Below are 144,179 nucleotides of genomic sequence, written 5' to 3' on the forward strand. Positions count from 1 at the left end.
ATGCAAGACATCTATGAACAACTCTATACCACAAAGCTAGAGAACCTGGAGGAAATGGGACAATTTTCTAGAAACCTACCAACTTCCAAAATTAAGTAAATAGGAACTAGATAACATGAACAGGCCCATCACAGCTAATGAAATTGAAACTGTTATCAAAAACCTTCCCAAGAATAAAATTCCTGGACCAGATGGTTTTACAAATGAATTCTACAAAACCTTCAAAGAAGAACTAATACCTCTACTTATAAAAGTCTTCCGAAGATTGAAGACACTGGAATACTCCCTTCCAGCTTCTATGAAGCCAGCATCATTTTGATACCAAAAGCAGACAGGGACACAACTAAAAAAAAAAACTACAGACCAATAAGTCTGATTAACATAGATGCTAAAATACTGAACAAAATTCTAGCCAACCAGATACAGCAGTATATTAAAAAGATTGTTCATCATGACCAGGTGGGGTTTATCCCAGGGATGCAAGGTTGGTTTAATATACGTAAATCAATCAGCATGATTCACCACATTAATAAAAGCAATACCAAAAACCACATGATCATATCACTAGATGAAGAGAAATACTTTGACAAAATACAACATCCCTTCATGATCAAAACACTACAAAAAATGGGAATACATGGAAAATCCCTCAAGATAGTGGAGTCTATATATAGCAAGCCTACAGCCAACATCATACTCAATGGTGAAAACCTGGAAGCATTTCCCCTCAGATCAGGTACTAGACATGGCTGCCCACTATCACCATTACTATTCAACATAGTGTTGGGAGTTCTTGACGTAGCAATGAGACAGGATCAATATATTAAAGGCATACAGATAGGAAGAGAAGAAGTCAAACTCTCCCTATTTGCAGATGACATGATAGTATATATAGAAAAACCTAAGGAATCCAGCAAGAAGCTTTTGGAAATCATCAGGCAATACAGTAAGGTGTCAGGCTACAAAGTTAACATCCAAAATTCAGTGGCATTCCTCTATGCAAACACTAAATTAGAAGAAGTTGAAATCCAGAAATCAATTCCTTTTACTATAGCCACAAAAACAATAAAATATCTAGGAATAAACCTAACCAAAGAAGTGAAAGACTTGTATACTGAAAATTATGAGTCACTACTCAAGGAAATTGAAAAAGACACAAAGAAATGGAAAGATATTTCATGTTCATGGGTTGGAAGAATTAACATCATCAAAATGAATATACTGCCCATAGCCATCTACAAATTTAGTGCTATCCCCATCACGATCCCAACCACATTTTTTAGGAGAATAGAACAAATGCTACAAATGTTCATCTGGAACCAGAAAAGACCTAGAATTGCCAAAAGAATCTGAAGAAGAAAGTACAGAACTGGAGGCATTACACCGCCAGATTTCAAATTGTATTATAGGGCCATTGTCATCAAAACTGCTTGGTACTGAAACATGAGCAGACAAACTGACCTGTGGAATAGAAGTGAGAGCCCAGAAGTAAGCACCCATATCTATTGACATCTAATCTTTGACAAAGGTGCCCGGACTATTCATTGGGGAAAGTAGAGTCTCTTAAACAAATGGAATTGGAAAAAATGGGTTGAAACATGCATAAGAATGAAACTGAACCACTATATTTCACCAAATACAAAAGTAAATTCCAAGTGGATCAAGGACTTGGATGTTAGACCAGAAACTTTCAGATAATTAGAGCAAAATATTGGCAGAACTCTTTTCCACATAAATTTTAAAGACATCTTCAATGAAACGAATCCAATTACAAAGAAGACTAAGGCAAGCATAAACCTATGGGAGGGACTACATCAAATTAAAAAGGTTCTGCACAGCAAAAGAAACAACTACCCAAACCAAGAGACCCCTCACAGAATGGGAGAAGATCTTTATATGCCATACATCAGACAAGAAGCTAATAAACAAAATAAATAAAGAGCTTGCCAAACTCAACCACAAGAAAAGAAATAACCCCATCCAAAAATGGGGGGAGGACTTGGACAGAATATTCACCACAGAAGAGTTCCAAAAGGCTGAGAAACACATGAAAAAATGTTCAAGTCTCTGATTGTCAGAGAAATGCAAATAAAGAAAACAAAGAGATACCACTTCACTCCTGTGAGAATGTCATACATCAGAAAAGGTAGCAGCAGCAAATCCTGGAGAGGTTGTGGGGGTCAAAGGAGCCCTCCTGCACTGCTGGTGGGAATGTCAATTGGTCCAACCTCTGTGGAGAGCAGTCTGGAGAACTCTCAGAAGGCTAGAAATGGACCTACCCTATGATCCTGCAATTCCTCTCCTGGGGATATATCCTAAGGAACCCAACACACCCATCCAAAAATATCTGTGTACACATATGTTCTTAGCAGCACAATTTTTAATAGCCAAAACCTGGAAGCAACCCAGGTGTCCTCCAACAGATGAGTGGCTGAGCAAGTTGTGGTCTATATACACAATGGAATACTACTCAGCTATAAAAAATGGTGACTTCACTGTTTTCAGCCGATCTTGGGTGGATTCATGTTAAGTGAAATAAGTCAGAAACAGAAGGATGAATTTGGGATGATCTCACTCTCAGGCAAAAGTTTAAAAATAAGATAAGAAGAGAAAATACAAGTAGAACCTGAACTGGAATTGGCATATTGCACCAAAGTAAAAGACTCTGGGGTGGTTGTGGGGAGGAGAATACAGGTCAAAAAGGATGACAGAGGACCTAGTGGGGGTTGTATTGTTATATGGAAAACTGAGAAATGTTGTGCATGTACAAACTATTGTATTTACTGTTGAATGTAAAACAGTAATTCCCCAATAAATAAATCAAGGGGAAAAAAACATGGGAACCCCTTAAAAATTCAAAAAAACCCTTTTTCACCAATTTGTTTTTATCAGTCATATCAGAAAGGTCTGTAAGCCATATAAAGGCTAAAGAAATAGATAAATGGGGGTTGGGCAGTGGTGCAGTGGGTTAAGGGCATGTGGCCCAAAACGCAAGGACCGGCATAAGGATCCCGGTTCGAGCCCCCGGCTCCCCACCTGCACTTCACAGGTGGTGAAGCAGGTCTGCAGGTGTCTGTCTTTCTCTCCCCCTCTCTGTCTTCCCCTCCTCTCTCCATTTCTCTCTGTCCTATCCAACAACGAACAACATCAACAATGACAATAATAATAACCACAACGAGGCTACAACAACAAGGGCAACAAAAGGGGGGGGGGGGGAAATGGCCTCCAGGAGTGGTGGATTCATGGTACAGGCACCAAGCCCAGCAATAACCCTGGAGGAAAAAAAAAATAGGTAAATGAAATATTTACGTTGTTTGAGGTCAAATGTTAAGAAGATGATGTGTGCTTTTTTTCTATACTTCTTGCTTTTTATTTGTTATAACTTTTATTTGCTTTTGGAAAACAGTGTCTTGCCCCATATTTTCTCAAATAATGTTCATGAAAACTTAGTATTTTGTGGGCCATTCTGTGTCTTCATGAAATCACTCTAAGATCACTTCCTTTATAAAGCAGTGCCACTACTCACTGTCTGGAAACTGTATGTCCTGCAGCAGTTTAAAATGAAAAGCACTTAAGCTTTGATTAATGTTTCTCTTTCCAATTAATTTCCAACTTCAAGCTACATTCAGCATCACCAGGGGACATTGGTCCCTTAGGTCAAGAGTCTGAGTGTGTTCTGGACACTGTTGGAGGGACAAAACTGAATCCTTACTGAAAAGTTATTCTGCCACAAAACTGCCCATAGCATGAAGAGAGACCTGACTGTCAGCACACAGCCTTTCTCTCTTCACCCCAACTAAGGCAGTGAGATGCACCAAATAAAGAAACCAGGGTCTGGGTGGTGGTGCACCTGGTTGGGCACACATATTACAACGTGCAAGGACCCAGCATTGAGTTCCCAGTCTCCACCTGCAGGGGGAAGCTTTGCAAGTGGTGAAGCAGTGCTGCAGGTGTCTCTCTTTTTCTCCTCCTGCTCTCTTGATTTCTGGTTGTCTCTATCCAATAAAGATAATTTAAAAAATAAAAATGAAAATAAAATAAAATAAACCTGTTTCCTGTGCAAGCAGATTGGAAGGTTTTGCTTTATAATGGCAACCATATTTCTTGAGATGCAACCCCTGCTCCCACCCCAACCCCCGTGTGAACGGACACACACACACACACACACACACACACACACACACACACACCATATATAGAAAGAGCTTTCCCAACAGAGCTAATAAAAAAAAGTGTTGTCTAACTCAGCTTTTTTATTACATCAGTGTTTGATTTGGGAAGAGTGACCCCTTTCCAGGTGAAATAGTTACCTGTTGGCAAGACGTAGGAGTGGGAGGTGCAGGGGAGCAAGAAGGTGCCTCTCTTGGTGGTGACACAATAGGATGAGCTGTTGAAGAGGACTTCGAAGTTCTGTGAGGATGAAAAGGACATGTGAATGAGTTATTTGAATAAACCTAAAACCAGAGCTGATCATTTACTAGAAGGAGCTGGGTAAGGAAGCTAACTATGAGGTCAAGTGGAGGCATGTACCAGGGTTCAAGTCCCTAGTCCCCACCTATGTTGGTATGCATGAGACCCCTTCTGTTTCATTTGGTTTAAATCCCCCCTGCTTAACACTATTTTATTTACATAACCACTGTTAACAAGTTCCACCCTCCCTCCAGGGCATTTGTGGTTCAGTGATAGGATTCTTGCCTAATCTGCCCCCTCTTTGTCACACTCTGATTTTCACCAGTCACTTTTCTCTCCACCCTCTCTATGTCACATCCTGTTTCCACCCTACTTGGGAAGTATATATAAAGACAGCATTGTGAGTTTTAGAGTACTGTACTTTGAGTTTAACTTAGCTCATCTTAGATTGTGCTGCGTCCTGCATGAATAAAGAGATACTGCCTACAACCCAGCCATGAGTCCCTGGTCGTCTGTTACCTGCCCGTGAAGCCAGCCCGGTGAAAACAACATAACCCGTCAAAAACAACACACCTACAGGGAGAAGCTTCCTGAGCAGTGGAGCAGTGCTGCATTGCCTCTCCTCTCTATAGTAGGTGTGACCTAGAAAGAAAGATAAGACAGGACCATAGGGGGAAAATGGGCAAAATATAGATACAAATAGATAGTTATAGAAGTAATAGTCAACCCATATCTGGGGTCTTAGCAGAACTAATGCAGTTTCTTTTTTTCTTTATTCATTTTCCCTTTTGTTGCCTTTGTTGTTTTCTCTAATTGTTGTAGTTATTATTATTGTTGCTACTGATGTCATCATTGTTGGATAGGACAGAGAGAAATGGAGAGAGGAGGGGAAGACAGACAGGAGGAGAGAAAGACACCTGCAAACGCACTTCACCGCTTGTGAAGTGACTCCCCTGCAGGTGGGGAGCCGGGGGCTCGAACTGGAATCCTTATGTCAGTCTTTGTGCTTCGTGCCAGTACTAATGCAGTTTCTAATGAGGGAATGGTGATACAGAACTCTAGTGGTGGGAAAAGTGTGGAGTTACACCCCTGTTATCTTATAATTTTGAAAGCAAGATTAAATCACCAATTAAAAATAATGCAAAATAAAAATAAAATTTAAGTAAATTTTTTTAAAAAGGAAAGTACACACTGTTAAATGTGTTCACTAATAGTCATAGATGTGGGGAAATCTTGAATTTAAACAAATCACTGACTTAACCAGAAGTCTAAAGTTTTCTGATTTCTGTTTCCTGGTTTACGATGGAGTTCCAAATTTACACCAGTGTAGAATTTACCCATGCTTGGAAAAACTACCAGGTGTTAGGAGTCTCCAAGAACAGCCTATGACTAGAGAGAACTACCCCAAACTTGATTGGCCATGGGTACTTTACTTGTTACAGTGTTCTAAGACATAACCTTTTGATATTTAAAGATTTAGAATGTTAGCAAATGTCTCTTATACTGATAATACCTTACTAGAATTCAAATGTCTTGATTAGATGAACAGCTCACAATCCATAGTCATTTATGCATCTTGAGCATGAAGTTTTAAGTCACTATAAGTATTTGTTGGGGGCCAGGCGATAGCACAGTGGGTTGAGCGCACATGGCACAAAGCGCAAGGACTGGCATAAGGATCCCGATTTGAGCCCCAGGCTCCCCACCTGCATGGGAGTTGCTTCACAAGCTGTGAAGCAGGTCTTCAAGTGTCTATCTTTCTTGTCCCCTCTCTGTCTTCCCCTCCTGTCTCCATTTTTCTCTGTCCTATCCAACAATAATGACATCAATAATAACTACAACAATAAAACAACAAAGGGAATAAATAAATAAATATTTTTAAAAGTATTTATTTCAGGGCTGGAGAGATAGATGACCAAGTAGGACCTGTGCTCAGGCAAGTGCATGGTCCAGGTTCAAAGCGCAAAAGCATGTCAGAGGTGCTGTAACACCGGAGGAAACTCTGGGGCTATGGTGTCTCTCCCTCCATCAGTCTCTAGCTGAATAAAAAAGTGGACTAGAATAGTGATGTCATGTATGCATGAGGCTCTGGCTACACACACACACACACACACACACACACACACACAGTCTACTAGCTTCAGGGGACAGGAGCTTGTCATTTAAGAGAACAGTCTTAGCAATGAGCACTGCCGGGCTGGTAAATTCAGGTGAGCAGTACTCCATGGGAATGACTGTCAATTCTTGTGTGAGGAGAGAGGGCCTGATGACAAGTCTAAAAAGCATGCATGAGAATCGTCAAAAGCACTAAATGGAAGCGAGTATGGAAAATGGTTGGAGGCATTAAAGATAATTTTTGTTCATGGGACTCTTTTTGCCCTTTGGACTGCCCTTAGCTGGAAACAAAACTCTCACTGCTTCTTGCTTCCAGAAGAAACTGGTCTTTATAGTCTTTGTTTCTACACCTCCTGAATGCTATTCTCTCTGCAGTCACATATAAGTGGGTATAAGCACAGTGTGTACAATGGTAGAGACCATTAGGAATGCAGAGTTAAAGCCTGATATTCAATATACTGGGACCCACCAATCCTCTGAAATTGAGTACCAATGACACTTGAACTCATCCTTTCTTCTTTGCAAAACACCTCAATTTCCCTGTTTGAATGCCATTCGTAAACACCACATAGTTTTTAATTCCGCATTTGGGATTTTCAGGGCATGAGTTTAAGATTCATTTGCTCCCTGAGAAAGCACCTTGCCAGTGTCCCATGGCTATTAACGCCTACTTTGAGGCAAAGTTTTAACCAAGATTTAATATGGAAACACCATTCCTATTTCAAAGTTAAGTCTCTTGCAGGAATGAATGGGTTAGGGGTGCAGCTGAGCCTAGAAGCAGCCTTTCCATATTGCCATTCATGACAGCTGGATAGAGCTCCAGAGGTGATGACAGAGGTTCGATTTGGGGGATGGGGCATGGTGACCAGATTCCCACAGCACCCTACCTCAAAGAAGATAGGAGGGACTGCAGGGAAAGTGTGTCTTGCTATCACAAGAGGGTATCTCCCCCACCCCACTTAAAGTTATGTGTTCCACTTAAATATACACACAGTGAAATCTTCTCATGGGAGATTTCTCCTGCTTGTCATGGGGTGTGACCTGCCTGTGAGGTGTTGAGATCAGATGCAGGCACCTTATAAGCTGCTAATTACCATGACAGCCAGCAGCATGCTTTTTCTTACTTAGCTTACTGAAGCTCAGAGTCCCTCAGTTTAGGTTAAAAGTGCAGGCTGATATGACTGCTCTCTCCCTTACACTTACTCTGTGTTCCATGGATGCTGACAGAAACATATTTTTATGCTGATAAGTCAGCTTGTCTTGTTATATGAGAGAAAAAGGAGGGAAGAAAAAAAGAAATGTTAGGGAAATAAACACTTCCGTGACTCTGACTTCTGTGGGATTTTTCTTTTACCTTTTTTTTTTAAGTATCTTGGATGGAAGTTAAAGGAATCAAGTTAACTGACATTAACCAAAGTGAGAAGGATGAATAACACAGATGATCTCACTTATAGGTGGAACTTAAAAAAAAAAAAAAGACAGAAAAGGAAAAGACAAAGTAAGACTAGAACTAGGTGTGGAGCATTGCAACAAAGCAAAGGACTCTGGGGAAAGAAGGGAAAGGAGGGGGTAGGGGAGAGAGAAGGCTTTGCGGTCCTGGTATATGGGTGAAAGGGACCTAAGTGGGGGATGAGAGTGTTTTGCAGACACCTGTCATAAGGAGACGAGAAACTGTACCGTAAACCAGTAGCCCCTCCCATAAAATGATTTTTTTAAATAAAAATATATATTGGATTTTCTTGGTGTTAAAAAATTTTTCTGTTGTTGACTACTACTAAAATGAAAGAGGTGTGCAAGCACAGCTTATCCTTTTAAGTAACTCCCTTAGCTTTTAAGTAAATCTCAGATATTTCTGCCTGCTCCCCATTGAGCACGAAGTCATCTTCAAATATGGCTGGTTTAGGATGTCAAATCTGAGCAGCCACGCAGAGCCAGATGGGGATTTCACACAACTCAAAAGCAAGAAACAACTCCCAGAAAGACACAGAAAGGGTCTTCCGTACAATCTGCTGATTGGGTGGAGGAATGTCACAACACATTCCCAGAAGCATGTGGCTGAAGTTAAACAAAGTTCAACCTCAAGGCCTGCCTTAGAGCTGGCATTTATTAACCACCAGCATCACCATTCTCAAAGCTTGGCCCGCTGATCACTGGAATGGAAAAATCTCATGATCAAAGAAAGGCATGTGGAAATGTACCAAATTTTGCTGTGAGATCTGACACAATCAACATTACCTTCCCGATGATTCTCACCAAAATACTGCTCCAACCAAACTTCAAAACAGGTTATTTAACATCATTGCTCTTAGGGTTGGGGGCGGGGGATGCAGGGAAGGAGGTAGAAGCCAAAGCCAGTATTTCTCACATTGCTTTCTCCTTCATGCCCTCCCTGTACCCTATGGAAGTCATAGGTGTTATCACAAATCATCATTGGCTCCAGGTCTCTGGTCACCAGTTCCTTCTATTTAATAATCCAGACCAGGATGTTGAGTTGGAAGAGCCCAGCAGGACTAAGGGGAAGCACCTGCCATCACAATAATTCTTGGACACTATGGCTAAGGGCCCTCATGTAGCCCTCTGTCTCCACTTCAGATGGGAAGCCAGAGAGGTCAGAACTATTCCAATCCCCCCCTTTTTTAACCCTCTCTGCAAAGTGTTTTCTCCCTAGAGCACACCTATGCAAAAGGAATCTTCGTGAGTGCAGCCAAATAGTGTTTCACCAGATGAGCTTGAGCATCTCTGCTTTAAGGGGCATAGGAGTCATCCTGGATGGCTTGTCTCAAAATCTGCCAAATGCAAAGCAGTCTTTCTTGCAAACAACATGCTTGGTGGTTTTGTAGAGCTTTTGCACACTCACACTCTCCTATTCCAGAATTTTAAAAATAAACAATATGTTACTATGATAGAAACTACCCATTTGGGAATTATAATCCCTGCAAAACTGACACCAGGTCAAGCTGACCAATTGGTTATGGAACTGAATATACTCTGTGTAACTTTGTTGGCGAGGGAACTTTTCTAACTCACTTCTGCTTTATTTTATATGTCTGTGAAAAGTATCAGAACTAGCTAATTTTATTTCAGGGGAGAGAGAGAAAGAGAGACAGAGATAGGTAGATAGATAGATAGATGGATAGATAGATAGATAGATAGATAGATAGACAGACCTGAGCAGCACTCCATTATGTTCAACACTGTGAATTGAACCAAGAGCCTCTGGCATATAACTCCTGCATTCTACCAGTTGAGCTATTTCACTGTCCATTAAATTATTTGTTAAATATTTATTTAAGGAGAGGGAACAATAGAGGGGGGTGGAGAGAAGAGCATTACTCTAGCATACATGGTGCCAGGGACTGAACAAGGGGCCCTTGGTTTACAAGTCCTGCAATCCATCATTAGCTAGTTGCAAAGACAAATTAAAGCCAGACTCAGCTGCATTAAGAAACCTGGCACTCACTCTTGCTTTGTATCTTTGTGACTTGATGATGGTAGAGGAACCCAAAATCACAGGTGTGGCTAAGACCAGCCAAGGAACGATTAAGACAAAATCCAGGAGAGAGGTTCCCAGGTGAGGGGAGTGACGCCAGAAAGAAGCATGTAAGATATCAGGGACAGTGATAATGTCAGGTGGGAAGTGGAGGAGAAGGGGGCTCTACAAGAATCTATTAGATTTCTAGACTTTTAACTTTCATAATAGATATTGAATATATCTTTCAGGATCAATGAAGAATACTGCATTCTTTATATTCAAGGAAGAGTGTGAGAGACTTCGCTCATCTCTGAACCCTAAACTAGAAAAGATAATTCTTTATTCAATTTACCACATCAGACTCACATCCTGTTACCATCTAAACATCAGAATAATGAAGTGCTCTATCTTAAGAGAACTTAAGAAAAAACATGCTCAAGCCCAATATAGACATTTTCCTATGACATCTGTTACTATTAACACATTTTCTAACCTTAATCTCACATACATATGCCACGATTATGAAGTGCTTTCTGACTCACTCTGCTTCTCTAAAGTGAAAACCTTTCTCTGGAACTTCAGGTTCTTTGAGTTAAAAGCCCTTTGAGTTTGCTGCTCAGCAGTTGGTGGTTTTTAAAAGTCCCAGTGACTGTCTTCTGTCTCTCTCCAAAAGCATAAGGCTGGACACTAGATGGTTTTGAAGATCTGCTGCTGGCTCTAAAACACCTCTGATTTGGTAACAATCAAGGAAAGTATAAGTCTGGTTTCCCAGCCTGCGTGTTCTCAAAGCACCAGCTCCTTCTCCACTCTGCTGAAGAGAAAGAAGACAACTTAGGATGAGGAATTACTTTGCTCCCCGTTGCTTCACTTCTTTATGCACCAACGTCAGTCAGCTTTGCTTGCTCAGTAGCAGACACCCCCTAAGTCCTCTCCCCTCCCCAGAGCTCTCCAATGGAGGAAAGGAGGGAGAGAAAAATGAACATATGGACAGACTGACAGACAAGACAGAGAAACAGTGGCCAAACAGACTCCAGACTCAAGAGTTTCCACACAGTTCTAATGCTGCTCTTACTGACCTGCATGGTGTAGAGATTTCACCACCTTATCTAAGTAAGAGCAACAACCATTTCTGTTGGCTGTGGTCTGTGCTGAGTACTTGGACATCTGGGTTCTTAGTTTTCAAAGCTTGAGTTTTAGAGGCAGCTTGTCCTAGATTTGCACCTCAGCTTAGCCTTTTATTTATCATTAGACACACAGCAAAAAATATTTCCCATCTCTAAGCCTCAGTTGCTGCCTCTATAAAATGGGGTTCCTGTGAATGTTAAACCTCAAACATGGCCCCCAAAGGCTGCTGGGATACTAACTGGCTGTCAGACTTTCATGGTCCATGAGAGCTGCTTTTTCAATCTTTTTATTTGTTTTTATTTTAATGAGAGGAAAGAAGAGAGAAAGAAAGAAAGAAAGAAAGAAAGAAAGAAAGAAAGAGAGAAAGGGAAAAAAAGAAAAAACTAGAATGAGTGCTGCTCAGCTGTGGCTTATGGTGGTACTGGGGACTGAATATGGGACTATGGAGCTTCAGATATGAAAGTCTTTTTGCAGTGCTGGGGATCAAATCTGAGAACTCAACCATGCAAGCCCTGTGTTCTCCCAGTGCTCCACCTCTAGGGTTGAAATGATAAGCTAATTTCCACTCTCATCAGTGTCCTGCACTGCCAACAGATGAAGACCAACACATGTGAACTAAGTAAGCTGAACAATTTTGCCAACTCACAGGGCCTGTGTTCTCTATATAGTATAAAATATCTAAAACCAGTATTTAAAGAAAGAAATGTAGGAGAGGAGGCTGAGAGGTGAAGCAGATGCTTTGTGTGGGCAGTGCTCTGGATTCAGTCATTTCCACTGCATAAACAACAACAAAAGAGGGCAGGAAAGAGAGCACCCATACTAGAACACTTTCATGTCTCAAGACTTGCACGTTTGAGGCCCCAGAAGCCCCAGATGTGATCCCTGGCACTGCCATATGCCAGAACTGAGCAATACTCTGGTCCCTCTCTTTCTCCTACCAGAAAGAAAGAAGGAGGAGGAAGAAGAGAAAAGAGAGAAATAGGACAGAAAGAAATTGAGATAGGTAAGAATAGGAGAGCTTTCAATGGGGGGGGGGGGCAGATGGGACAGGGAGTTCTGGTGGTGGGAATCATGTGAAATTATACCCCTTTTATCCTATGGCCTTGTCAATATCTCCATTTTATAAGTAAACTAAATTTTAAAAAAAGAAATTGAGATAGGACAGAGAGATAAAGACAAAGAAAGAAACACTGCTCCATCACTCATGAAGCTTCCTCACTACAGGTGGGGACCAGGGACTTGAACCTGGGTCCTTGTGCATGGTAACATGGGCACTCATATCACCACCTGGTCCCAAAGAAAGAAACTGAAACCAATTCTTGGCAAAAACATATGCATACACAATTTTTAAAGATCTTAGAGTGAAAGCAAAGACAAACCACTTAAAAAATAGTCAAGTTATTTGAATTTGAATTTCACTATTTAGCTTCAATATACATTGTTTTATTTTTCAGCACACAGAAGGCTACCATTTGCTACCATTCTCAGACACATGAGCTCAGAGTTAAAGGGTAGCTTCCTGGTTGGCTCTGAGGTTTCATTTCATTCTGTTTAATTCAGTTTTCCAGCCTATATTTATTAGAGTAATAATCACATAATTATGTGCTAACAGAGTTTTGCTTTGTTTTGTTTTTTTCACACTTCAACCTTCTCTCAAGGATGGGAAGTCATCTTGAAGAGCTGACTCAGTTTATATGCAGGAGTACTGGACTCCTTTCCCAGGACAAATTCTATGTTAATCAGGATAGATTGACTGCTGTCACAAATAATCCCCACCTCTGTGATTTGAGACTATAAAAGCAAATTGTTCCCTCACATTTTCACACAATGGGATTGACAGAAGGACTGCTCCCAACAAAGCCATTCTGAAACAGGTCCTTTCTTTCCTAAGGTGCCTTTCCTCCACATTCTAGAATTCTCTCCATTCAGTCCAAGGGAAAAGCAAGAGTAGAGGATGGTGGGTGAGTTGATGGTTTATTTATTAGTTTATGTGGATGGGTCAGTTCCAGAAGGCCCATGTTACTTCTGTCACATAGGCCAGTGTATTCAGGGTTAGATCCACTCCTAACTGCAAGGGAAGCTGGCAAATGGAGTGTAGCTTTGTGCTTTGTGAGAGGACTTAGGGATGGGTTTAGTTAGCACCTCCCAACACTACCAAGTCTCAGTCACAAATACCCAAAGAGACTGCTGGACTAGAAAAAAATAAAGAAAACAACTCAGTGAAACTATTTTTTATGGGGGGGAGGTGGGAAGGGCATGACTCAATGGTATAGTGCACACCTGTCTTGTATGAGTGAGGCCCCAGGCTCCATCCCCTGAACCATATTGGAAGGGCCTGTGCTCTGGTCTCTGTTTCTCTCTCTTTCTCTCTCTCTCTCTAAAATAAAATAAATACAGTAATTTTAAAAGACATTTAAAAAAATTGTAGACAAGTGAGGGTGGGTGGGTGGTGGTGCACCCGGCTGAGTGTACACATTACCATGCAAAAGGACCTGGGTTTGAACACCTGTTCCCCACCTACAGGGTTGGGGGGAGGCAGTTCACTAGTGGTGAAGCAGGTCTTCAAGTGTCTCTCTTTTGTTCTTTCTTACTATTTCCTCCTCCCTCTCAATTTCTCTCTGTCCTATCAAATAAAAAAGAAAGGGTGAAAAGAAGAAGAAGAAGAACAAGAACAAGAAGAAGAACAAGAAGAAGAACAAGAAGAACAAGAACAAGAAGAAGAAGAACAAGAACAAGAAGAACAAGAACAAGAAGAACAAGAAGAACCAGAGGATGAAATGGCCACTGAGAGCAGTGGATTTGTAGTGTTGGCACCAAGGCTCAGTGATGATCCTGATGACAATTAAAAATAATAATTAAGTAAATAAGTAAAACCTTTAAATTAGTAGTGACAGAATTCTGGATTCCAGCCTCTTACGCAATACTAGCCAATCTCAGCTAAAGTCATGGGTGTTTTAAATTCAAGACAACTGTTTTTGTTACAAGTTATTTACAGACAGTTATCTAAAATCAAACTATTTTAAAATATTTATGTACTTGATAGAGACAGAGAGAAATCAAGAGGGAAGGAGGAGATAGAAAGGTAGAAAAAAAGAGAGACATCTGCAGCGTACCTTTACCACTCACAAAGCTTTCACTGCAGATGGGGACTGGGGGCCGGGATGTGTGGGCTCAACTGGGTGAACTGCCACCTGGCCCCCCAAAATCAAAATATTTTACTGTAAGTTTGTCATAGCACATGATTTACCTTTTAACTATTTTTAAGTGTGCAGTTCAATAGCAAACTATCACCACTATCCATCTCCTCAACTCTGCCATCATCCTGGAGGGAAAATGCTCACTGAACAGTAGCTCCCTATCCTTCCCCCCCCCCCCGACATCTCTGGTCTACTTTTCGTCTTTGTGAATCTGACTAACCTGGAAGCCACATTAATTTCACATAAGTGAAACTATATGATACTGTTCATTTGTGTCTACCTTATCTCATCTAGCATGGTATCTTCAAGGTTAGTACAAGTCATTGGTAGTATTACCAGACTTCCATCCCCTCCCAAAGGCTGGATAATATTCTGTTCTGTATCTATGGCACATTTTGTGTTTCTATTCATCTGTCTGTGAACACTTGTACTGTGTCTACCCTTTGGCGATCCTGAATAAGGCCACTGTGAACATAAGTGCACAATCTCTTTGAGATTTCATCTTTTGGTTATAAAGCCCAGTAGAGTTGCTGGATCCCTTGGTATATAGTTAGTACATAGTTTAACAGTTAATTATTATTATTATTACTATTATTTTTCCTCCAGGGTTATTGCTGGGCTCGGTACCTGCACCATGAATCATTCCTAGAGGCCATTTTTTCCCCTTTTTGTTGCCTTTGTTGTTGTAGCCTTGTTGTGGTTATTATTATTGCCATTGTTGATGTTGTTCGTTGTTGGATAGAACAGAGAGAAATGGAGAGAGGAGGGGAAGAGGAGAGGGAGAGAGAAAGATAGACACCTGCAGACCTGCTTCACCACCTGTGAAGCAACTCTCCTGCAGGTGGGGAGCCGGGGGCTCGAACCGGGATCCTTATGCCGGTCCTTGTGCTTTGGGCCACATGCGCTTAACCCACTGTGGTTAATTATTTTTATGATAGGAAGAGAATGAGAAAGATCAGAACTCAGCTCTAACATATACAGAAGACTAAATAAAATAACAGAAGACTGAATTTGAGGCCTTGGAGACTCAAGCATGTAAGTTAGAGATAGCTGGAACACTGAGCTATCTCCCAGGCTTTATGTTCCATTTTTTGAACAACTGTTCTACTGTTTACATGGAAGCTATAAAGCCAGAAAAGTTTTAACAACAAACTTGTAATGAATTGCAACAAAAGGTAGTAATGACTAATTGGGAAAGTTCTAGCCCTATTTCAAGGCCCCATGACTGGAGGGGTTGAGTGGGGGGGGGGGAATACATACTTTCAATTTTGCTCTTTATGAAAGAGAAAGGTTTTCATTTCATTGTTCCTTTACCCCTAGGTGAAATAATAAAATGTGCAGAGCAGCTAGTTGTATTCTTTGGGAGGAATAAAGAATAGGGATTTGATAGGAAAATGTGTGCTCAAAGTTCCATCCAAGCCCTCTCGTGGCATTGGTATCGCAGAGGTTTCTAGAAATATTGGGGCTAGTCTATCACACCGTGACTAACTAGACACTAAGCCAGGAAATTTTCCCGGCACTGTAAACTTCAACTTCCAATTAACAACCAGGACATAGGAGCAACACCATATACGAAATATCACAGGCTGTGCTTTAATTTTTTTTTTGTCTTTGCCACTCATCTGATGATTATCTGGATTACTTATATTATTTCCCTCCCCAGGTTTTCTCTCTAGATTATGTTGGTGGAAACATCAAAAACAACTAATTCTGGTGGTGGTGATGAAATCTTTCCAGAATTTTAACCTAAACAGCAAGGGGTTTTGGATGTTTGGCTTTGATTTTATTCCCTCTGCCAATTTAGCATTTCTTAGTACAGGTACTGTTGAAACCCAAAGACACTATGAAAATGAAAAGCAGGTACTGTGGAAATGAGAATGCATTTGAACTAAACCTTTAGCTGAGAGACTGATTTGGAAGCCTTTGGTTCCTTCGTAATGTGATTTTTAACTTGGCAATTTCATCACAGACATATGACAGTACACTGATATTCTAGGTTTCAAAAAATATCTCCAAGTTAAGCTTCTCTGGGAAGAAAGGTTGAAAAATGAAGTTGGGTGTAAGGTTTTATATCATATTGTCATTTTAACTGCAGAATATCATCAAAGACCACTTTTCATCAGTTCTCATTGACCCTATCCTCAGGGGTAGTAGATTTGGGGGCTATTCTAAAGAGTGTTAATTTTAATTATGTTTAAAAAGGATAGTCTTTGATGCCTCAAACAGCAAAGCTTCATTGCTTACAATGTGAAATAGAACTATAGTATATACTCATATGCTATTTCATTACGATTTTTCACTATTGCACATTAGATTTACATGAATTTATCACCCCTTGTTTGAAAGCTGATGCTCTCAGTAGTTTGACAAAGCTTCTGAAATGAAATTCTTAGCCATGAATTTGAAATTTCTTTGAAGCTGCTTCTTTCAATGAGACAAGTTTATCCTGAGCGCTCTCTCTTACAGGAGTAAAGCCATAGAAATAAGAGCCTGCATGTGAAATCTATCACACATCTTGTCCGGCGGATGTAATGTGGACAGTGAAGGGTTCTAGACCATGAAGAAAACTTTCATTCCAGGATATCTGGGGGCGGGAGTCTACAACAGACTCCAGTCAGAGAAAGTGCTGAATAGATTCTGCAACTAGGAGTCTAGATTGGAGGCCACTAGGCTGGAGCCCACACTTGGCCTGGTAGCAGCAGGCAGGACAGGCAGAGGCTGCTGGGCTTGTCCCAGGCCAGAGGCGGGGCTCCCTGGTAGCTGAGTTTATCCCGGCTCTCAAGACGGGCGGAGCTCTTGCCAGAATACAGCAGTAGGATTTAGGGCCAGGGAGGGGCGTGGTCTGGAGACTGGGCGTGGTCCACGCAGTGGGAGTGGCCACGGCTGCGGAAGTGTGGGATAGCAGCCTCCTCCCCTCAAGAAGTGGGAGGGGAGAGAGTGAGGAGTCCTTAAAGGACCAGGAAGTTGACCCAGTCTAGGGCCCCTGAAGAGAGAGCTGTGGTCCACGAGTGGAGAGGAGACCCTGAGCCGGAACTGGTGCAGGAGCTTTGGGCCCGGTAGGAAGGGCGGGGTCCCCCTAATCCTTGAAACAGTCCCCTGTCTCATGGCCATCTGGGTAAGAGGCCAGAGTAGCTGGCCCTCTGGAAGGCTGGCTGCTGTGGCCTGGCCTCTCCCCACATGCTCTGAGGAGTAGCAAAGACTTGGATCCAGAGGCTGCACGGGGCTTAGGAGGCTGGATTGGGCTTTTTTTTTTTTGGGGGGGGGGTGTCTGGATGGCCCAAGGTTCAGGTTTCCTGAAACCTAACCTGAAAAGGCCTGAGCTCAGGGTCCTGGTCTCACAGCCTTGGCGGGTGGGGGTGCCTGGTGCATGGCCATGCTTCCTTAATAAGGTTGGCAACCACCCCTCCAACCCTGGCCTTAAGACTTGGGGCCCAGCCTTGCCCTCTGTTTCACCCTCTCCTGAACTAGCTTAGAGTGTACACACACACACACACACACACACACACACACACAGTGAGTGGTATTTACAGCCCTGATCTTAAGAGTCTTAGAGTACACACACACACACACACACACACACACACACACACACACACACACACACACACTGAGTGGTATTTATAGCCCTGATCTTAGAGTCTTAGAGTACACACACACACACACACACACACAGTGAGTGGTATTTACAGCCCTGATCTTAGAGTCTTAGAGTACACACACACACACACACACACACACACACACACACAGTGGTATTTACAGCCCTGATCTTAGAGTCTTAGAGTACACACACACACACACACACACACAGTGAGTGGTATTTACAGCCCTGATCTTAGAGTCTTAGAGTACACACACACACACACACACACACACACACACACACACACAGTGGTATTTACAGCCCTGATCTTAGAGTCTTAGAGTACACACACACACACACACACACACACACACACACACAGTGGTATTTACAGCCCTGATCTTAGAGTCTTAGAGTACACACACACACACACACACACACACACACACACACACACAGTGGTAGTTACAGCCCTGATTTTGTGGTAACAGTCCAGGGGACATGTCTCAGCCTTGTGTGCAAACAGCAGTCTCTTCCCTCTCCCCTGTCTTTAGATCACCTCTACAGTGAAAGAAAATGACAAGCATTTACTGCTCCTCACACATATGGCCATAAGGAACAAACTGTCAGCAACGGTCCTGAGACTTATGACACCTATTTGACCAACAGCAAAATTTTACTTCCCTGGTTCAGGTGTAAAGCACTTATCCTAAAGGCTTGGTGTAATTCCAGAAATAACCAACACTCCTCCTAGCCCTTCAAAAAGAACTCTGAAGGCACATTGCAGAGAGAAAGAGATCAAATGACTGTTGGTGGCAAGTTAGCAACTTAATATGTAAAACAATGACCTGAAAACAATTGACATAGGGATAATATGTAGAAACTTTGAGGAGGCTCAACGTGTTATTGTTTTTAAAAATTGTATGTATTGGTTCAAATTTTTGGAATAAAATGAAGACAAACTTTTTAAATTTCCATTCCTTAATCTTACAGTCATAAAAGGAATGGCCATGCCTATATTTTTTGACAGCTAGTGAAACACTAATCGCTAGGTTATTCTCTAAGTTGTGTGTATCTGATTTAATCTCTCCAGCCCTATGAGCTATTTTCACATCTTAGAGGATAAAAATAATGGCACAGAAAGGTAAGGCCATACTGGTAGAATGATTAGGTAGGGAAAATCTAACTTCTTGCCCATAGCCAGCTATATGTTCTCTCTTTCTCCACCGCCCTCCCCACTACAATTTTGCTTGGTGTCCAATTAGGACTAAAGTTACAAATATGGTAGGTGATGGAGAAGGCTTAAGAGAAGTCAGCAGTTTAGAGAAGACTGGACTCAGGCAAGCTTGGATCAGGCACTGATTTGCCAGGTGAATTACTTAGGTTGAAGGAAGCTTCCCTGCTGTGCTTTCTCCTCTCCCCACCAGCCTCTCTGACTCTATCTGAAAAAGGCCTCCTAGAGCAGTTTAGCCTCAGAGATGATCCAAAACAAACACAACTTTGAACCCTGGAATAGTCAAATTCTAGCTCCTGTTCCAGCTCTGTGACTCGAGTTGGTACAAGTAAGTTACTTCTTTTTTCTAGCCACATGAAGGAAATTGATCTTTAGGTCTCTACTCTGAAAATGTATATTTATGTAAATAAGATTCTACATTTATTACATAATGATCTTCTGGTTCACATTTGGTGTTGAAATGCAAGGCAGAAAGGTCGGCTCATCTATTTATTCAACAAACATGTATCCTGTACCTGGAAATCTACCTGGACTGTAATGCCTAACAGGGTAAACAGGGGCTCAAACCTCTTGGGGTTTACATTCTGCTTCACCACTTGCAAAGCTTTCCCCCTGTAGGGACCAGGGGCTCGAACCCAGGTCCTGGCGCCTTATAGCATGTGTGCTCAACCAGGTAAGCCACCACCCGGCCCCCATCATGGTATTCTTAACCACCTATTTATTTTAGTTTTCATCCACATTGCATACTCTCATCTGACAGCCTATATGTCAATCACTGTAAATATGTTTGTAAATTGTTATTCCCTCCCATGAAACAAATGCAGATGCTGTGTGTGGACCCCAAGATTTGGGGGTCTGTCTGTTACTACAGCATAGCTTAGCCTAATCTGACTGATATACTGGGGAGGGGGGTTGAGCCACATGAATGCAGGGATGACTAGTGGGGACCTGAGGCCTGAGAGGGAAGGTGCTGTAGAAAGCTTGCTGTTAGGATAAACCTCTTTTCTGACTACTGAGAGAGCAAGTGCACTTGTTTCCAAGGTGCTCAACTCAGCTTCATGATTTTAATCAAAGGTGGCAAAAAAAAAAAAAAAGCATTTAGAGGTTTGACTACATTCTGCACAGGTAGCCTGAACTTTCATGATTTTCAATGAGACAACCCCTGAAACTTACATCATGTTGCAGTGCAATGTTACACTAATAAAAAACATATTAAAAGAATGCATATTGGAAAAACATACTTTAAAAAAGAATAACCAGTGTTGTTAAAGTGTAAAATACATGAAGGCTCAATTCTCAGAAGGGACTGAAAGTAGATTCCCATGCTAATTTAGAAAAACATTATATGTATGTACGTATATATACAATATCCAGTGCATATAACTGGTAGATATGGACACATGTAGTCCTTCACACACACACACACACACACACACACACACACACACACACACACACACACTGCTTTTCAAGTATATAATACATATAGTTTTCACTTTTTCTAAATTTTCCAAAATAGAGATAATTCTTCCCAAATGTTGTATTCAGTGGATGGTTATTTTGTCACCAAAGGACATATGAAATTGAATCACCCACACTCACCACTTACTATAGTTTTAAGAGCCGCTTCAAAGAGTATTTTAAACATGGCCCTCTGGCTCTCTCCCTTCAGACCCCAGAGTGTCTGACTTGGGTTCTGCCCTCAGCAGCCTGGAGGCGGTCTTACTTTCTTTACTCCTGAAACTTCAGCAGAAGGGAAGTGGGGAGCAATGGGCTTTGGGCTGAGCCAGGCTGCCGTCTTAGGGACATGGGGTGATAAATCTCTCTCCCTGGAGGTTACCCATCAAAGCTCTCCCCGTCATGTCCTCAGGCGACCGATATGATGATGATAAATGGCTTCGACATGAGAGCCCCAAGCGCCAGTGTGATGAATTATGTTGTTCAGGGCACGACCAAAGCATCTTCATTGTCACTCTGCAACATGGAATATCGGCAGTTCTCATAACTTGCCTGCTGCCAATTCTGGTCTCTGCTCTGCATACTAAAGCCTTTGTCTTCACAGGTCAAGATTCTTAGTCCTAAATTATCTTTATCTGGCAGGGAATTCACTTCGTCAACCTTTTGTTTTCTTCTGTCCCATATTCACTTAAGAATTAAAAAAGGGGGGGGGGGTAGGATGTTCATTCTTTCACTAGTGTTTAGTAAACACTGAGTCCTTCCTTCACGGAAACTGTTAGAATATTAATTATTTGTCCCTTTCACTAAATCCAGAGTAATAACAGCTTATCTAGCAGTGGCTTAATTGGGTAATTATTTAGTGTTTGAAAAGCTCTTTGAAGAGAATATTGGTAAATACTGCTGTTAATTTCATGCTCCTTTGTGAAACTGGAAGTTCATTGCAGCCACAAAGTCTTTAGGATTATTGTCTATGGACAAAGATGTCTTTCTTAATATGGCATACTATTTTCAAAATTCCACATCTATTGATTTTTGGAATAGTTTCATAAACTTTCAATGTTAGCACTTCACAGCATCATCATAGTTCCACCTCTCATCTATCTGGAAGGTTCATTGTGCTCTGAGAGTCTCACTCTCTGCAAGTCTGGGGGCAGTGTAAAGCCCTTGTTCAGGGGCATTTCACATCACACAGTTTCTACATAAGAGAGAGAGGAAGAGAGAGAGAGGGAGAAGGGGGAGGCTGCTTCACTTTTCAGCAGGCTCTCCTGTTATGCCCTGGCAATTAATTGAAATGATGATTTATTTCCCTGGAGTTCATACTCTGAGCTCTCAACTCTCTGTCATCAGAATTTGTCAAAAAAAAGATTAAATGGAATTGTATATGCCTGGCCAATCCTTTCTACAAATCTCCTGCACACCTTCTAGAGCCTGACCCTGCAGGTGTAATTCAAGGCCACTTCCGGAGTAGGGATGAATGTATGAGCTGACCTCCACTGCTGGTTGTGTTGGTTGGTCAGGGTTATCGCAATGGCATCTCATGGCCACATATTTTCTCACACTTGCAAAGGCTCAAGTTCAAGATCAAGGGTGGGTAGATCTGGTTTCTTATGAGATGGCCCTCTGTTCACAAATACCTTCTTGCTATGTCTCCTCTCTGTGTTTTAATCACTTCTTTTAACTTCAAGGTGTAGTCAAATTGGATTGGGATCTACCCTAACAGCCTCATTTCAACACAGTAGGAATTAGGGTCTAGGTCTTCAGCCTATGAGTTTTAAAAGTATGCAACTGAACCCATAGCATAATCTACTATAATGACGAGCTCTGGGAACTACCATTTCCTGGAGTTGTGTTTTTGACTATTTAGCAATCTAGGGATGGCTATAAATCTTGGGGGAAGAAGAGTGTCTGCTTGGTTCAGAAACTTCACCTTAACACCACCTGGAGCAGAACTTTATGAACACAACTTAAAATACTGAGGTAATCAGATAAAAATGGAAGCAACATATTTCAGGGAATTTTTTTTTCTCAATGTGGTATCTGAGATGCTCACATATGCAAGACCAGTCTGGCCAACCCAGGATTTTTTTGTTGTTTCTCACCTTATTTCAGAGAGAGAAATAGAGATAAGGTAATACCACAGCACTACTAGACCATCTCTGGAGTGTCCCCTAGTACCAGGGTGTTCCCAGGTGGTGCCAGGACCCCTCCTGCATGGCAAGGCTGGCATTGTACCAGGTGAGCTATCTCCTGGCTCCTTAAATAAATTCCATATGGTTTACTGAGCTGTAAACTATGCAAAATACATAATCAGTAGATCTTGCTTTCTGACCATCCAAATATTTTTTATAATAGCTTGCATATATATATATATATATATATATATATATATATATATATATATATGTATGTATGTATTTACACAAAATTTCCTCTCAAGATCACAAATTTGCTATCATAAGTTCAATACTGGTGCCATTAAAAAGGTAAATAGTCTATGCCAAGGTCCTTTCTCAAGTGACATTTGACACTATAGGGGGACATTTTGTGCTCATGTCATTCAAATGTGTTGTGCACAATTGCCTCCATGCCATCAACTGAAAATGTCCAGGGAGGACAAAGTCAGAGAAGCTTTTCTATTTGCAGATATATTGGGGGTGCGACAGCTTCCATGACCTCAGCTTGACCTACACCACCCCATCTGCATCTACCACACAGACTAGAGTTCACTCTGGAAAGCCTTATGATGGTATCTCTGAATCAAATAAATGCGATATCACTTTTGAAATTCTTTAAATGTCTCCAGTAAATTAACAGCCATTAATACTTCAGAGTATTGTTGTGTGGGTCTGTCTATAAGAGTGTGTTAATAATATTTGGGTGATTGGTTGATATTTTTCAATGAGCAAAAACACCTTTTTCTCTTTAAATAATTGCTTTTAGTTGGAATATATTGTTGAACCTGAGTGATGGATACATTAGAAGTGCATACTACTACTCTCACACAGTTGCAAACTTTGAAAAATGTTCACATAGAAAAATCAAAGTCCAAGGGCCAGGTGATAGCACAAGTAGGTATAGCATCTTTGTTACAATGTGCAAGGACTCAGGCTCAAGCTGCCAGCCCCCACCCACAGAGGGTATGTTTCATGAGCAGTGAAGCAGTGCTGCAGGTGTCATTTTCTCATCTTGTCTCTCCTCCCCTATCAATTTCTCTCTATATGCAATACATAATTTTTTTTAATATTTATTTTATTTATTCCCTTTTGTTGCCCTTGTTGTTTTATTGTTGTAGTTATTATTGTTGTTGTTGTTGTTGGATAGGACAGAGAGAAATGGGGAGAGGAGGGGAAGACAGAGAGGAGGAGAGAAAGACAGACACCTGCAGACCTGCTTCACCGCCTGTGAAGTGACCTCCTCTCTCACTGAAACCTTCAACGAAGGCTATAGGAGACTTCTTGCTAGTCTTGACCTACATTATTTGACACGTGTTTTTATTTATCACTCCCTGGAGTATGGGATGTCTATCACTTCATAAGTCACTGCCTTCTAACCAGCTATAGTGCTTCCTGGGCTACACTTTCTCCAAGTTCAGTTTTTTGAAAAATGCACGTTACATACATGCATGCATGTACACAAACGTGTGTGTATATGCGTGAGAGAGCACCAGAGCACTGTCAGTGCTGAGGATTGAACCTGAGGCCCCCAGAGGCCCAGGCATGCACGTCCTGTGCTATCGCCCCAGCCTCAGCTTAATCTATAATTTCTGAAACTTCCCTTTGCTACTGTCCACCTTTCTGTAACACTGAAATTCCAAAAGAAGCCAGTTGGGCTGGAGAGATGGCACAGGGGTGTCTGCAGCATTTCAGGTCTGAGGCCCAGCAGTCCCAGATTCAATCCCTGACAACCAGAACTGAGCAGCGATATAGAGAACAGAACAAAACAAAACAAGAAGAGGCTGCTTCTTGCAATGTACCATGCTTGGCTAATGTTTTATGCTCAGTACTTTCATTTTTAATGTTTGTTTGTTTTTATTTTTAGATTTATTTACATGGGAGAAAGCCCAACTAGCACAGCTTAGCTTTGATATATGATGGTACCAGGGATGAAATATGAGGCCTCTGGGGCCTCAGGCAGGCCTGTCTCCTGAGCCTAGCCCAGCACTTTCTATGAAAATGTCCTCCACTCTGGCAGGGGGTTGTTCTTTGCAGACTGACATCAGGATATCAGAGATCTCTGCTTAGTGTACTTCAGAAGAGTGAGACTCCAAAATCCCGGCTCCTGCCCATCACTACCTATACCGGTGGTGAACCGAGCTCCTCTCACTCGAGTCTCATGGCTATGCATGCCAGCCTAAGCCCAGAATACATCCCCTCTTGTTCTGTGTGGCTTTGAACTTGTCCCTTTATAATTCATAAAAGTACATCTTCAAGGGTTCTTCTTTCTCTCAGAAAACTAGGCATTTTGGGGCATCTCTGTTTGAAAAATAAATAATCTGCTTTAAAAATAAAAAACAAACTAATACTTCTGGTATCAGGAGATAGCTCACCTGGAAGAGCAAACACCTTGCTGTGCTCGATGTCCTGGGTTCCAGGCCAGCACCACTTAGGAGCACCATGAATGGCAGTGAGGGAGCACCATGGATGGTGGAGTTGTGCTCTGGTATCTCCCTCACTCTCGTAAAAATGTTAAAGCCAGGCTGGGAGAGAGTTCACCTAGTAGAGTGCATGCCTTGCCACAACAAAGGCCCTGGATTTTAGTGGTAGAGCTGTGATGTGGTATCTCGTCTCTATTTCTGTCTCTCTCTAAAAAAAAAAAAGTGACAATGAGCCTTCTCAGTGGTGGTATGACACATGAAGAAGGACCCAGCATCACATTAAAATAAAATAAATACTAGGGGGCCGTACAGTGACACATGCAGTAAAGCACACAGGTTACTATGTATGAGGACCTGGGTTCAAGGCCCGGTCTCCACCTGTAGGAAGGAACTTTCAGAAGTGGTGGGGCAGTGCAGGTGTCTCTCCTATATCTTTCTGTTTCTTTTTATATCTTCTCTGTCACTCACTTTCTGCAAGAAAAAAAAATAGAGAAAGGAAAGGAAGGAAGGAAGAAGGAAGGAAGGAAGGGAGGGAAGATTTTTAAAAGATGGCCACCAGGAACAGTGGAGTCTTCAGGCACTGAGGCGCAGCAGTAACCTTGGTAACAAGAAACAAGTAAATCAATCCTGGCTTGACTGAGAAACTGGCCCAATGGCCATCTCAGACTTGGGGACTATATGGGGAGGAAGAAAGTTCTTGCAAATATGGATGCTACCCCTGACCCCAGACATTCCTCATTTTTTTCTTGGCATTGTCTGTTTGATTTTTATCAGTAGAAAGATAAGAACAAAATAAAATAAAAATGAAGCTAAGAGATCTTAAGTTTAAAATGATCTCTGCGAAGATTATATTCTACTCTTAAAAAATTTCACTTGTTAGATATAATATACACACACAAGAAAATCTAATACTGCAGATACTCATGGACCTTTGTTACTACTTATTCTTGCTGTAATGAGGTTAATTCCTCTCCTCCCCTACTTTTGCTTGAGAGAGAGAGAGAGAGAGAGAGAAATATCACAACACCAAAGCTTCCTTCAATGTAGTGGGGGCCGGTTGAAATCTGAGCCATGCATATGTGCATATGGCAAAGCTGTGTACTATACTAGTGAAGTATTTTGTTGGTCCGAGTGAGATTAATTTCTACATTCCTTCTTGAGAGGACCACTCCTTGACAAGACTACAAATAATTCATATGAGGCCTCTTCATCCTGTGTATATGGGGGAGGTTGGAAAACTGCTACAAATTTCATTTTATTTCTGTATTGTAACTATCTTGGTTAAAATATGCGATGATAATTATTTCCATATAAATGTAGTAATATTACATTATATGTTGTTTCTATACAAAATATAATATATTTAACTTCAGTGTTTTTATTCTATAAAAATTTGAAAGCTTACCAAGTAACTGACCATTGTGTCTGATCTTGGTGTTTCAGTGCTGAGGAGACAGAGTTACCCCCATAACAAGAGTTAGTTTCTTAACAAGCCAGAGAAAATAACCAATATAAAAGATCTTAGCAATATCAAATACCCTTTAATTTTCCCAATATAATGTTCATCAGAATGAACGTAACATTTATGAATATTGATCAAATCAATCAGAGGAGGGGATGGGATACGGAGTTCTGGTGGTGGGTATAGTGTGGAGTTGTACCCCTCTTATCCTATGATTTTTGTCAGTGTTTCCTTTTTATAAATAAAAAGTAAAAAAAAAACTGATCAAATCTGATTACTTCTCATATTAGAATGCCGTGTCTACATGCTACCTTTACTAGTTATTTCATATCTCCTTTAAGTCACTTTCTTTTTTTAAATTTTGTTAAAAATGTTTATTATTTATTTTAAATAGAGACATTGAGAGGGGAGGGAGAGAGACAGAGAGACAGAGAAAAGGCAGAGAGAGACAGAGCTACAGCACTGTTTCACCATTTGTGAAGCTTCCCACTGCAAGTGAGGACCAGACATCTGAATCCGAGTCCTTGTGCACTGCAACTGTGCGCACTACTGCCTGGCTCCACCACTTCCTAACTTCAGCCTCACCCTCAGTGATAAAACCTATGAAACCACAGGCTCATACCAGTTACTGCTTAAAAACAAAAACTAATTTAAAGCTAAATTCTTGTCTCACACATATCTAAATGCCTCCATGTCATTTAAAATGAACTTGAACCTCCAGTGAAATATAAATATTGTACCTTCTGCAAACACTGAAAAAAACATTCAGATTATTAGCCTTTTTACTTATCTCACCATCTATTAAATAGCAAAATAATTCTTACCTTTGAAGTTGTCAGGTAACAGATAAGAATAATTTATGTGCACATATGGTGATAACTACTATATGTGAAAACTGTCTAGTTATATGTACACATCCACACACATATGAAAATGGGTCATAGATCCTTTTAACTATTATTTTGAGAAATTACCCGATTTTCAGTTGCTTAGACAGTCAGCATTATTTAGTTATGAACTAACAGAGCCACGTTTTCATTTTTTTTTAAATACAAATGCCTCTTTCACTTTTATTTATAAGTAGCATAAAGACTGAAAATAAAGAAGTGATGTTCTGGAATTTCTGGGTCCTAAGCTATTTTTATTTTCTTCATCTACTGGAAATAACCCAAACTTTATAGCAAATATTGAAGTATGGCTTGTTAGAGGCTGAGTGATCAGAGAATTCGTGTAAAGGACAACATCAGTAGGTCTTACATTCCTGAAATAATGAATGTGCCCTCATGAAACTTCTACTCTTTGTGTTTCCTCTATTTATTTTATGTTGAAACAAGGTGAACTCATAGGGAACTGACTTCAGAGGAATCATGACTTGTATTGGGTCCAGGATCTAGTACAATGATAGTTTACCAGTTTTCATGCCAGAGGCCTCAGAAGTCCCCGCTTCAATTCCTGGCACCATCATATGCCAGAGCCAAACACTTTTCTCTCTCTCAAAAATAAAATAAAGTAAACCTTTAAAAAAGAAAGAAGAACTTGTGTTCAGAACGGACTATAGAGGTTGTCTTGTTTAACCCATTTGCTTTTTCTAAAAAGAAAACTGAGACCCATAGACCAAGTGGTCTGCCAGAGATGCAGTTTTTAGCTTATTGACTACCATTCATGCAGCTGTTGAAAGTTATGGCTTTTCTTCTTAAAATAATGGTATGTTCATAGGACTATTATTAGATTGTCCCATCTATGTGCATTTTGTTCTTTTTTCTACACACACACACACACACACACACACACACACACACACACACACACACACTCTATCATGTGCAGTGCCAGGGATCAAACCCAGGGCCTCAGGCATGCCAGAAACATGCTCTACTGTTGCACTGCTTCCCAAGTCCATTCTTCCACTTCTGACATCAATATGTTTGTATTCATTTTTGGTGGAACTCAAAATGTTTTATTGCGGGGGGCCAGGTGGTGGCGTACCTGGTTAAGCACACACATTAATTACAGTGCACAAGGACCCAGGTTCAAGCCCCTGGCTCCCCCCTGCAGGGGAAAAGCTTCACGAATGGTAAGGCAGGGCTGCAGCTGTCTCTCTGTCTCTCTTCCTCTCTATCTGCCCCTCCCCTTTCAATTTCTGTCTCTACCCAATAATAAAAATATTTTTTAAAAAGTTAAAAAAAATGTTTTATTGCTACTGGTGATTGCTTGTATCAAATGAAAGCTTAACCAACTGAACATGATCAGGAAATGCACAACAGAGTAATAGTCAGTAGGTTAATAATGTCTGCTGTCTTTAATACAATGGAATGTTAAAGAAAAGCCATGATGTTTTTCTAAAAAAAAAAAAAAGCATAGGTTATATTTTATAGAAGAAATAAAAATGATGCTCTTAGGGTGAGTACACTTGGATTTAAACATCTCTAGTTCTTGATTTTTAATCTAAGAGAATGTCTAGGAATAGAGTACTTAACAACATAAACTGATGCTCAGATGCAGTAAAAGGAAGTTGTGAGAAGAATTGGGAGTCAGGTGGTAACGCAGTGGGTTAAACACATGTGGCGCAAAGCACAAGGACTGGAGTAAGGATCCCGGTTCAAGCCCCCGGCTCCCCACCTGCAGGGCAGTCACTTCCCAGGTGGTGAAGCAGGTCTGCAGGTGTCTTATCTTTCTCTTCCTCTCTCTGACTTCCCCTCCTCTCTCCATTTCTCTCTGTCCTATCCAGAATGACGACAACAATAATAACTACAACAATAAACTAACAGGGGCAACAAAAGGGAATAATTAATTATAAAAATATTTTTTTAAAAAAAGAAGAATTCCTAATGAAAAGATGTATGAGATGACTTATGGGGAGAATAAGCCAAGAAGTGAGACTCTCATTTTCTGAGATGCCCAAACAAGAACTCGAAGAAGATACCCAGTGCCATGGACTTTACCTGTGAAATTAAAAATCCCTTCTCAAGGCAGGACAGCTCTCCTGCTTATGTAATAAGTTTATATTGCTCCGCCGCTTGCTTTAGAAAGGAGCTCTGGGCGCTTGGAGAGCAGGTCTTTATCTTCATTGTGTTCTAATTAAACCAGTGTTATTACTTCTTTTTTGGAAACTGAGCCACAGAGTAGCTCTGAGATCTCCCAGGCATAAGCGATCTGAGAAAGGGAAAATTAGCAACCATTAACCCTCCAACGGATTTGTCATTAACTGAAAAGGCAAGCAAGTCTTTAATAATGCCAGAGACAGCTGCCAGTTGCTAAGTCTTCTGTTGCTAGTGCACCCAGAGTGAGCGCCTGCTCCAAATCTGGCCCCTGGGCTTGCAGACCCTCAACTACTCTGACAGCTGTGCATCCTTTGTGGTCAAGTTCATTTACGTTTTCCTCCCCTCCGCAGATACTCAGTCATGCTTGCTGTGAGGTTCTCACTAACCCTTGAACAGAGAAGATTCTTTGAGACTTCTGATCATCTCATTGCAATTCTCCTGTGGGCTATGTTGCCCAGAAAGCACCAAAGGATTAGGAGACCTTGCCAGTAGCCTGTTTTACTACTTTCTGGGATAGCGACTATGGATGTGTCCAAGCTACTCCTTTTGGTGGCCTTCTTTCTCCCCAGAGTTAATGAGTACAGAGATGTCAGCCAGGTTCTTCCAAACCTGGATTAAAATGAGCTCCATTTCTGCCAACAGTCTTTATGTTCTTACAGGCTTAACGCTTTAGTTAAGAGCCAACCATATTCTCTTCCTGGCTGCTCTGACCTCTAATGTAATGCCAGTCCTCTCTAAGTGCTTTGTCTATTAAGAATACCAATAACATTTACCCACCTACAGTATATAATTTGTTTGCAAGCCTGATTCAATTGTAAACTGCTTGAAGATGGGATCACCTCTGCTTTGCTCTTATTTTTATTCCTTTTCCTTCCTTCTTTCCTTCCTCCCCTCCTTCCTTCCTTTTTCTTTTTCTAGGGTTATTGGTGGGGCTCAGTGCCAGCACTACAAATCCACTTCTCCTGGCAGCCTTTTTTTTTATAGGACAAAGAGAAATTGAGAGTAGATGGAGGGACAGAGAGGGAGAGAGAAAGTGTTCCCTCCTACAGGTGGGGAGCCAGGGCTCGAACCCAGATCTTTGCCCTGGTCCTCGTGCTTTGTACTATGTGCACTTAACTAGGTGTGACACCACCCGGCCTCCACTTTTCTCTTTCTATACCACAGAGAAGGAATGATTGAACTGAGGACTATTGCTTGAATCGTAAGTTAACAAAAAAAAAAAAGAAATACGAACGCAAAGGTAAAACCCATCCTCCTGTGAAAGGCCACCTACTCACTTAAGGACTGTGCTCCAAACCTCACTGCAAAATACTGACCTTTGGAGACCTGAAATGCTTTATGGCTAAGAATCACCTTTTTTTTTTTTTTAAACTTGCATATCACAACGACATGGCTTCATCACAATTAATCTTCTGTGGTAATGCAATGACAATTAGATGATTTCTCTGGAGAATCTATGCTAATACTATTAAAATGCTCTTACAATGTCAAAATGATTGCAGTGGAAGCATGGGAGGATTGCAGTTATGTGATTATGAGATTAGAGTGATGGGCGATTACCATAGGAAACTACTAATTCAACTCTGCAGGGACTTGCATTATGAAGCCATTATAACATGAGATTATAATGACACAATAACTTGGATGCACATCCGTGATGTGAAAACTAAAAGCTAATTTGAATGCAAGTATTTCCATTAAATTGTAATTAAACATTGAAAGCAGTGTTTGTTTAAATTTAAGATGAAGACATCCAATCCAGAAATGAAAGTGGTTGAGTGAAGAATGCACGCCAAGTACAAGCTCTGGAATGGTTAGCAGCTATTAACAACCCTGTGGAACTTTCCAGGGAAAATTCACTTGGGCATGGCCTCCCCAGACTTCCTCCCACTTTGCCAGTCCTCAAAAGTAATCAAAATTAGCATCAGGGTACCAGAAGCCTGGCTCCGACTCCTCCTTCTGTTACTGCCACCACTTAACATTTCTTCTTACTTCACTTCAGAAGTTGGTACAGCAAACACCTCCCCCAAGACAAGAGATGGAAAGAAATTGTATCTTTCAAATTAAAAAGTAAAATTTAAAGAAAATTAATCTCCATTCAAAATCAGGCAGAACAGATAAGCACAGAAGTTTTTTTTTTTTTTTTTTAAGAACTGAAAAATATCCTACTCTCTAGAAATGACCTATCTTAATAACTCTGGGTTTTCTCTTTCAGACTATTCTCTATGCAAAGAGTAGATACTTTTCTTCAAATACATGTATTAGATGGTGATTTTTAAGACCTACTTATTTATTCCTCCCATCCTTTCCAGTTGCAAGATCTATTTGTTATCCAAGAGAATCCAGTTGGTAAGTTTTTGCTGGTTTTTAAAGGTCAGCTCATGCTGGACGATTTTGCATGTCACCCAAGGAAGCCATTATTTTACTATTAAGCAATAGCATTTTGTCAGGGTTTATGCTCAGTATATATCATTTACTGGATGGTTCTATAGTAAGAGAAAATTTTAATTCTATCAGCCACACTATAGTACTTGACTAACATTCTCCCTAGAAAGAATGAATAGTGTATTTAAGAAATCAGAGAACTCGGGGGTCAGGAGGTGGCGCAGTGGGTTAAGCGCATGTGTCGCAAAGAGCAAGGACCGGCGTAAGGATCCCGGTTCGAGCCCCGGCTCCCCACCTGCAGGGGAGTTACTTCACAGGCGTTGAAGCAGGTCTGCAGGTGTCTGTCTTTCTCTCCCCCCTCTGTCTTCCCCTCCTCTCTCCATTTCTCTCTGTCCTATCCAACAATGAGCAACATCAACAATGGCAATAATAATAACCACAACGAGGCTACAACAACAAAGGCAACAAAAGGGGGAAAAAATGGCCTCCAGGAGCGGTGGATTCATTGTGCAGGCACCGAGCCCAGCAATAACCCTGGAGGGAAAAAAAAAAAAAAAAGAAATCAGAGAACTCAAATTTGTTCTCAACTGATAATATTATATGGCTTAGGTCAACATAAAGTTAGGTTATGAAAAATTAAACCAAGGAAATTGAGAAGCTATAGAACTAGTTGAATTATCCCTGCATGAGTTTCTTCAGATCTTACAAGGGCACATAATAGCCAATATATACTCCCTCCTAATTATGACTCAAACTGTTTACTGCTCCTTGGTTTAAATATAGTTAAGATGAGTTTGTGTTATTAAGCATTTGGTTTACACTTAGATATGGTGTATGCTTTAGAGATATTTTTATTACCACTTCTTGCAACAACCCATTTAGGGTAGGGAACTCTCACTTACTAAGTCCTTGTTTTTGTAATTAGGAAAGGGAAAACACAATGCAGTGGAAAGGCTTGCTACACAGCATCCAATCCACCATGGCTGGGGCTCAGTTTTCTAGTCCTGGATAACTGTACTTCTTAAAACTAATGAATGGTGGTACTTCTTAATTGTTCTTCAATACTAATGGATGCCTGGGTAACTTAGTGTGCTGTTTATAGTAAAATTCTCTTAAGTTAAAGAAATAATGGATTCATATGGTGGGAGACTGGGTTCTGGTCTGTTTTCTCTGACCATCAAAAGACTAACAATTCAGTTTTTGCATGAAAAAAACAGAACCACTGTATTAAGTGACCTTTAATTAAAGTCCTCTTTAGCTCAAAAAATCTGAAATACAAATAACTTCTAGCATTAATTGAAACTGAGAGGTTTTAATTATAATTTTTAAGCATTTAAGTATTTAATAAAATTATTCTGCCTACTTTAAAATCATCCATCTAAATTCAAAACCACAACTAATTTAGGTATGTTTAAAAAATCTAGTGTGTTTTTAGAAGATTGTAATTTGACTCGAAGATTCTTTTTAATTTAGGAAATTTATTAAAAATTATTAAAGTCACAGTGTAAATTGAACCTAAAAAAGTGACCAAGACTGATTCTTCTGTATTCCTGCAATGTTGTTAAAATAGAGTTAGAACTATAATAAAGAGAAACTGCTGTTGCATAGGTAAATGCATAGTTGTATTAAAGGTATTTAAAATAGTAACTTTATGAATTTTTGGAACGCAGGTGACAGCAATGACTGAGGCACCAAATTAAAATGATACAGTGCTGTGGGGGTGAGTGCAGTGAGTCACATTTACATATAGAGATGTGAAACACCACTGAGTATATATATATTTTTTTAATACCAGAGCACTGTTCAGCTCTGGCAGGAGATTGAACCTGGCACTTTGGAGTCTCAGGTATGAGAGTCTTTTTGCATAACCATTATGCTATCTACCTCGACCCCTGAAATCTTTTTTTTTATTTGCAAGAACAGAGAGAAATTGGAAGTGGAGGTAGAGAAGGAGTAATTGACATAGAGACACCTGCAGCACTGCTTTACTACTTGTGAAGCTTTTCTCCTGTAAGTAGAGACCAGGGGCTCGAACCCAGGTCCTTGTGCATGGCAACATGTGCACTTAACCAGGTGCACCTCCACCTTATTCCCACCACTGAAATCTTAAAGAATTATAAACTAGTATTAAATAAAAACCATGAGGGAAAGCTCCCTATTCTTTGAATTAGCGAGTGGTCTGAATTGACAAAATAAATAAATAAATAAATAAATAAATAGAAAGATTTAAAAGAAAAAAGAAAGCAAACAACAACAAAACAATATGTAGTGCTAGGCAAACCTTTCTAAATCTTTTAGGAGACTTTTTTTTTAACAGGGGAAAAATATATAAGCAATGACATTCCTTTCACATTGACATGCATATTGTAACTAGGGATTAGTTAATTGCAATTCTGTAATTTGGCTGTAAGAAAAATTCCTAGTTTTGTGAGGCATTTTAGCTAGAGAATTAGAATTCAGAGTTTTTTTTTCCCCCCTGCCACCCAAAAGGCTGAGAAAGAGTAATTATTACTCTCTGATACATGGAGTTATTATAGATTCACCCTCAATCCCATTGTAGTAAGTCAGTTTTCAGCAGTAGAAATAAGCTGTTTGTTATTTTACCTTTAGTATACCAGATACTAATTTTTTCTCCAAAAAAAAAAAAAAATGGTTTCTGTATCAGGTACCATCTTCTCCTAGAACTAGGCAAAAAAGAATTGTCATTTTGCCTTCTTTTTTCTTCCTAAGCCCATTAATAACAACAATCTCTAAATCCATTTTTATCCAACTTGAAGTCCTAAAAAATTCCTTTTATAATAATTTAGACAGTCTACTTTCTGGATCAATATCGCTATCTTACAAGCAAATGCTGCCAGAGTGTTTTCATTTTTTTTCTACTTCCATTTGTTTTTCTGTCTTGACTGATAAGAATTATTCTATGAAATTATTTAGGATTTCAATATAATAATTAAGTGGCATTTAATTAGAACACTGCTTCTAAGTAGGGGAAAAAAAACAAACAAACACCACAGCATTTATCTTTCTTGAGGAAGTCTTTTTCCAAAGTAGGCTCTCTGTATCTTCTAGAAAAAGAGGTAGTTAGATAGGGACAGTGGAACATCGTTTGGCAGGATGGTGTGGGTTCCTTCATGATTCCCTTTATCGGAAGGAAAATGGGCTTTTAGGTCAGTTACCTAAGCTACCCTCATATATATTTTTTTCCTTTTTGAAAACATTTTTATTATTTATTTATTTTTAATTTCTTTATTGGGGGGTTAATGGTTTACAGTCAACAGTAAAATACAATAGTCTGTACAGGCATAACATTTCCCAGTTTTCTACATAACAATTCAGCTCCCACTAGTTTCTCCTGACCCTCTCCTCCCCTCCACCTGTCTTTTACTTTGGTGCAACACAACAGCTCCAGTCCAAGTTCTTCTTGGTGTTTTCCCTTTTGATCTTGTTTTTCAACTTCTGCCTGTGAGTGAGATCATTCCCTATTCATTCTTTTGTTTCTGATTTCTCTCACTTAACATGATTTCTTTAAGCTCCATCCAAGATGAGGTGAAGAAGGTGAATTCACCATTTTTAATAGCTGAGTAGTATTCCATTGTGCATATATAACACAACTTGCTCAGCCACTCATCTGTTGTTGGACACTTGGGTTGCTTCCAGGTTTGGGCTATTAACAAATTGTGTTTTTTTTTTTTATATTTATTTTATTTATTTATTCCCTTTTGTTGCCCTTGTTGTTTTATTGTTGTAGTTATTATTATTATTGTTGTCGTTGTTGGATAGGACAGAGAGAAATGGAGAGAGGGAGGGGAAGACAGAGAGGAGGAGAGAAAGATAGACACCTGCAGACCTGCTTCACCGCCTGTGAAGCGACTCCCATGCAGGTGGGGAGCCGGGGCTCGAACCGGGATCCTTATGCCGGTCCTTGTGCTTTGCGCCACCTGTGCTTAGCCCGCTGCACTACAGCCCGACTCCCCTACAAATTGTGTTTTTATGTACATAGATATACACAGATCTTTTTGGATGGGTGGGTTTGATTCCTTAAGATATAACCCTAAGAGAGGAATTGCAGGGTCATAGGGTAGGTCCACTTCTAGCCTTGTGAGAGTTCTCCAGACTGCTCTCCACAGGGGTTGGACCAGTTGACACTTCCACCAGCAGTGTAGGAGGGCTATTTATTTATTATTGGGCAGAGACAGGGAGACATTGAGAGGGTACTGGAGATAAAGAGGTAGACAGCACTGCTCCACCACTCATAAAGCTTTCCGTCTGCAGGTGGGGACTAGGGGCTTGGACCTAGGTCCTTCCTTGCACACTGTAATGTGTGCATTTCACCATGTACACCACCACCTGGCTCCCCTTTGCTTTGTAGAGTCAGTCTTTAGAATTGGTACAACTCTCTGGAGTTGTACTTGTCAGTCTGGAGGATCAAACTTGTCAAGAGTCAGACTTGTTTTCTTGTCTTTTCCAGTTGTTCTAGCTGTACAGTGGTGTGACACCATCTTCAGACTATCCATTCCCATGAGCAAGAATTATGACCCTGTACTTTTTTCCAAGGAAAGGGTGATGCCTGTTTTCCTTGGCGCACACCTTAGGTGCACTTAATTTGTGTGAGTTGGATCTCAAGGAAGAAACCTCAGAGATCACAGCCTGTATACTATATTTAAAGTTCTCCTGGGGGAGCTTCCCTGGGATTTCAGCAGTCTGCTTTGCTTTCAGCAGAAACTGGAGGCCGTTGGTCAGTTTTTTCTGAAGAATAATCCCATTTCTCATGAAATGGGCATAATAGTAATCAAGGTGGGTTCCACCTCCAAGCATGTCCTGTGGTCCAGTCTTGTGCTTTGGACACTCTCTGATGACTCACCCTCTGACGAGCCCTTGTTCACCTCCCAGCGACATTTGAAGATTTAATTAAGATGTGTAGAGTGCCCTAAACTGTTCAGAGACATACAGTCAGTGTTCCTATTGTAGCTAATACTTCTAGTATTCCATAATCTCTTGAAGGTTGATGAGGCCCACCATATGGAAAACTGGAACTTCTGTGTAGCTGGAGTTGTACAAAGACACAGTCAGACACTGTTACATTAATAGCGGTCATCCATATGGGCTTGAGGGTTCAGCATCTAGTTACTTTCAACCTTCTTATTATTCCAGGCACTTTTATTTACTTGCTTCCCATCAAGAAATGTCACATTTGAGGGATCCATGAGTATTCAAGTCCTGAAGCCTGAGGTCCAACTCCCCAATTTTCTTTGCTAACTATGATTGTGAAACATACTTTCCATGGCTTCCATTACAACATTTGTGCAAGATAAAGGCTAGAAGGAAAGGGAAAAAAGTTGCCTCTGGGCTTCCTCCCCCTGAAATGTAACCTTGTCCTTAAAATCACCAAATCCTCTGGGTTGGCCCGTGTGCCCAAGCTTTTCACCATGGACCTGCCTCACATACTTCTATAGAAGGCTTACACATTATAGAGCATACTTCCACTGCCCAGGCCACTAGAATGCCTCCTTGCCTCCTTCTAGAAATACTCTTAATGTTCTGCAACTTCATTTAAAGGTCACCTCCATCAGGAAGCCTCCTAGGTTCCTTCAATACTGAGAAAGATTACTGAGAGACATCTCCACAGGCCACTTACTTTGCACCCCTTTCTCATGCCCACGGCACTCTGCTTTAGATCATGGGGGTCCTAGCTCTTGCTCTCTGGGAGAAATAGCAGCCTCTCAAGAGTGCTGACACCTGCCAGCCAGTGTGATGGGAGTTCTCCAGCTTACAAAGGGGCAAGATTGTTCTTTTTTCCCTCTTTGCTCTCCATAGTATCTGCCTTTGAACATGTCGGCACCTGCTCTACTGAGCTCAAATGCCTCCAGGTGAAAATGGTGGGTTGCTCCATGTGCTCTGAGAATGTGAGGTCCAAGCTGCCCCAAGTCAATGAAGCAAAGCAGCTCTTCTTAATACATCCAGAAGGGTAGGCATGGCTGTTCAGGAGCTTGCAGTGAGGTTATGATGCTGATGAGAACTTCAGATTGCTTCTGGCTGAAATGATAGTCCCTCAACGTGGCTTTGTGGGGTGGCAGACAGAGCTCACGGTTTTCATTGGTTAACACTTCATGAGCAACTGCTTCTTGCCCAATGGCTGACACAGCTCAGAGTGGGGCCTGGGACTACTGAGCCTCTACCTCTCCTTGTGTTGGTTCTCAGGCAATTTTTCTACACAAACTACTACTTCTTACCCCACATAGTCAGGGCCTGATAATCCCAAATCATATCTACATGGCACCAGTTATTTTAAAACTCAGAACTATCAAGTTAAGGAAGGTGGCAAAAGCCAAGACTTTTCTCAGAGAATCTACAGTGTGGACTTGAAAAATAAATGGACCAGGGATGAGTTGGTGGGAACTGCTGTTTACCTATGTAATTATTTGTACGACTGAAAGACATTCTGTAATTCAAAGAAGGTTGTTTTTAAATTAAGCTTTCTTAAAAAGAAATCACTATGTGGTTATAGTGTGGAAGGAATGGATGGGGAGGCGAGTGCTAAGAGACTAAGACAATCTTGTAAAACAAATAAATCAACATGAATGTCTGTATGTTAACAAACAGCCTAAGTCATCATCTGGGTTTATTTCTTACAGGAATGCCTATGAATCACCTGTAGTGGTTTCTCAAGTACTTTTTTTTCCCTAATTAACTTCTAACACTTCATACAGAAAATGGCATTAGGGGGCTGGGTGGTAGCGCAGCAGGTTAAGCACATGGCGCAGAGTGCAAGGACCAGCGTAAGGATCCCAGTTTGAGGCTTCAGCACCCCAACTGCAGGGGAGTCGCTTCACAGGCAGTGAAGCAGGTCTGCAGATGTCTATCTTTCTCTCCTGCTCTCTGTATTCCTCTCCTCTCTCCATTTCTGTCTGTCCTATCCAACAACAATCACAATAGCTATAACAACAATAACAACTACAACAAGGGCAACAAAAATTGAAAAAAAATAGCCTTCAGGAGCAGTGGATTCATAGTGCTGGCACCAAGTCCAAGTGATAACACTGGAGGCAAAAAAAGAAAAGAAAAAAAGAAAGAAAAGAAAATTAAAAAAAAAAAAAGAAAATCGCCTTGAAGATAATCTGTGTGTGTGTGTGTGTGTGTGTGTGTGTGTGTGTGTATGTGTGTAAGATAGAGAGGTAAAGAGGGAATGTGAAAGAAACCACAGCACAAAGTTTCCTTCAATGCAGTGAGGGCTGGGCTCAAACCTATATATCACACATACACACATGCACACACACACACTTCAAAGTAGCACACTATTCCAGTGAGCTATTTAGTTGACACAAAAGTCATTCACTCTTTTTATGTTTAATTTATTTTATTTTTACAGAGACAGAAATCAAGAGATGAGGGGGACAGAGAAACAGAGAGTCACCCAGAGGATTGCTTTACCCCTTATAAAGCTTTGGGGCTTGAACCTAGGTCCTCATGCAAGTGTACTCTACCAGGTGTGCTGCTATTTACTATTTTAATATGCTCATATGTTTTAATATGTTTTTTAATTTACTGTTTTAATATGAGGACAAGAGTCTTGTCCTCATATAGCAAGGAAAGTTTAAAAAGAGAAAAAGGAATTAAAAAAATTCCTGTGTAGTGTTGTGCTGGGTACATGGCATATGTATGATCTTCCAGTAGTTTAGAATGTGAAGAAAACAGGAAAGCTGTATAAACAAACATAGCTTCAAAATCCATAGGCCCAAACTTTTGAGCAAACATTTCCAATGACTTCATCACTGTTCGCTGTTTTGATATATGCAGATCATGTGATATGCTATAAAAGGAGTGTGCTGTGGCCTCAGAATCACCTACTGTCAGAAATATATTAAATAAAGGGGGTATAGCTCAGTGGTAGAGCATTTGACTGCAGAAATATATGAAATAATTAGTTGAGGACAACTACTAGCAGGAGACAGCATTAAAAATATACTAGCCTCTATGGGTGCCACATTTGTGCTATTTTCTGATCCTTCCATTTTCAATTTCCTTGCTCCTGCTTCAGTATTTGTTTTCTTCACTCTGTGTGTCATTTATGCAAGTTACCTCAAGTCCTAGAGGAACTAAACCTGGATGATAACAAGCAGACATATAAATATTAATTAATTAAGCATCTACCACAGGGGGACAAGAATCTGCCCTTTGGGAGACATTAAGATAAGAAGTGAGCTAGACTTGGGGAGCTAAGAGAGAACTTACCATCCACATCTTACACAGATAACTGGAGCACGAAGGCAGAACATTAGCAAATGCTTCAAACTAGAAGTGATGCCAAATTCCAGTCCCAAAGGTGTGAGGAACTAGTCAGGATGAAAAGAGGATGGGGAGTTGAGTAGGAGTGAGCTGGGTTTGCATGTTCAGCGAAAGAGATAAACAGATTTAGATACCAGGAGGCTTACGCTGGGTCTGAGAAATACAGGCAGCTCAGCAAGCCTGGAGAATGGGCAATCCCCAGGTTCGGGGATTTGATTGGTTTCCTCAGGAGGGGATGAGGACTGCAGGCTCAGGTTTGCATTTTAGAAACGGTGCCCTTATACTAAGCACAAGGAACCCTGCAATGCATCTGCTTTGAACGCCCTCCAGCCCCCCACCTGGGTGCTTCACAAATGGTGAAGAAAGTCCACAGGTGTCTCTCTCTCCTTCTCTCTCTCTCTCTCTCCCTCCCCCTCCCTCCCTCAATTTCTCTCTGTCCTATCCAATAAAATAGAAAAAAATCCTGCCCTCCTCAAAAGGAAAAGAAGAAGAAGTTGGAGGAGAAATTGAGGTTGATGTCTTGTCAGAGAAAGTGTGGGGAACACAGACATCTAAATTCTGTCATGGGGCAAAATACAGTGACCCATGAAAATTGCCCAGTGCTGTGCTTAGTGTGCAGTAATTACCCAGGAGGTAATGGTAGTCTGATTAAGCTAGAAGGGCCCTCTGTGAAGTGCTGCCTATAATCAATATTTGGTCATTCTCTATAAATGTTCAGGTTCAAATCATGACTCCCAGTTCTAGCTAAGTTTCTTTAACTTCACTATATCTTGTCAACCAGGCAGTCTGAGTGAGCAGTTAGGTTGGTAACTGAAATATACCTACTTAAACTGAAATCTGAGTTCAGTACATGACAGCTTAGTAAAAGAATGTTACCGTTTTTCGGCCTTTTGGCTAAGATCAAGTGTAGTATCTGTTCTTATCAGTAAATGAATGAAAGGCATCATTGTTGCTTCCTAGCCACCAAGTGAGGGTGGAGGTTCTCTCTTCCCCATGTCTGTTTGTCCTGCTGACAATTGCCTGCCTAGCTCAGGGCCTTACACTTAATAGCTGCTCAGTAAGACTTTATTGTCCATCTTCTTTGTCTTCTTGATTATTTTCCCACTAGCCTTCTAATAGCTGTTTACTTTTCATTAAGAAGATTTCTCTGGGGACCTGGGTGGTGGCACCTGTAACCATGCCTGAGGCTCTTGGCTTGAGCCCTAACACCAGATGGCAGGACCATGGACAGCACCAAGGCGCTCTGTGGATGGTGGGGCAGTGCTGTGGTGTCTCTCCTCTCTCTCTCTCACCTCTTTGGATCTGTCAAAAACAAAAACCCAGCAGACTAAAAACTGGGTCAGTAGCTTAGTAGTATCATGCATGCATGACCCCGGGCTTGCTCCCTGACATCACCTTCTTTAAAAAAATAGCCTTGTTTAGAAATGGTGCTGTTCCTGGGACATATACAGGCTGCAATCACATATGAAGCTTCCCATTCCACAGAAATTCTGCTATCTTACATAACTTCCTTTTACAATAAAGTAATGGGATTTTTGAAAACATTATTCTTTATGGGTTGTTGTTGTATGGATCATCATTAGTTAAAAATTACTTTGGGGTAGGGGGTCTGGGCAGTGGTGCACCCTCTACTGAGCATGCATGTTGCAGTGCACAAGGCCCTGGGCTTAGGCCTCCAATCCCCACCTACACCAGGGAAAGTTTCATGAGAGCTGAAGCAGTGCTTTAGGTCTCTCTCTCTCTCTCTCTCTCTCTCTCTCTCTTGACTCCCCTTCCCTCCCAAATTCTGTCTCTATCCAAAATTAATATTTTTAAAAACCATATGTGAACATGTCCTGAGTTTTTTAAAAAATAATTTTGATTGGTCCCCATTTTTCACTTATAAATATATGACAGCCCACTCTCCATATTTTATGACACCTTCTGATGCTTCTCTTGGACACCCCCCTCTCTTTTCTTATTATCTTTATTGATTGATTGTATAGAGATAGCCAGAAATTGAGAGAAAGGCAGGGACAGAGACAGAGACGGATTCACCTGCAGCACTGCTTCACCACTCACAAAGCTTTCCCTCTACAGATGGAGAGCAAGGGCTCGAACCTGGGTCCTTATGCACTGTAACATGTGCACTCAACCAGGTGCACCACCACCCGGCAACCCAAACCCCCTCTCTACTTTCACCCCACCCCACCCCACCCTCTATTGCACCCAGTAGTGAGACCTCAGTCCTTTTGTGGTTTGACTGTGTGTAGTAAAAATTCCCCATGTTACTGAACCTTCTCCAACAACCTTGTGGGGCTCGGGGACTTTCTCTGGTGTCCTGATCAGTGCCTTGAGGACCAGGCAGAACAGCCCGAGTATAGTCAGTGTGAACAGGCCCTCTGCAAAGGCACACAGTCTGCTCAGAAGTGCTCGCGCACGAGTGGCACCACATCCCAGGCCGGACTGTCAGTTAGCAACTGTGTGATAACTAGCACAGAATCTGAAATAGCTCTTAGGCTCATAAATCTTTGCCTGTCTGAGGATTCAAAATCCATACTCTATTACTTCACATGTGACATCAGCATAGGGTTGGATAGGTTGGAACTGGCAGCATTGATCTTCTCCCATTTTGCTCCTTTTTATATCTTATAAATGTAATAGATAAACATTAAAAAAGCCCTCAGAACACATTAAACTATAATAAAGAAGGAAATGTCCAAATACTACATATAGAGCCTTGTATTCCTAGCAAAGCTGTACATACAAGTGAATGCCTCAGGCTTCACATGTTCACAGTACTTAAAATGCAGTGTTCTGTTTTACTTTGGCACATGTTACAATATGAGCGTTTCCTCATGTCATGGAACATCTTTGAAAATACAATTTGAATGTCTGCATAATGGCCCATCATATGTGTTGACATTCCCATATTTACAGGGTATTCTGGTCACTAGTCCCCATGATGAGATCTAGGTGGACAAACATTTTTACAAGTGGCTAACAATGTCCTTAAGACAGATTTCCTGGAGCAAAGTGCATGTTGAAAGTCTTGGATACACAGTGCTCAACTGCTTTTCGGAAGAGTTGGGCAAAGTACCCATTCACTGCCACTAGGTATGGGAGGTACTGTGGAGATCAGATATCTGTACTCTGTGTCTCATTCACAAACAGTGAACCAGCTGGACTTGTCTGAATTGTCTCCCAAGAGATGCTTTCAGATGTTTTTATTTTCTTTTTTACTCTCTCTCTCTTTGCCACCAGGGTTATTGTTGGGGCTCACTCTGAATCCACTGTTCCTTGCAGCCATTTTTCTCCTTTTAGTTTCTTTCCTTTTCTATTTTATTTGACAGGACAGAGAGAAACTGAGGTGGGGGAGAGGAGAAGTTAGAGCAGCAAAGAAAAAGACACCTGCAGACATGCTTCACTGCTGGTGAGGCGTCCCCCTGTAGGTAAGGGTTTGGGGGCTCGAGCGAGTCCTTATGCATGCTAATATGTACACTCAACACTGCCCAACCACCTTTTTTATTTTCTTTAATGTGAAGGCCTCTTTCATGCTTGCTATTGCCACGTGGCCTCCTTGATCCACATTTTTTTATTCTGTACCCTACAGAAAAGAGAGAGAAAAAGAGACAGGCAGAGAGAGAAGAGAGGAAGGACACATCACCGCTGCATTATCCATGGAGCCCCACTGGTGTTGTCCATGGTGCTTCCATACAATGCCAGGGATCCATCCCAGGATGCCATGCACACATTCTAAGGAGTACACTTTATCTCTTGGCCTCTCAGGTGATGTTTCCTAAGGGAGTCTCAAATACGGCTGCTTCTGATACCCTTACATTGCCATTAGAAGTGGCAAACTTTCTCACTGAATTGTGAAGTCAGATGTCTTGTCATGAAAATTTCCAGTGCTCTAGGGCCACATGGAAGTACACCTGGTTGAGTGCAGCCAGTACCATGCACAAGGACTCAGGTTCAAGGCCCTAGTCTCCACCTGCAAGGAGAAGCTTCACAAATGGTGAAGCAGTGCTACAGGTGTCTCTCTCTTTCTCTTCCCCCTCTCAATTTTTCTCTGTACTATCAAATTAAAAAACTAATAAATATTTTGAAAATCCTTTAAAAAACTTCCAAAGGTCATTCAGTGTTTCCTGTATTGCAACTATAAGTTAAGTTCCTTAAGTGTGGCCCACATTGTAATATTTTCTGCTGTTTACACAGAAGTGAAAGGAAGTACCCCCTCCATCCCCCCCAGCCACAGTCATTTGGCTTGACAGGCTGGGGGGGGAGAGACTTCACTGATAACAGTGACTGCCAATAGGTATCTTCGTTATTTGCATGGAGAATGGAAATTTAGGCAGTTTTCCATTATGTTGTATCCTCTGGAGACTATTTTTTAAAGACATATCATGATAGAGATATGGTGTGTAGGTATAAGAACCTCATACATGAGGTCACTGCTTAGCACCTGTCACTAAGAACTTGTGGCTTAGACTGTCATGTCCATCTGCATGTAAAGGTAAGCAGTTAGTTTTTTCAGCAGGGTGTGGGGTATATTTCTTCATGTGATGTACCTGTCCTACTTGCCAACACTAACAAAGGGGAGAAAAAGGAATTTTCAATACTTTTAGAGTTTCAGAGTTAAAGTAAACTTTACTTATTTTGTTTTGTTTTAGAAGGAAATGTGTGTCCCTTTCACTTGTTTAATTAAGGCATAATTTGATTCTTTGGGAGTGCATGTGGCACTAAGCGCAAGGATCGACTAAAGATCTCGGTTCAAGCCCCCAGCTCCCCACCTACAGGGGAGTCGCTTCACAGGCGGTGAAGCAGGTCTGCAGGTGTCTTTCTCTCTCCCTCTCTGTCTTCCCCTCCTCTGTCTTCTTCTTCCCTCTGTCTTCCCCTCCTCTGTCTTCTTCTCCCTCTCTGTCTTCCCCTCCTCTCTCCATTTCTGTCTGTCCTATCCAACAATGACGACATCAATTATAACAATAATAAAAAAAACAAGGGCAACAAAAGGGAAAATAAATAAATATAAATTTTTTTTAATTTGATTCTTTTTGTCTTTTCAGTTCAGTCCATCATTTTCACAAAGTCAAACCAAGTAGTAGATACAATATAAAAATAAAGGGGATAAAAGAGAGACCTCTCTCTCTCTCTCTTTCTCTCTCTCTCTCTCTCTCTCTCACACACACACACACACACACACACACACACACACACACACACACACACAGTTAGAAGGAGACAACAATTACCTTAGATCAACACAGTACACTTTGCTGATTCACAATACTGAGCCTCATCACACAATGTTTTCATTATGTGTATTCCTGCTGTGGCTGTTAGATTGCTTCCATAACCCAGTCCTGTGCTCTGACTAGCCATTCACAATTCAGCTCCCTTTCTAGTGTTCTCATCTCCTTGACATTAACTCCTGTCTCTGCCTCAGCTCTGAGCATGTTTCTCTACAGCGCTGGCTGATTGTTGTAAATATTGAAAAATATCAAGTCACAAGATGCAAATAGCTTGTAAAGGAAAACTGAAACCTTTTTTAAAAGATACAGTTTGTCAGGAGGCCAGGAAAAGTAATACAGAGAAATGCTAAGTTACACCCAAAGCCAGATGAGGATTTTACACTGTCAAGCTTCCTTGTTAACTCAAGAGGAGAAGCTGGCATGAAGAGTGTCAGAATCAGTGCTTCCAGAGAGAAACAGCTACATAACAACTAGTTAGTGAGAGGGCAGGGCTGAGGACAGGAGTGAACCCACCCAGCATAGTGCACACTGTCATGTGTGAGTATCTGGGTTCAAGTCCCAGCATCACATTGGAGAATCATGAATCATGGTGGTAGCTTTGTCACTCTGCCTCTCTCCCTTTCTCTTTCCCTTTCTGTATATTTTCATTTGCCTCTAGGGTTATCGCTGGGGCTCAGGTGCCAGTACTACCCACTGTTCCTGGTGGCCACTTTTTCTGTCTCACTGCATAAGACAGAAAGAAATTGAGAGAGGAAGGGGAGACAGAGAGGGAGAGAGAAAAAGAGGCACCTGCAGACCTGCTTCGTCACCTGTGAAGTGTCCCCCTAAACGTAGGAGGCCGGGGGCTTGAGCATTGTAATGTGTACACTTAACCAGATGTGACAATGCCTGGCCCCTTTTTAAATTTTTTAATCCACCAGAAGTGGTAGAATCACAGATGCATGAAGTCGCAGAGCCAACAACAACAATAATGATAATGGATCTAGGTTAAAATATTACAAAATCTTCAAAAATATTTTTGTGATTGTTAGGCTTTCACTTCTCTGGGCTGACTTTTTCAGACAGAGAGAGTAGGAAAGATATCACTTCATCAGCGCTTTCTCCAGTGTAGTGGGGACTGGGTACAAATCTGGGTCACGTGCTCAAAATTATGTTTTATTCTGTTATTGGTTCAGAAGTCAAATGAAGAATATCCATTTTTTAAATAGCAATTGCTATACACAAATCCAATATCCAGTTAGTTACTTTATGACTTATTTATATGGTTCTGATATGAATTATTTTTTTAATTAATGTTTTAATTTTTTATTTATTCATTTATATAATTGGGGTAAGGGAAGTAATTTGGGGATATATATTTCCCCCAAAAAAATATGGTTTATGGTAGTGCAGGGGATTAAACCGAGGACTTCAGAGCCTCAGGCATGAGAGTTTCTCTGCATAACCTTTATGCTATCTACCTCTGCCCCTTGGCATATATATTCCATGGAACACTACTCTGCAATCAAAAAGGATGAAATTGTGTCCTTTGAGACAAAATGTACAGAACTGGAAGTGGTTATGCTTAGCAAAATAAGAGGTGAAAGACAACTATTGGATGGTTTTTCTCATATGTAGAATCTAGAGATCTGATATACATGAACTTGAAGGGAGGGGGAACAGAAACAAGAAAATTGTTCCCAAGACTTGTGAGAACTATGATGGTTATCTTTGGGGGGTGGGGGGGTGCAGAACTATACACTGTAATCTTACAATCTTATAACCTACTACTAATTACGAATGAAAAAATGAAAAGAAAAGAAAAAAAAATTACTCAGTGGCAGTCTCTGGATGTTAAACTCTTGCTTTCACAAGTCATCCCCATTACCACTGGCTTTCAACAGTAGCCATGTTTTTGTCCCTCACAGTTTTATGCACTGGCCCCACGCTGCTGGTTTGGCTGTGAATGGGACTAAAAGCAGGTAGGATTATGCTGGGTGAGAATGTTTATGAATACTTGCTATGGAGCCTTTATTCTGTTACCTTTAAAAGGATGACTATAAGACTGAGCTCAGGGGTCTCCCCAGGAAACTGGGAGCTCAATCAATATAACCCCAAGGTCTCTCTGTCCTTACACAGGAGGGTGGTCAGACTTCTTATGCAACAGCTCAGTCTTCCCCCAAAGCACAAGAGTAGAAGCCACTTTCAAGATCTGGGTTCTGGAGTATGGGGACAGCTTACCTGGCAAAGGGTACATCTTCCATGCAGGAGGCCCTGGGATAGAGCTCAGGGACCACATGCAGGAGCCACATGGATAGTGGAGCAAGTGCTGCAGTGTCTCACCTCTGTGTCACTCTATCTCTCTTTCCTCTCTCCTCTCTCAAAAAAAAAATAAAGACTTAAAATAAAATTGAACCAGTGGGACCAATCAGTGGTAATATCATGCGTTCCTGGGGCCCCGGTTGCATTCCCCAGAGCCATATAACAAAACAAAGAACTGAGTCCCAAGCTGGCATAGCATCACTTACGATGCTTCCTATTGGTCAAGTGAGCCACAGGCCAGCTCTGGCAGATTGGGGACGCACACGGATGTGAATTTTGGAAGGCATGGTTCACCTAGAATCCTGTCACTAATACACCATACCCAGCACATTCGTTTAAAAAGGCATTTCCAGTACCAGTTGCCTGTGGATAACAAGGACCTCCTAGAGCTGTAATCACTTCAGTGAGTCATTTCCAAAAGCCTAATGAGTTGTGATGTCAATCCCAACAGTCAATTTGCTGTTAACAATCACAGGTCTCAAGTGAAGGAATTTATTTGTAAGATAATTACAGCCTCAGTTGGACTTTAGATTCTTGTTAGTTTTGTTTTATTTTTTCAAAAGAATGAGTGAGCTTAGGCTCACTGGATACTGAAGATAATCAGCAAGTATTTTGGAAAACCATTCCAGGTTCTATGTGACAATAGTTCTGAGCATTTATCTAGTGCTTAATAATTTAGATGGTCCTTTTAAGGTATCATCTTATTTGCTTTTGTGCTCCAAGACATATGCAATAGGTCAGGAAGATATTATTTCAGCTTTCAAAGGAAGAAATTAACTCAAGCTAAACTTAACAGTGTCTCTCTTTCTTTCTCCTTCTTTCCCCTTTCTCTTCTCAATTTATCTCTGACCTATAAAATAAAAAAATTAATATTTTCATAAAGGAAGTCCTAAAAGTTAAATCTGCTTAGAATCTCCTTTGTACATGTATGTGAAATGACCATTTAACAACCACTATTCAGTACATCTTTCACTGATTGTTAAAGAAGGAATTTCATTCATTCTCTTTTGCTGTGTACCAGTACTATTGGTATACACATTCTGAAAACTGTCCTGAAAGCATAGCCTTCATTGATAATTAATGTTCTACAGAAAATCAATATTCAAGTATTCAAGTCAAAACATGTCAGAGAAGCACGGCATGTCATCTGGTCCAAACCCTTCATTTCACAGGTGGGAAGACAGGCTCAGAGTGGTTAAGTTACGTGCCCAGAATCACACAGGAATTGAGTGGAAGAGCCAGGAGCTTTCAACTGGGAACCCACTGTTCTTCCAGCTAAACCAAGCCACCTCAAAATAGGCTTCCAGATACAATTTTGAGAAGGGTACAGAAATTTTATATATTTAAGATTGTGATCTGCCAGGAATTAAAAGTAACACAAACATTGAGTTCTTTAATGACTAACTACATCTTAGGAACAGCTGCACTATTTGCTTAAAACACTGCTGTTTCCAGGAGACAAGCTATTGCTAGGAATGGATGGGAGAGACAGTTCTGCCATGCAGAGCCTTCACCATGGAGAGCTGTGTAGGCAGGGAGAGAAGATACACCACTGTATCCAGCAACTCAACCTGTGTTTCCCACCCAGGATCCTATGACAGCATCAAAGCCAAGCAGTTCACATACAACGTTCTCATGGCACCGAGTGTCTTCTGAGAATGTGAGGTCCTGAAGTGAGCTCCATCTTATAATTTCTCCACTGAGGCAAAACATAAAAGTCCAGTTATGCTGACTGTGCTTTGAAAACTATGCTGCTCTGACTTCTCATGTGACTCTATTCAGTCCTGAGGGTTACTGAATTTTGTGTCCTTGTACAGGGTTTTATCCCTCCTTGCTCTGTTCCTCCTGGTGCTCCATCTTTGTATGGGAGGAACTGTAAGTCAATGGCATGGTTATGACTGAAAGGCAGATAAGTTAGCATTTGTGTGACTCAAGGAGAGAGTGTATTAAGCCATACAGCTCCTCTCTTGTGTGGACTAGTTCCAAAGATAATTTCATTTCTCCTCTTGCTCTTCCTCCTCGTCCTCCTACCTCCTCTTCCTCCTCTCCCTCTTCCTTCTCTTCCACCTCCTCCTGGTGTGTGTGTGTGGGGGGGGGATTTCACTGCTTCCAGGCCTAAAATGTCTGGGAGCTTCTCACTGGGTGTTGGAAGCCTGCTTTTTGTAGTGGGGGGAGGGATTACTCAGGTCTGCACAATATACCAACAGTGCCCGCTGTTCTTTCTTAAATATTTTATTTATTTATTTTATTACATTTATTTATTTAATGGATAGAGGTAGTCAGAAATCAAGAAGTAAGGGGAAGGTAGAGAGAGAGAGAGGTGCCTGCAGCCCTGTTTCACCCCCTTGTAAAGCTTCCCCCCAGAGGTGGGAACCAGTAACTCAAACCTGGATCCTTGTGCATTGTAACATGAGCTCTCAACCAGGTGTGCCACCAACCAGCCCCCTTATTTTATTTTTTTTTAATTTACTGGTTAGAGACATCAAGAAATGAGAAGGGTGGGGGAAGATGGTGAGGGAGAAAGAAAAATGCCTGCAGCCCTGTTTCACCACTTTTTTTTTCCCTGCAGGTGGGGACCAAGGACTTGAACCTGGATCCTTGTGCATAGTAACACTTTCCTCAACCAGGTGCACCACCACCTGGCCCCTAGCTCTTTCTCTGTTTTTTACCATCCTTCCTGTTTCCTCTCAGTGGCAACAGGCCTTTTTAAAATTTTTATTTATAAAATGGAAATATTGACAAGACCATAGGATAAGAAGGGTACAATTCCCACCACCAGAACTCCATATCCCATCCCTTCCCTTGAATTTTTTCCTATTCTATAACCCTCTGGGAGCATGGACCCAGTGACATTATGGGGGCAGAAGGTGGAAGGTCTGGCTTCTGTAATTGCTTCCCAACTGAACATGGGTGTTGGCAGGTCAATTGCAACAGGCCATTTGTACCCCCTTGCAGAAGGCCATTCATAATGACTTTCAAGTTTCATCAAAGTAGACCAAAAAGATCTGCTTAATAGCACAGGAGTCTTGGGTGTGGATTTTATATATGTGCACACTTAGACATAGTTCATCCCTCTACAAGACGTGTTCCTGCTGAGAGCAGTGTGGGTTGCACTGTGCCCTTTAATCTTTCCTTATCCTCTAAGCATGGCTACACTATGTGTGATCACAAGAAGCACCAACTAGTTCTGCCTGAAAGCATTAGAGGAATTTCCCAGAAGAGATGACACTTTCTTAAGTGGTTTCTTTCTTTTCTTTACTTTTTTTTTTCCCTTAAAGACTCAAGTGGCTGGCGAGCTTACAATTTACCAACACTGCTCTCTCAAATATATCAATTAAATCTGCAGTTTGGTTCTGTTCCAGTAGAAGAGATTGTGTTTTGTCAGTGCATCCAAGTTTCTGGAACACGTCTGTATGGCTGTCAGCTGGGAGCAAAGAGAGAGCAAATTAACCCACAAGGCGGGTTGTATTTATTAGTAATGGTGCTGTGATTTTATCAACTCATGGCACTAGTGACATTGTCTCTGTAACAAGGATAAGGCACTGAACAGCGTTCTGTGAAAACTATCACCAGTGACTGGCAGCTACATGGTGATTCTCTATACAGATGCTATTTCACCACAGCCACCACATGAACCAGGTAGTGTGGCTTGCTGAAGAGAGAGCTCTGTCAAACAAAAGCAGAGACCATTCTGACTACAGCCCTAAAGCCTGCTGTCCATCAGCTCATATCGGTCCATTATCCATTGTGGGGCAATATATATCCAACATGTGAGGTCAAAGTCATTGCTGCTCCTGGATGTAAACTGACCTAGAACTCGGGACTCCCTTCCTCGCCCCACCCCACCCCCAGCTCTAGTCTGTTTTTACCTTGACTCATGTTTGTACTACACCTATTACAGATTAGCCACTGCTCCCCACGTGATCTCTCTAATCAACCATTTCTTCTGAAAAGAAACGAGTCAGTGAACACACAAGAGTTTGGAGAACCAGCATTACAATATTACTGGCTGGTGAAGAACACATTATATGCCAAAAACTTTTTTAGACTTTTTAAATATTTTATTTATTTATTATTGGATAGAGGCAGAGAAACTGAGATGGGAAAGGGAGACAGAGAGGGAGAGAGACAAACAGACACCTGCAGCCCTGATTCACCACTCAGAAGCTTTCCCCCTGCAGGTGGGGACCAGGGGCTTGAACTCAGGGCCTTGTGCACTGTACTGTTAGTGCTTAACCAGGTGTGCCAACACCTGGTTCCTAGACTTTTTTATATTGTGAGATCAAATAGAATTAAATTCGTAAGATGCACTAGGAAATGGATATTGCTTAATTCTTAGAGATGAGGAACTGGGCAGTGGCACACTTGGTTGAGTGCACCTGCAACCGTGTGCTAGAACCCAGGTTCAAACCCCTTATCCCCACTTGCAGGGGAGAAAGCCTTATGAGCTGTGAAGCAGTGCTGTAGTTGTCTCTCTTTCTCCCCCATCTCAGTTTCTCTGTCCAATCAAATAAGAAAAAGTGGCAGGAAAATGATGGCTGAGAGCAATGGATTCACAATGCAATCACTGATCCCTCCAGTGATAACCCTGATGACAAAGACAACTTTCTCATAGATGAGCAAGTTGATGTTGAGAAAGTCAGAGGTTGGGGGCCAATTATTGGCACACCCAGTTAAGCACACATAATACTAAGTGCAAGGACCCAGGTGCAAGCCCCCACTCCCTGCCTGCAGGGGGGACACTTTATGAGTGGTGAAGCAGGTCTGCAGGTGTCTATCTGCCTCTCTCCCTCTCCTGTCTATTTTCTCCCCTCTCAATTTCTCTCTTCTTATCAAATAAAATAGAAGGGGAAAAAAAGTAAAAATGGCCATCAGGAGTGGTGGACTTGTAGTGCCAGTGCCAAGCCCCAATGACTTGAAGCAAAAGAAGGAGGAGGAGGAGGAGGAGGAGGAGGAGGAGAAAAAGAAGAAAGTCAGAGGTCTTCAAAGGGATGATGAGGAAGTGGTATCAGAATGACTTTTTTTTTTTTTTTGGTCAGTGGGACTTCACCATTCTGGGCCAATGTTTTCAAATAAAGAGAGCCAGAGCCAGAAGAGAAGCAGACACAACACTGAAGCTTCCCCCAGTGCCTTGGGAACTGGTCTTGAACTTGGGTTGCCATGTGCATGACAAGATGGGCACCTTCCTGAATGAGCTAGTTTGCTCAGTTCCAGTCACTTTTCTCGCCATCTTGCAGATCTGTCTAGTGGGCACTGTGCAGAAAACTGTCGTTGGTAAAGGTTTGCTTGTGGCCTTGAATGCCCGTGTCCTGGATATGTTTAGTGGCACCTTTTCTTTCCAAGCTATTTTCCTTCATTTACAATAGATACCTTCAAATGTAAGCACTGGCATTGGGCTTCTTGCTGCTACTAACAGGAGCTTGGAGAAAACATTTGACTTACAAATAAAAGTACAGGGAGAGTAGAAAGGCATTTGATCTTTTTTTAAAAAAGCAAATTTCATGTTTAATGAATCATACTTGCTTTCAATGGGGTTGTTTTTGCTTTCAAGTATTTTAAAGTTTCTTTCACTCTCTTTTTTAAAAATTTTTTTTATTTAAGAAAGGATAAATGGATAAATTAACAAAACCATAGGGTAGGAGGGGTACAACTCCACACAATTCCCACCACCCAATCTCCATATCCCACCCCCTCCCCTGATAGCTTTTCTTTTCCTCTCTTTTCCTCTCTCTTTCTCTTTCTCCCTTTCTTTCTTCCTCCCTCCCTTTCTTTCTTTTCCCCTTCTTTTCTTCCTTTTTTGCAACCAGGTTTATCCCTGGGTTTGGAACCAGCATGACTCCACTTCTCCCAGTGGTGATTTTTTTTTTTTTTTTTTTTTTTTACCTAAAGAGTACTAAGAGACAGAGAAAGAAATGGACTAACAGATAGAGAAAGAAGGAAAGATATTGAGTGAAACTTTGCTCTACCACCTATGAAGCTCCCACCCTGCAGTGACTCCCATGGGTGACTGGGGCTCAAACCAAGGCTCCTGTGTTTGGTAAGTCACCCACCTCCCCCCTTGAGGAGGAGGGATAAAATAGATAAAATAGAATACTGAAAGTGGAGAAGAGTGTTTCTAAAATTCCATTATTAATTTTATGTGTGCAGTTCTTGGTGGGTTTTTTTTTTTTTTTTTGGAGGGGGAATAATCTGTGGAATCAGCAAGGTCAGGGATTTTGTCTTCTGCCTCTGTGTGTCTCCAATTTACAGGGTGAACTTTCAAGGGAAAGTTTGCTCACCTAGATGGTGAATAAATACTAGAATGATCAGTAGCCTTAGTATATTTAGTTTAGCTGCAAAAATGACAAGTGAAACACTTCTGATGTGTGACTGGTTTTGATCTATGTTATTGATTACGAAGAGCTTTTCGTCCCCCTCCCCCAGAATGGAGATTATTGTTGAAGTATCTGAGAAAGCGTCTCTATGACTAATGAGATAAAATTAAGCACAAGAAAAGTGTGAACTGAATGATTCTGAAATCCATCCAGTAGATGAGGTGGGCATTAAATCAGGCAGAGGAATCCCAGAGGAAGAAGTGGGCGGACATCTACCACCCTGGGTGTCACTGAGAGCTGCAGGGAGCCTCCACGATTTACAAGGGCCAGCTCTGACTTGGGCAGGATGATCTGTAACATCATATCTCTGCTTTCATTGATTCCCTTTCCTGCACAGGTGCCCACTCACCGCCTCACATCCCCCATGGAGACAATTTATGTGTACACTCCATTTTCTGATGATCATTTTCTGTTTTCCAGAAAACACTCTTTTTAGAGTTTCTCCCGGTACCCATTCAAGATGTCTTCCTTAAGTGGGAAAGTCCAGACAGTCTTGGGCCTTGTGGAGCCTAGCAGACTGGGCCGGACCCTGACCCATGAGCACCTCACAATGACTTTTGACTTCTGCTACTGCCCACCGCTTCCATGCCATGAAGTTACCTCCCAGGAACCCTTTATGCTCAAAAATTCATATTGGATTCAGAAAAACCCTTATTCCCACAAGGAGAATCTTCAGTTGAACCAGGAGATGGAAGCTGTCAGAGAGGAACTGTTGAATTTCAAAAGCAAAGGCGGCGGGTCTGTGGTGGAGAACACCACCACTGGCATCAGCCGAGATGTGCAGACTTTAAAGCAGCTGGCAGAAGAGACCGGGGTCCACATCATTTCCGGAGCAGGGTTCTATGTGGATGCCACCCACTCTCCAGAGACCAGAGCCATGTCAGTGGAGCAGGTAAAGAGCCTCAAATCAGGAGTTGGGCGGTAGCACAGCGGGCTAAGCACATGTAGCACAAAGCACAAGGACCAGCTTAAGGATCCCAGTTCAAGCCCCAGCTCCCCACCTGCAGGGGAGTCGCTTCCCAGGCAGTGAAGCAGGTCTACAGGTGTCTATCTTTCTCTCCCCTTCACTGTCTTCCCCTCCTCTCTCCATTTCTCTCTGTCCTATCCAACAATGATGACATCAATAACAAAAACAACAAAACAAGGGCAACAAAAGGGAATAAATAAATAAATACTAAAAAAAAAAAGCCTCAAGTCCTCTGATAGTGCCTGTCTGCTGTCTGTAGATGCAAAACAGCTGGAAGTTCAGACCTGGAATTATCCCTCCGTGAAATCTACTTGGAGAAATGGCCTTGGCTCAGAAGTGTGCTAGCTAACAAAGGCATCTCCTGACAAGGACCTAAATTAGGTACCTTGCATTTCATACAGAAAAAGTATAGAGCAGAGAGGTCATGATGCCTGAGTCACTTGAAGCCACACATGGAGTAGGAACTTAGACATGTCTGCCTGCGCTCAGCCATGGGGACCCAGTCTGTTTGTAAACCCTGGTTTTCCATTATGAGTTTCAGTTATGCAACCTCGATTTTTCTTCCTGGGTTTTATAACAACCAGCAATAAAAATTCACTGTAGGGTGAAACTTGGCAGGCATAGACTTGGCACATTTGCGAATATGTTTCCTTCTGCTTTTGCAAAACAGGAGGGGCAGGAGAAATTCCAGTCCCCTGTCTTTATCATAATATGATCTTAGGCAAGAATGGGCAAAAGGAAGGCAATCCTTCAGGGACAAAAGGACAGAATAAGCTGCAAAGCTTTTGTAAGTGTGCGTGCTCTCTTCACACATGCACTCGCTTATGTATTTATATGTATATATTCATACACTTCTTCCATGGCCTGTTTGATAGGCATGGCAGCTGCAGTCTTTGCAAGGAGTGGCTTAATCTTAAAAATATTTGATAGTTCCGAATATTATCTGCATTATTTTCCAAACAAGGGTTTCTTCTCTTGTAGATTTATATTATTTGAAGACTATCCTGATGTCAGGGTTATACATTCTAATCCACCAATCAATATAACATATAAGCCATAAATATAATATAGGAACCCAAAAACGTAGGATTAATATTTTGTGCCAGAGACTTCCCATGTGCTATAACATACTGAATAAACACAGAAGAATCAAAAATTACCTGATATACAGTTAACATAGATTCAAAGTCATTCTCATGGTTAAAGACCTCAGACATTTTTTTTCCCTTTCAATCTGAATATACTCTTATTAAGTCACTTCCTCCTTCTGACCCTCCCCCCACCCACCCACAACAGCTTCCAAAACCACAAATTTCTCATAGAATCATCACAGTAAGATATTACTGAATCTTTGTTTTAGACTATCTTGCTGAATTACAGATTTGGCCAGCAAAATGCCTCCCTTGTTGGTCAGTATTTATTGGGTTGTTAGAAAAATCATGACTTTTTTTTCTTTGCATAGAAAACCATAGAAAAAATACTTCTGGTAATCCATAGTTGGCTTAAAGGTTGAAGACTTCTTTGTTTTTAAGAATGAGTGACTCAGTGATTAACTCTGTTCATCTGCTGGTGTGCCTTGTATTGACAAATTCCACTGACTCAAAGACATTTTCATTCTCACTCTCCTTCAGCTTACCGAGGTCCTCGTTAATGAAATTCTCCATGGAGCTGACGGGACTAAGATCAAATGTGGTGTCATTGGAGAGATTGGCTGCTCCTGGCCACTGACAGAGAGTGAAAGGAAGGTTCTCCAGGCCACAGCCCAGGCCCAGGTCCAGCTTGGCTGCCCTGTTATCATTCATCCCGGGAGGAACTCCAGCTCTCCATTCCAGATTATCCGGCTATTGCAAGAGGCAGGTGCAGACATCTCCAAAACAGTCATGTCACACCTTGACAGGTGAGCAAATGGTATACAGACAGGTGCAAACCACCTGTGGGTAATCACTAGATCCATGAAAACTACTAAGCACCTAGAAAAAAATCACTTTGGAGATAAAGGCTTAGCAATGGTTCATTCCATTAAGATATATATCAGGTTAATGGTTTATAGTACAGTTGATGACACATGGGTACAATTTCTCATCTTAGCAAACATCTGCAAATGCTTTCACTCCAGATTAGGTCCATCACTGTGTACTAGTACCCCTTTCCCCAACCCCCTCCCTGGCCTCCTTCCCCAGAGTTCTTTGTTTTGGTGCAGAACTCCACCAGTCCATGCTTTACAGTGTGTTTTTCCATTTCGGTTCTCATTTCATAAGTTCTGCTCATGAGTGATATCATCCCATGTGCATCCTTCTCTTCCTGCTTAACTCAACATGATTCCTTCAAAAAGCATCCAAATTGAGGTGAAGAAGATGACTTCATCATTCTTTTTTTTTTTTTTACTTCATCATTCTTAATAGCAGAGCAGTATTCCCTTGTGTACATATACCACATATTTCTTAGACACTCATCTGTTGCTGGACACCTAGGTTGCTACCAAGTTTGGACTATTACAAATTATGCTGCTATGAGCATAGGTGCACACAGATCTCTTTGGATGGGTGCGTTTGTTCCCTTAGAAGAGGAATTGTAGGGTCATAGGGTAGGTCCATTTCTAAACTTCTGAGAGTTACCTAGACTGCTCTCCACAGTGGTTGGACCAATTGACATTCCTATCAGCAGTGCAGGAGGGTTCCTTTGACCCCACAGCTTCTCCAGCATTTGTTGTTGCTATCATCTCTGCTGTGTAACATTCTTATAGGGGTGAAGTGCTATCTCATTATTTTGTCCACTAGAATTTTTTTTTAATTTCATGATCCTGTTAAAACAATTCACACTCAGCAGGTTGTGGCTTTCAGTTGTTTTCCTGTGACTGATATCTTTCTCATAATTCCGTGAATGGCAGCATGCCACAGCTCTCATCCAGTCATGTGACTGCCAGGGCACAACCCCCTGCATGTGCACTCCACCTCTAATTCACCTCCCCAGCTCTTCAATTTCAAGTTAAGTGATTTTTCCCCCTCCAGGGTTATTGCTGGGGCTCAGTGCCTGCACTATGAATCCACCACTCCTGGAGGCTTTTTTCCCTCCCTTTTGTTGAATCCACTGCTCCTGAAGGCTATTTTTTCCCTTTTGTTGCCCTTGCTATTTATTGTTGTTGTTGTTATTGCTACTGCTGTCATTGTTGCTGGATAGGACAGAGAGGAGGGGAAGACCGAGAGGGGGAGAGAAAGATAGACACCTGCAGACCTGCTTCACTGCCTGTGAAGTGACCCCCCCCACAAGTGGGGAGCCAGAGGCTCAAACCCAGACCCTTACACCAGTCCTTATATTTAGCGCCATGTGCGCTTAACCTGCTGTGCTACCGTCCGACCCCTTAGATGATTTTTTTTTTCTTTGCTCACCATGCCCAATACTGGAGAGACTTGCAGTGGATGTTTAGTCTGCCATCTGCTTGAAACTGGCCCCTGAGGACTGTTGAAGAATTGTCCTTCTAACCCTCTTTGTTTACAGTGAGACATATTTGTGAGTTAGTAAAGTGTTCTTGGTATTCCAAGACCAAAATCGGTCACTAGAAAGTGTGAAATAAAACTTAACTGCTAGCACAGTAGTGCTTCCTTGCTCATAAAGCATATGTGTATATTCCTTTCCCGCAAGCTGAAACAACGTAACTATGCACAAGACAGGTTAAGTACATTTGTCTGTTTTTCCTTTAAATGATAAAGCCACACTGGTTGGTTTGCACTGGCTGCCTCTTAACTGTGTCCCTCAAGTGGCTCAGGATGGAGTGGAGGGAAATCCCCAGCCCACTTCCAGAACAGCCACCCCGTCATGTACCTGTGCCAGGGCTCCAGACCTAAATAAGAAATGCACAGGAGGAGGAACCATGCAGCGGCGAGGCTTAAAAAAGAGGGGAAACTGGCTTTAGAAAGAGGGCAGTCTTTGGAAAGATAAATGAAGGGACAGGCAAATGAAGGATCCAGGAGGAGATGCAGCCAATAATATTCGCAGCTCTTTGAGGCAAGTACTCACAGCTGCCAGGCTGCTGTGGGCTGAGTGGCCCGCGTCAGCCCTCCAGAGCTGAGGGACTGGGCACACAGTCTGGCCTGGATTGACAAGACCAGGACTTCAGCCCTAACAGGACAAATCACTGAAGGGTATAGCCTTTGTGCAACAAAATACACAACCGACTTACAAAAAGAAAAGAGCAGGGATTCGGGCAAGTGCACATGGTGCAAAGTGCAAGGACCAGTGTAGGGATCCTGGTTCCCACCTGCAGGGGAGTCACTTCACAGGCAATGAAGCAGGTCTGCAGGTGTCTGTCTTTATCTCCCATCTCCATCTTCCCCTCCTCTTTCCATTTCTCTCTGTCCTATCTTTAAAAAAGCATCATATCTTCAAGGGGGGATGACAGTCATTTCCTTTCCGGTACTGGACCTCACTGAGGCATCATGGAGAAGAACAACTCTTTTGTTGTTGTTTTGTCATCTCTGGGGCTTCACCATTCTGGGCTAAATTTTTCAAATTTTTAAAAAAATGTTGTATTATCTTTACTTATTTATTGGATAGAGACTATGAGGAATCAAGAGGGAAACAGGAGATAGAAAGGAAGAGAGACACCTGCAGCACTACTTTCAAAGCTTTTCCCCTTTAGGTAGGGACCAGGGCTTGAACCTGAGTCCCTGTGCATTGCAACATGTGTGCTCAACCAGGTCTGCCACCACCCAGCACCTAGGCTAACTTTTTCAAATAGAGAAGTAGAGAGACAGGTACACACACACACACACACACACACACACACACACACACACGCACACACACACACACAGAGAGAGAGAGAAATCACACAGCACCAAAGCTTCCTCCCCTGCAGTGTTGGCCAGGCTCAAACCTGAGCCACATGTCCAGCAAAGCAGGCCTAGCAAGAAAGTTCTGAGTGCCAGAGAGCAAGTCAAGGTGGTGGCTGGTCCCCAGGTCACATTTAGCACTACACACCCCACCCTTGGCGTCCTAGAGAGCTGGCTATTTAGCCCCCTTTAGAGTTGACTTTCAATCATTTGAGAGTACAGAATAAAATATCCCAGGACTGAGCACAGGTCTCAGCAGTTGAGCTTAGAACCTGCTCACCTGCAGCCCCATGGACTGAGCACTGGAATCTCTTTGGAAAAGAAAACTAACTAGGGCCAGTGATGTAGCTCACTTGGCTCATGTGCTGCTTTGTCTGAGTGCATCCCAGATTAAAGACGTCTCTGTCTCTCTTGTCTCTATCTAATAGACAACTCAAACTAACTCAGGACTGTGAGGTGGCTCGTGGAGGAGTGCCCTATTTTCATGTACAAAGTCTTCAGTTAGATCCCCTGCACCATGTATGCCAGAGTGATGCTCTGGTTTCCTCTTTCTTATCAGTCATTAATATTTACTTGTTTATTTATTTATTCATTTAGTGGGTGGGTGGAGGCAGGGTTTCACACATGCCTGATTTCACCATTCTCAGCTGCTGCTTCTTTCCCGTAGAGACACAGAGAGTGAGACAGAGACACCACCTTACCAGCGCTTTCCTCTGAGCCAGGCTTGAACCTGGTTGAGCACAGAGCAAAGGCATGCACCCTAATGGCTGAACTATCTCTCCAGTCCCAATGAATATTATATTTTACTTTATTTTATTTTATCTTTTATAGAAAGCACTGATCAGGTCTGGCTTATGGTGACATGAGGGATTGAACCTGGGGCCTCAGAGCCTTAGGCATGAGAGTGTCTTTGCATAACCATATGCTGTCTACCCCCAACCCCATTCAATATTTTAAAATAGAATTTAAAATCTTTCAAGATATTCTCAGGTGTCCATAATCACATGGAAGCAGCTGAGTATGTCTGAAATAATATGACTGCATGCACAATAGGTACTTTACCTAAAAATGCACTCACACAGACACAAGAGGAAAACGGTCACAGGTCCACTTCAAAGGAGAAGCTGGGATCCAGAGAGGAAAGAGTTAATGAGAAGCCATCAACCTAGGCCACCTCTGAACCACAGTGTTGTCATGTGACTGCTGGTGACCTGCTTAAGGTCATTTACCTGGTGCTAACAGCCTGACAAGACAAATCTGCTTCTGAGCCTAGGCCCTCCCCTAACCATCTGTTCTCCAGGCCTGTAGAAGTGTCCCTGTGAAATGCAGTGAGTGTCACCCCAAGGGACAAGGGAGGGGGGTGTCCTTGACAGGCCAACCCACCCAAAGTCAACATTTATAGAAAATAACCCCCATGTTTATGAGTTCATGTGAGGGTTTGCAATTCACCAAGACATTCTGCCTTCTCATTATTTATGATGATTTTAAGCCCTGTTAAGACTAGCCACACTGCCAGGTAGCTATAACCATGGTACTGCCTCTGTTCCACTAAGACAGGCCACTGAGAGTGGACAAGACACTCCCAGACACTCTTCATGTGCTTCATGTCCAAGGACGTTTGCTTCTCAGTGGACCATATAGAATACTGCAGGCATTTTCATGACAACAAAAGCCTTTACCTAGGAAAGTTTGGGTAAACAGCAAGGCTGGAAGGTACTGTTCACTGACTAAACTTCTGAGCCCTTGTAGGCCAACAGACACGTGCTGTGCCTCAAACTTTTGCCAAACTGGTCACCTGCTCAGTAAACCAAAGGACTCTGATGGGAAGCCAGAGCCTAGAGTTTGATTAGAGGCACAGAGATCATTAAGCACAGGAAATGCCCAGGTCTTTCTTTGGAAACTATTCCCTGTGAGAGGTAGAAGAATTTCAACCAAGGGTTTTTTAAAAGGAAGCAGAAAACAGGGAAGAGACTAAAAGCTACTGTATTCTCTGCACCACTCATGCTTGTAGAATCTGCCTACCTTCTCAAAGCATGCAGTTTTAATGCTCTTACATGAAGTTCATGGATGGTGTGTCACTTCATTCATTCAACAAATACTTATTGAGCACATGATTATCACATGCCAGGCATCAGATGGAACAGAGAGCAAGACAAGACCCAATCTCTGCCTTCAACATGATTATTTAGGTCCTGGGAGACATCACAGTGGTAGCATGAAGAACTTGCATGTGAGAGGCCCCAGGTTCAGTGCCCCAAAACACCAGTAGTGGGAACACAGCAGAGCTCTGGGCAAAAAGGAAAAAAAATGTATTATTTAATTATAATGTTGGTGACTTTTTAACTTAGGGCTGTTTTTGAGAAGTCACAAAAAAATCGTTTGGTATTTTTGGAACTGTGCACTATTCATTCTTACAATACTGGTAAATGAATGTGAGACTATTCAGCAGCCATCCCAAGCAAACGTAAATTGAGCAAAACATCTTTATGTATTTAAATGGTATGGGAATACTCTTATAAAAAGAACAATTGGAATTCTGTGCACAGGAAATGGTTCACACCTTTAGAATCCAGTGCATGCATAGAGTGCTCTGTTTTTAGCGGCTGACTGTGAGGGTTATGTATATGCAAGCAGTATAGACGGAACAGATTCCAAGCGGGGAAGAATGAGTGCACCTTGTACAGTGCATACACTGTGCCGCTGTGTGCATTTAGTAAAGGCAGCTTACTCTGTGGTGCGGGTTCAGATCCAACAACAGAGTGAGAAAAGCAAGCAGTGAGTCCAGGCAACAAGTCAGAGGCCTGAGAAGATAGCAAGTATTTCTGCAAAGGAAACCCTGACTAGTGGGGGCCTATGAGCAAGGACCAGTGCACGGGCCGGGTCAGAGTCCCACTCTGCACCTGCCGCAGGGACGACTCACGAGTGGTAAAGCAGGTCTGCAGGTGTCTGTCTTTTTCTCTCCCTATCTCTCTCTCCGCTCTCGGTTTCTCTTTGTCCTATCCAATAAAATAGGGGTAAGGGAGGAAAAAGAAAACACGGCTGCTGAGAACGGTGGATTCATAGTGCTGGTAACCAGTCCCAGTGACAGTTCTGCTGGGAAAGGAAGGAAGGAAGGAAGGAAGGAAGGAAGGAAGGAAGGAAGGAAGGAAGGAAGGCAGGGAAGCAGGAAGGGAGGGAGGGAGGAAAGGAGAGAGGAAGGGAGGTAGGGAGGAAGGAAGAAAACGGAAACATCTTAACTAGTGGGATTAGGCGGTGGCACACTCAGTCGAATGTATACATCACCATGTGTAAGGACCCAGGTTCAAGACCCAGGTCTCCAGCTGCAGGGAGGAAGTTAAATAAGCAGCAAAGCAGAGCTGCAGGTGTGTCTCTTCCTCCCTCTTTCTCCAGCCGCCCACCTGCACCCCTCTTAATTTCTCTCTTTCCTGGCAAATAAAACAAAGGAGAAGAAAATAGGGGAAAAAAATAACCACGAGGTCCTGCAGGCACTAAGCCCCAACAATAACCCTAGCGACAATAATATATATATATAACTCTTTTTTTCTAAATATTTATTTATTCTCTTTTGTTGCCCTTGTTTTATTATTGTAGTTATTATTGTTGTTTTTATTGATGTCGTGGTTATTAGATAGGACAGAGAGAAATGGAGAGAGGAGGGGAAGACAGAAACGGGGAGAGAAAGATAGACACCTGCAGACCTGCTTCACCACCTGTGAAATGACGCCCCTGCAGGTGGGGAGCCGGGGGCTCGAACCAGAATCCTTACGCCCGTCCTTGCACTTTGCACCACGTGCACTTAACCTGCTGTGCTACCGCTCGACTCCCAACTCTTTTTTTCTATTTACAAATATCCCTTAACATTTCTTCTGTAATACTGCTATAGAACCAGAGCCCTGAACATGTATGATATTAAAAATGTGTGACAGCGCAGGAAACAGCTAGTCTTTTCCTTCTTTATTTTTTAAAATTATCTTCCTGCCTTCCCTCCTTCCTTCATTTATTGATTGATTGGATAGATAGCCAGAAATTGTGAGGGATGTGGATGATAGGAAGAGAGAGAGAGAGAAACACCTGCAACATTGCTTCACCACTCGCAAAGCTTTCCCCCAGCAGGTGGGGACTGGGGGCTCAAGCCTGAGTCCTTGTGCATTGTAACACGTGCACTCAACCAGTGTGCTACCAGCCAGCCCATCTTCTCCTAATACACTATGGACTGGATGTCTGTGTGGATGAAGAGAAAGAGGGGGTACTGGGGCCAGGGGGCTTCCATTCCAGACCCAACACTAGAACTTGCTTGCTGTGCGTGTGACCTTGAGCAATTCTAGCAAATCTTTTTAGCTCACCCATACTAAAACCACTTTATAATATTCAGTTTTTAAAGATTTATTCACTTCACATCAGATATATATATAGAGAGAGAGAGTGAAAGAGTTTCACGTGAGGGCTTATATATTGCTGGGGATCAAATGTGGAGCCTTATGCATGCAAGTCCTATACTCTACCAGCTGAGCTCTCCCTATCCCTAAGCAAAGCTATTTTTAGCCCTATAAGTGGTAGGTAAATTTCCCCATAATTACTCAAGGATTTCCTTTCAATGCATGGGCTAAAACTTTGTGAGAGCTATGGCATCTGGAACCTGGTGACTGAAAAGAGAGTTAACATACGAAGCCAAACAAATTGTTGAGCAATCATGAACCCAAAGCTTGGAATAGTGGAGAGGAAGTGTTAGGGGGATACTCACTGCAAACTCTAGTGTACTTCTGCTTTCAGGTATATATTTTGCAGTAGTTTATGGATACATGTGAACATATGCTCTCTCTCACAGAAACTGGTGTATATCTAGGTTTTGGGACTTTGTTAGAAAGTGAACCACCTGAGATAGAATTAGAGTATACTATGAAAGGAAAGGTCTCACCCGAGTAATGAAGCTGAAGGGTTGTCATTCCACACGTAAAGTCTGTGAACACAGTCTGAAGTGAAGCATGTTGAGGTGGCAATCGTTGCGTTGGTTAGGTTGTGGTCGGCAGATGCAATATTATTTGATATGGATTGGGAGAGGCATACGGGAAAGTGGGCCCTATCCAATGGTTCCAGGACTGGGGGAAGTAGAGGCTCTATAGTGGAGATGTGAGGTTCCTGCTGTCTTAGGGTTCAAAAAAACAACTGATAGTTAATGTTATCATCACATTAATTGGTAATTGGGTTAACTTTGAAAAGTCCTTTTGTTAGGGTTTGCTGTACAGTACCCAGTATCTTGTATATAGCTGTGCTATTGGTTGCTTCTGATCTACTTGGTCTAGGCTTTTGAGAGAGTGTGTATATCAATTACACAGCCTGTATATTAAAAAGATTCAGTTTGTGTTTTGCAAAACTTCGAGACATACAATTAATTTTCCCCCTCTCGTATTAATTAACTAGTGATTTATATGACTACATGTTACTAGGAGTGTACATAAACACCATTCCCACCACCAAAAGACTGTGACCCATCCCTCCCACCCACTCCCACCCCCCACTGGCCCAGGAAGCTGCATGTCTACCCCTCACCACAGGGTTTTTACTTTGGTGCCCTACTTACAATTTGGTCAGGTCCTGCTTTTAGTTTCCCTTTCAGATCTTCTTACTCAACTTCTGTTGATGAGTGAGATCATCCCATACTCATCTTTATCTTTCTGACTTAGCTCACTTAACATAATTCCTTCTAGCTCTGTCCAAGATGGGTCAGAGAAGGTGGGTTCATTGTTCTTGATAGCTGCATAGTATTCCATTGTGTATATATACCACAGCTTTCTCAGCCACTCATCTGTTGTTGGGCACCTGGGTTGCTTCCAGGTTTTAGCTATTATGAATTGTGCTGCTATGAACATAGGAGTACACACCTCTTTTTGGTTGGGTGTTATGGAGTCCTTGGGGTATAACACCAGGAGAGGAATTACTGGATCATATGGAAGGTCCGTGTCTATCCTTCTGAGAGTTTTCCAGAGTGCTTTCCACAGAGGCTGGACCAATTTACATTACCACCAGCAATGTAAAAGGGTTCCTCTGTTCCCACAACCTCTCCAGCATTTGTTGCTGCTGTCCTTTTTGATGTATGCCATTCTTACAGGAGTGAGGTGGTATCTTAGTGTTGTCTTAATTTGCATTTCTCTGACAATCAGTGACCTAGTGCAGTTTTTCATATGTTTGTTAGCCTTTTGGATCTCCTCTGTAGTGAATGTTTTGTTCATATCCTCTGCCCATTTTTGGATGGGGTCATTTGCTTTTTTGGTGCTAAGTTTGCTGAGCTCTTTATATATTTTGGTGATTAGTTTCTTGTCTGATGTATGGCATGTGAAGATCTTCTCCCATTCTGTGAGGGCTCTTTTTGTGTGATAGTTTTTTTGGCTGTGCAGAAGCTTTTCAATTTGATGTAGTCCCATTGGTTTGTTTCTGCTTTAGTCTTCCTTGCAATTGGGTTTGATTCATCAAAGATGTCCTTGAGGTGTAGATGGGAAAGTGTTTTACCAATGTTTTCCTCTAAGTATTTGATTGTTTCTGGTCTGACATCTAGGTCTTTGATCCATTTGGAGTTGATTTTTGTTTCTGGTGAGATAAGGTGGTTCAATTTCATTCTTCTGCATGTTACAACCCAGTTTTCCCAGCACCATTTATTGAAGAGAGCCTCCTTTTTCCATTTAATCCTTTGGGCCCCCTTATCAAAGATTAGATGTCCATAGGTGTGGGGATTTATTTCTGGGCTTTCAATTCTGTTCCACTGGTCTGTGTGCCTATTTTTGTTCCAGTACCATGCTGTTTTGATGATGATGGCTTTATAATATAGTTTAAGGTCTGGGAGTGTGATGCCTCCATTTCTGTTTCTTTTCCTTACGATGGTTTTGGCAGTTCTAGGTGTTTTCATGTTCCAGATAAATGACTGTAGTGTTTGTTCTATTCTCTTAAAGAAGCTTAGTGGAACTTTGATGGGTATTGCATTAAATTTGTATATGGCTCTGGGGAAAATATTCATTTTGATGATATTTATTCTTCCAATCCATGAGCATGGGATATCTTTCCATTTCTTGGTATCAGTTTCTATTTCCTTGAGTAGCGACTCATAGTTTTCAGTATACAAGTCTTTCACTTCTTTGGTCAACTTTATTCCTAGGTATTTGATTGATTTTGCTGAAACAGTAAAGGGGAGTGATCTATGGATGTCTTCTTCTTCAGATTTAGTGTTTGCATAAAGAAATGCCACTGATTTTTGTACATTGATTTTGTAGCCTGATACTTTGATATATTGCCTAATAACTTCCAGTAGTTTTCTGATGGATTCTTTAGGTGTTTCTATGTATACTATCATATCATCTGCAAATAGTGAGAGCTTGACTTCTTCCCTTCCAATCTGTATTCCTCTGATTCCTTTCTCTTGCCTGATTGCTATGGCAAGAACTTCCAATACTATGTTGAAGAGTAACGGTGACAGTGGACAGCCCTGTCTAGTCCCCGATCTGAGGGGGAATGCTTTCAGCTTCTGTCCATTGAGTATGATGTTGGCTGTAGTTTTGCTATATATAGACTCCAATATCTTGAGGAATTTCCCATCTATTCCCATTTTTTGTAGTTTTGAGCATGAATGGGTGTTGGATTTTGTCAAAGGCTTTCTCTGCATCTATTGAGATAATCATGTGGTTTTTGGCTTTGCTTTTATTGATGTGGTGAATGACATTAATTGACTTACGGATGTTGAACCAGCCTTGCATTCCTGGGATGAATCCCACTTGGTCATGATGAACAATCTTTTTGATATGTTGCTGTATCCGGTTGGCCAAGATCTTGTTTAATATTTTTGCATCTATGTTCATCAGAGATATTGGTCTGTAGTTTTCTTTTTTTTGTTATGTCCCTATCAGCTTTTGGCATCAGGGTGATGTTGGCTTCATAGAAGGTGGAAGGGAGTATTCCTGTTTCTTCAATCTTATGGAAAAGCTTCAGAAGTATGGGTACTGTTTCCTGAAAGTTTTGTAGAAGTCGTTTGTGAAGCCATCTGGTCCAGGACTTTTGTTGTTGGGGAGGTTCTTAATAACGGTTTCAATTTCTTTGTCTGTGATTGGTGCATTTAGATTTTGTAGTTCTTCTTGGTTCAGTTTTGGAAGGGCATATGCTTCTAGGAATTGTTCCATTTCTTCCAGATTCTCTAGCTTGGTGGCGTATAGTTCTTTATAGAAGTTTCGCAGGATTCTCTGCATTTCTGTGGTGTCAGTTGTGATATCTCCTCCATTGTTTACAATTCTATTAATTTGAGTCTTCTCTCTTTTTTGTTTGGTGAGTCTGGCTAGGGGTTTGTCAATTTTGTTTAATCTTTCAAAGAACCAACATTTGGCTTCATTGATCTTTTGTATGGTTCTTTTATTTTTGATGTTGTTTATTTCTGCTCTAACTTTAGTGATTTCTGTCCTTCTGGTTGCTTTAGGGTTCCTTTGTTCCTCTTCCTCTAAGTCCTTGAGGTGTGCAGTAAGGTCATTCATTTGAGCTTCTTTTTGGTGTTTAATATGTGGTTGTATGGCTATAAGTTTCCCTCTCAGTACTGCTTTAGCTGTGTCCCAAATATTTTGATAGGTTGTATCTTCATTTTCATTTGTTTCCAGGAACATTTGAATTTCCTGCTTGGGTGAATCTCTGACCCAGTGGTTCTTAAGGAGTATGTTGTTTAGTTTCCAAATTCTGTGACTTTTAATAATTTTCTGTTTGTTGTTAAATGTTAGTTTTACTCCACTGTGGTCTGAGAAGATACTTGGGATGATTTGAATGTTCTTGAGTTTATTGATGCTGTCTCTATGGCCTAACATGTGGTCTATCCTTGAGTATGTGTTATGTGAATTTGAAAAGAAGGTGTATTCTAGTTTTTTGGGATGAAGGACTCTGAAAATGTCCAAGAGGTCTAGTCTGTCGATCTCTTCATTCAATTCTCTTGTATCTTTATTGGTTCTCTGCTTTGTTGATCTGTCTAAGTGTGAGAGTGGGGTATTGAAGTCTCCCACTATTACTGTATTACTATTGATGTATTTTTGAAATTCTTTCAGTAAGTGCTTGATGTATTTAGATGGTCCCTCATTGGGTGCATAGATGTTAATGATTCTTAAGTCTTCCTGGCTGATTGATCCTCTAATCATTATGTAATGTCCTTGCCTATCTTTTATTACTTTATTTAATTTAAAATCTATCATGTCTGAGATGAGAATGGCTGTTCCTGCCCTTTTTTGTGGTCCGTTAGCCTGTATGATAGTTTTCCATCCTTTCACTTTAAGTCTGTGTTTATCTTGTTGTGACAGATGGGATTCTTGCAAGCAGCATATGGTTGGATTATGTTTTCTGATCCATCCCCAAACTCTGTGCCTTTTGATGGGTGAGTTTAAGCCATTGACATTTATTGATATTATGGATTTAATGTATTGTAGTGCCATTGTTCAAAAAAATTTTTTTTTGTTTTCTCTGATATATTGCCAGTATTATAGTGATGTTCTTGTTTATAAGAGGTCTTTTAGAACCTCTTTCAGGGCCGGTTTGGTGATGGTTGCCTTCTTTAACTGTTGTTTGTCTAAGAAGGTTTTGATCCCTCCATCTAGTTTGAATGAAAGTCTAGCAGGATATATTATCCTTGATTAAAACCCTTTTTCATTCAGGGCTTGATAGATATCTTGCCATTCTCTTCTGGCTTTTAGAGTTTGAGTGGAGAAGTCTGCAGATAATCTTATGGGTTTTCCCTTGTATGTGACTTTTTCTTTCTCTCTTGCAGCCTTTAGGATCCTTTCTTTATCCTTACATCTTCTCATTGTGACTATGATGTGTATTGGTGTCTTCAGGTCTGGGTTGATTCTGTTTGGTACTCTCTGGGCCTCTTGAATCTTGATGTCCTTTCTGTTATTCAGGTCTGGGAAGTTTTCTTCTATTATTTCCTCTAGAATGTTTGCTTCCCCTTCCTCTCTTTCTTCCTCTGACAGTCCAATTATGCGAATGTTACTTCTTTTGAGATCATCCCATATGTCTCTGTTGTTGTTTTCAGTGTCTCTCAATCTCTTTTTAAGCTCTTTCACCTCTTTTTTTTCTCTAACTCATCCTCTGTCTGACTAATTCTGTTTTCTGCTTCTGTTAGTCTGCTTTCCCTTGCCTCAGCTTCTTTCTTCATTACAGCTATTTCAGCTTTCAGTTCTCTAATTGCCTCAAGATAATCAGTATTTTCCTTGGGGATCTCAACTGTTGTTTCCCTAATACTGCCATTCCTTTCCTCCAATGTTGTTTTCATTTCTGTGATTAATAAGTTTATTATTTTTTGCATACTTTTCTCATCTATGGTTACTTCTGGCTGATTTGTAGTTTCTTCTGGGCTCTTGTCTTCATTCATCGGAGTAGCAGTTTTATTTGTTTTTGATCTACCCATTTTTTTGATTTATGTGTTTCTTTTTTTTTATGCTCTGTTGTTCCTCAGTTGTTGTGTCTTGAGTACAAGTAACCCTGTACTAAATACCTTTATGACAGTTGCACTCACCAACCTCAGGAATTACAGTAGCAACTGAAGCAAGTATTGAAGCAGTTTAATCACTACCAGTTAGCCAAACAATTTCTCCAGTCTGTGAAAAAATAGTAACCAAATCCCAGTGAGGAAGAAAGAGAAAAGAAAGAAGGGATAGCAAGAATAGACAGTTACACGAATCTACTAGCCACTGTATATTCTAGGGGTAACAAGAGGGGAAAGGGAAGTAGAGCAGAGACACACACATAGAGAGTCCACTCTGAGTCAGATTTCTTCCCCAAAATAATTCACAAATTCAGAAAGGCAAAGAAGAAGGAACGAAGAAGTGTATGACAAGATAAAAAAAAAAGAAGAGACAAGAAAGAGAAAAGGGAAAAGATAAGAAAAAGAGCTGTAATTAAAGAGCAGTGAGAGGAAAGTTTTTTTATTACTTTATTTTTAATTTAGTTTAATTTAATTTTTTAATTAGCTAGGAGGAGGAGGGAGGGGAGAGTCTATAGAGGAGGTAGTAGTAACGAGACAAGTTCCTCCCACAATAGATAAGATGCCCACTACCCTAGCAATGAAAGATACCCTAAGAGTTAATTCTGATCAACCTAAAGGGGGGGAAGATATATGCCTTTATATAATATTAATAATAAAATAGAGCAGGGTAAAAAAAAAAAACCTGTCCCAGATTATCTCAAACCTCGTGATCAGAGGCAGCTGATTGTTAAGAAAGAGAAAAAAAAAAAAACCTCAGGACTAGACAAGGATAGCTGAAATAGACAGTTATGCAAATCTACTATCCACTGTATATTCTAGGGGTAGCTAAAGGATGAAGGGAAGTTGAGCAGAGATACTTGCAATGAGAGTCCAACTCTGAGTCAGAATTCTTCCCCAAAATAATTCCCAAATGTGTATCAGTGAATTCAGAAAAGCACACTGTTTGGTGGTGTGGGGGATGGACCCTGTGGCTTTGGAAGCTGTAGGATTAAGGAAGAAAGGATGACAAGAATGAGAAAAAGAAAAAAAAAGAGAGAGAAAAAGAAAAAGATAAGAAAACGAACAGTCATAAAAGAGCAGTGAAATGAAAGAGTTTTTATTTATTTATTTATTTTTAATTATTTAATTAGCTATGTGGGGTGAGGTGGGGGGGTTGGCTACTTAGAAAGAAAAAAGGCCAGAGGTTTCAGAAGGGTATAGATTTAGAATGAATGATACTCTCTGGTGGGACAGGAATCTTGGTAAAGAAAGAAAGAGGCTCAGCAGGGGAGCCTGCTAGGACCTGGTCCCCAGGGACTGGTTTTTTTTGGGGGGGAGGGGGAGGAGGTGTGCTTAATAATTTAAAAGAAAGAAAACATTTTTTCCCTTTTTTATACTCTAATTTTTAACCCAAATTAAGTTATAGTCACCTCCTTGATGTCACCGCTAGGACCCCTTATTGACTGGCCTACTAAAGGCAGAAAATCCTACCGTTTCCAGAAGACGTGGTCAGAGCTCTAGCCACTAGCAGCTTCTCAGTCCACCATCTTCCGGGAACCCCCTAGACTAACTTTTAATCAACTGAAATGAAGCAAAACTTCTTACTACAAATGAAGCAGCACCTACTAAGATGCAATCAAGTCACGCAATTCAAATTGCGTCTTTAACAGAGACATTTGGGAAGAACACAGACTGACCCAATGTCAATGTAAATGAAGGCACTGGTTATGACTTCTTGCTGTGGCTTTATGCCCACCCAAACCTCCCACTAGTAATTTTTTTCTTTGAAAGCAATTTTTCACTACTCTGACACCATTCCCATGAAATGTGACATTTTAACAAATAGGATTGCCGTGTCTGTGAGATTTATCTTCACTCTCCTCAATACCATCATTCCTTGAACTATGTGTTGCCTTACATGAAAAACGCAAGCTCTTTTGTGCTAGGCGGCAGCTGGAAAGTTCATATGGTAAAAAAGCTCTTCCTAGGATGTTTTAATTGTGGGATGTGTTTTAAAGGAAAGTTTTAGTTACATCTTGCAATTTGGAGCCAACTTCTTGGCTTTCATCTAATGTGAATGAGGTTTTTCGCACTTGCAACCATCTGTTCCATTGGCTTAAGCCTAATCTTAAACCATAATATTGAAAGTGTGATGTCATTCCTTCCTATGATGTCATTAAGCATCTCTGCATGAGGGAACTGAGTAATGTGGGGGCGGGCAGTGCCTGTTCAAATACATGGAAATATATTCAAATATTGGGGCATGAAGTAACTAACAAATCCATGGCAATATGAATTAGTTTTCTATTGCTAAGCACTTCCAGTTAATCTCTACTATCCAAAAGACTAATGGATCTTTAAAATACACCTATGGGAACAAGCTAGTGTATTAATGTGATCACACCATTGTAATTGATTGTTTTGAGTATATACCTGAAGTACCAAATTATACTTTCTAACCATCAACGATAGCCAGGTCATTCATTAAAAGCTTAAGTAATTTTGGGGAGTTGGGCGGTAGCGCAGCAGGTTAAGCACAGGTGGCACAAAGTGTAAGGATCGGCATAAGGATCCAGATTCGAGTCCCCAGGTTCAAGCCCCCTGCTCCCCACCTGCAGGGGAGTCACTTCACAGGTGGTGAAGCAGGTCTGCAGGTGTCTATCTTTCTCTCCCCATCTGTCTTCCCCTCCTCTCTCCATCTCTCTCTGTCCTATCCAACAACAATGACACCAATAACAACAACAATAATAACTACAACAATAAAGCAACAAGGGCAACATAAGGAAATAAATAAATAAATATTTTTAAAAGCTTAAGTAATTCTATCTTTTAAATTTTATACTGACTAGAGATTAATGTTTAACAATGAAGAAGTTTACAAAATTTATAGCTGAGCTGGGGGATACATATGTCGTATTCTTAATTTATTTTAAGATTAAATATATTATAGTAACTTATATATAAATTTCTCTTAAATGTTATTTATTAATTATAATTAAAGTATATTATCTACAAATAATTTTTTATAGCTATTTTAAGTTATAAGTGATACATCCTCATATATTTAATATTAATCAAAAATACTTTAATTTTATAAATATATATTTACTACACATGTATTGAGGAATATTATCAGATAATATATTGATAAATATAATTCTATATACAAATATATACTTTTAAAATATTAAAATTCATTTTATATTATGATATGAATAATTCTAGGTAAGTTTAGCAATTTAAATTGATAAACTTGTAAAAGTTTATATCAGTTGTATATAAGTATACACTTATTACTACTTTTGCATACCAATTAAAAATTACTTAATCAAGTTCTTAAGTTTTAGCTGTAAATGTATTCTATGTTTTGACATGGGCCAAGCCCTAACTAGTAGGTAGTGATCAACAATTCCTTAATGGATGGACAGATACATGGATGGACAGATACATGGATGGATGGATGGATGGATGGATGGATGGATGGATGGATGGATGGATGGATGGATACGTCTTTCCGTATGTACTTTAACTGACAAATTAAGTCTTTTCACCAAGGAAAGGTAAGGTCTTTTTCCCCTTCTCAACGAGTGCTGATAGAGTCCGCACAAGTCTGAGCTCTACTCTGCTGTATCTGAACAATTTTCTTAAGACTCAGCTCAGGTGTCATTCCTTTCATTGTTTCATCTTAATACTTTGTCTCTATTTTTACTGTAAAAGCTTTCCAACATGGTGAATAATATTTTAGTTTAAATCTGCCTCCTTAGACTTTAAATTCCTTACAACAGCAATTTAAATTTTGGATTCATACCCATCTTTACAGCACAGAGGCTAGTACAAAGCTATTGATAGGACTGGATAGTGTCTGCTGAATGAATTCATGAAGGTATTCATGAAAGCCTGAGATAGAATAATGTCTTTGGGAGTTTCTTTGAAACTGTGAATCCCCAAACAGGCTTTAGGTGTTGCTGTCTTCTTGATCTCAGCCACAAATCACATCCTTTCCCCTATTCCTTAAGTGTTTTTTTCCTACCCAGACAGTCCATAGAATCTTGTCTAAAGAATCACTTCAGGCAGACCTCATTCTCCTACTCATAGTGCATTCACTGAATGTCAATTCAACCAAACCCCTCAGCACTTTGATAAGATTTCAAATTCAAAGAGTTAAAAAAAATTAACTGTCTTGGGTTTTAGTACCAGCCTGAAAATACTCTTATGTGATGACCACATTCTGAAATAAAGACAGTCAAATAACCTTAGATACCATTTTCTTAGTTGATAATAAGATATTTGTCATAAAAGGGTATCAGTTCCTTCCATACATTTTTGACTGTTATGTTAAAGAGCAGATGTATAATACACACAATAAAAGAGATACAAACAAGAATAAATACTCGATACAAAAAAATAATAATAACATCTCCCTTCCAGGAAATCCTAGAATATTTTACAAATGACATTGCAATCTTTTCATTCCCCTTTGATGAAGAGATGTCCTCCAAGGTGAAATATATCTCCCTCACTGCTTACAACAAGAGGTGGTAAATCCTTACCTTAAAGATTAGGGAAGATTAGAATAAGTGACTATAATTATTCATAAAAAAACAGAATACAGAATAAGGAGAAGTGGCTGAACTTGACCCTTCCACTCCAATGAGAAGTGTTATGAGTTCACTGAGGGTGGAGCAGGGCAGGACCTCTGTTTAATCCTCATCTGAAAGATGTCAAGATGACATCTGGGGTCAATCTGTTCTCTAAAGGGGAGACAAAGCCAGTTGCATAAATACCACCTCGGGAGCACCTTGACAGTCCTTGGAAGCCATCCAGCTGGATGTCAGTGTAACGTGGTCAAGTCACCTTGTTAGACATTCATGGCACGGGGCACAAGACATCTTCAGGGTGAGGTGTATTTTTCCATTGGTAAGTGTAGATGAAAGGGCAGGAAGTGGCCCTGGTGGATGGATATGCTTATCACAGAAGGGGCAGCTTGGTAAAAATATCCCACTCATCACAGCTCTTCAGTTGGGTAGCATCTTTAGATCACAGGATTTGCATGCCTGAATCTCCAGAGACCGCTGGTTCAATCTCCAGTACCCCATATGCCAGAGATGAGTGAAGTTCTGGTCTCTTTCTCATAACAATACATCATTTAAAATGTAAAATTTATGTTTCAAAATTATTGTACACCAGCCCTATTTTATTGAATCTTTTAAAAAAAATATTAGGTTGTTGGAAAAGTCGTGATGTATTTTTCTCTGCAAAATTATTGGGTTTCTCTGCAAAATTATGGCATATTTTTGCAAATCCTGTCACCTAACAATGTTCTAATTCCCCTGTCCCAATTTTTTAAAAATATTTTCTTTACATATTAGATAGAAACAGAGAGAAATCGAGAGAAGGAAGGGAGAGACAGAGTGGGAGAATGACACCTGCAGCACTGCTTCACCACTTGTGAAGCTTTTCCTCCTGAAGGTGGGGACTGGGAGCCTGGACCTGGGTACTTGTGCACTGTAGCATGCGTGCTCAACCAGGTGTGCCTGCACCTGTGCCCATCCTCGCCCCAGTTTTTCACGCAGTTTGAGGTTACCGTAGTAAGGGGATGAAGTTTCATAACAGAAGCTTAAGAATTTTACATGTACACATAGTCAGTGTAATTCTGGAAGATGCCCTTTGAGTGTGAAATATTTAGTAATATGGAGAAGTCATATAGCACAGTGGTTAGAAGAGTAGATTCTAACCTTGAGATGAATTTATGTTTTTGTGTAATACTATGAAAAGCATCTCATTTCTCTATCCCAGATTCTTCATCTATTATATAAATTGAGCCCAGGTAGGATTATGGAGAATATCAAATGAAATCAATATAGAGTATCTGGTACATGCAAGTCTCACATGAAGTTCTTACTGCTTTCAGCTATGATGATGGTAATGATTAAAATGGCAAAGATGCTAACATGATGCCAACCGGACTTCCCTGGACAGATGACCCCACCAACATGTACTGGAGCCCTGCTTCCCCAGAGCCCCACCCCACTAGGGAAAAAGAGAGACAGACTGGGAGTATGGATCAACCTGTCAACACCCATGTTCAGCAGGGAAGCAATTATAGAAGCCAGACCTTCCACCTTCTGCACCCCATAATGACCCTGGGTCCATACTCCCAGAGGGTTAAAGAATAGGAAGGCTAGGGAGTCGGGTGGTAGCACAGCAGGCTAAGTGCACGTGGCACAAAGCACAAGGACCATGACCGCAGTAAGGATTCTGGTTCGAGCCCCAGGCTCCCCACCTGCAGGGGAGTCGCTTCACAGGCGGTGAAGCAGGTCTGCAGGTGTCTATCTTTCTCTCCCCCTCTCTGTCTTCCCTTCCTCTCTCCATTTCTCTCTGTCCTATCTAATAACCACGACATCAATAACAACAACAATAATAACTACAACAACAATGCAAAAACAACAAGGGCAACAAAAGGGAAAATAAATAAAGAAATGTAAAAAAAATTTTAAAAACGAATAGGAAAAGCTATCAGGGGAGGAGATAGGATACGGAGTTCTGGTGATGGGAATTGTGTGGAGTTGTACCTCTCTTATCCTTTGGTTTTTGTCAATGTTTCCTTTTTATAAATAAAATTTTCTTAAAAAAATAAAAAAGAAAGTATCAAAGAACTCTGAGTATTTAGTTTGATATATCACTTAAAATTTAGAAAACTTGGTTTCAAGATATTCAGCAAAAAGAAGGAAAGAGACATTAGGTGCAGAAATTAGAGTATCATCTAATCTGTTGCTGATACTTCTATTCCTCCTCTTGTCACCCCAACCTCCCACCACCACCTCAGGACTTTAAATATATTGGAATTAACTCACTGAATAAATTGAGTCAAAAGTTTTAAAAAAGTATCAAACTTAGACTATCTTCCTTGTTATGTTAACGGAAATATATACATATACATATACATATACATATACATATACATATACATATACATATACATATACATATACATATACATATACATCATATACATATACATATACATATACATATACATATACATATACATATATATGATTCCTTAAGGAAAAGAGAATATATTTACCATAGAAAAACACATTATTTTAGACCGGTAATTTCAGGTGCAAAAAAATGGTGTCCATGGTAAGAATATGGGAAAGGAATAGTATTAATAGGAGATGGTACAGGACTGGTTCACATTTTAGAGTAGAAAGGAAAGGTGAGTTTTTTTCAGTCTCCCTGCCTAACACAACATGGTGAGCTGTGAGCTATGCTAACTGGGCAAACAGAGTCAAAGGAGGCCAGCTAATTATGACTGTTGAGAACATAAGTCATATAGTCAGCTCCCAGCACAAATCCCAGGACAGCGGAACCCTCTCACCATAGTGACCCACTGAGTCTTAATTGGTCCTCCTAAGGCTTGGAAGAAAGGCTATGAAAGATCTTCTGACCTCTTAGAAGCAGGTTTATAGACATATTATAGTGCTTTAATCCTTGCATCCTGGAGGTGCCAAGGTAATAGGGCAGCAGCTTATCTAGATAAAAGCCTGCGAAGACAATGGTTGTCTGACATTCAGCTCTGCTCCAAGCCAGTTTGGAAACCCAGACTAACACATCCTTCCTCTAGACCCCCAACTCCTTGCACATAGCACACATGGGATGTATTTGCCTGCACAGCACATTTTTCCCTGATTTCTCCTGGTAAGATTTTTGGTCCTTTTTTTTTTTTTTTCCATCTGTGCTATAATCTCTTTTACTACTCTTTGGGTCAATTTTATGTATCCCATTTTACTTGCTAGAGTGAAAAATTTTTTTGGATGTCATCTATTTGTGTCCCAGATTCTACTTCCTGGTCTATAGTCTGTACTTACTTACACCTCTCTCCTTCCCCTTTCACTCACTCAGTCCAACATCCTACAACAGAGGCATTCTTAACCTGATCTCCATTGAAGTGAGAAATATCTATTAGAGTGATGATGAAATAAGAAATTATATTTTTAAAATAAGTCCACTAGAATATGTGTAGACAGTTGTGCTATAAACCATTAGCTTCCAAATAAAAATAAAAAAAAAAACATATATCTGTTGAAGTATTATCCCTTTTAAAGCAGAAGCAATGATATTCACATCAGTTTTTTAAGTTAACTTCAGAATGGTTTCATGATCCTCATAAGAAAATCACACTGTGACCATACCTGAGCTTCATGTTTTCTTCAGGTTTCTTCGGGTGAATTAGTACTCTCCTAACTCACTATGTCCAATGCCAAGTTTCCTTTGATGTTTTCTGGAACTCTACTAAGAATTTTCAGTAGCTGGTAGAACATATCTTGAAGACAGTTCTGAAAAAGAATTACATTTTTTTTAAAGTAATGGCAACATAATTAAAATATCTGTTGTTCCCAAATACCTTAAAAAGGAAACATTATGAGTCTAAGAGAATCCTGGCAATTTCCGGCAACAAACTGAGCTTACTATCTTATCATCCCCTCACAAAAGCCAACTCAAAAGTTCTACTACTTAACTATGTTCCAATGTGTGGGAAGGGTGTCCTTGATAACAACAACAGACTGTCTGATTGCCTCTAGGACTATACTTGATAAGAAAGAGCTACTGGAGTTTGCTCAACTTGGCTGCTACTTGGAATATGATCTCTTTGGTACTGAAGTCCTTACTTATCAGTTCAGCCAGGATATTGACATGCCTGATGATAATAAAAGAATTAGAAGGTAAGTATGATAGGATCTCTCCCACTGCTTCCTCTTACCAGCACTTTTTGATTTTCATGATTTTCATGTCTGGGTGGGGATTAGTTTTTCTGAATTAGAATTCAGAAAACAGTAGGCAAGATGAAACAGAAACCAGCAGAAGAAATATACCTAATCTGTATCAAGAAGAAAAAATCACCTCTCTATTACTTTGAGGAGAAAATGAGTCATACTAAGTGGATGAACATGTAGCAGGGCCTTAGGAGCTGAGTGCAGATGGGCAGCTGACAGAATACTCATCCTCTGCCATGAAACTAAGAGAACAGAGACACCTTCTTTTTCCCCTTAGTGAAATAAGTTGTCTCTCCCAGGTTGACCACACTCGAGTTCTAACTCTCAGCTCTAAATTCTGTAAATGCTTCATAAAAAATATTCTGGGGGGGGGTAGTGCAGTGGGTCAAGCGCACGTGATGTAAAGCGCAGGGAGCGGTGTAAGGATCCCAGTTCGAGCCCCCATCTCCCCACCTGCAGAGGAGTCGCTTCACAAGCAGTGAAGCAGGTCTACAGGTGTCTATCTTTCTCACCCCCTCTGTCTCCCTCCTTTCTTGATTTCTCTCTGTCCTATCCAACAATAACATCAATGGCAAAAATAACAATAACAACAAAGGCAACAAAATGGGAAAAAATGGCCTCCAAGAGCAATAGATAGACTCATAGTGCAGGCACTGAGCCCCAGCAATAACCCTAGAGGCAAAAAAAAAGTATTCTAAAAGGCTGTTTGAAAATTAAATAAAATAATGCCTAAAAACCAAGCATCATACAGTATTTAACCTCCCCAAATTGTCTAAGATAGTAAAAGCAGCAATTATAAAAGTCAGTTGTTTGCAGCCACCAAGAATATTTGAAGAGTAAAGATGAGAGGCTACATGCTTTGTCTTGATCTGATTACCTTGGTGATAGGAAGACTGAAGGCACCCAGTTAAAAACTTTCAGAGTGATAAATCAATTTGGAAATGACAAGGATGATCTTAGTTTGAGAATACCAAAACATTTATATCCACGGGGACCCACTGGACAAGGGTGAGGAGCATAGAGCAGAGATTTAGGTTTAGACATCAAATGGTTCACATGTAAGAGTTGGAAATGTGGGGGTGTATAAGCTCCATCAGAAAAGAGAATGGGAACAGAGTGGGGCCAGGCAGTGGCACACTGGTTAAGCGCACATAGTACTAAGTGCCCAATAAAATAGAAAAAATGGCCACCAGGAGCAGTGAATTCCTAGTGCTGGTACTGGGCCCCAGCAACAATAACCCTGGAAGCCAAAGAGAGAGAGGGGTGGGAGAATGAGAACAGAGTGCTATGGAATGTCAGTGTTTAAGGGATGGACACAGAGGCAGTCACTCAAGGATAGCTTGCAAAGTTTTAAAGGGATAAGAATACCAGGGAAATGTACTGTGGGAGTTGGTGGAGAAGATGTTTAAAGCAGGATGGCATGACTGCTATAATGCATGACAAAGGTCAAGTGGAATAAAGACTAAAATAGCCATATGACTTCATAGTTAGATTCTATGTCATACATGACCAGTAAGTACAATCTAGCTAGAAAATGCCTTAAGAATGAAGAAGCAGTGAGGAAGAGGAAGAAGGTGGGAGTTACACTTAGAAAAGTTGGATAGTAGGAGCTTGGTGGTGGTGCACTTGGTCGACAGCACATGTTACAATGCACAAGGATACAGGTTCAACCCATTGGTCTCCACCTGCAGGGGGAAGCTTCAAGAGCAGTGAAGCAGTGCTGCAACTGTCTTTCTTTCTCTATTACCTTTTCCTTGATCAATTTCTCTATCCAATAAATTAATTATTGGGTCATCTGAAAAGTCATGGTGTATTTTTCTTTTTTATTTCTATGCAAAATGACTTCTCAAACTACCCAATGACTATTTTTTTAAAAAAATTTTTGACAGTGAAGGGAATGAGGATATAAGGATGAAATATGAAGATAAGATAGAAGGAATTTTTTTTTATTATCTTTGGGAAGTAGGAAGATAGAGACACAGAACATTGGAGGTGGGTGTGTTATGAAACTATACAGTGTAATATTATGATCCTGTAACCAACTATCAATTGCAAATAACAAGAGAAAAACAGGAAAGTTTTGATAAAAGTTGAGTAATATTTATGTAACTGAGAGAGAGAGAGAGAGCACAAGAAAGTAATGCCTATTCTCAAGGATTAGTACATAATTTACATGAAATAAAACATGACACATAAGTTAAGCATCTGGTCCACAGTATAGGAATGGTCACTCCAATGTTAGCTTAAACAACTGTGCAGAATGAAAGGACATAGAACCAAGCTTTGGAGAAACAAACGGGTGGGATCTGGAAGTAAAGAGAAAGTCGGTTGAAAGGAGCTGGACTTCCACCACTGAGATGAGTAGAGGGGAGAAAGTAATACAGAGATCCAGATAAATATCTTGCAGAGAGAAACAGGAAACTGAGCACTCATGCTGTGTTTTTTCCTGGTGTGCCTGTGAAGCAGAAATGGCCATGTTCTCAGACAGAAGGAGTGGACTCGCGGCAGGGTTTCAGGGAGGAGGAGGAGGAGGATACAGGTTGAGAATGAATGAGTGACAGATACTGACAAGGAGTATGTTGTATGAAGACCCTGTCTAAACAAGACAGCATGATTGCATGAGTGTATGGAGTGGCACCAATGCACAAGATGGGCCTCATTCTCTTCCTCTCTCTTTCTCTTCCTCCCTTGTAAATTTGTAGTAAATCCAGTGAAGTTTTGTAAGGAGAAGCAGAACACGTAGAGTAGACATGTTAGATCAAGGGTTAGAATCCCAACCCTGAAAAATGCCTTGGATAGTGAGGGAAAACATAAGATTGACTGATGAAAGCTGTGGAAGAGCAAGTATGGCGAGAAATAGGAAGGTCGGTAGGAAAGACAGGCTAAGGGCAATGAAGCGGAGGCTTTTAGTGAAATAGGTGGCTCTATCTATAACTGGATGAGCAACAAAGGAGAGAACTATTAACCAGTGGTCAGAGTGGGCAACTACAGAGTGAGATTTCAGGGAGGAAAGTTCTCCATGAAGACAAGGAATGGTTAGGGTGTAGGAAATGGATAGAAACAGGAATAAGTAAGTCTGGAGCAGAGAAGTGACATGCAGAAACCCAAAGACTCAAGTAGCAATAACACACACACACACACACACACACACACACACACACACACACACACACACACACACACACTCCATACACACATTGGGGTTGAAGGGAAGCCTGGATAAATGGCCTTAGGTGGGGCAATCTTAAACCTGTCTGTCCCATGGGCCAGGTGGTGGCACACCTGGTTAAACACACATATCACCAAGCAGAAAGACCTGGGTTCAAGCCCCTGCTCTATACCTGCAGGGGGTGTTTCACAAATGGTAAAGCAGGTCTGCAGGTGTCTACTTTTCTCTCTCCCCCTCTCCCTTCCCCTCTCAATTTCTCTCTGTCCTGTTAAATAAAATAGAAAGAAAGAGGGGGGAAAATAGCCCCAGGGAGCAGTGGATCTGTAGTGTCAGCATGGAGTCCCAGGGATAACTCTGGTGGCAAAAACAAAAATAAAATAAAATAATACAAACTGCCCCATGGACTGTAACCTTTAGACCTGCATGCCTTCTGCTGCCCCAGTGTATCAGCACTCTTCTCCTGTGACTTAGTGAACAGTAAAATATATTTCTAGTTTCATGTCATTAGAAAGAGCCGGTGAGAAATGTTTCACTAGTTTTGCAAAGGTAAGAGACTTAGCTCTTTGTGAGCAAACTGACCAATGAAGCAGGGGCTGTGCTTGCTGCTTGTTTTCATTACTAGACCAGGTCTTTTGACAGAGTATTGGTTTTTGTTTGTTTTTGAATTTCATTTTATTTTAATTTAATTGGCATGTTCAGGAGCACCCTTCAGTGTAAGCAAACAGGTTCCTTGGGATCGTCCCCATTAGTACAAACATACATCGTTCAGGTGACGATCCTCTGTGGTTCAAAGCAGGATGGTGTGGGGACCAGGAGGACAACTCATCATGAGGGCACAGGACTTGCAGGTCTGAAGCTCCAGAGGCCAAAGGTTCAACCTCCAGCACCATATATGTCAGAGCTGAGCTGTACTCTTGTCTCTTTCTCACTGTCTTACATCATAAGTGAAAACAATGAATCAGTCAACCAGTCTAAGGAAGCACGAGCAGTATGGCAGGTCCCTCTCCTCTCTCATGGTCCTGCGGCCACATCTCCCCACGAATGTCCTCAATATGTCTTTCACACCCTGCAAAAAGGAAAAGTAGCTCCTGGGACTTGCTTCTTTTCCCTAAGTGCCTTGGTAGTGGTGGTGGTGGTGTGGTGCATGTCTTTGATCAAGTTTTACAGTTTGACCTTCTGGAGTAAAGGAACGGAGCTCTGGAGAGGGAGAAATCTATGGAGATTTGCAGGAAGGGTGACCAGCAGCATGCCCCTGTCCTCCTCCCCTCATTCCTTCTTTGCCTCTCCTGGCTATTAATTCACAAAACAGGAATTTACTTCTGGTCATCTCTCATCATGCCAAATGTATGCAGACATCATAAATTCCATATAGTGTATGTGTTTCTGTATATCACTGTGTATGGGTATGTCTGTGTGCTTTATCTTTCTTAAACTAAATCCAGGTATGAGATCACTGGATTCAGCACAGCTGAAGGTCACACTATGTGTGTGTCCCAGCAGTCCCTAACCCTCCACCTCCAGGGTTTTTGACTTTTACCATTCATTCATTTGTGAAACTTTCTTGAGTAATTTTAGAAGCTCCTAAGTGCAAGATCATAGAAGCATGCTTCTGCCTACCTCTGGTTTTTAGCACCAGAAATTCTGTGTCTAACACCTGTTTTCAATCTTCTGTTCCATTTCTCAAATCTTATTATATCTCTGCCTTTTCACACTTTGTAGTCTCTCTCTAATATCTGTTTGCAAAACAGTAACTCATTTGTATTTCTATAATTACTGTGATTTTTTTTTGTCTTCTCATCTGTAGTGGTTCCTCCCTTCTGGCGACATCCCTGCAACGACTGTTCTCCCATACAATGGCACCATGTGACCGAGGAGCCCTTAGTCTGGGAGTGACTTGGCAGGTTCTCTTGAGAGTCAGGATATACATGTGTTTCTTGAGTCACAGCATCAGCTTTTTCATGAGATAACTGATCTCTGGATTTTCAACTTAATGAGTCCTAAGGGTTCTCATTTTTTATTTTATCTTTTTAAACACATTAATTTATGTCTTTAGTGAGAGCAAGAGCCAGAACATACACACTCTGGCATACACAGTGTGGAACTGGGGTGGGGGGGGGGAAGGACTTGTGCATGCAAGTCCTGCACTCCACTGCTGAGCCACCTCCCTGGTTACTCCCCGATTTGAAACAAGTCTCTTGTCCACTGCATTCTATCCTTTCTAAATCACAGTTCCTAACTTTGTGATTCAGGGTGTGACATCAGACCTTTCTCAAGAATCTCTTTGGGCACTTTTACAGTAAAGACACTTTTTTTCCCCTCAATGGAGTAATGAAAATATAAGGGGAAAGTTTACCCTAGAACTTCCTGCACTGTGACAACCCTTTGCACTGGTGGATCATGGTTTCACACACCAAGTTTCTGCAGTCTACAGGCACTCTGTTAAATCTCCCTCTGCCTTTTTTTTTTTTTTTTTTTTTTTGCCTCTTGGGTTATTGCACTATGGATCCACTGTTCCTGGAGGCTTTTTTCTTTTCTTTCTTCCTTCCTTTCTTTTTTATAGGGTAGGACAGAGAGAAATTGAGAGAGGAGGGAAGATAGAGAGAGAAAGATAGACACCTACAGACCTGCTTCACCACTTGTGAAGCCACCCCCCTGCAGGTGGAAATCCAGGAAAATTTTTTCATAAATGGTTATAGTTCTCTTAGATGATTCTCCTCAGGCATTTCTTCCAGAAGTAACTTCACATTAAAACTCTTGGACAGGGGGTCTGGCTGTAGCGCAGCGGGTTAAGCACACGTGGTGCAAAGCGTAAGGATCGACATAAGGATCCCGGTTCGAGCCCCTGGCTTCCCACCGGCAGGGGAGTCACTTCACAGGCGGTGAAGCAGGTCTGCAGGTGTCTGTCTTTCTCTCCCCCTCTCTGTCTTCCCCTCCTCTCTCCATTTCTCTCTGTCCTATCCAGCATTGAATGACATCAACAACAACAATAATAACCACAACAAGGCTACAACAACAAGGCAACAAAAGGAGGAAAAAAAAAAAAAGGCCTCCAGGAGCAGTTAATTCATGGTGTAGGCACTGAGCCCCAGCAATAACCGTGGAGGCAAAAACAAAACAAACAAACAAACAAACAAAAACTCTTGGACAAAGCATGAATCTCAAAGAGGTAAATAACCTTGAGACACAGGTGGCATTCCATGTCCCTGTAGAACATGCAAAGGGAATATGTGGGCGAATGCTGATTTCTGGGCAAAAATGCCAAGGTTAGCTGCTGTTCTCTGATATTTGATCTGCCAACACCAGGTCCACTCTTCAATTACAACTTATTTTGAGATGTATGTACTCAGAGGGCAGGGCTCTGTGCTTGAGCTGTTTCTTTTGTGTGGTGCCCTTCATTTTGCGTATTCTATTGTAGTTCCAAAATATGATTCATGAACTGGAACACAAGAAATGCTAGCAAAACAAAAAGGATGTCTTTCCAATAATCAACCCTTGGAGGAAGGTACCACCAATACATCTCGATGCATTTGGGACTTCAGAGGCTGACAGCTAACACAGAAGATGGCAGAGAAGAGTCCTGTGTCCATGGTACCTCTCCTGCCATCAGAGGCTGAGACAGTCAGGAGAGACACTGCCCAGAGTCCAGACACACACAGATGTAGACTGTCAGGGCTGACTCAGCACAGACTACAGTGTTTAACAAAGACAGAGGGCCAGATGTTTAGACACGAGTTGATAAACATCCGTTAGTTTACTGGCTCTAATTGTAAAGGATAGTTCTTCATTTACAGTCATCTTGCTGAGATGGAAGAAGACTGGAGTCAATGTTTATTGGTCAGTTTCATCTGATGTGTCAAGATTAATTTAAATTCTAGGTCACATTCTCAGACTTCACAGGAACAAGTGCTTCCAATACAGTGCTGCCTTTGCTGACTTTTGGGCAATGACCATTTAGCTTATATTCCTCTCCTTTTCTAATCAACTGATTTTATTCTCAGACTATTTCACTTGTCTGACAATTCATTTTGTTTGCTTATTTTAATCACAACTAACTATTGACATTATTTGTCAGGTAAAAGGAGAAGTGATAGGTAGGTAGATGGTTATATAAAAAGAAAAAGAGAGAGCTGAAAACTGAAGTGCCCATCCATTCAAGCTGACATATCTTATTAGAAGCAATCTTTAATGCAGGGTTGTCAGGCACGATCATAAATATCACAGGCTGGAAATTCTCTCTCTCTCTCTCTCCCTCTCTTCTCTCTCTCCTCTCTTCTCTCTCCTCTCTTCTCCCTTCCCTCCTCTCTCTCTCTCTCTCTCTCTCTCTCCCTCCCTCCCTCCCTCCCTCCCTCTCTGTAATAAGGATCATGTCCCCATCCTGGGCCCCATGCCACATGGAAGGCACCATCTTTGCAACCAGCACAACAGGTCTAGGAGTCAAGTCTGCAGCACCTTGAGAATTCTGAATGTGAGAAAATGCCATCTAACAAGTTGCCATTGTTCACAGGGTACGTTTCCTGGTGGAGGAGGGCTATGAAGAACGGATCCTGGTGGCACATGACATTCACACAAAGCATAGGCTGATGAAGTATGGAGGCCATGGCTATTCTCACATACTCACCAACATTGTCCCGAAAATGTTGCTGAGAGGTCTGACTCAGAATGCAGTGGATAAAATCCTCATAGAGAACCCTCAGCGATGGCTAACGTTTAAATAGGATGGGTTGTTTATAGATTCACACCTTGAGCCTGGAACTCAGAGACTGCAGAGTGATTTCAAACACACTGTAAGAGATTAATCAGCACAAGATAGGATGAATGACCAATCATGTCCCTTTTATAAGCATTGGAAGAGCTTTGCATTTTTTTTTCTGTTGTTGCCATTGTTGTTGTCTTTCAAAACTAGCTCCTACATGCACCTTCAGCGAGTTAAGGAGCCTAGTTGAGCATTATTGATTTACCCTAAAATAAACACAGAAGTATCTATTTCCAACCAGTAAGGCTATATCATCTCTTATGTGGGGGTTTCCTTTGTTTTGGTTCACTAGACTATCAGCTACATGACATGAGAAAATTTAAAGTGGTTCTACTTAGATCACCCCCTTCCAGAAAAATCTAGTATTTCCTGTAATATTGATGATCCTACTAATTATCCTGCTGTTCTTTAATTAATGCTTAATGGATAATGTGGCACTTTAAAATAGCTTCTGCAGCAATGAAAGTTAAGTTCTGAGAGTTTTTCTCCCCCAAAGGATACTGTGATATAATTACTAATTCACGAGGATAAAATTATTGTGGCAGGTTAGTCATACAGTGCCCACCCAACTATATATGCATATACTAAATGAAATGTGTTGCCTTTGACTTTCTATATTCAATTTTAGTATGGATTTCGTTGTTATGAAAAGTTCTCATGACAGTTTTCAGGTAACAGTACTAACTGGTACAAATTCAATCTTAAAAGTCAAAATATATTACATAATATAGTTTAATGAATCATTACATTTATAATAACAAAGGCCACAATTTAATCAATAAGATATAATGCAAAAAAGAGAAATGTTTGCCTTATATATATTCCCTTTATTTCCTTTACCTTGGGCTTAAACAGAGAAACTAAAGCTTATTTCTTCTGCAAAGAAAAGGTCAGACCTATTAGAAATGACGGTTTGACTCTAAAGCCTATTCCTTAAAAGGTACAGAGACCTGATTTTGATGTAAATAAAGCCAATTTTCTTTAAAGAAAAAAACTCTTAGTTGATATGCACTGCCTGTTTATAAATGAACTTTTGGTTGAATCCTCACTTGTTAACTTTTGGTTGAATCCTCACAAGCAAACAAAAAAATCTCTAAGTTCTTATTGACAACTCCTTTTAGATAAATACATATTGTCAAATAGAAATCAAATTATTTTGATTCCTTTAGGAATTATCTTACCTATCAGAAGAGCCAAATTAAAGCAGAAATTATTCCTAATGAAGAGACTGTTTGCACCAGATAAATCATGGCAGGTCCTCAGACCAAGCAAAGCAAACCACAACTTCGGACAGGAACACAATGCGTAACTCTTTTGGGAAGTTAAGATTTGCTAAACAAAAGATATTTCTATGGCTCAAAGATGATAGTGTTTTCTGTAGATTAAAATACACAGTGCCAAACAGAAGTGAGCCAGAACAAGCTAATTCCTTTAAATGCAAATGTCCTTCATCAGTTAAAAGAGAGAGTAAATTTTTAAATCTCTTATTTTTGATATCCACTCAGCAGAGACTTCAAAGGCAACTGAGAAAGAAACAGATTTTTCATCATAACAGTGAAAGTTGTCTGGTAGTTAGGATATATCAACATGCATTTTTAAATCTTTTTCTTAGATTAAAGAGCTGACTTTGGGCAGTGTGATGTAACCAAAGTAAGAGGATCTGCATTAGTCTCCAAATCTACTGCACTATATTGGCTTCAATTTACCTGGGGAGCAGGAGGAGAAAGAAAGAAATTGATAAATCAAATGCATGTAATTTATAAACATAGCAACTTCTGTTTTGCTTCTGCAGTCCTGGTAAGAGCAGCCTGCCTGCCAGAAGATGCACTACAAGTATTGATTGGTAGATGCTAATAAAGAAACCATAACCTTAGTTTACAGTCACAGGGCATATAGGGCATTTTAACTTAATATAATTTTCTGGGTATAATTTTCTTACAGTCATGTAGTTTCTTTGATACTTCATATATATTTTGTCATTCAAAATAGATTTCATTCCAAAATAAGTCAAATAATTTATATGTGTGTGCACATATACATATTTTTTAAAGTAAATGTTTGTGGCTGCATAGCCACTCTGCCTATGGTCTGCAGCCATATGTATATTATATTTCATCTTACAAGTATATGTGTATGTATGTATATATGTGTTAGATGAAATGCTACATATATGTAGCAAACATTTGTATAAAATATATACACTTGTCATACTAGTTATATGTGGAATTGTTCATTTTGAAATAACCTTGGGCCACTAACAGGTAGTAACTGTTGGAAGGCCTTACTTAATGTCCCCTTGGCAACACATGTAGTAGCTCAAATTAAACCTTTGTGCATTGGGTTATGAATAATCTTTTGTTCCAAAGAAGGCAAAATGCTTCAGTCTGATTTAACACCAATGAATAAAATTCTCTGACTTTCCAAGTCAATCTAAATGTATTCTACTGACAAAATGGACACAGAGGGGATTTTCTAAATACCATACATAGTTACACATTTTCACACTAAGAAGATAATCCTATGATACAACTGCAAAGATTTCTACCTTTAAAGACTATCACTAGAAAAGAGAGGGGGGAAATTCATAAGAAAAAGAAAAGGTGAAAATGATCCGTAGGCTTGGGAATTCCCTCAGATCCAGAAAAGTCCAGGTTAAGGCTTGAAGTTGAATCATTCCCATGTCTAGCTCTAGAGCTAACAAGAATACAAGGCAAACAATTTCTTTGGGGACAAGCAGCATTAATTCAATCAGACCTTCTCCTGCAGGGTCAAAATCATTCTGCCCCCACACTATGAATGGATTCCAAATATCATAATAAGCAGGTAAACTCACGAGAACCAAAGCTGACATATGGATAAAAGCAGCAAGATCACAGTACACCAAAGTATCATATATATTGAAGAAATAATTCAGTGTCTTAGATTTCTCTATAAAAATTTGTGATCTATATAGGACGTCATTCACATGGACACTAACGATAACGAATATTTGCTTTGGCGGTAGAGGATCACACATCTGCTTATCTTGCTTTTAATATTTTTTTTACACAATGTTTCTGAGTATACAGATGTGAGTCAGGTAGCACTGGATTTCCCCACATATACACAATGGAGGCGCCCCACAACTGACATCCCCTGGGGATCTCTGCTTCACAGACACGAGCCAGCCAAATCCAGAGTCCAAACTCAGCGTGGAATTAAGCTTCTGTCTCATCAGTCAGCATAAATGATAAATCCAGAGAATGTGCTGTATTTGTTGTTGTTTCCTCCATGGGCTTTCCCGCCGTCTAACTTGATGTAGACTTCATCTCCTGGCTCCAAGTGAAGAACCACACTGTTGCTGGCATAGTCGTAATTCTGATCGGCGTCTTGGGCGATTGCACTAGCACGCACCTACACAAAAGAGAAAGGAATTAGAACTTGTCAATTTCTCTCTCTCTCGTTCTCTGGCATTCACACAGCATCTCAAACAGACTTTGTACTGCAGCCTAGAACTTGACACAGAACATCCACCTTGGTCTGGGAGCTTCATGAGGAGATCTCTGGGACAGTTTCAACTACATTGCTGGGAGGAGGGGAGGAGAAGCTAAGTGTCTTCTTGAAGGATGCTTCTCAAATCTTTGCTGATTCTTACGTTACAAACAGTGCACAACTTATTCCCTTCCTAAATCACTAGGAATGCAATTCATTGAATGCCTGTATTCTCGCATTTCTTGACATAAGAATATCATTAATATTTTCTACATTTCAGTTTAAGCTAACCAGTGATACTCCAGCCAGATGTCTGGAAGCCTAGAACATAAGTCAAAATTGGAATTGGTTCCCATGATTACTAGAGATGAGATCCACAGAAGACAAAGACTCAGAAATACCAACCTTCTAACTCTGCAACACACTAGGGAGTGGTGGGGATGCGGGGTATGGGGGAGGACACAGAAGAAAGCTTTTTGATTTGGAGTCTTTGAGACCTTATTCAAGTGAAGTCCCTTTTACCAGGTGCTTAAGTAGATCTGGCTCTATCCAAGTTTTCAGAGTTCTCTCATATCTGTGTCCTTTCTTTTCAGCTAATTATGATAGGTACACTTGAATCAGTTATTTAATCTCAACATATCTATAAGTTGAAGAACTAAAGTTGTGTGATTCAAGCTCTCTAAACTTCCTAAGTGATCTGCATGTATGTATTCCCTGTAATATTTAGATAGAGTCCAAATCTGTGGTTTGCTTTGAGCTGGGGTTTGCTTCTAACCTATGCATGTTGAGCCTGTGATCTCATTAGTGAGTTGACAGACATTTGCAAATAGCCAAACCACCTATCATATCAACTCACACGGACATCCTACCACATATTCAGCTCACATTAGGTCTCAGTCATATTGATACATTTTGATTCTCCCCTGGAAAATCTTTCAACAGGCAGACTTGCATTTGATTTATTTCCATAAAACATCTTCTACTTTGTGGCTTGTTTCTGTTGTACCCTAATGATATTTTTCCCAAATAGCATAGCAAAGTGATTTAGTGGTTTTGTAAACCTGTACTAGTAATAATGCATGGCTTGGGGTACAATAGGCTGGGTTTTATCACTTGGCAAAATGAGGGAAATGAAATGTCAGGAATTTTCATGCACTCCTTTCAAAATTTAAATGACAGGTTTTCAAATTAAATTTTCATGTGGTGTGTTCTTGCATTAATGCTGAAATGTTAAAAAAGGAGAAGGCTCTTTGACACTGCTGAACTAGTAAAGTAATTTGAGTAGTATTTAAATTTTTTTCTCTCTGTATATCACATAGCCAAAGGAGAAAAGGGCTTAAAGGATTAAGAATTGCTTAACACTGCTAACTGACATAAATAGAATGAAAGTAATATATACCATGTATTTAAGCTCAGAAGCACTGGCTCAAAAGGATACACCAATTTAGTGAGGTGATCTGTTTTGACCATTAAGGAATAATACAATTTAAATAATAATAATAATACTTCCCGAGAATTAGTCATAAGTTTGTAGTAGTTGAATGCTCTGATTCATTAATTTCATCTAGCTGTTAATTCTGGGGGTGGGGAGACTCTCCAAGGAAGAGAGTTCTCTTTTGACCTGATATTTTCATGTGTGGATTTTTAATGGGTGAGAAAAAATTAAAATGCAAACTAGTAATTCGATATATTAGTAATATATTAATTAAAGATCAATCCAAAGTAAGTTTCACAGCTATTATTAAGAACCAGATGCACATTGCATTTGGTGCATTTGGTGCAGTATATGGGTATTGTGCATTGAGGCTTTTCTCTGTAGGAAGGCATATGAGAAGCAGGACTCAACAAAACCACTGAATTTAGAGATCGTAATCTTACATAGATACATATATAAACATGTATAGGTAATGTAGTTTTTATTCTATAAGGAATAGCGATAACCCATGTAAATGTCATCACTGTCAACTCAGTAGGTGAGACCATAAACATCTGCAAATGCATTAGTGTGATTCCAAAGACTGGAAGGTTACCCTAAGATTCCTTTGTTGGATAAAGCCAATGTGGCTGCTTTTTAATGAAAGTGCTTCTTAAGCTTTTAGCCTATACTGGACTATAAGACTTTCCCAATTAGAAAACTGCTTTACCCCAGTGTACTTTGCCTAATTTTCACATGCCTGTTGACCAGACCATACTCTAAAAGTAAAATGGGAATTGAAATTTCAGACTGTAAGATCTAGCTCTGTGACTTTCGACAATTCTTCCTTTAAGCCATCAAACTATTGAGGAAAGTAATGCATCTACCCTGGAGGCTATTTTCAGGTTCCTAAATGTGCACTGGTTTCAGCATTTTCTCTGGAATAAGATGCATCCTTTCTTCAGCCCCATGTACTCATCTCTACATAGATGCACTCTAATATCTTTTCATATTGTAAGGTAACTATTTAAATTCTGCTTAGACTTTAATACTGGTTTTCAGCTCCCTGCCCCCCCATTAACTCATTTGACATTCCACTAATTTCTCTGATAAACAAATTGCAACACACAGACTCTTCATTCTTGCCAATATATTTCACATACACTGGCGCTATAACTAATAAATTCTCAGAGTAAAAATGGGATTCTAATTGTTTTATAGTTCAAATCCTGAACCCATTTTCATGTTTATTCCACTGGCTTGTTATACTGCTACTGCAGTGTTTATGTTCATCATTTTCTCTTTGAGTTTTCTGCAAAAAAAAAAAAAGTATATGGACATATTAAAAACCTTCCCTGTCTCTCAGTAAAGCTACTTGAGTTTAAGTTTTTCCCTCTAATATGCACTGTCATGGGCTCTCAACAAAGATTCAGTTTGGGTTGATGGTTTCACGGGGAATCTGAGAACCATGGCCTCTTAGTGGCATGTTTGTGAGAATGCAATAGGCTATGCAGCTTCAGCATTACCTCATTATGGGGGCTTATCATTAAAGACAATATTTATGGTAACATTTGCTAATTTAATTAATTGCTACTGATGTTCTCCTAATTTCATTTTCTTTGTACTTCTGTGCAACCATAAACAAAAGGTTAAGTGGCACATCAGGTTAATTTACTGGCCATTGATGTTCCCATCTGTGATCCTGCATTTAACACAAAGCATAAATAAAAATGGTGCTCAGATGGTTATGGTCCAGGGAGACTCTTCTGTCTTAGCACAGACTGCATTTTTTAAGTTTAATTTTTGTATATCGCAAAATCCACTTAATCCATGGACAGTGAGGAGGGTCTTTTAGACTTTGTCTTTTATGAAAACAAATTAGGTCAGGTCAGCTCCAAGAGGTGGATGCCACTTTGAGAAGTGATCAGACAAGAGTATAGCTGAAAATCAAGGGTAAAGCATCTATTTAGTAGTCTTAAGAAACAATTTGGGAAGATTTCTCTTTCATAACCACTGTCTGCAGACCAGACTTCGCAAAATATTGTCGTGATCTTCTTCGAAATCAGCTCGTGCTGAACGCGGTAATAATTTGTTTGCAGCTATTCACTATTTTCCCCCCTAAATTACTTGTTGCACATCTTTTACAGAAGTAGTAGCTTAATAATGCCAGTGAAAAGCACCATACAGTATCAGGTCCAGTCTTTTGCCTCATTTTTCCCCCTGGTCCTCACGCTAGAATGATACAAAGAGGGCAAGCACACTCCAGACAATGACATAATTTAAAAACCAAAATGCACACAGACACCTAACCTGAAATGATTTTCTTGGCATCCATGTAACATGCCTAGTCTCTGCAGTCTAGACAGGAACAATGCAACTAACTGAAGTGTCCCTTTCTGTGAGTGTGTGTGTGTGTTTCTAAGCAGTTGCAACTTGCAGACATTTAGAGATTTGAGTGTTGCCATACATTATGCTGATAAAGCTTAAATCTTGCTCCATTTTAATTTTCACATCTAAAAACACCTCTTCTGCCCACTAGCATTTTCCAGATCTAATGTTTGAGTCAGAAGACAACCAATTTGTAAATAAATAGGCGCCTCATGGCTGCCTACTGAGGGGTCCTTTCCTAAGCCATTCTGTAAAGATGACACAATGGTTCTATTTTAGTACTGTGAGTCATGCCCTTTGGAGCCATTTACCTATAACTACCCCCTTGCTCTCTGAATAACTTTATCTTAATATTATTTTCGTGCATAATAGTTATATTCAACAACTCTGTGCCTCCCACTGGCTATTTGTTGCTTTGCTTGTTTTTGTTCTGTGACTCCTGAGGGTCCCTTAAGCTATTTTCTTTTTTGAGATTCCTTTAGCAGGGAGGGTGGTGGAAAGGGGAAGGAATGGAACCTTTTGTGCTTTCTCTTCTGTGGTTAGATTTGTCTTGGAAAGCATTCTGATGGGGGGGGGGTGTTTAGAAGAAATCCTGTCTTGGGGATGTTTGACAGAAGCCTGGATTCTATCTTACAATGTCCGGAATTCCCCGGAGTGAATGACTCCTGCTGAGAGGAGTGTTCCCTAAACCACCCAGAAAGCAAAGTTACTGTCTCAGCTCTCAACTCAGCCTATTTGGCTGCAAGGCTACACTCTGAGCGGCTGTTGATTCTGGGGATGCGGAGTCTGATTACATTTTGAGGTGCTTACAACTATGGTTTTCCTCCTCTGAGTAAGAGATCAGACAATCGGTTTGGCAATGACCCTAAAGTTCTCATACAAACGGTCAAGTGGCACCAGCAGGAAACTGCAGCCAGGTGGTGGCTGTCCTAGCTAAGCAGTTGGGGAGAGCAAGTCCCCAGGACTATTTCATAGCCGAGGCCTTGGCCTCAGGGCAGGCCCCAGCCTGGGTGCCTCTGGAAAACTGTCCCCGCAGGTGCTAGGCACACAGTCCCCTGCTGGGTGCTGGCCCCTGCCCGCACTGCCACCTGCCCGCCCTCCTAAGCCAGGTGGAGTTTGTGTTCTGCGTGTGAGCGCGGGTTGCATCATTTACACCCAGGAGCTTCAACTTTTCCCCTTTTTGTTTTCAACACCCATTACCTCTCCACCTGTTCCTTCTCCATCCGCTGAAAACTAAGCAACTTGAACTTGGCTCCCTGTGGTTTCCCGGGACCCTCGCGGCTGGGTCCCTTCTCTCTCCCTCCGATTTCTCACCCTGGCACCCCCATTCTGCACTCTTCCAGCCCTAGTCTTTCAGGCAAAGCTTGAGCTGCACCTTGTGCTGCTGGGGTCCCGGGGCTCGGTTCTTTCCGCCCCCTCCCGAGTGGCGCTCAGCCTGGGCCCGGGTGCTGGGCTGGGGAGCAGCCTCTGCACGCCCCGGGGTGACCTCTTGGGCGCAGGACCCCCGTCTCCGCCTCCCCCTCCCCCGGGTCTCCTCCCGCGCCGCGCGGCGCACCCACCTGGTCGCGCTCTGCTCACCTGGTTGTTCTTGCAGAGATCGGCCCACATGCTGGTGCCGTCGCCCCCCCGCATCAGGACGTGGTAGGTGAAGAAGTAGATGCCGGGGATGGAGCAGGTGAACTTGCCCGTGGTGGGGTCGTAGTGGTTGCCCAGGTTGGTCACCACGTCGTCGAACTTGAGCACCTCGTAGCCTTCGTGCTGCCGCTTGAGGCCGGCGTAGAAGGCGATCTTGGGCACCGTGCTGTAGGTGGCCGCGCTGATGGCCCCGGCCGCGCTCAGCCCCGGCGCCCCCGGCGGGCCCGGCAGCCCCTGACGGCCCGGCTCGCCCTTCTCACCCGGGGGGCCCACGGGGCCCGGAGGTCCCGGTTCCCCGGGGGGGCCCCGCGGGCCCGCCTTGCCCGGCCGGCCGGCCTCGCCTTTGGGGCCCTGGATGAAGGTGGGCAGCGACTGCATGAGGCCGCGGTCGGGCGTGGCGGCCGTGCTGGGCGCCTTGGTGCCGCCATAGGGGTCGCAGACCATGCGGCAGGTGCCCAGCATCTCGTAGTGCGCCGACGTGCCCGCCGAGCTCACCAGCACCGGGATGAGGATGACCAGCAGCAGCACCATCACCACCCCCAGCGCCCCGGCGGCTATCAGGCGCCTCCTGCTGCCCACCAGCCGGCTCAGCGCGGGGCGATCCTCTTGTCTGCCTTTGGACAAAATTTTGAAGGTTGGGCGGGGACCTTCTCAGAGCCGAAAACACGAGCTCCTGCGAGCCCCAGAGTGCCCCCGGCCGCTCCCTCCTGAGCGCGGGGCTCCCGCTCGGCTCCCCCCGCGGCGGCGGCGGTGGCGGCGGCGGGGCGCTCGGACGCGGAGTGACTGGAGCCGGGTCCCGAGCTGGGTGGGGGCGGGGTGCGGGTGCGGGTGCGGGGTGCGGGCTCCCGGGGGCACCTGTGGCTGAGCCGCCTCGCCGGCCTCTCTGGCCGGCCGCTCTCACTTTTATGCCGCCGCGGCCGCGATCGACTTTTCCTGATGTGCCGACTGCGCTGGTTCCCCGCAACTTCCCGCCCGAAGTTGCCTTCTGCTCCCTCCCTCCGCCGCCGCCGCCGCCGCCGCCGCTCCTCTGCGCTTGCCCTGCCCGGGCCCCAGCCCCTGCCCGGGCCCCTGCCCCAGCCTTCGTTTCGCCTTCTTCCTCTGCACACGCCGCCGCTCAGTGAGGCGCCCCCGGAGCTCCGCGGGCCGCGGTGAGCGGGGCCAGGCCGCCCCCGGAGCCGGGGGTCTGCGGGGTCTGCGGGGTCGACGCGCGGGAGCTGTGCGCACAGCCGGGCAGGAGCCTCGCTGCCCGGAGCCGAGCGCCAAGGAGACTGAGCGCACACGCGGCCCGGGCACCACCTGCCAGCAGAGAGGAGGCTGACAAACGCGCGCCCGAGCAATTTATAGGCAGCCCAGGCGCAGAGGAAGGGGAGCCGCTTTGGCATCTCCTTGCAGCATCTGCTCTGCTCATCCCACTCAGACAGAGTTTGGCATTACTCTGACAATGTGGTTTTTTTTTTTTCCCTCTCTCTCGGCCTCCCCCCCCCCCCGCCCCCTGCACATGTATGCACAGTGCTCTTTCTTTCCCTTGCGGAGTCCTGGCCATGGCAGGACCCGGGGGGGGGGGGTGTCAGCATCCTCTGGACTCCAGGGTCACACCTGAAGCCCCCTGGCTCCCTACTGCCTGCAGCCACAGCCAAAGGATGGGGTGAGGGCTGAAAGGAGGGGCTGGCTCTCCCACCATGGGGCCTGCAGGTGCTGTCTCTGAGATGCCACTTTGAAGAGTGCAGGGCCCTCTCGCATTTGCCAGATGGCAGATGTGATTTTGTTGTAACCTTACAGGCTTTCCTTCTAGAAGGAGGCGAGATGTTAGTTACGCAGAGCCCTGGCAATGAAATGTGTCAAAGGGCCAAAGGACATGTCCCAAGGATTTTTCTGTGGGCAGGTCCACCTCGGCAAAGGGGCGGGGCTGGGTCTTTGCACAAGTGCCACAAATGTTGAGTGCACATGAGTGTGAGCAAGCCACTGCCACTGAGCCTGGGGTTGCAGCCCCCAAGGGCGCTCCAGGCAGGGGGAAGAATCAATGGCCAGAATGTCTGCAGAAGTGCCAAGCTAAAAGCTGGTAGCCAGATATTTTCCTATAAGTCCTCTCCCCCAACAGTTCCTACAACTATGATGGGGGAGAGGGGTAAGGGAATATGAGAAAGGAGAGCCCTTCCCCCACCATAGGAAAACGAGAGAAAGAGCCTGAATTGATAATATTAATAGACACACACCCCCAGAAACACACACCCAACATGTGAGGCAAGTTATCCCACCAAGGCACCCACAAGACACACCAGAACAGCTTGAAATAAACAAGGAGGATTGATTTGTAAATCACACTTGTGTATTCTGGAGCAATGGATGTCAATCAAATATGGGTGACATTTGCTTGTCAATACTGGGATGATGGTTGGGAAGAGGATGACTTATCACATCAGGGTGAGAATCTGAAATGAGCAGCAGGGACAAACAGGGCTACAGCAAGCAAACAATACCATTCCCAGTGACAGCAGGGAGGCCTGTGATCCCTCTGCAGTCTCCATGGCATGGGTGCCCTTCCCCTGGGCCCACACCCTGCCCTGCATGGACTGTTTCCTCCTCTCTTTCCTACCCTCTGTTTCAGAACACAGTAAAGTCAAATGAGCAGACAGAAGGAAACCAAGATTCACTGATCCTTTTAGAAGGACTGTCAGAAGCTCCTTCAGGTCTTTCCAGGGAGGATTCACACGTTGCCAAGGGTTCTGGGTTGGCCTGGTCTCCACACTCTCTCAGGCTGGCTGCCCAGACACCCACTGTCCCCTGCCTAGAAAACAGCCCTGCCCACGTCCCAGACCTCTCACTTTTATTTCAGGGCAGTGGTTTTTATAAATATATGTCTGTCTCTTGGGCATAATTATACATCTATTTCAGAATGGTTTTGTTCATAAAGCTACTTTATTTTTATTGTGAAAGAGGCCAGAGGACTGTTCCACCATTTTTGTTGTTGCTTTCATTTGACACGAGATTGAACACAGGGTCTCACATATACAAGGCCTGCCCTCTCCTGCCAAACCACACACAATCTGCCCTGATTGCATATATGTTTAAGCACCAAACATGTAGGAAGTTCTTTCTCCAGCACAGTAGTTATTTTACCAACAGTTTCTAGGTAGGTCGTTCATCTAGGGGACAAAATAGTCAGGTGTAGTGTTATCAATGAAGAATAATTTTTGAACAAAATAAGCACCAAATTGTCAAAATCTGTCAGACCTCTGATTGCTAAGGAAAATTCAATGCAGGATGAAAGAAAAGTTTTTAAAAAGTGGATGGAGTACATCTATACATACATACATTCTCATCTAAACCTTTAGATAGGTACATGGATGTACCCACTGAAGAATGTTCACTTTGCAGACACAGTCCTGAGATGTGGGGCTGAGAGCAGACCCAGAACCATGTCATGAGCTCCCTAGGAAGCTCTGCAGCATGGCACCAACACAGCCCAGCCCAAGACCCACAGGATCCTGCTACCAGTACTGGAGTCTTTCCTCTTCTACTTCCTCTGATGCCACCAAAGCAAGGAAGGCTCTAACATCTTAAAGTTCGACTGAGATTGGGAAGATGCTCAGTGTGTACCATTCATAATGAAGAAGGTCCCCTGGCTGATCCCCCTCTTGCTGTGGGCTGAGCAAAGCTGCTAATGCACAACACCTGACTTTGCAGTGAAATAAATTGAAGTCATGCCTTCCTTTCCTTGCCTCTAGAAATGTCCCTCCTATGGACTTTGGGGAAAGTTTCCACCCAAGACTGTTGGGGGAGGGGGGCGTTACAGAGACACTTATGACTGCATGCTGCCACTTTCCACTGCATGGATTTCTCAGAAGGTTCTCTGGAAAGTTACTCACGCATCAGCTTTTATTCTGACAGTTTGAATAAACCATCTGATATGGCACATTACTCATCGTCTCTATATGTATATAATAATAGAAAATGTGTCAATTAAAGAAATATTTTGCTTCTCTCCAGTTCTCATCAGAGAGACCATGCTTGCGTTCTCCCTCTCCTGTTCAGTATTAATTTTGGAAGGAGGCCTGGGAATCTAATTCTCACACCCCTTCTGAGTCATTTCTCAACAACATGCCAGGTCCCCAATTCCCATTCCTTCTGCACCCGGGCCTCAGGGACCTTTCTGATGATGAAGTCAAACCTGAGAACTCATGATCTGAGTTGGGTGGTGAGCCTGTGATTTTCACTCTTCCCACATTCTTTCCATCTCTTGTGGAGAACTCAGGGGCTCCTGCACTCACACACACCCCCAAGCCAAACTCCACTATCCACTCATCTTTGCCCAGCACCCCCAGGCAGCAACATAGCCCCACATAGGACTCTTACCAGGCAAAAACACACACCCTTAGTTAGGAGATTCATGTCCAAATCCAGAAACATGTAGCTAGGGACAACTTTTTGTACAAAAGGGGGAAAATGAGCAAACCCAAGGACCATCTAGAGAAAGAGGCATTCAATGTCTGTTTTTAGAAAGGGGCTGGATAAGCTATTTACGTTTGATTTCTGGGTCTCTGAATTACGGTATTTGAGGAGCCTTGACTAAAGAACTGTAGGGCCTTTGTGGAGTTATGTAAGGAAGCAGAATTATCTCTTGCCTTTGGAATCACATGAGTCTCCATTTTAATTATGGCTTCCTCATTTAGTAGGTTTGGAATGCTATTTAGCCTTCCTGAGACTTAATATCCTTCTCTGTAAAAAGAAAATAATACCGATACCTATATCATAGGGGTGCTTGAAGATTGAGTTAACAATGACACCCAAATTGTAGCAAGAATCCCAGTACACATCAGCTCTCAGCTTAGCTTACTGTAGGACTCCTGAGGAGTGTATGTGTGAGTGAACTGGATGGTAAAGTTCAAGACCTCATAAAAGGAGCTATAGACAGATGGTCAATGTTCACATGAGTGACACCAAGTAAAGACCATTATAGACTTAGACAATGGAAGATAGAACACTGGACGTTCTCTCTTCAAGTGTCCAATGCATACTCTTTCATAAAAATAAAAAGAGGGGAAAAACTTGAAAACACAGGTCACTTCACCCTTCTCCAAAGCAGGGAAGCAGTTTCATAGTGAGGTCACTTGAATTCACTGTGCTTGATAGAACACACTTTAAGATTTAGAACCCAGCAGGAAACATCAGAAGGTTGCTCTTTGTCCTCTGGAAGGTTTGTGTCTAATAATCATTGAGCTAGTTATTCTGGAAGGATTTCTTTGGATGGTGACTTTCCACAAAGTCATACAGAGAGGGCTGCTCTCTCTAGTCAGTCAGAAGAGCAATCACTCAGGAGACCCAGTCACAACCATAATCACTAGGGGGTTTTCAACAGAGAAGAAAGAAATTTGGCAGAAAGCTAGTTTGGCAGGTATACTGCCTGAAAATGATGGACTAGGCAAGCAGAGATGTGAGTTAGCACATTACTCAAGAACCTGTAACAATGGATAGCTTCGAGTTAGTGTTCAATTCTTGCTCTGTTGATGCTTAGAAGGATGACATCTCTAGCTTAGATATGATACTTGCCATGGGCAGAATGTTTGGTTCCTGGGACTCTACTTGATCTAGAGCTGAAGGGAACATTAAAAAGAGACCAAAAAGCTCATGCAAGTCCTCCTAAACTGCAATTATGATTACTCAAGTCATCAGAAGAAGACAGGTGAATTCAGGAAATTCAGAACAGTTGCCATCAGTTACAGGCAGTGAGTGAGCCTGGGATGCATTGGATCAACCTTCCCGTGGTGCATCTCGTGAGTACCCATTCATTGGGGAAACTGACGATGCTTCCTAGCCGACTGAATCCACATGGATCCCAGTCACTTTCAAAGCCAGCTACAAGCAGCTACATCAGGCTCAACCTGACGCTGTTGACTGGCTACGGAAGAAGGGCAAACGCTAGAAGAAGAAGTGAGCTACCATAGGGACACAGCTGAGAAATTGTGCAGCAGACAAAGCAACCGGGTTGGCAGTGATAAGAACTGTGATAAGTGTAGTAACCTTAGTGTGTGTGTGTGTGTGTGTGTGTGTGTGTGTGTGTGTGTATCCAATATATATCAATACATAAAGTCATATGTCTATATATGGAGGGAAGAGAGTGTGAGAGGGAGAGACAGAGACAGATATGGAGAGAGAAAGAGAGTGGAAGAGACCACAGGATTGAAGGTTTTTTTCAATGCAGTGGGGGCTGGGCTTGAACGTGGGTTGTATACATGGCAAAGCAACACACTATCCAAGTGAGCTATTTTGCTGCCCCCTTACTGTTTTGTTTTTAAAAAGTTAATAGCAGCATGTATTCAGAGAGCAGAGGTTGGAGAATCACCAAAAGAGCCAGATCCTGCCAAGGGCAGCTAGTATTCAAGTACCTGGTTCTGAGAGCATCAAATTGGAGGAGCATCCATACCAAGTGAAGACACACACTGCTCTACTCCTAGGTGAGTGAGACTCCAGCAAAGGTCACCTACCTTCAAATAAGAACAGGATGTCCTACAAACAGATATCCCTTGGGAGTCCTGACACAAATTGACACATCAGCTTTTTCCTAGTACTGGCAATCTCTTGGGAACAGTGTATCTATTTATACAGCCATAATCCTAAAAAAATAAATTGTGGAAGTACTTTAGATCTGTGATAAGTTGGAGGGGAGGTGGAAACAAAATTAACCAATTATGTATCCAGTGAAAGTGGTTGTACGCTTCAGTGTTTCTCATGGAGAGCAGGTGCCAACATTCATAACTTCATTCACTGCTTTCTCTTTCCCTGGAAAAGAAGGGCAGCAGGAGTCGGTCCTATCAAGGTTAGGGTCTGTGACTGTCTTTCTCCTGTATTATCAAGGTTAGGGTCTGTGACTGTCTTTCTCCTGTATTGTTCAAGGTGTAAGTCTTCCACTTGTCATCATCCACAAAGGGTGTAAGGTGTCACTAGCCCTTCTCAAGCTCATCTCCAGAAGGAAAGAGACATTCTTGGTATCTGAGCCTGGTGTTGCCTGCTGCTGCTCTGACAGGACCATTCCGACAACTTCCCAGGGACAGGCACAGAAGCAAAACTTGAATATCCAGGGATGCTTTTGTGAAAGAAAAATTTAAAATATTTTCTGTTAGGGACCTGGAGAAAGAACTCACCCAGAAGGGCTACTGTTTTACCATGTGAGCAACCAGGTTCAAGCCCTCAGGACACCACCTAGGAATAGAACCCAGGGCCTTATGCATAGTAAAGTATGTACTCTAGCTGCTAAGTTAAACCCTGGATCCAGCCCTTATCTTTTTATTTTTAAAGCTTTTATTTTGCTTATTTTTTGTATAAGAGTGAAACACCAGAGCATCACTTAGCGCTAGTGTAAGATGGTGCTGGGTTTGAACCTGGGAATCCTGGGGCCTCAGGCATGCAAGTCTTGTGCTTTAGTGCTGAGTAGCGCTCTGCCACCTAACCACTGTATTTTCAAAATGCCTTCTTCTGTGTACATGGCAAGAGGCAGGGGATCCCCAGCATTTACTGAAAGTGAATACGAATTCCTCAAAGATTTTTGCCCAAGAAGATGATGAAAAAGACCACCTGAGTCAATGTCCTGTGCTAACCATCCCCTCCATCTGTGGGAAAGCATCCTGCCCACAGCCCTGCAGGCTGATAAGAAATAGACAGTCTATTTCTTACAGAATACAGAATAGCTGCATAAACTCTTAAACTTCACCAACTCCCTAGCAAGCACTGGGTTTCTGACAAGGACAACAAGACGTAGAAAGCAGTGCTTGATAAACAGAGATAAGAGAACTAGAGCTGGGCACAAAGGTGGACAGGTCTGCACTAGAAGTACTGCACAGATGGTGGATGGTAGACACTGCACTGCACAGAACAAAAACATTTCTGTGTACCCCAGTAACCAAGTTTCCTTCATCTCATCGTTTATAAATGAAGCATATCGGTCTCTCAGAGAATCATTCCTACCACAGGATTCAAAGGTTTCCAGTGAAGGGCAGGAAACCCAGGATACCCAGTGAAGGGAAGAAAACAGCACCTCAGATCAAAATCAAAGGCAGCTCTGCAGAGGGTGAAGACATGCTCCTCAGTGAGGGTCCCCAGCAGCCGAGCCCAGCTGAGCACAGGGACCCAGCATATCTGGAAATGCACTCCAAGAAAGCTGCCATCTTGAATCAGAGGGCCAGGCTACTCCCTGAGGAAACACAGTCTGTGAGCAAAAAACAGCGGGGATGAAGATTGGAGAGTGGAGTTCAAACCAGAAGAGGTGACAACTCATTTTCAAATAAGAATTGAAAGCGCAGTAAATGTGATCACTGGAGTGACAACCCCAGGGGAAAACAAATCCAAATAAATTCCACATTTCTGTTTCTGTTTAGTATGCAATTTGAGAAGATCAGTCAAATGTGACTTGCTGCAGGGGAAAAAAAAAAGTTGAAACTATTTGGCAGATTTTTTCCCAAGTCCTGCCTACAATATTTTGACCTGCGAATTACCATGGATTAAAGTGTTGGTTCTCACATGATGCAAACACAACCGCGAACAAATGGGAAGTTAACTAAGCCACAACTGTCTCCACTTTTGAAAACAGAATATGACTGGATATGCATTTGGTAACATATTCAAAAACACCAGGAATTGCTCAGCTAAAGAAATGAACAACTGGAGCCACCTAGAAGGTGGGCACAGTGGATAAAATTGGGTCTCCCAGGCATGAGGTTCTGAGTTTGACTCCCAGCATCACATGTGCTGGAGTAATGGTCTGGTGTCTCCTTTCTCGCACTCTGTCTTCCCTCTCCTGTCTCTCTGGTTAATGAGTAAGGTTTTTTTTTTTTTTTTTTTTTTAATTCACAACTTGAAATATACCCTTGTAAACTGCAAGCACTGAAAAACTTCTTTTCTCTCCATCTGTGTAACTGCCTACTTAGAATTAAGAGTATTTATTTCAACCATTATCATTCTTTCCTGCAGCCTAAAGTAAGTCATTGAATACAGTCTCACAGTCTCTAAAATAGAGACAAGGTAGACACTTCCAGCACTCATGAGACAACCTATGTATTTTCCCCAAGACTGTGGTCATGCATTCCTGTATGAATTTGAGTGCTTTTCATATCTTCTTACATCTACACACAAACACAGAGAAATGTACTGTGCAATGCAAATGAACTTGAAATGGGATGAGTGGATGGTAATACCCTCCCTGTGATGCATGCATTAATACCTGGAACCAAAAGCCACTCAAAAGGTAACGCTTTCCCAGCAGCAAGAGAGAGAAGGCACATTGCTCTTACAAAGCAGTAAACAGCACAGCACATAATACAAAAGGGACAAAATAAATACTCTTTCCTGACACAAAAGGGAATGGAGCCAGGGAAAGAAAAATGCAAGAGTGAATACAGGTGGTTTAAACAAGGGAACAAGCTTCTGAATGAGAGAGAAGAATGACTTGCTGGTTTACTTTCCTTGAGGACTCTGCCACCAGCTTTCTTAGAATAACTCCAGCTTCCAATATGGCAGCATGTAAAAGTTCAGCGTGACATTCTGTCATGGTCTCTCAGAAAGATGTGAGCATAACTAAATAAGTGGAACCCCTTAAACACCACAGCTTTACAACTTATCGGTGTGAGTTGAAAATAAGCAAGCAGGGAGAACTAAAGGAAAGATGAAAATTTGCCACTTGGGTATCTATCATCTTTTTTGATCAACTCAGAATCTGTCATTATCCTTAGTCAGTGCTCTGGTGACATGACAAATGGTGGCTCTTCCTCCTCATCAAGGACTTGGTGGGTGTGTTCTCTCAGTGGATGGCTGGGAGTGGGGCAACTCTGAATTAAAATCTTCCCTCTCAGATTGACCATGAGATTCATTTTCAGTGTCATCTACTCAATACACCCCTCCCTTTGTTTCCTGATTATTAATGTTGGACTCATTAGTGATTTAATTTTTTAGCCCCAACTGCAATTAATTTAATTATTCATTTGTGTAAAAATAAGCTCATTTTTCATCTAAAAGTAGATGAGAGCTCAGTCTCAACTGAGTGTTGTGCACCAAAGTGGCCTCTTGATGGTAGATGACATTTTAAAGGGACTTAAAGTCTTTGAGTTGAAGTAAAGAGGCCAGACACTGGCTGTGAGCAAAACCCGTCGAAAGGATGACCAAAGAAGGTTCTAGAATTCTCATCCAGCATTCTCTGACATGCTCAGAAGACGTTATCAGAAGACACTGGTGTGAAAGTTTGCTAAGCCATCTTAACAAAGAACCAAAGAATGGTGGGCTTAGGTAACAGCCATTTACATTCTTATTATTCAAAATCTACACGTCCAAGATCAAGCTGTGGGTAGGGTTAGTTTCTTCTGAGATTTCTATTTTGGTTCACAGATTTCTCTTTTGGTTCACAGGTCTTTTTCCTGTGTCCTCACATGCTCTTCTCTTTGTGTGTGTCTGTGTCCTAACCTCTACAGAACACCAGTCCCATTGGATCAGAGCCTGCATAACTACCTCATTTTAGCTAATGTCATCTCTAAAGACCTGTCTCCAAATACAGTCTCATTCTGAGGTCCTGGGGGTTAGGGCGTCAACAGGAATTTGGAGAAATCACATTCAACCCATAATTAATGATCTAGGAGAGAATTCAAGTCAGACAAAAGAACAAAGAAAATTCCAGTCGCTACCATGGCCAGGGACTTGCACTCACTGGAGACTGGAGATCTGCTCAGCATTTATAATCCAAGGTGGGCTGCGTCTGTCTTCTGCATTTCAATAGCTGCAACCTCTGAACTACAGTTATGTGCATAACTCTACTCTAAGATACCATTTCCAGATGGCTTAATGAGTCTTCCTGATTTCATGTAACCAAGAGATTTGAATGCTCATATTGATTCTGTCCATTTTTCCTTTTGAAATCACCCCTAATTAAAAAAAAAAGTTTTCCCTCTAATACTGTCTAGGGCAGGACTCATGATCACACAGCAGACTCTCAAAATAGCCTCCTGCTTGAGGTGACCACCAGCCTGTCCCCTCTCCCATTCATTCTAAAGGCAGACTTTAGATTCTTTTCCCCCAAGAGACCATGTCACTGTTCCTCTCACTTTCCAGAATCTTCAGCCTAGTTGTCTCATATTAATCCCCCAAATTCTTAACTTTACTCTTCTGCCATGTATCACTTCATATGACTCTGATTTCTGTCACTGCCAAACCAAAAATAGCCCCATCCTCTAGTGTTCATTCCCTCAGGCCCATTTTCTTACTTTCTGCAGACTGCTTAGATACATGTCCAGGCCCAAGTCTGTGCTCACATGTCCCACCTGGAATACCTTCACAGACTGCAACTTATAAGATACTAACTAATCATTCACATAAAGCTTTTGTTCAAATTTGACTTCATCAGGCATGTCTTCCCTCACCCTCTTTCTAGAATGGTTACCCTTGGATGAAGCTGTGGCTTGGTGGCTGAGTACATGCCTTGTATAGCATGCAGTCCTAGGCTCCTTCATCAGCATTCCATGAAGATAAGAAACATGGGTGGGGGAGTTGGGCTGTAGCGCAGCGGGTTAAGCACAGGTGGCGCAAAGCACAAGGACCGGCATAAGGATCCCGGTTCGAACCCCAGCTCCCCACCTGCAGGGGAGTCGCTTCACAGGCGGTGAAGCTGGTCTGCAGGTGTCTATCTTTCTCTCCTCCTCTCTGTCTTCCCCTCCTCTCTCCATTTCTCTCTGTCCTATCCAACAACGACAACAACAATAATAACTACAACAATAAAACAACAAGGGCAACAAAAGGGAATAAATAAATAAAATAACAAATACTTAAAAAAAAAAAGAGCTTCGTACACAATGGCTGCCCCATTCTTGCAATCTGTTCATATTAGAGCCAAAAAAAAAAAAAGAAAGAAACATGGGTGGTAGTGCAGCAGGTTAAGCGCACGTGATGCAAAGCGTAAGGACTGGCGTAGGGATCCTGGTTCGAGCCCCTGGCTCCCCACCTGCAGGGGAGTCGCTTCACAGGCAGTGAAGTAGATTTGCAGGTGTCTGTCTTTCTCTCCCCCTCTCTGTCTTCACCATCTCTCTCCATTTCTCTCTGTCCTATCCAGTAATGAACGACATCAACAATAACAATAATAGCTACAACAACAAGGGCAACAAAAAAGGGGGAAAATGGCCTCCAGGAGCAGTGGACTCATGGTGCAGGCACTGAGCCCCAGCAATGACCCTGGAGACATGGGCTGCTAGTGTGCTCGCCTAACCAGGTGCCCGTACCTGGGGCTGAGCCCCTGCTCACCACATGGGAGCACCTGCATAGGGGTAGGCTTCACATGCAGTGGAACAGTGCTGTTAGGTCTCTCCTCTCTCTGTCTCTCACCTTCTATCAAAAAAGGTCAATCAATCAATCAATCAGTGGGTCCATAAGGAATGTAGGAATTATGCAAGTATGGAGTCCTACCCCCCCCCCCCAAATGGTGGCAAACAAGAAAGACAAAAGTAAGCAGACCACTAAAAACAGTAGAGTAGTGCTCTGGTTCTCTCTCTCTCTCTCTCTCTCTCTCTCTCTCTCACACACACACACACACACACACACACACACTTTTATAATAAAATAAAATAGTACTCCATCAATCAAATCCTGTAACCCTGTTTTGGTCTGTGTTATAATGCTACAGTGAACTAAACAGCATCTCTATACCCACCCCACCCCTGCCTCCAGCCCAATTCCTTTGTTGACATCCTAAACCCCTGAACCCTCACAAAGAATGTGACTGTATTTGGAGATAGGGTCCTCAGAAATGTCACTGGGCAAAAAGGAGGTGATCAGGAGGACCGCATATCCTGACCAGAGGAGATTAGGGGACCAAGTGAGGCCAAGAGAGAATGCAGTCCTTGGGAAGCAGCCTGAGCTGAATTCTTCCCTGAGGCTCTGAGGAGAGTCAATACTGAGTTCAGTATCCCAACCTCCAGCACTGGACACAGTCACTGTGTGTGCTGAGATCACCTGGTCTTAATGACTTCAGATGGCAGCCTGCAAACAGCACAGGCCTGGACAGCACCTTCTAGTTTCCCTCTTCCTCCTCCTCCAGTTTGTCTGTTCCTCCCCTCACTAGAAATCAAGTCCATAATGGCAGAAACTTTCTTTTCTTTTCTTTTTTTTTTTTTTTTTTTTTTTTGCAGCATGAGGGAATGAATTCTGGGTCTCACATATGCATGATATCAGAGCTGAGAAGCCTCTCGACTATTTTCTTCTTCCTCCTCTTCCTTCTCCTCCTCTTCTTCTTCATAATTATTTCACAGTATTTTTATTTACAGGGAGACAACATAAAGAGGGAGACACATAGCAAGAGGGAAAACACCACTGCACGGCTCTACCACCCAGGGAGCTGCCCCTGGTACTACCCATGGTTCCCATGTGGTATCTGGGCTCAAACCTGGGGCCTCAAGCATATGAGTCACATGTTCTTCAGAGTGAGTTAGCTCCTGGCCCTGGACACTTGGTTCTGTTCACTGCTCTATTTCCATATCTAAAGCACTGTCTAGCATGTATTAGGTGTTCAGCAAATGACATCTGTGGTAGCATCCTGTGTGCCAGTTCTGTCTGCCCATCTTTGTCTAATTCTGGGTTTGGTCTGTAGAAAGAAGCAACATCCTCTAACCTACTGGTAATGAAGGGACTGATCCAGCCTCTGCTTCACATCATTCCTCACTAAATGAGAACCTGAGCAAGGTCCAAGGCATCCTTCCGTTCCCCAGCCCTAACATTCTACAGTATCATGCAGACAACAGGGACTTGTCTCTGAAGTTGATGAGCTTTCTGACAAGGGCAACTCTGATTCCCAGCTGGAGCCCAGCTCCTGGAGGGCAGGTAATTCCGATAGGTCTGCCCCCGTGCAGCAGCTCAATAAGTCTTTAGTGGATGGATACACATCCCATCCCACCCCCAGAGCCCAAGGACAGTGGTTAGTAGATGCCCCTCCCTTAGCATTTCTCACCTCCTCTCTTGTGTCTTCTGCACAGTGGAAGGAGCGTGCAGGTGGGCGGAGAGGAGTTTGTACCTGAATGTCTCCAAACCCTGGACACCCCCCCCAATACACACACACACACACACACACACACACACACACACACACACACACACACACACACACCCTGCCACTAAGATTCCTTCTCCCACAGAGACCATGGAAGTCGCACAGCCTATGTCAGCCCTCCCACCTCCACCCCATGCACAGGGAAGAAAGGCAGTTCCCAGAGCAGACATAGGAGGAAGCCACAGGTGGAGAGGAGCAGGGCCAGAGAGACCCAAGGGCTTTCTAGAAGCTTCGGACTCTGACTTGGATTTCTGCCCATCATCTCATTCCCCCCCTCCCTGCCCCCACCTTCTTGGCTGGAATTGGGGTGCATTTATCTGTTGTTTGCAAACACAAGCCAAAACCAATACACTCACAGAAACCAAACCAAACCATTAGCTCACTCCTGTGACCATTTTGTTTTGAGAAATAGGAATTATTCCCTTCAGAAAATGAAGCTTCAGGATTCCTGGTCCGACCCGCCATGTCCCAAGTCTCACAGTAATGCCCACTGGATTAGAGGGAGCAGAAGGGCCAGAGCCTCAGCTGAGGCACTGGGCAGGGCCAGCCTCTCTGCAGTTCCTTCCAAAGGGAAGACACGGCACCTGTGCTCCCAAGTCTACCAAGAACACTCAGACATTTTTAGATTTCTCTCTCTAAATTGCCTCATCAACTCTCACTGTTTTCAGATCACCCTTCTCAGAAGTGCCAGCTGAGAGCAACTCAGGTGGTTACCTTCCTGGCTCCAAGATGTTAACTAGGAAAGACTAAACAAAGATCTTTAAGGGAGGAGTGACTGTTCACTTCTTTTCCTGTGTTTGCAGCTGTGCCAAGTGAGCAGGGGGTGGGGGCATGGAAGGGTCCTTACTTGGAAATGGAATCCAAAGGCACTGGAACCCACTTCCAGGAGCTCGCCCATCTTCATTGACTGATGGGCACTGAAGGGGCCACTGTGGGTCAGGACTGAGGGTGGCTTAGCCAGGAGACATGTAGTCAGTGAGGCTCAGTGAAAACAAGAAGCAGGGGACAGGATGGGGAACTAGTTCAGCTTGTTAGACGCAGGACTTGCCTACATGAGGCTCCAGAGGCTGCAGGTTCAACTCTGGGCACTGGCATATGTCATAAGTTGAACAGTCCTTTGATGCTCCCTCCTCCTCAAATAAAGAAATGAATCTTTTTTTAAAATTAAAAAAATAAATAAAACTTTGAGAGCAGAAAAGACTCAGAAGTAAGATGTACCAGTAAGCCCTATGGTAGATTCAGTGAAGAAAGGAAGAATGGGACAGGGCAGTTCCTGTGGACTATCTCAATGTGATACAGAAGCAAAGGCAGCATGTTCTCAAGCAGGGAGGTTGGCCAGGGCGCTGGAAGAGGGATGTGGTGGGGGTTGGTGGCGGAGCAGGACAGGGGCAGGCGTTGAGGGGGGTCTCTCTCAGTAGCTAAGCTGCAGCCATGAAAGGGGAGTTCTTTTGAAGTTTACATGGTCTCTGTCCCCCCACTTTCTGTGGCTCTGGGGAATGAAGTCAGGCCCTCATGCATGTGGGGTGCAGCTGAGCAGTCTCCCGGCCCATTTCTTTTTAAGTCTGTGTACTGTAGGGCTAAAGGATCTCTTACCTGTTTCTTAACATGGCACGGGCCTTACACAGGCATGCCAGCACCCTCAGTGACCTTCCCAGGGCTGATTTTCTCATCCTTGTGCTCCAGAGAGAGGAGAGATACCGTATCACCCACCCTCCTCCACCTTCTGAGGTTTTCAAACTTGAGTCTCGGGCATAGCAATGTATTTGTTCTATCTGCTGTGCTGTCTTGAGGTCCCGTCTCCCATTTCCACAGGGACACTGAAATCTTCTGAAGGACTGAAAGCTGCCACGTGCTCCCTGCAGTTCCCCTGTTGTCAACACTGTCATTTTCCTATTTATGTATTTTCTCCAGTGTTGTTTCAACAGAGCTACCTGTTATAAGTAAGCAGCTCTCCAGGCTTCCCTCAGGGCTGCAGGCAGGGAAGTCCCCAGAGACGCCTGACTCTCCAGTGACAGTGAGTGTGCTGGAGGACCTCCTGGCTGGAGGGCTGTATGTGCCTCTGCAGGGCGCTGCCATGGCTGGGTGGCACTGTCCCCAGGATCAAAACTATATAGCACCCCGTGGAAAATGAGTTAGCCATCTTACACTTGATCTCCTTTAGAGTATCTGCAAAAGGTACTTAAGGTATTCATGTGCTTTTCCCTTATTTGGGAGCTACTCTCTTCCTTGATCCAGCTTTCTAGTCCTATTTCCAAAGCTGACACCATCTCCCCAGACAATGCCTTTAGCCTACCTGCATGTTAGTTAAAACTCAGGCAAAATTTAGGGAAGGCAAAAATTAGGAAAGTCATGGGCCCCTTGGAATATACCTAAAATACACTTCCTAGCTTTTTCCAAAATGGAGAACCCCAAAACCTCATCTTCTATATTCTTACCTTTAGGTTCCTGATTATTAAACAATTTCTTCTGCTTTACATTTTATGCTTTTCAGCCACCAAGGTGCAGATGCTACCACGATGCCAACTTGAATTCCCTGGGCAGATGACCTCACCAATGTGTCCTGGAACCCCACCTCTCCAGAGCCCTGCCCCAGTAGAGAAAGAGAGAGGCAGGCTGGGAGTGTGGATAGACCTGTCAACACCCATGTCCAATGGAGAAACAATTACAGAAGCCAGACCTCCCACCTTCTGCACTTCATGATGATCCTAAGTCCATACTCCCAGAGGGATAAAGAATAGGAAAGGCTATCAGGGGAGGGCATGGGATATGGAACTCTGATGGTGGGAATTGTGTGGAATTGTGCCCCTCTTATTCTATGTTCTTGTTGATCATTACTAAATCAATAATAATAAAAAAGAATCCCAACAGGAGCTGTTGCAGGGATTAAATCGGACCATTCTTAAGAGTTGATAGCAGCGATACCAGGATTATTCTCAAAGAGGAATCAGGGGCTCTCATAAGGAATCTAAGCAAAAGAGGATTACTCAAAATATGTGGAGGCATGGAGACAGCTCAGGGACAGCACGTGAGGCATGCATGTCTGAGGCTCCCAAGGTCACATCACCATCAGCCAGACCTGAGCAGTGTGCTGGCGTGTCTCTTTCTCTCTCAAATTATCATGAAGGAAATAATGAATTAAAAATAAAAATCTATGTGCACTAGGGCAAAAATCCAGCAGGAGGGGAGGTGCCTTCAAGGACCTACTTGAGGTTTTAGGGTCCCCAGTCTCCCTAAAGCACCCCTTCTGCCTTCTGAGCTTCTGTGTGGTCTAAGTCCCCCCCCCCCATACACAGACAGACACACAGACAACTCCTCTACCTGTCCTCAGACGTTTCAGGATTTGTCTTATTTGCTTGGACCGTGACTATAGGGACATATGGCCCAGCCCTTTGTATGAGGACATCCCAGGTCACCAGGCAGACTTAGGGACAGGCAGCTCAGGCCTATCTCACTGGACTCCACAGTTTGTGCAGTGACTTTGGGGCTGCCCAGGAGTCAGTGCACAGCATGAGTCCAGCCAGAGCACAGAGGCCACCCTTGTAGAAGGAAGCAGTGGTGTGCCTGTGACACATCTGGGATGCCTTGCCTCTGCACTTCGTCTACTGCTATCTCAGATGCCAACTGCCTTCCACTTGAAGGCTCACAGTCTAAGAGGTAAAAGAACAGCTGGGGGCTAGGCGATAGCAGACCTGGTTAAGTGCACATGTTACCAAGCATAAGGATGCAGGTTTGAGACCCTGCTACTTAACTACAAAAGGGACACTTTACAAGCAACGAAGTAAGTCTGAAGGTGTCTCTCTTTTTTCTTTTTTAAAAAATATTTAAAATATTTATCTATTTCCTTTTGTTGCCCTTGTTGTTTTATTGTTGTAGTTACTGTTGTTGTTATTGATGCTATCGTTATTGGATAGGACAGAGAGAAATGGAGAGAGGAGGGGCAGACAGGGAGCAGAGAAAGACAGACACCTGCAGACCTGCTTCACCACATGTGAAGCGACTCCCCTGCAGGTGGGGAGTTGGGGGCTTGAACCAGGATCCTGTCTCTCTTTTTCTGTCCCTCTCTATCCTCCCACCCTTTCAATTACCTTGCCCTATCTAATAAAAATAAATAGAAAGGAAAAAATGGCCACTGGGAGAGGTGAATTCATAGTCCTGGCACCTAACCCCAGAAATAACTCTGGTGGAAAAACAAATAGTGCCTTGGGTAGGGCATACGCCTCACCCTGCAGGAGAGCCTGGTACCATGAACACTTTATGGGTGGTGAAGCAGAGCTTTGGGGTCTCTCCTCCTCCTCCTCCTCTCCCTCCTCTCTGTTTCTCCTTTTTCCTTTTTTTTCTCTCTCTCTACTCATATAGGATTTAAGCAGTTGGGCCAGGCAGGCTAACGGGAGGTCTCACACATGGGTGAAGTCGTGGTTCATTTTCTGGTGCCCCTTATGGCTCACAGTCTATAGGGCATAAAAGACTCAGCTGGGTACAAGCTTAAGAAAACCAGGACCCGATCACAACCTAATCAACGCAACGATGGCCACCTCAACATGCTTCACTTCAGACTGTGTCCAGAGACTTCACGTGTGGAATGACAACCCTTCAGCTTCATTACTCAGGTGAGACCTTTCCTTTCATAGTATACTCTAATTCCATCTCAGGTGGTTCACTTTCTAACAAAGTCCCAAAACCTAGATATACACCAGTTTCTGTGAGAGAGAGCATATGTTCACACGTATCCATAAACTACTGCAAAATATATACCTGAAAGCAGAAGTACACTAGAGTTTGCAGTGAGTACCTCCCTAACACTTCCTCTCCACTATTCCAAGCTTTGGGTCCATGATTGCTCAACAATTTGTTTGACTTCGTATGTTAACTCTCTTTTCAGTCACCAGGTTCCAGATGTCATCAGGATGCCGGCCAGGCTTCCCTGGACTGAAGACCCCACCAATGTGTCCTGAAGCTCCGCTTCCCCAGAGACCCACCATATTAGGGAAAGAGAGAGGCAGACTGGGAATATGGACCGACCAGTCAACGCCCATGTTCAGCGGGGAAGCAATTACAGAAGCCAGACCTTCTACCTTCTGCAACCCACAATGACCCTGGGTCCATGCTCCCAGAGGGATGGAAAATGGGAAAGCTACCAGGGGAGGGGGTGGGATATGGAGATTGGGTGGTGGGAATTGTGTGTAGTTGTACCCCTCCTACCCTATGGTTTTGTTAATTTATCCTTTCTTAAATAATAATAATAAAAAAAAACCAGGACCCTCTCATGGTGATTTTGATTCTACTATTTAGTTAAATTATAACACTGGTACATTAGCAAGTCTATACAAAACCCAACCTTATCTAAAACCTCAAATACACCTTCACTTGAATTTTATATCTTGAAAGTTGATCAACCAGTTGAACACTGGCTTATGATAGTACAAATCTGTGGGGGGGGATTACAGTTTTCTTCTTCTTCTTTCTTTCTTCAGACAGAGAAATTGAGAGGAGACCGGAGATAAAGAGGGAGGGGAAGAGACACCTGCAGACCTGCTTCACAGCCCATGAAGTGTCCCCTCTACATGTGGGGAGCAAGGGCTCAAACCCAGCTTTACCCTTCTATCTGTGTCCAAGACTCACCACACACTCCACCCAGGTTCCAGTCATTCTACCAAAAAAGACCCCCCCCCCATCTACTCCTCTACACCATTCTCCTCTCCCTCCAGTATCTAACATGGTTTTCACTGAGTGTAAGAGTAAGTTTTTTTTTTTGCCAGTTTGTTTGCTTTAGTTACTTATACTCTGCACATGAGTGAAATCATCCAGAAACTATCTTTCATTTTATGACTTATTTCACTTAGCTAAATCATCTCAACCTCCCTCCATTTTATCCCCAAACACATGGTTTTGTCTTTTTAATGGCTGAGTAGTATTCCACTGGGTACATATGCCACAGTGTCTTTATCCAGATAAGTGTCAGTGGGCATTTAGATTGATTCCAAGTTTTGGTTATAGTTAATAGTGCTGCTTTTTAATATAGGGAAGCAGATATACTTTAGAATTAGTGTTTTATATCTTGGGGATAAATACCAATGAGTGGATTGCAAGATCAGAAGGTATGGAGCATAGCTTTTCTATATATCCTTTCTTGTAAACAAAACCCTGATGGCAAATGTAAAATGAGACACAGAGTCCAACACTGTCTGATAATGATGGCTTGAGGAGCTGGCAAGGGAAACTGACACTGTATTTCCTTTGCACAGAAGTGAGAGCACGATGCTGGCTCTTGCTGATTTAGGAAGGTGTGCGGGTTGCAGAAACACTGTTGCTCTCAAGCCCTCCACAGTTCTTTCCACTCAAGAAGGTCACACTGTCATCACACCTCAGATTAAAGACTTTGTCCCGCTCTCTGGGCTTCCTCGGAAGGCAGTTAAGAGTCTGTCTCCTAACAAAACAAATGCTGAAGGTCCCAAGAATCATCAAATAGCTGGATTCATTTTTCAGCAGCCTCTCATAAACCAAGGGGGCTTTCAGATGGATCACAGTTAAAAAAAAAAAAAAAAAAAGATAACCATGGCACGAACCAAAGCAATAGGATTAAAAAAAAAAAAGACACTTAAAACCTACATGTAGTATTTTAAAGGTGTATAAGTAGCTTATGGAGATGTAGAAACATCTTTCATGAAATTTTCCTGGTTATTGGAAAGGAGAGAAGTGTCAAACCTGAGAAATGGCAGTTTGCACCAAACGCGTGAGCAGGGAGAAAAAAAACTGGTTTGCTTCTGTCTTTGTGAATCCTGTTTCCACCGGGAAAAGGCTGTCCTATTTCTCTTTTCACTGTGTTCCTAGCAACTCTGCAGCCAGATTCCTTTTAGAGGAGTGAGGGAGACTGCTGAGAAGCAAAGCAGGAGTCTGCCAGCCATTCGGTCGACACCATGCGCTAAAATGGCATTGCTCAAGGTCCCAATTCATTTGCTTAAAATGAGAGGCAGGTCAAGGCAGGAACCACATATTTTCTTTCCTTTCTAAATGGGTAATGAAGCAGGTGGTTTCTTTTGGTTTTTAGCTTTATCTTTGGAAGATGAACTTTGATCTTACAAGTCCCTTGTTCATTTGGAAAAAAAAAGTCTCCAGGGTTGAGAGGTGGCACACCTGGTAAAATGTACTTGCTACAATGCTCAAAGAACTGGGTTCAAAACCCTGATCTCCACCTGCAAGGGGAAACTTCACAAGTGGTGAAGCAGTGATACAGGTGTCTCTCTCCTTTTCTGTCTTTCTCCCCCATGTCTCTCTGTCACTATCTAAAATAAATTTAAAAAATAAACTTGAAAAATTATTTTTTATTTATTTAAAAAAATTCCTTGGTAGGAAGCCAGGAAATAGCTCAGCAGGCAGAGTGCACACCTTCCACGCATGATGTACTGCTTGATTTCTGGCACCACATGACAACACCATGGACAGCTTCAAGGGAGCACTGGATGGCAGGGAGGCATGGAGTTTTAGAATATTTCTTTATCTTCTTCCCCTCTCTCTTTAGCTATACAGAAAGAAAAGGGACAGGAGGGTAGCTAGGAAGGTTGCTGGGCAGTACAGTGCATGCAAGTGGCTCTTGTTTCATGCCCCATTGCTTCATTTAAGAACAAATAAACTAGGGGGCTGGGCGGTAGCACAGAGAATTAAGCACACATGGCACAAAGTGCAAGGACCAGCATGAGGATCTGGGTTCGAGCCCCCAGCTCCCCACCTGCAGGGGGGGTCACTTCACAAATGGTGAAGTAGGTCTGCAGGTGTCTATCTTTTTCTTCTCTTCTCTGTCTTCCCCTCTTCTCTCAATTTCTCTCTTTCCTACCCAACAACAAAAACAGCTATAACAACTACAAGGGCAACACATTGGGGAAAATGGCCTCCAGGAGCAGTAGATTCATAGTGCAAGCACCAAGCCCCAGCAATAACCCTAAAGGCAAAAATAAATAAATAAAAATAAAATAACAAATAAACAAGAAAAAGCCCTTGATAGAAACTAGGATTCAGGTTTTGCCTCCTCCTTTCTTTCTGATTCAGTCTGGCTACCTTGACAAGAATTTTTCTATGTCCCTTGGCTACAGTGATAGCATGCGCCAATTTTGTTGTTTCCTCTCTGCTGGTTGTGAAAGCCATGTTGGTAGATGGCACCCTGGAGCCTCTAATAGAAAAGGCTTGTTGATGGGATAAAAAGCCAGCGCCCTCTGCTGGTCATGGGCTCCCTCTGTAGAAGCAAATGTTTGTATATTCATGAGGAGGGTGGATTCTTTCAGCCTCTCACCCCACCCAGTCATGATGCCTTTTTCTCACAACAAAGCCAATGTGGCCAGTGAACCTAAGACCTCAGGGTCCAGTGGGAAAACTCTGGAGTGGATCTCTCTGAGAGTTTGCTTGGAGGTTTTGTCTGTAAACCTGGGCTTCAGTATGGAGTCAGATGAGAAAAGTTTCTCACTGAAAGGGACAGATGGCAGACCTACCCTGAAATAGCTTTTCTGGGAGAGTAACACATGGTAAATTGCATTGATTGTAATAATTGCTTTTTTATGCCTTGGTAAGAACTGGCAAAGACCTTTAAAGATCTTCTAATCATGGCAAATTAGCACAGCACTCCTTAGCAATGAGAGAGAGAGAGAGAGAGAGAGAGAGAGAGAGAGAGAAGAGGAGAGGGGAGAGAGGAGAGAGGAGAGAGGAGGAGAGAGGAGAGGAGAGAGGAGAGAGAGGAGGCTGAGAGAGGAGAGAGAGAGGAGGCAGAGAGAGAGAGAGAGAGAGAGAGAGAAATGGAGATAACACTGTGGCTTTGGTTGCTGCCTGGAGCATGGGCTCAGGGCAGGGGGAGCTGAGGCTCAGGATAAGCACTGGCTGGGGAAGGCTCCAGTCTCACCTGGGGCTAGGAGATAGGCACTTCCTATAGGCGCACAATTAGCTCTGTTAGACATAGGAATGGCAGATGTGCCTCTGTGCTCTGTTGAAGTCACAGCCTCTTTCCTGATAAATCCACAGGGCAGAGGGGAAGGGGACTAGCTTCCCTACAACACCCTCCTCTCTTCCTTGTTAATCAACCAGATCACTCACAGAGAATTCCTATCACTGAGCTAAAGCTTTCTCCCCCCCCTTTTTTTTTTTTAAATTCCTGTGCAGTTTCATTTCTTTGCTTTTGTGGCCCTCCGTGTGGATAGGCTGGGCCGTTTACATGCTCTATGGGAGCAGTTAGGCTCCAACTTTGAGTATTTTGCATTATTTTCACCTTCCAGGAATATTCCTAGCTTTGGCTCTTCATCCACTCCTTCTGCCAAGACAAGCACACTTTCTGGAGTGGGCACTGGATTTGGGACACTGGTCTCATGAGACACTTTGTCAGCGTGTGGGTGACAGAGGTCACTTAGAGCAAAGACTCCCTCCCCCAAATACAAATATAGGCATTTCTGCAATATCTCACTGGTGTCCTCAGAGCTGCCCTGAAAGTTTATCATCATCATCTCCATTTTGCCCTTGAGAAATCTCGGACTCAGAAAGATTAAATGATTTTCTCCAGGTGGCAAAGCATTCAAGGGGCAGAGCTGAAATGAAAACTTGAATGCGTGAGCTCCCAGGGCTGAGTCCCAGCACCACAGGCCCCGGGATGAGAGGTGCTCTGGCTCTCCTCAATCATAAGTATGAAGATTTAAAAAAAATGAAACATTGAAACCAGGGGTCAAGCGGTGGCACACCTGGTTGAATGCTCCTGTTACTACGTGAAGGACCTGAACTCAAGCCCCCAGTCTACACCTGGAGCGGGGAAGCCTCCTGAGAAGCGAGGCAGGTCTGTACTCCTATGACAACAATAACAACTACAACAAGCGCAACAACAAGAGCAACAAAATGGGAAAAATGGCTTCCAGGAGCAGTGGCACCTAGCTCCAGTGATAACCCTGGAGGCAAAAAAAGAAAGAAAGAACGGAAGGAAGGAAGGAAGGAAGGAAGAAAGGAAGGAAGGAAGGAAAGAAGGAAGGAAGAAAGTCTAACGTAACCAGATCCATAGCTGCCACCTACCTTATTTCCAGCACCCATCAATTCTTGCCTTCATTTTACTTATTTATTTATTTATTTATTTATTTATTTATTTATTTGGGACACGGGGTATAGTTCCACATCTCACCCACCACCAAAATTCTGTAACCCTTACCCTACCAATGGTAATTACCATTGTTCTTATAAAGTCTTAGAGATAGTTTGTTTGCTTCTGGGTTTATTTTATTTTTTGCAAGTTCATGTGTTTCAGCTCTGTGTGTGTTGGACAGAGAGAGATACATTGATAGGGAAAAAAAGGTAGAGAGAGAGAGAGAGAATAAAAAGAGAGAGAGAGAGAGACCTGCAGCACTGCTTCATTAACTGGGAAGCTTCCTCCCACTGCAGGGGGCGGGGGGGCAGGGGGGCAGGGGCTTGAACACAGGTCCCTGTGCATTGGAACATGTGCACTACCTGGCCCCTTAGCATTTGCTTTTGTTTACCTCTCTATTTCCTGTTTCTTTATCTCCTACATATGAGTGAGATCATCTGGTGTTTGCCTTTCTTCTTCTGACTTCCTTTGCTTTAGCATGAGCCCCTCAAGTTCCATCCCTGCTGTAGCAAAAGACCAGCTTTCTGAGTCCTCTCCTGGCTGAGTCGTATTCCACTGTGTTATATACACACACCAACTCACCTATCCACTAGTCTGTCATTAGACAGTTGGGTTGTTTCCACATATAGGTCATTATAACGTAACCGTGCTGTGATGAACATAGGTGCACACAGATCTTTTGAAATGGAAATACAACCATTATTTCTACAAACAGGTGTCAGGTTGGATTGGACCTAAAGGACTGAAGTGTGCCAACCTCCCCTGTGTTAGAGGACTGGGCACCAACTCTGCCCACAGAGGCTGGTATTGCAATTCAGCCTTTGTTACCAGGTAACAAAGAGACAGGCATTCCGGGCAGACACAGACATATTTGCTAACTGGGGACATATGATCAAAAGTGGTTATTTGGAGAGGATGCAAAATTGCGAGTGACAAGAAATGTGTAAAACACTGGAGAAAATAATTATGGAAGAGAGGACTTGTGCATCTACCCACAGGTAGTCTATGTAAAGTAACAGCTCAGTGAGGTTATTTCTAATTTATTTTTTTTTCTGGGATCTTTGTTTTCCTTTGTGGAATAAAAAAAAAAAGTCTCTCTCCCCTCATACAACTTAAGTATCCATCCTCTTAATGTGCAGCATGGGGAATGTCTTCACGTGAGATTTATCACAGAAGCAAGAAGGAAATGGTGGGGTGTCTATCTTCTGCACGCAGGTAAACACAGTGTTCCAGACATCCTGCACTGAAACCTCTAGGAGATGCTCAGATGGAAGATGAGGACAAATTTTTGTCTTTTGTAAAACCCCACGGGTGTAATTTTGCCATTAGCCAAGATGGATGCTTCGGGGCTGAAACATGAGAAATCTCTGAAACACCAATGGCATAACAAGAATGCTGCAGGGAAATAAAGTTGATTTTCTTATTTTTTCTGGGCTGTAAGTCAACCAAAGTTGCTTATGACAGTGTGATGATAAGCCATAATTTATAATGTTCACAGACACTTGTCCAAATTACTAAGTTTATTAGAATGACTGGATAGGTCTGGACACTGTGGGGTATGGTGCTGGAGCCTGGGCTATAAATTAAACAAAGAGCCAAGAGGTAACACACTGGGTAGAACACATGTCTCGCCTTATGCAAGGCCATGCGTTTGAGTCCTAGCACCAAACAGAGGCACCACGAACTGCACTGGGGAAACTCCATGGATGGTAGAGCAGTGCTGTGGTATCTCTCCTCTTGGCCTGGTCTGTCATTCCTTTCCTTCTCTCTTTCTCCCACTCTCATATAAGAAAGAAAAAGACATAGCCTGTGGAGGTTGCTCAGTGGATGTATCGCACATATGTGAAGCTCGGGATTCCTTGGAACAACTCTGCGAAAACGTGTAAGCTCTGGGGGGTGGGGCTGGGGGTTGGAATGCATGAAATCGGCTTCCCTGCGAGTGTGGGTGTGTCCTTTCTGTGCTGTACTCTCATGGGATCTTCTGGACTTCGAGATTGCTCTTCTGGCACAAACACAGAGATTCAAGAGAATCAACAGACCAAGATGCAAATACTTAAAAGAGCAATTTTAAAGCATTGCCTAAGCACCTCTCCACATCTCTGAAATATGAGGGTATAAAAGGATTTGTTGGGGTGCTCTGTGCCCCCACTTTTATCATACCCATCTGTGCCTTGCACTTTAAGTGCTCCAGGATGCCCCAATCCCAGTTAGTGGCTCAGAAAGCCTGTGCCTGGCTCTTTCCCCAATGGGCCAGTGTTGAGCAGGATAGCTGAGCTGATATCAGCCTGCCCATGAGAATCTGCCTGAGCAAAGGGCTCACCAGTATCTCTTGTAGGAAACAAATAAATGCTTTTAACAATTTTCATTTATTTATCAGATAGAGACAGAGAGAAGTTGAGATGGAAAGGAGAGATAGAAAGGAAGAGAGAAAGGGGGTGAGGTGACAGCATATCTGGCTAACTGCATACACTCCAGTGTACAAGGACCCAGGTTCAAGCTCCTGGTCCCAACCTGCACAGGGAAATCTTCACAAGGGATGAAGAAGAACTGCAGGTGTCTCTGTCTCTCTCCCTCTCTATCTGCCCTCCCCTTTCGGTCTCTTTCTGTCTCTATCTAATAATAAATAAATAATAAATAAATAAATAAATGATAAAAAAGAAAGGAAGCAATAAAGAGGGTCAACTATAGCACCCACTGTTTCATTATTGTTCTCAAAGCTTCCCCCCGTAAGGATCCTGGTTCAAGCCCCCAGCACTCCACCTGCAGGGGAGTCACTTCATAAGCAGTGAAGCAAGTCTGCAGGTGTCTATCCCTCTCCCCCCCTCATGATCTTCCCCTTCTCTCCAACAACAAACACAGCAAAAAACAGCAACAATAATAACAAGGGAAACAAAAGGGAAAAATAGCCTCTAGGAGCAGTAGTGAGTGCAGACACTGAGCTCCAGCGATAACTCTGGAGGCAAAAAAAAAAAAAAAAAAAAAAAGGATATATTTTGTCTTAATTCTCTGAATTGGCAGGAACCTGTTACATAGGTAGAGGAAGCTGATACAAGAAGGCTGGTTCTGGAGGCCCATTTCCAGCTAGGCTCTCACTACATTCAGTCAAGGAACAGTGCTCCAGAGAGATGGGGTGCTTGGGGAACAAACCAGGGTGCTCCTTTCGCTCTTGGCTGCAAATGGCCTCTAGGAGAATGAGTGGCTGTGTCTCCTTGTTTTCCAGCTGCCAACAGGTTACTCAGGTGAGAACTATCTTCCACCCACCATCACTACCATCCCCCTCCTTCCTATCTCCTTTCTAAGGGCTGGAGATACCCAAGGGAAGAGGGGAGATAAAGAGGCAGGGACAGAGAAGGAGCTCCTGACTGTCCATGTTTCCTCACTGTCTCTCCTACTGCCGCCAGTTTCTACTTCACCTCACCACGCTTTTAGTTTTTGAGCATTTCTATACTTGGATGACCCACTTCAAATCACTCTTACGCACCTACAGTCTTACAGACTTTCATACCTGAGGCTCCAAGGTCCCAGGCTCAATCCCCAGCACCATACCATAAGCCACAGCTGAGCAGTATTCTGGCAGAAAAAAAGGGGGATGGTGGAGGGGAGAACATCCTGTGAATCAAAAATCTGTGTCTATTCAGAACAAACCTGTTTGTCCATCACCCATCCATCCATCATATTTATCCATCCATTTAGTTATCTATATAAACATATTTGTATTTTTGTAGATGTGAATGTGTGTGTGTGTGTGTGTGTGTGTGTGTAGTTGTGTCATTTAATGAAAAGAATGGGCCAAAACAGATTCTTTGGACTCCCACCATTTGCAGAATGCTTTCAGGTTGGCAATAATTCCCTAAAAGAAAGTTGCCTTGTGTTGAAAAGATCCATTCTCCATCCAAACATGGGGAGAGGATATTGACAGGATCTTTACCAAAAAAAGAGCTCCAAAGGGCCAACAGACATATGGAAAATGCTCAGAATCACTGATTAGTAAATAATAAAGATCCTTACAAATAACGAACATGAGATACCACTTTACTCCAGTGAGAATGTCATACACCAGAAAAGACAGTAACAACAAATGTTGGCAAGGATGAAGGAATTAAGGAAAACTTCTGCACTGCTGGTGGGAATGCAAATTAGTGCAACATTTTGGAAGAACGTGTCTGGAGAACGTGTACAGTACATGGCAATCGACCTGGCAATTCGTCCCCTGGGGACATATCTAGAGGAAGAAAAATGCACCCATCCAAAAAGTTCTAGATATACCTAACTTCATAGCAGCACAATTTGTAACAGCCCAAAGTTGGAAACAAGCCAGGTGTCCAACAACATATGAGTTGCTAAGAAAGTCATGGTATGTGTACACAATGGAACACTACTCAGCTGTTAGGAATGATGAAGTCATTTCCTTCAGCTCATCTTTGTTGGAGCTTGAAGAAGTCATGTTGTTAAGTGAGATAAGCCCAAAAGAAAAGGATGGATACCAGATGATCTCATTCATAGGTGAGACTTAAGAAACAAGGACAGAGAGGGAAAACACTAAATAAAACTTAGACTGAGTGTTGTGTATTGCACCAAACAAAGGACTCTGGGGAAGGGAAGGAAGCGTATATGCAGTGGCCTCTGAGGTCCTGGTGCATGATGGGGGAAAGGACCTAAACTGGAGGTGAGAGTGGTCTGCAGGCACCTATCATAGGGAGATGAGAAACTGTACTCAATACGCCAACAACTGCACTGTAGATAACCACTAACCACCCCACAAAATGATAAAAGGGAAAAAAAGGTAGTTTCTTGCATTTAGTAAAGCAACATGTTGAAGATGCTAGTTTTTATAAAAGACTTGTGTTTATCAGAAAGTGAGATATCAAAGCACTGTTTGTTCATCCCTGGCATCTGCAGTATAAGGAATGAAAGTGAAAACCTCATGCATGCAAGTCCTGTAGTCAGAGTTATTTCCAGAGTTACTACGAGATACTAAGTGTTATGCTGAGACCTATGGGAAGCCAGGAAGAGATGACCTGAGATCAAGAAAACCAGCAACAGAAAGTGATGATCGAGCGAGTGAGATTGTACAGTGCCTGGCGCTTTGAGCTCTTCTTGAACAAAGTTGCATGCTGACAAGATCCACTCAGCTGTGAATGAGGGAAAATTAAACCTTTAGGGGCACAGAAGCTACTGAGGAACAACTCACCACCACCTTTTCATTTATTCAGATAAAGGCTTCAGAATATGAGCTATAAAAAAATACCACAGACCTTGGCAACATAAAAACAGTAAGGCAAACACAAGCATAGGCAAAGGCAAAGGAAGAAGGCAGCTTAGAGTGAGTTGTAAGTTCCAGCTTCATTTACAGCAAGGAGTTGGCACAATATGTTAAAATCAGGCTGTTGTTTTTTGATTTTTTTTTAAGTTAACACTTTTTTTTAACACTCCTCTACCTTGTGTCCCTCCTCCATCTTCTTCCCCTCAAGTGACCTTTGTTCTGCTGTGTTTCTCTTTAATTTCTTTATTTTTAATAAATTCAAATAAATGTAAAACTTTCAACTTAAAATAGTATGCATAATACAATTCCATTTAAAGTTTTGTTGAGCTTCAAGAACCTGTTATTTATGTGAAAATATACACAAAGTACATTTTACTCACATATGTGTGTCTGTACTCTATATAGTATGTAGTCGTAAGTGTACATATGTACACACATATAGACATAGAAAACATGCATATATAAACTGGTTTGAAATAATGTACAATGCAAATGAGAGTTACTTTCTAGGGGTGGATTCATATTTAAAAGGGTCTGAAATTCTCTGCATTGTCTGAGTTGATATCAAGGGTATTTGCCTTTTTCATAAAGTCACTATTACTATGAAGAAGGAGGGTGAGAAGGGTTCTAGCTCTGAGGATGTAGGACTTTATCAAAGTCTAAAGGTAGGAAATGTGAAATCTATATAATTAAAAGATCTTGACTTGAGGCATAGTAGCAGGGAAAGGATCAGTGCTGGTGAGGTTAATTTAAAAGAAAAGAGTCACCAGAACCCATCACAGTTTTACCCAGAGGGGGTACATTTTTACTGTCCTACAGGAAGTACCATCACTGTAGTCAGCATTGCTGCCCAGCTGCTTTCTGGGACACGGAACTGAATCCTGGCCTTAGCTTTTGTTTCCTCCACCACTGTTAGGAGATTATATCAACACAGTCAAATGTATGTCTTTCTTCACAAGAGGAAAGTCAGGCTTTGGTTGATTATAGAAGAGTACCTCACTCAAGATGGGGAAAGGGAGAAAGCAGAGGGGGGACGGGTAGGAGGAATGAATGTATGAGGAAGGAAGGAAGGAAAGAAAGAAGGGAGGGAGAAAAGGAGATGGGGAACAGGAAGTAAAAAAGTAAAGAGGAGGAAAATGTGAGGAAGAAAGACATAATAGAAGGTGGGAGGGGGAAAAAATCAAGAGAGATAAGACAGAAGGAATTAAGCATAGCAAAATGGAGCACAGAATGGATCTGAAGGCAGAAAAGAGGGAAGGCAGAAAAGAAAGGAGGAAGGGTGATTAAAGAAAAGACAAGATTCAAAATAAAAGGAAAGAATCACAGTCAGCAGACCGGGTTAACCCTCCAGGCCCTGGACTTGCTGTTTATTTAGCTCAATGGCTCAGGGCTCCCTTTGATGGTCCCCATGGGTGTGGACTACACCCATCACCATCACTGTGACCAATTAGTTTCACCACATTCCCTGCTCCGCCTTAACCATCACCCCGGGCCCTGCGCTTCAGTTTTTTACACCTCACATTATTATTTTTATTATTTTTCTTCAATGAAATGGGATCGGTGTAATTTTTTTTCTTTTTTTAAAATGTATTTATAAAATAAAAATATTGACAAGACCATAGGATAAGAGGAGTACAATTCCACAGAATTCCCACCGCCAGAGTTCTGTATCCTACTCCCTCCATTGGAAGCTTTCCTGTTCTTTATCCTTCTGGGAGTATGGACCCAGCATCATCATAGGCAGCAGAAAGTGGAAGGTCTGGCTTCTGTAATTGCTTCTCCACTGAACATAGATGTTGGCAGGTCAATCCATACGCCCAGTCTGTTTCTATCTTTACCTAGTGAGCTCAGACCTATAGGGATGCAGAGGTTACACAGGCTGCTGTGCTGAATATGGGCCCCAGATCAAATTGATGGAGTTTACAGTTAACAATATTTACATACTTTTCCCACATTTGGGAGCTACTGTCTTTCCTGATCTAGCTTTCTAGTCCTATTTCCAACTCTGACACCATCTCTCCAGACAATACCTTTGGTCCACCTGCATGTTAACTGTCAGGCTTGGGCAAAAATTAGTAAAGTCATGGACCCCTTGGAATATACCTAAAATAGACCTACAAGCAGTATAATTTTTTCAACTACAAGGAACTGCTTTAAAAATTTGCATAATGGGGGTCGGGCAGTGGCGCAGTGGGTTAAGCGCATGTGGCGCAAAGCGCAGGAACTGGCATAAGGATCCCGGTTCGAACCCCGGCTCCCCACCTGCAGGGGAGTCGCTTCACAGGCGATGAAGCAGGTCTGCAGGTGTCTATCTTTCTCTCCCCTTCTCTGTCTTCCCCTCCTCTCTCCATTTCTCTCTGTCCTATCCAACAACGAATTGCATCAACAAGGGCAATAATAACCACAATGAAGCTACAACAAGGGCAACAAAAGGGGGGAAAAATGGCCTCCAGGAGCGGTGGATTCATGGTGCAGGCACCGAGCCCAGCAATAACCCTGGAGGAGGAAAAAAAAAAAAATTTGCATAATTCCAGCTTCAAGCTCCCACTTCCCACCTACAGAGGGGAATTTTCACAAGTGGTGAAACAGTGCTGCAGGTTCCCCCCTCCCTCTCTCTCCCTATCCCTCCCTATCTCCTCCTCCCCTCTCAATTTCTGTCTCCATCCAAAATAAACAAATGAAATATTTTTAAAGGATTTTCATAACTTACAAGAAGTCAGAATGTCAGTATTTGAAATACAATTCTCATTTTGAAGTGAAAGCTTTTCCCCCTTTCCTTTTGCCTGGTTTTTCAATGAGCAAATTCACTAAGGGTATGCTATGTACAAAGGACTCAAGTCAAAGTTCAAAACTGAGGAGGAGGAGACAAGAATTAGATCCTAAAAAGGGTTCACTTTCATAAGAATTCATTATTTCTTGTCTTCAAATAACTATGTTAGGAAAAGGAAAGATAAGTCACAGACTGGAGAACAATACTTACTATCTATCTCCCTACATGTCTATGCATCAAATCTGATGGTAGATTGGCAATAAATAAAAGAGACACATAAACAGATGGACTAATATATTAATAGATCTAACAAAATTTATACCTGTAAAATATAAAGAACCTGATTCAGTAATAACATATTACCCCATTTTAAAAAGTGAGTTAAAGATCCAAACGGACACTCCACGAGAGGAGATATGCCTAGACGCAGTACAGGAAGTGACGTTCAACTTTAGTACTTACCACCCACAGCCAGCTATTACTACACACCCATTAGAGTGACCAAAAATTAAAACAAACAAACAAAAGCATTTTTGACAACACCAACTCCTGGCAAATATATAGAACTGGTGGAAAGGTTACAAAATTGCTCAATCCCTTTCAAAAATAGTTTTGACAGTCAAAAGTATACTTACCATGTGTCCTACCATACTACTCTTGTGTATTTACCCAATAGAAACAAAGATATATGTTCACAGAAGGACTAACTCATGAACATAGAATGAAGTCTCACTGATGATAGTGAAAAAGTGGCAACAAATCAAATGTCTATTTTCAAGCGAAGAGAAACACCCATGTGCTGCATTTGTACAAAGAATCACTAGTCTAGAGGGGGAAAGAAGCCAAGAGCTGCCACTTGCAGCAATGGGGGTGAATCTCACAGGTGCCACTCTGTAAAGTATGAATCCTATAAAATTTAAAAGTCCGATCTACAGTGACAAAATAATTTTTCAGTTGGCAAGATCCTGAGGGGAGGGGAGAGTTGGTGGAAAAGTGACAAAGGAGAACTTCTGGAGTGACGGGAATGTCTATGTCTTGACTAAGGTGGGAGTTCCCATGGCGAGTGAATTTGTCAAGACTTACTGGAATGAATGCTGAGTGCAGTATATTTATATTATAGTAACACCATGTATAACTTTCTAAAAGAGAAAATATCTGTACATCAAAGGGCTTGTGGTATAAGAAGCATTGGCTCCTTAGGGCACTTGATTCCGAATTACAGTCCTTTGAGGAGGGTGCTTTCTACCAGGATGTTAAAGCCTGTTCTAATATTAACATACTTTCTATATTAATGTTACCATCAATCATCCCTCAATCTATAATGTGACAAAGATGCTGAGTAAATCAAGTAGCTTACCAACTTCCTCCTCTGACACCCTGACTATCCTTTATAATGTCATCTGCCTTCAAACAAATCAAATTTCCTCCTAAGAGGTACTATTCATAATATTTGCACCATCAGTTTTACACTTACTGTGCATATTGGATAATAGCAAGGTGTTTTTTTTTTAAATAAGCCTAAGAGACTTAAGTGACATTTGAAAAATATCTGCGATGAAAAATATAGTAGATGAATAATTTCCTTAATCAGTATAATCTTCAAGAAATTGATTATCACAGTTAATAACTGGTTCATGGGAATATTTTTAAAGTCTTGGACTACTGTCAAAATAAATGCATTACAAATGATCATTTATATTGTGAAAAGGGAAGTCGTAATAAAAAGCTCCCTTTTTCATTTCCCTTCTCCTCACATTATTTCCAATTACTGTCACTCATTCTTTTGTGGAATTTCTTGCCATTACCTCTTCATGACAAGCTGGAGCTCTGGTGCCTCCACAGGGAGCAAGAAGTGTTGTGTGACTGCAGGGCGCAGTGGTTATAGCAAAATTACAGGCTTCAGTTACTCAAGGTTGACGCCATTCCCCTGCCACCTTAATCATTGCAAAATGCTCCATTTAAAGGTGCTGATGGTAACACTGTCAACTGACATGTGGTAGGATGGTCCCTTTTGGTGCTAAGACCTAAAAGGCTGCATGGCTGGGGAACATGAGGGTCTCATTTCCCTCTGTGTTGCTTTTGCTGCTATTAGGGAAACTGAATGGCAATGCCTGGCTCTGTGGGGTCTGCTATCGCTCCTCTTCTCGAATCATATGAACGCCAGACTTCGTTCTTAAGATACACCCTCAGTACCTGACAATGAACCATTAGGCTTGGGGAGAAAGGGTGGGGGAGATAATGACTGATCACTGGGTACAGTGTGTACTTTGCTGTGTGTGGCCCAAGTTTAAGCCCTGACAACTTTGTGCTTGAGGTGTCTCACACACTCTCTTTTCCCTTGCCTCTCGCTGGCTCTCTAACTGAACAAAGAAGCTGCCCAGGAGAGTTCAGTGTGCAAAGGCAAATTCCTGGCTGTGGAACACACACACACACACACACACACACACACACACCAGCAAGTGCCTATCATACACTCAGCACTATAGTAGTTTTGACTAATTTCCCTGAACCTTTCTATTTCTAGTTTTATTTTTTTAATTATTATTATTATTATTTTGCCTCCAGGGTTATCGCTGGGGCTTGCTGCCTGCACTATGAATCCACTACTCCTGTGGCTATATTTTCTTCTTCTTTCTTTTTTTTTTTGGATACGACAGAGAGAAATTGAGATAGAGAGGGAGACAGAGACAGACACTTGAAAACCTGCTTCACTGCTTGACCACCCTGCAGGTGGGGAGCCGGGGGCTCAAACCGAAACCCTTGAGCTCCTTGCGCTTAGTACTATGTGTGCTTAACCCAGTGCACCACCACCCTCCCCAACCTTTCTACACAGTAGTCTTTATTGTAACTTTCCCCTTTTTGGCATTAGCTGAAACAGACTCAGAATAGTTATGTGACTTTCCCAAGGACACACAGCTAGTAATGAGAGAGAGGAGTTAAAGGTAAACTCTCTGATTCCAAAGTCACCAAGGTGTGGTGTGCTGGCCAACACTTATCATGGGATAATAAAAAGCACATGTGTCAACAATAGTCCTATAAATCACTGTCTAGACCCACTGCATAATGTGATTTTAATAATTAAGGGGGGGAAGCTCTCAAAGTAACAGAGCCATGCTACTTTTCGTATTGGGAATCCAGTGCCTGCTTGCTCAGACATCAAGTCTAACCCGTGAGAGGAAGAGTTTGCACAGAAAATATACAGTAGATTCATAATAAGCCCGAACGTCAATCTGGAATATAATATTGGCCTTGTATTGTTAACACAGCACTATTGAAAAGGAACATCAGTTATATCAATGTCCTCTGCTAATTTTCAGTCAAGCTGATGCAAATCAATTCAGTGTAGAGTTAATTAGCAAGTATTTTAGAGAGTAAACTGGCAGCATCTAACAAAATTTAGATTCTGTGTTTTCTGGACTCAGCATGCCCAATCCTAGTGCCTGCCTTACAGTAAAACTACTCAAGTCTCAAGTCTATACAAAGACATTCTGTGCAAAGGTGCTTACAGGTACAAAAAAGCAGAAACAACTGAGAGCCATCAGGGTACACTGGTTAACAGAGTTTTGCTACATCTACTCTGGAGTGCCTTGCTGTGTGTGTGGTGTCTTTCCCTGTTTTGGTGTGTGTGTGTGTGTGTTTTATTTTTCATTGTCATCAGGGTTTCATCACTTCAAGCTAACTTTTTCAGATAGAGACAGACAAAGACAGAGATACCACAGCGCCAAACCATCTCCAGTATAGTGGGAGCCAGGCTCGAACCTGGGTCATTCACATCGCAAAGTAGGCATAGCATCCACATGAGCTATGCTGCCAATACTTTCAGTCTTTCCATATGGAGGAAAAAGTGGCACAGGGTGGCAAAATCACAGATGCATGAAGCTTTTGCTTATACAAACACACACACACGCACACATAGTGGGACCTAGGCGAGGGGTGAGTGTTTTTCAGGAAACTGAGAAAGTTTACCCATTTATCAACCATTGTGTTTACTATAAATCAATCAATAAATTAATTAATAAACAGCAGCCCAGAGGTGGCGTAGCAGGTGGAGCATCACATGTACCAGAGCTGTCCTCGGATTCATTTCCTCTTTCTCTCTCTCTCTTCCCCATTCATGAGTAAATCTCTTTCTGAAAAGTGAGAGAGGTAGACTGACAGTGCTATAGGAAATCATCAAGAATATACCTGGAGGGAGCACTCATTGGACATCCGTAAGAATGTGATTTTTGTAACACACACACGCACACATGCACATATGCACACACATACTAGAGAAATCTGGAAGGGCGCTAATGCTAATTGTTAGTGCTGCCAGTGGCTATCTCTGTGGAGAAATGCAGGAACCCCCAGCTGAGGCACGCTTAGATATGTGCAACAGGAACATGTATACAATTGCTAGTAAACCCATGTTGGAATGTATGCACAATATAGTTATCAAAATTAGTCATGCTGGCCAGGCAGTGGCACACCTGGTTAAGCACACACATTACAGTGCCCAAGTTCCCAGGTTCAAGACCCTGGTCCCCACCTGGAGGGAGGAAGCTTCATGAGTGCTGAAGCAGAGCTGCAGGTGTTTCTGTCTCTTTTCTTACTCTGTCTCCCCTCCCTTCTCAGTTTCTCTGTCTCTAATAAGTAAATAAATAATAATAGGTTTTTTTTTTTAAATATCCATGTTAGCAGTAATTTTCTCAGAGTGGTGGAGTTAAGATTCATTTTCATTTCTGTGCTGTCATTGTTTATATTTATTTTTGTCCTGAATATGTGTCAATTTTACTATCCTGATGAATTATATGAGAAGAAACATCCTTCTCTCCACCAACCACTGTGAAGAATGGGTTAGACTGCTTTGACCAAAAAAATGAGTATTTGTTTTTCTGAGCACATTCTTGGGTCTCAGAGGGCTTGAGAGTACTTGTTTGGGGGCTTGATAAATCAACCCACACAGACAGGTATTTGTTTTGCTTGTAAAGCAAGGTGCTGCAGAGGAACAAGAAAGTAGGTCACTCTCAGGGTGGAGGTCGGGGTCTAACCTTTCAGAAACACACACACACATACACACACCCCACGTAGAGGGAACCTCAGACGACACCTACTAATGCCACATCTAGAGAGATGGTGAAGGTGAGAAGACTCACAGCAGTGTGGCCCATGGCTTGATTCCTGCGAGCTCAAGCTGCTCAGCAGAGACCAGACTGGCTCCTGCTTCTGCCCATTCCACTACTCTACATTTGCCTGTTCCTGGCACTACATTTGGATTAGTATTTTGATTTTCATTAGTGAAAGAGAGATTACAGAGCTGCTCAGATGTGGTATCATGCAGGGCAGGAAATCAGACCTGGGACTCCCTGTGTCCAAGCTCCCTGCTCTAACACAGAACTATCTCCCCTGCCCTCCCTCTCTTGGCATGTTTGCCATTTTAGGACAGAGGATTCTTCAGCTTGTAGCTTTGAAGAATGAACATCCCTGGCTTTTACATGATGGTTCTAACAATCAAAAGGTGCTGCTGCCCAACATCACCCCTGTTGAGAAACACCAGGAGCCTTCTGGGCTACGGGGCAAGAGGCAGATGGGTGAGGTGATACACTGTGCACATTGGAGAGAGAGGAAGGAAATCAGCCAGTTTAAGGGCCTAAGAGATGCCCCTGAATAGTGGAAAATATAATCACAAGGGCCATGTAGGTTAAGGATCTGCAAATATCCAAATGTAAAAGAGAATGCGAGGCCACCATCAAGACTAGAGAGGGCAGCATCATCATGACACAATGGCTAAGGGAGAATGGCTTGTGAGCTGTGGAAGGGAGAATTTTCTGAGGGTCAGACTGGAGTCAGGAAAGCTAGGAAGGAATAGTATTCTTGGAAACCACGTGGATGGATTGGAGTGGTGGCAGTGGGGACAGAATGTATGGCAGTGGCTTCTTTATACAGTAAGACTTCACTTCCTATGACTGATAGCTTCTTGGAAACTAGTTTTAAGTGGAATGGCATATAAGAAAGCCAATTTCACTAGAAATCAACCATTAATATTCTATGGCTTGGGACCAGGTAGTGGTGCTCCCAGCTGAGTGTAAACTTTATCATGTGCAAGGACCCAGGTTCAAGCCCCCACCTGCAGCAAGAGAACTTCATGAATGGTGAAGCAGGTCTGTAGGTCTCTCTCTCTCTCTTTCTCTCTCTCTCCTGCCCCCTCTCAATTTCTCTCTGTCCTATATAATAAAAAAGAGAAAAGAAGGAGGACGAGGGTGGAAGAGGGGGAAGAGGAGGAGGAAAAATGGCTACCTGGAGCAGTGGATTTTTTGTACTGACACCGAGTCCCTGAGATAACCCTGGTTGAAACAGAAAGAATTCCATGCCACTGTCTTTTCTCTCTCATGATTGCCATTACACAGTGTCAATGAAAGAAATTATGTATTTCAAGGACTTGGTAATTCTCACAGAGAAAATGGACAGGTCTTGGCATGATAAGAAAAGTGAGGTAGAGACATGAACAGTGAGAAACACTGTTTTTAACCCAGGTGACCACAAGGATGGGAGTGAGCATGACAGGAAAGGAGCAGGCAGGACAGGAAGCCAGTGTTTATTCACAAATGACCATGCATTTTATGGTCATAAGGAAATGCCCAAAGAGAAAGGGCCACTGGACAATTGAAGAGAGGCTGAAGTCTGAGGTCATCACTTTACAATGACCAGTCCCAAGTGTGGCACTGTGACCTCAAACTGGTGGGTGAGGCCATTTCTGGGTTTGACTTGCAAGCAGAGAGAACTGAAACTCACAAAAATAAAACAAACAAACTGCAGCAACAAAATGCTACTATGTGATCCAGGCTGCAGATTCAAATGTTTCCAATCCTATTCCTCATTGAGCTGTCCTCCTCTGAACAGCAGACAGCAGACAGGCTGAGAAGATTATCTGGCTGATCTCATGCTTGTCTGTTGCCAAGTTAAACTCCAGCCTTATCAGGTATGACACAGGAATAATAGCACAAATGTGGTTCCTCGCTTCTAGACTCTTAACTAATAGGTCAAGTTATTTACAAATTGAATGAAAATTTATAAGCAATGGAGAAATATGATACCTGGCTATGGAGTACAATTAAAGAGTGGTCAGGAAGAGAGTGAAATCATAATCACGGCACAGGCTGGATGGGGAGCCGGCTGGATGGGTGAAGGGCTGGGGGTGGCACCAAAATACATAAAGAGCTCAGTAAACTTGACACTAGCACAAAACAAAACAAACAAAAAAGGAGAGGGGGGGTAGAGTACAGTGGTTATGCAAAGAGACTCTCACACCTGAGGCTCCAAAGTCCCTGGTTCAATCTCTTACACCATCATAAGCCAGAAGTGAGTAGTGCTCTGGTGTAAAAAAAAAAAAAAAAAAAAAGTCAGTATTGTAATGACATATATTAAATTATGGGAGCTGGGTGGTGGTGTACCCGGTTGAGCGCACATGTTATAATGCTCAAGGATCTGGGTTTGATCCCCTGGTCCCCACCTACAGGGAGAAAACTTTGCAAGTGGTGAAGCAGGTCTGCATGTGTCTCTCTTTCTCTCTCCCTCTACCTTCTTGATTTCTGGCTGTCTCTATCAAATGAAGAAAGATAAAAAATAAACAAAAATTTAAACAAACAAAAGAACCCATCCCCCTTAGAAAATGGGACAAGGACATGGACAGGATCTTTGCTGAGGAAGAGATCCATAGGCCCACAGACACATCAGAAAGTGCTGTGTCACTGAGCATCAGAGAAATCCAAGTAAAGACAACAGGGAGATGCCACTTTACACCTGTGAGAATGTCATGCACTAGACATGACCATAGCAACAGATGATTGAGAGGATATGGAGGAAAAGGGATATTTCTACGCTGCTGGTGGGAATGTAAATTGGTCAAACCCTTGTGGAAAACAGTCTGGAGATTTCTCAGAACACTAGAAATGGACCTATGGACCTATGCTATGACCCAGAAGTCTCTATCCTGGGGATTTACCCAAAGGAAACAAAATCTCTATTTAGAAGAGATCGATAGACACCTATATTCATAGCAGCACAATTTGTAATCTCCCAAACTTGGAAGCAATCCAGATGTCCAATAACAGATGAGTGGCTAAAAGAAATTGTGGTATATTTACACAATGAAATACTACTCAGCTGTTTAAAATGTTGAAATCATCTTCAGTGGAACTTAAGAGATAAGCCAAAAGATATAATAAGATAAGGCAAAAAGGGCAAATACAGGATGACCTCATTCATAAGTGACAATTTTTTTGTTTCTTTTTATTTATTTATTTAAGAAAGGAGACATTAACAAAACCATAGGATAGGAGGGGTACAAATCCACACAATTCCCACCACCCAATCTCCACATCCCATCCCCTCCCCTGATAGCTTTCCCATTCTCTATCCCTCTGGGAGTATGGACACAGGGTCGTTGTGGGCTGCAAAAGGTGGAAGGTCTGGCTTCTGTAATTGCTTCCCCGCTGAACATGGGCGTAATTTTTTTAAAAAAAATTTGTTTTGTCTTAATGACAGAAAGAAAAAGAGAGAGACAGAGACCAGAGCACTGCTCAGCTATGCTTTATGGTGGTGCAGGGGATTGAATCTGGGATCTCAGAGCCTCAGGCATGAACATCTTTTGCATAACAACTATGCTGTCTCCCCACCCCTATATGCAGGACTTAATGGGTAGGGACAGAGAAGGAGAACACACAGTGAAACATGGACTTGGCATGATGTACTGCAGCAAAGGACTCTGGGAAAGGAGCTGGAGGAGTGGCAGAAGAGAACTGTGGGGTCCTGGTGGGTACTGATATTATACTCATGTGTCAGTGACTACACTGTAAGGCATTAACCTCCTCAAAAAAAAAAAAAAGAAAGAAATCCACAATCATTCCCGACAGCACCAAGGTGATGCCTCGGGAACATAAGGTGGGCAGTGGAGACCTCCTCCCCACTGAGTCACAGAATTGCTCTATGATCTTCAACAAATCAGTTCAATTCAAAGACTTTTCATCTTTCCACCTGTTAAATGTCACTGCTATTATCTGTCTGAGGACACACTCATCTATTTGCTTATTCAACAAACACTGATGGGAGTTGTACCTCCATAGGCTGTTCCCTGTGGATGGAGTACAAATGGAACATTACCCTCACCTTCAAAGAAAGTTGGGAGGGGAAGAGAAGCCACAACAACATTTAAGAGGAGGGAATGGGATTTGTTCTGCTCTTGGCTACAAGTAATAGATGATTAAAAAAATAATAAAAATAAAAGACTGGCTTAAATAACATAGCCTTATCTGACCATGAACTGTGAGCTCAGACTGACAGAGATTCAGCGTTTACAGAGGCTCCTGTGCTAAATATCAACATCCAGAGGCCCTGGGCCAGGTGGATGGGGTAACAGTTTTATTCATGAACTTTCTTCAAGTTTGGGAGCTACTCTCTGTCCCAATTTTCTAGCCGTATTCTCAACTCTGACCACATCTTCCCTGACAATATATTTGTCCACCTCCATGTTAGTTACCAAACTCAAGCAAAAACTATGAAATTCATGGGCCCCTAGGAACATACCTAAAATAGACTTCATAGCTTCTTTCCACCCTAAGATCTCTATTCTCATTTGCTCTATTACTACTTTTTGATCATTAATCATTTTGTCCTGCTCTAGATCTTACGGCCTTTCAGCCACCAAGTTACAGATGCTATCATGATTCCTTCCTGACTTTCCTGGGCAGATGATCTGTCCTGAAGTCTCACCACTCAAGTGACCTACCACACTAGAGAAGATAAAACAGGCTGGGGGTATGGATCAACCGGACAATATCCATGCCCAGCAAAGAAGCAGTTACAGAAACCAGAACCCCCATCTTCTGCATCCCTTAAAGAATTTTGGTTCATACTCTTGAGAAGGGAGGGGAGAAATGATTAGGGGAAGATGACTAGAGGGAAGATGACTGAACTCCAACTCCATTAGGACCTGGAGAGAGAAGAGGAAAAAGGAAGGACATTCGGAAGTAGTAATAGGCGTGTGACTTAGAAAGGAAGAGAAGGCAGGACCATAGGAAAAGAAAAAGGAAAATATATAAAAATATAGACAGATAGTTATAGAAATAATTGGCAATCGTTATCTGCAATCTTGGGCAGACTACTGTAGAGTCCAATGGAATGGGGATACAGAACTTTGGCGGTGGGAATGGTGCAGAATTATACCCGTTATAATTTTATAAATCACTGAAAGGGAAACTAAAAGCAGGACCTGACCAAATTGTAAGTAGGGCACCAAAGTAAAAGCCCTGTGGTGAGGGGTAGACATGCAGCTTCCTGGGATAGTGGGGGGTGGGAGTGGGTGGGAGGGATGAGTCACAGTCCTTTGGTGGTGGGAATGGTGTTTATGTACACTCCTAGCAAAATGTAGACATATAAATCACTAGTTAATTGAGAGGGGGAAAATCAATTGTATGTCTCAAAGTTTTTCAAAACACAAACTGAATCTTTTTAATATATAGGCTGTGTATTTGATATGCGGACTCTCTCAAAAGCCTAGACCAAGTAGATTAGAAGCATCCAATAGCACAGCTATATACAAGATACTGGGTACTGTACAGGAAACCCTAACAAAAGGACTTTTCAAAGTTAACCCAATTACCAAATAATGTGATGATAACATTAACTATCGATTGTCTTTTTGAACCCTAAGACAGCAGGAACCTCACATCTCCACTATAGAGCCCCTACTTCCCCCAGTCCTGGAACCCTTGGATAGGGCCCACTTTCCCGTATGCCTCTCCCAATCCATATAAAATAATATTGCATCTGCCGACCACAACCTAACCAATGCAACGATTGCCACCTCAACATGCTTCACCTCAGGCTGTGTCCAGAGACTTCACGTGTGGAATGACAACCCTTCAGCTTCATTACTCAGGTTCCAGATGCCATCAGGATGCTAGCCAGGCTTCCCTGGATTGAAGACCCCACCAATGTGTCCTGGAGCTCAGCTTCCCCAGAGACACACCCTACTAGGGAAAGAGAGAGGCAGACTGGGAGCATGGACCGACCAGTCAACGCCCATGTTCAGCAGGGAAGCAATTACAGAAGCCAGACCTTCCACCTTCTGCAACCCACAATGACCCTGGGTCCATGCTCCCAGAGGGATGAAGAATGGGAAAGTTATCAGGGGAGGGGGTGGAATATGGAGATTGGGTGGTGGGAATTGTGTGGAGTTGTACCCCTCCTACCCTATGGTTTTGTTAATTGATCCTTTCTTAAATAAAAAAAATTAAAAAAAATAATTTTATAAATCAATATTAAGTCACTAACAACATTAAAAATAATATAACATTATCAAAAGAAGTTTCATACAGAGGGTTCTGGGTTAGTAATTTAATTCTGGGTTAGTTAATGCAGTAACCCAGTGTCATCATGAATTCCAGTGTTTTCTCTCTTTCATTTCAGACATCTTGAGAATGTTGGCTTCAGTCCTCAAGTTTGGGTCCATTGATAGAAAAAGATGTTGGTGGCAGCCCCAGGCCATTACACCCAGAGGCAGTTGAGACTGAAACTGAGGATTCATTAAAGTGATACATGTAGGACCTGGCCCACAAAACTGCTCCATGGATATTGGATTTTGTGGCTTTTCTATACTATATACTATTTGGATCTGGAAAGACTTATATTAGCTTGTGAGGGCTACCACACAATGTATCAGAGACTGGTGGCTTAAACAACTGGAATGCAGCTTTATCCTGGAGACTGAGAGAGAGAAAGCAGGTGTCAGCAGAGGAGGTTCCTTGTAAATCTCTGGCTCTGACCTCGTTACTAGGCATGCAGAAGGCTCTCTTCTCCTTGTGTCTTTTATTATTTCTTTCTTTTAAAAATCATTTTATTTATTATTGGATAGAAACAGAAAAATCGAGAGGAGGAGGGGGGAGACAGAGAGGGCAAAAGACAAGAGAGACACCTGCAGTCCTGTTTCACCACTCATGAAGCTTTCCCCCTGCAGGCGGGGACCAGGGGCTTGAACCCAGGTTCTTATTCTCCTTGTGTCTTTTTTCTCTTTCTTTTATTTATTTTATTAGTGTCTCCTTGTGTCTTTATTTTTAGTAACATGCTTTTCAGAAAGATTCCAGTCAGACTCAATTAGGGAATAGATCATCCTATTCCACTATGACCTCATGTTAACTGAACACATCACAAAGACCCTACTTCCAGATAAAACCACATTTGAAGGTACTGGAGTTTAATATGTTAACATTTGCCTTCCTGAGAGAGGTCTGTACAAAATTCAGCCCTAAACGCGGCTCAGCAGAGTGCTTTAGTCCAGGTGTCTCTATCCACTAGCGCTTCTCAGGGAACCTTCCCAGAGATAGAAAATAAGAGTAGAAATCTGAAAGTGATAGCCAACTGTTGGATGTAGTAGGTCTCCCACCCAGGGAGGAAATCACCTTTCTCTGACTGACTGAATTTGTGATGCTCTAAGAGGGGAAGGTTGTTGGGAAAATTCTGCCCGTACCATGCCCTCTACATAAAGAATTATGTTACCTCTGCTGGGTTCCATGCCTTTTCCTCCCCAACTTCATCACACACAGTTCCTTGCTCTTTTTAAGAAAGTGGGGGGTGGGGAGGAGTCTAATGGTGAAAATTCATCAGAGAGCTCTGGGTGGCTGTCACCCTTCTTCTTTTAGAGGGCTTGGAATATGGCCATGGCATATGTGAACCACAGCAAAACAACGCACAATCCCTTTTAGCTTTTCATCCAACTTCACGTGCTACTGGATGCAGGGAGAGGTGGAGGGTCAGTATGTGGTGAGAGCTGGCAGCTCTAGGCAGCACCAAGGCCAGATGGGAGGTCTGCTCCTCTTCTGCCTTGGAGCCTTGCAGTCATTCTGTTCTTGCCAGGGGGGAAGTGGAAGGAAAAGAGCGCTGGGTTCCATTTCTGGATAGAGACAAAAGCTGTGTGAGGACCTGATGGAGTCTCTTCCTCCAGTTTCCTGGCAGCTCTACAGGGCTCTGGACCATACCAGGCTGAGCAAGCCTGAGACACCCTCATCCTCTCTTCCTGCCTCTTTATTTTCCACCAGTGTTCAGGAACCAGCGTAATTCAGTTTTGCAAATCAGAGCCCTCCAGCCCCTAAGCTGCTTCTAGGAGGAACCTATGTCCACATGTGCAGCCCTGGAGAGGGGGTGGGGAACTTAGCATCAACACAGCGAGGGCTGTTCCCTGGGATTCCTTGCAGATGTCTGATTTTCTGGGATCTGGACCATCGTTAATTTCAAGGGAAGCTTTCTGAAATACAGATTAAACACTTTCCTTTTTATCCTCCCCCCAAATGCTTACCATTAATATTTTTTTAAATGGAAAAAAAAGTTTCAGCATCTCCAGCAGTGTGTTTCATGAGTTTCCTGGTGGGAGGTGATAAAGGCATTTTTTTTTTTAACTGACTAAAAATGGTTAGCCACAACACCATGGAAATATCTCAGAATGATTTAAAATGAAGAAAAAAAAAAAAAAACCTCTGTGACATGGAAGTAACAATTTAGTGGGGGGCCCAGGGCTGACAGGCCCTCCCTTGTGGTTTCCACACCCATCTTCCTAGACTTCAAAAGGTGCCAGCCTCCTGGGGAACAGAAGGAGACAAGCCTGGGACCATTTGTTATTTTGGACACAGATGATTCCAACTGAGGGAGGACATTAAAAATGTTTCCAGAAACACGGCCTTTGAAATACAGCAATAGATTCACATCTGTAAGAGACTAGTCTGTGATATCAACCCCTTTGTGACTCTGTATGCCTCATACCCCACCCCCAGGCACCTTTTCAAGTAGTAGAATTTAGGCAGAGTCTTTGCTGAGGCTTAGTCAACTGCTGCACACACAGCTCTAAGCACATATTAATGGCGGACAGTATCATTCTAGAAACTGTCACCATTTTTAACTTCGTGGTCACAGAAAGGGTGAAGTGCACTGCTCCTCTGTGTATTCCCAGCTAAGGATTAAATGGTGCAGCTGTTTCTTAACAGGAGGATTTCAGCTGATAAGGCTGGAAATCAAACTTCATCTAACCTAATTTGCATGTCCAAAATGGAGACTTAATTACTATTAGGTACTATTTCGTTACTATAACTTAAAATAACACTGAATGGGCATGTGACTCCATCATGGCAGTTGTTAATAACTTGAATTATCTTCTTGATAAGCAGGCCCCCAACCACTATCTTCTCTTATTCTTTCCTTTCTCCTGGATATTATTCTAGCAGTTTTAGGTTCTGAGGTCCACAAAGCAGCCTCAGAAAAGCTTTCACTCAGAACAGCTTTCTACCTTCCTTTTCAATGTCTGTTTCTATTAAAAAACAAAACAAAATAAAATAAATGAATGGAGATTATTTTGGGTTACCCCAGCAAGTGTCTGTTTATACCCAGGCCCAACAAACTGCCAGGATTATCCAAATAAATATCTTACTCTACCACATCTCAGAGATGGGCATTTACCAGGTGATGTGAGTCAGCTGTGACCGGGTGAGGGTGGCTGGCTCCAGATAAGATGGTGGAGTATTTCACACTGTAGAAAAATAGCGGTTGTGCCTTCTTCTTGAGCTGTTGACCCTTTTTACCTTTGGTGAGTCCAAGCTCTCCTGAGAACTGATCTACTGAATCACTCACTTGCTTGTAGCAGCGACAGAAGACCTCTGATGGTTTCTATTGTCCTCCAGATGTATCTTATTAAATGATCCCCAAATAACTTCTGGACAGTCTGGCTCTCACCCTGACTTTCTGTAAGACTCTTGAATTGCCGAGCTCATTGCTAAGCTCACTGGACTTCTCTATGGGCTTGCTTTCTCATCTGCAAAATGTATAGGATGGATGAAATGTTCCTTGGAAAACTTATCTGAGTGAGCCCTCTAGGGTTTGCTGACATGTCTCCATCTTTTTTATTTATTGTGATGTTAAAGGGATGAACCCAGGGCCCAATTTATATGCATATGCATATGCATATACAAATGTAAAATTTGGAAGGAAGGACAGAGTGAGGAGACACATCACAGGGCTGGGCGGTGTCATACCCAGTTAAGTGCACAAGTACTAAGCACAAGGACCCTGAAAGGATCTGGGTTCGAGCCCCTGGGTCCCCACCTGTAGGAGGGTCATTTCACAAGCCTTGAAGCATGTCTGCCAGTGTCTATCTTTTCCTCTCCCTCTGTCTCTCCCTCCTCTCTCAATTTCTCTGTCCTAATAAAATGAAAAAAAAAAAAGAAAGAAAGAAAGAAATGGCCACCAGTAGGAGTGGATTCGTAGTACCAGCTCCAAATTCCTATGATAACCCTGAAAGCAGAGAGAGAGAGAGAGAGACAGACAGACAGACAGACAGACATCCTATTTCTCTACCATTCATGGTGGTCCCATGTGGTGCAAGGCGTGAACCCAAGGCCTCATGCATGTCAAGGCAGGTGGGCTACATGGGATGTATGTCCTAGCCCCATCTGGATCCTTTTTATTTAAGGGGAGGGAAGTGACATTAAGACAGCAATGGTGCTATTTTGTTTCCCAGAACTTTGATGAAATAAAATTGGCTAAGGCAGGAAGGTATATCCATCGACTCTTGTCTCCATATAGAACGGCATAAGCTGCTAACCATATGCAAGGAAGCATTTCTAGGGGAAAATGTGAAAAATGTAAATGTGGCAAGAACTCTTTTATAATGCATACATATGATCTCTTCAGAGTTGGTGATCTTTGTTCTCTTGCAGTCAGATATCATAAAGAGAAAAATCAATGAGCGGCCAGCAAGGCTGGTGGTGCCCTTGAAGAGTGAAATGGCAAAATGAAAGTTTACCTTATCACAGAAATATCAAGAAT

The 144,179-nt window shown here is 42.3% G+C and overlaps 2 protein-coding genes and 1 pseudogene across 10 annotated transcripts; 2 read left to right on the forward strand and 1 right to left on the reverse strand.

The window, feature by feature from the left end:
• Nucleotides 1-17,256: 17,256 nt before the first annotated feature.
• On the forward strand, nt 17,257-114,809 carry PTER (phosphotriesterase related). 9 transcript variants are annotated; one of them, XR_009550259.1, is made up of 6 exons: nt 17,257-17,375; nt 54,686-55,157; nt 56,864-57,129; nt 79,121-79,261; nt 85,444-85,647; nt 86,986-87,174. XR_009550259.1 is itself a non-coding variant. In XM_016189644.2 (6 exons), the coding sequence occupies exons 3-6, from the start codon at nt 54,726-54,728 to the stop codon at nt 87,194-87,196; spliced, it is 1,050 nt and encodes a 349-aa protein (XP_016045130.1). In that variant the 5' UTR covers nt 17,288-17,375; nt 37,228-37,305; nt 54,686-54,725; the 3' UTR covers nt 87,197-87,471. The 9 variants fall into 9 exon arrangements, 8 of the variants coding, with proteins under 8 accessions (XP_060048210.1, XP_060048208.1, XP_060048209.1 ...); XM_016189644.2 differs by lacking the exon at nt 85,444-85,647 and adding an exon at nt 37,228-37,305 and having other exon boundaries at nt 17,288-17,375; nt 86,986-87,471; XM_060192227.1 differs by lacking the exons at nt 85,444-85,647; nt 86,986-87,174 and adding an exon at nt 114,564-114,809.
• On the forward strand, nt 41,234-41,328 carry LOC132539220 (U2 spliceosomal RNA; annotated as a pseudogene).
• On the reverse strand, nt 87,949-97,416 carry C1QL3 (complement C1q like 3). Its single transcript, XM_007526174.3, has 2 exons — nt 96,086-97,416; nt 87,949-90,627 (listed from the first exon to the last, which is right to left on the reverse strand). Exons 1-2 carry the CDS (start codon nt 96,671-96,673, stop codon nt 90,448-90,450), a joined length of 768 nt encoding a protein of 255 aa, XP_007526236.1. The 5' UTR covers nt 96,674-97,416; the 3' UTR covers nt 87,949-90,447.
• Nucleotides 114,810-144,179: the final 29,370 nt, after the last annotated feature.

The sequence above is a fragment of the Erinaceus europaeus genome, chromosome 6, assembly GCF_950295315.1.
Source record: "Erinaceus europaeus chromosome 6, mEriEur2.1, whole genome shotgun sequence".
Taxonomy (NCBI): Eukaryota; Metazoa; Chordata; class Mammalia; order Eulipotyphla; family Erinaceidae; genus Erinaceus; species Erinaceus europaeus.

Bases quoted from the DNA above. Each gene is read 5' to 3' on its own strand.
- PTER (XM_007526156.3), top strand. From the start codon at position 54,726: ATGTCTTCCTTAAGTGGGAAAGTCCAGACAGTCTTGGGCCTTGTGGAG. The intron at 55,158-56,863 runs GTAAAGAGCCTC...ACTCTCCTTCAG, and splicing joins GAGCCATGTCAGTGGAGCAG to CTTACCGAGGTCCTCGTTAA. The intron at 57,130-79,120 runs GTGAGCAAATGG...GATTGCCTCTAG, and splicing joins GTCATGTCACACCTTGACAG to GACTATACTTGATAAGAAAG.
- C1QL3 (XM_007526174.3), bottom strand. From the start codon at position 96,673: ATGGTGCTGCTGCTGGTCATCCTCATCCCGGTGCTGGTGAGCTCGGCG. The intron at 90,628-96,085 runs GTGAGCAGAGCG...TCTTTTGTGTAG, and splicing joins ATCTCTGCAAGAACAACCAG to GTGCGTGCTAGTGCAATCGC.